The sequence below is a fragment of the Dysidea avara genome, chromosome 7, assembly GCF_963678975.1.
Source record: "Dysidea avara chromosome 7, odDysAvar1.4, whole genome shotgun sequence".
Taxonomy (NCBI): domain Eukaryota; kingdom Metazoa; phylum Porifera; class Demospongiae; order Dictyoceratida; family Dysideidae; genus Dysidea; species Dysidea avara.
Genome location: NC_089278.1, coordinates 21760471 through 21904649, shown reverse-complemented (window position 1 = coordinate 21904649; position 144179 = coordinate 21760471). Strand labels below are relative to the sequence as shown.

Sequence of the window (144179 nt, the reverse complement as noted above, 5' to 3'; positions counted from 1 at the left end):
GCTCCACTTCACATCATATCAACAGGAGACTCTCCACATGTCACAGCTGCTCTATCACTTGGTAAGTTAATTATCAACATTGCCACAACTCGTATTAACCTCTCGTGACTATCCACAGTTCAAGGAGTACTAAATGAAGATGCATATCTTGTTGCATGGAGTTCTAACAGTCAAAGAGACCAGTTCTTTAATGCAGATCAAAACAATTTTTACCTTGCTGTTGATGCAGACAATAACATTGTAGCATTACCAGGAGATGTGCCTGATGAGGTGTGCACATGTTGTTACTATTAATATACTTAGTTGTTATATTTATCATTCTCTATATAGGGATACATATATAGATTCAAACAAGAAGATATTGATGGTGTACAAGATTTACGATTCTATGTGGAGTCTGATGGGAAGAAGTACTACATGATGGTTCAACCAAATGGAGACATAGCTACTCTACCTGCTGAAGATCTTGTACCTGGTTCAACCATCGACACTAAGTGTAGATTCAGACTTGTGGTGTAAAATAGCTAAAATTTTAAATTTCCCCTTGAATGAATTTTAATGAAAATAGATGTTTTTAAATTTTTTTTTTAAATGTACTTTAAATGAATTCAAAAATAAAATAAATCATCACTTGAAAGAGAAAGATTGATTTGGGTGTCACATTTGAAGAAAATTTGTATTTCAAGACACATATCAACCAAATAATACACAAAGCTAACATTAATGTGTTGAAAACTATTAACCGAAACTTCAACTCCAGAGACCCTGTTGTACTCTGATTACTTTACACCTCACTTGTAAGACCAATAACATTGGACTATGCTTTTACCATATGGAATCCTCATCAAGTGGGAAACATCCATGAACTGGAGAAGAGCCACAAAGTTGATACCTACCCTTCAAAATTTACCTTATCCTGACAGACTACAAAGTCTCAACCTACCTAGTTTATCTTACCATTGAAATCATATGGACTTAATTATGACGTGTAAAATTTTGAATTGAGTGACGTATAAAATTTTGAACAGAACAGCATTAGTAGATAAAGAATATTTTTTTACAATGTTACAACAAGTACCAGTTACAGTACTAGACCTAATGGATTTAAGATTTATAAGAAATTTAACAAGATTGTTGAAAAGAGAGAAAAATATAACTATTGATCTAAGTATTAGAGTCCAGAGGATGTGGAAATCACCTACCATAGTTGTACCAGTGGTTATAGGGGGCACTTGGCTCTGTTCTGATTGATCTTGAAGAGACTTTAGATTTAGACAAGTGGATAATGGGTACTTGTCAAATATCTGACTCACATGTGTTGTGTTCATGTTGTAGTAGTTTTTTTGCCCATATACTTAGTTGGTATTGAGATTATGTACCAGATTACCACTATCAGTGTCTTTTATTTATAATAATAATCACAGTGTGTGTTATTGATAAAATTAACAGCTTATAAGGGTCATTTTCTTTTATAGTGTTTCATATAATCTCAACACTAACAATCTTCTTCAAATCAGAAATTGCTTACCTATACTTGACATATGTACGAAGAGACACCTTGCTAATAGCTGTCGTAGTGAGTGTCCTTATTGTTATACAGTTAGGAGACCATTCTATTGGCTCTAATTTACAAACTTTGAGACACACATCTAACATTTCCTCTGCCATATCTCTTATTCCTAGGAATATAGCCATACAACACAAGATGTTGGAGTGCACTAAGCCAATTATTGACAAGAATTGTAGAAAATGATAATTTAGGGAAATTTCTTATTCATTTAGCAACCAATACAATGGTGATTCTAAGGCTGACATACAGGAAGGCGGTCGCAGCATGAATGTTGTGGTATGGCTGCATTACAGAGGGTAGAATTTCAGTGCATCACCCAGAAACTGCAAGATGTTTGAAATTTGAATGGTTTAAAATGGCTTAATATTGAATGATGTCCTATTCAAGTGCAAATTGAATGAATACACACCATGTGCACATGTAAACAGAGTATAGGGCTGTCTCTACAAGCATTGTTTGTTTAGTATTGTTATTTATCTCCAGCATATCAAAATTCATGCTACCTACAAAGCTGCACTAACTAAAGGAAGCAAGCAGATCAGTTGTCCACAGTGCAACACCAACTAAGGGCTGCCAGCAGATCATCCAACACAATGTCGGAGTACTGTCTCTTACCAAACTCCTTTAAATGAGGATGTAATCCAATCAACTATAAGAAACCTCCAAAAAAGAGTGAGAGTATTATCCTAACAGATCTGGCTCAATGAGGAAATCTGTTTATAGCAGAAAAGGGGCTATAGTTTTTGGTCCCATACTATCAGTTTCTCAGTGTATGCATTTGTATTTTTCACTCCATTCCATATGTGTGCATCATCAGACATTTTAAAGGATTGTGCAGACACATATTCTGCAGCCAGAGATATTTACTATGTAAGTTCAGCTATTTCCTGGTGAGTTTCCTGAAGGTTGTCGGTTTTAAAATTCAATAATATTTCCTTTGTATTAGAAGTGCACAATGGTTAAAGAGAAGATGCTAAACAGGTAAATTTTTTTGGTGTAGAGATGCTTTTATTTAGAATGCATCAACAACTTATGATTAATGTTGCTACTCTGGTGTATAAGATTAAGATCAAAGATAAACACTTATGTGATGTGTACCAGCAGGGAATGCCAAAAGACAGAAACTTGTGTATATGTACATAACTCCCACACTATTATACTGTTTTGTTTTTGGCTTCTATTTTCTGCTTGTCTTGTCCATGATGTAATATGTGCCTGTAGACTAAGCTAGCCCATTATACTCACCTTTGTGAATGCTATCTTTAAAACTCCTTTCATTCTAGTCAATTTTGAGCACTTACTAAAACCTTAATTTACTCCTATACCATCTCCCCATTATGCGAAAATGTAATGGAAACCATTAACGTGCATTAGATTTCCTGGCATATATATGTAAATATCATGTACTCACAGCTATTCTCCTGGAAAGATTTAACAGTTTTCCATGACTTTCTATACTTATGGAAAAGGAAGAAATCATATTATTTTCATTGGCAAATCTGACACTATTTTGTATGTCTCCCCATCTCTGTCTCCATGACTTGATATAGAATTAATTACATACATACCCATAATACCCTCATGCTATACATTCATACAATGATGAACCAATTCTTTCCCATTGCAACCTACATAATATACCCTATTTTTATTGATTGAATATACCAACATCACTGTATCAATTAAAGGCATAGGAGATATAGTGCTTCTTTATCTTGCAAATAATTAATGCAGTTATTAATAGGTCTTAGGACCAGCAAGTTCATTGTATACTTACTAATTAAGCTTTATTAACTCAGAGGAGTATAGCCATGGGATTGAGGTGATCTCATTTATAGAGTGGAACAACAATGCAGTATAATCATTAGTACAAGTAATCACACACATTTTTTTGCAATAAGAGAATAATTCAGTGTACTCATAACAGCCAAAATTGCACTTGATGAGTATGACCACCCTTCATACTGTGTAGTTCACACGAATCCAGTTTTGTGTGACCATTAACCTCTAACTGGTGATTGCATCACTACTTAATCTGATTGGCTATTTATACAATTACCATTAGTTATTGCACATAAAAGGTTGTTGGTTACTCAAAATATCGATACTTGTTGCACTAAAAGGCTTCTGTTATTAGCTTATGATTGGCTACTTATAATATCTCTTTTTGTTGTACTTAAGATGACTCTGTTGTTTCATTGGCTGTTTTAACTTACAGAAACAAACCATGTAGCTATAGTATGTACACTTTGAGCTGGATCCTCAAAAACATTTAATAACTCATGGATGCAATTACACATGATCTTGAAATTTGGCTCATTTGTAGTACTGCTTGACCCACTAAAAATATTTAGAATCTTCTCATTCAGATGTCTGATATAATATTTACAGCCAATCAAAATTTTCACCCTATGGAGAAGCCACAAAAGTGCAATGTCTGTTACTACCCTTTCCCAAACTTGAAATGGAGCCAAATGATACATGTCTGTTGTTGACACCTTTGCTGTCACCACTATATCATCTGGTTGGCTGAAATGTTAACTCTCTTGAGAAAAAAATCACTTTAATTTTTTAGCTGTTTTTCAGGATCCAGCTCACTTGTACATATTATAATTTGGGATTAATTTCACAATAATATCAACAAGATAAATCTTATTGTATTTTATGAAGTGATCATTCAACTTCCTCCAATGTGTTAGTGTACTACTCAAACAGATATTTTTGGAATGGATTATTAATTGAGTAGTGCAGCTGATTACCTTTTTTGAAATTTAATACATTTTTGTACTCTATATACACACAGAGATTAAGAATAATTAGTATATATATGTGAAATGAATTAGTCATCTAGCAGCACAGTCCTCTGGGAGCTATGTATGTACATGGGTCATCACAAGCTCTGGTAATTGCATTTAAAAACAAGTTATCCATAAATGCTATCCTAGCTATACTTAACTTGGGACTTGTGAGAAAGCTACTTAAAAGCCTGTTACTATATAGAGGGAGTGTCAAGGCGCTACCGAATGCAGAAGAAAAAATTCCAGACCCAGTGGTAACCTTAACCCCCATTTATACTTCATTATGGAACTACATAGAAAGGGGAGTCTATATGTGCATGTGGTGAAAAGAACCAGTTGCAATTACAAACATTGTGAATGGATAGTTAATTCATACATTATACTGTTGATTAATAAGATTTCCAAAACCAACCTCAAATTTTAGAATCATTAGAGTACTATGCTTGTCAGTAACTTCTTTACTAGCTATGTACATGATTGACTTGTCTGAGTCATCTATAGCTACAAGCATCAAAGTAAGCAAAAATATTACAGTATAATTTCCCAAGTATGTGTAGTGGGAAACTGTTATAATTAGCTGTTGAGCTGGCTGAAACTTATCATACTGTATAATGTTGTGCATGATGTACATTTACTATATAAAAGGTATCTGCAACTACGTAGGTCAGATTTGGATCAACAAACTATTGTATCATTGTGTTGTGTAAATAAGCCCCTAGTGGTAATCTGGCACTCAGGTATGTCATGATGTGATATGTAACAGCCATTGATCTGCTAGTCACATGTTGCACAGCATCCATATGAACTAGATTATAAGGATTGAATGAGTTGCCACGTTATACACATACAGACACTTTATATAATTTATCATGATGCAACAAGGTGAACAACGAGACATTATATTTAGTACACCCATCATGAGTCTGCACTGTAATGGCTATTTCATAATCCACACAAGGAAATTTACAAAGTGTGTGTTGCACCTACGCCATTTTCCCATAGAGGTGCGTAGGTTGAAAACAATCCACATGTCACACCTATTACCTTGGTTACAGGTATAAAATCAGTTCTACAAGTGACCATATTGAATGTTCTGGTCAGTGTATGATTCTTATTATTTCACTGGCTCAGATTTATAACAACTCGTATAGTTGACAGAAATATTCTTATTACAAGGATGCCACATAGTGAATATTTCTAATCTGTGGAAGCACCAGACACTTATCTACTCTCATAAGGACTATGTGTACTTATGTAACAGTATAGTACACTGAGCATAAAAGATGTGGACAAAATTAAATTCTTCTTGTTTCTTCTGAACATCATGCATGAAACACTACACATTTGGTAATGCATGAAACACTACACATTTGGTAATGCATATTGAACTTATACATGCTTATCTTTGAAACTCATGTAATTCTGCAAAATGTGCACTACAACAGTTTTAGTAATACATTCTTTACAGTGTAGGTCTGCATGTACAAGTATTGCTGGGAATGTCGATGCTCATTGAAAAGTGTAGATGGTAACAGGAAGATATTTGCTGTCAGTTGAGCACTATTTTCACACAGCACAAACCCTACTATAAGCATACTTATATGGTTCTGACATGCACCAGTACAGATCCAAAACACTGACCTTCTCCCACATGTTTAGAAGTGCATTTTTGTTATATTTATATTATTAGCAGACTTCTGAAAAGAGTATGATGCACAGATCACAACAAACAAATTACAATTAGCTATATATACTTAATCAATTAATAATTGTTGCTAGATCAGCTAGTCTTTGCTTAAATTCATCATCAATGTCCTATAGAGTCAACCATGTGCTGGGGTAGAGAATTACAGAGTTTGATAGCAGAGGGAAAGAAGGAATATAAATAGGAATCAATTCTTGTCATTGGTTGTATAAACCTCTTGCTATGGCCTCTTGTGTCATGTAACATGGGTACAGGTGCTAGGCAAGAGTTTGCTGAGATGTCAACAAGGTGATTAGGGATCTTAAATATCACAATAGCTTTCTGTTCTTCTCTACATTCAGCAAGGGCCAGCCAGTTAAGTTCACTAGCATTTGTGTAATGCTGGCATAACTGAGAGGAGAAGTTATTCATCACAAATAATGCTGGTTGTCTCTGACTTTTTCTATCATATTGATATTAGTTTGATGTACAATATCATTCTTGCTGTAGATATACCTGCTATATTGCAATGTGAGACTGTATACACAAGCATCACATTTTATACAATAAACTAGAAAAAGGGATGAAAATGAGTAATACCATTATTATTGGGCAGTGTCTACTTGTATAATGTCACAATTTAATCTACTGATGTTAAAGACTAATGATGTCACACTGGCACTTATACATCAAGGATGGAATCGTGTGTGTTTATGTGATGTGAGTGGGTGGGTGGGTGGGTGAGTGGGTGGGTGGGTGGGTGCATAATACGTGTGTGTGCATGTAGGATGTGGGGAAATCTCACAGAAGGTCAGAATTTCATAAGATTCTTACAGTTTTGATAATAGACACTGAGTGTAACAATGTGCATGCATGACCAGCATTCTTTATAACTTTACAGAAAATTTAGCAGTGTCAACACTTATAATAAACAAGGGACAACAGTATACAAACAACAGTATACATACTGTTGTAACTGCTTTTGAAAAGTTTTTAACTTACAAAACTGAAACGCTGCTTGATATAAGCCACATTGCATTATGATAGTAGCTGAGAGGTACGTACACATTGTTCTGACTTGGACAGATAGATGGCTTTAGGTCATCTGCACAATGACTTATAATCAATCCATGCACTTTGAAAGTGTACCAAAAAGCTAGCTTGTCTATTTAAGCAAAAAACAGTTTGTTGTTCTGCTATTATAATAGTTTAGGCATTTACCTATATAGACTGCTTGTTAATGCCAGGGTATTGTGTCACCATCCATAAGGTTTGGGATTGTTTTCTACATTCAGTTTGTTTGATAGATTATTGGTCTACCTATAGCCTTCTCACAGGTTCCTTACACGCTAATGATAACTAATTGAACATTTCTATCATATGGCTTCGCACAATGGGTCAACAAAACTCATACTGATCATTTCCTTTAAAATTTTACTCCCTACAAGTGCATTTTTAGAAATTAACATGATCTCATACATATTTTGTGACTGAACATTTTATGTCATCTTTATAAGTTGTTGAGAATGTGACCAGTTGTGTAGCCACATGATTTTGAGGATATCAAATCACTTTTACTGATTCATCTTTTGACTGTCAATTTTACTGTGGCTTTTTGTTACACTAGTGTGCATAAGCTGTCTGCTATGATGTCCGGGAAATAAAACCTGTATTACTGAAAAGTCATATTACCAAAAAGTGGTATCAAAAGTTCATAAGTTGGTGGTATGCTACTAGAAGGGTATCACATATATGTATGTACACACATGCACACACACACGTACACACACATGTACTACACACACAACACCACATAACTCACATAACTCACTCATATAATAGGATACTTGAATTATAATACTATAATACATTATATACATATTCAGTTCCTCAAAATTCAACCTACAACTATGTGTTGAATAATTATTATTACATATTTACCTTATACACTATAGCAACAATCTCAAAGCAATGAAAGTGCATGGCTTTTACAAATAGGACAATCATTGTTCACTAAATTATTTGATTTAGCTATTTAAATGTTATGCGTTAGCTGGAATTTATATATTTACTGTACGTATACAATAAATTCAATAGTAATATAAACTAGTTTGTGCTTAATCAACTGTCTTACAAGTATTGCTAGTTGTTGGATTATGTGATAATAATAATAATAATTCTAAAATTGGAAATTTTAGTTACTTCATAGTATAGTGTCAATATTAAGTCATATAAGGAAATTATGGTAATTTAATGTTGTCACTAACCTTTACTGGGAACAACTGTCTTTGGTAGTAGTCTAACCCTTCCCCAGTCTGTATGTAGCTTTGGTTGTCTTCTGAGATCATTTGGCTCTACCACGATCTAAAGTTGATTGTGGTGAGTTGGTAGGTGTGCAAGACCCTGACTGCTTTGGGGAAGACCTAATTTATTTCAATTGTTTTGACTTTTACAGGCCAAGAGTAATAATACAAATCAAGCGACAAATACTTGGGCAGGCAAGAAGGTTGGAGCGGGGTCAGCAAATGACCGTCCAAATTCTTGCTGCTGAAACCATAGAAAGATAACCATGTATACATGGGAATCTTTCACCACCAAGGATTCTGGCGCAGATGCTTCAATGCATTATCGCTTATTTATATTACAAGCATATTATGTGTGTGTACATGTAAATAGAATACAGTCAAGTTACAGTACTCTGTGTGATGTATGATACTGTACTTAAGCGTGCAATAAATGTGTAGTGCTGCATATCAAGTCAGCTCATGTGTTTCTTGTTACTGTTATCTAGGTGTTGTCACTCTGCTGTGGAATACTAGATGAAGCTGAAGCTATCAATGCGGAAAATTTGGCTAGCTCACATGGAGGTGTCTTGATGTATCTTTGGTAAGCGTCACTCTGCCATCTGCCTAACATCTTGATGTATGCGTCAGGTATATTTGCTTTGGCTGCGGTGGTTGCTGCTCCAATGCGGAAGCTGTGGGAATTGTGAGATTTAATATGAGATTTAATAATATGAGATTTAAATGAGGTCATGAAGCATGTTGATATAATAATATGAAATAATATGAGATTTAAATGAGGTCATGAAGCATGTTGATATAATATATCGACAAGTTGAATACTCAAATCTGATTGGCTGAAATCAAGGTCTCTAAATCCCTATAGCTATATATATACATGGCATGTGTATATGCTCTAAATTGTGCTTTGTTTTATCATTACTAACAGCTGCACATTGTAATTGAGTTGAAGTCTAAAGAAGTCAGACAGTAATGCTTGGGTCTTTGCAATTTAGTAACTTCCAGACCCTGTAGACTCTGTTACCACACAACACAGGGCCTTCAAGATGCTCAGATTATACATAGACAACACAACTATATTGTTATTAGCACTTTACAGTGACCAGCACTAAAGATAAGACCTACTTGACATAGTCACTATAATGAGGTGAAGTCAGTCGTAGGTAATGTTTGTACATATATTTTTGTATTGTGATAACTGTGAGCTGTGTGGTGATCTACCTAGCCAGGCACTACTACATTGCCAGGATTGCATTGTTAACACTGAGTACATCATGTAAAGGACAGAATGCAAACCACATAATTATCTATTACAAGCATTTCCAGTTCTGATAACATTAATGTTGTGTCACATGTGACCAGCACATCATTGACTGATAAGTACTGTAGTTATCATAATTATGTAGCTGAGTGCCGTATCACGCTATAGGGGTTTTAAATGATGCATGCACCATGTACAGTGATACGGCAGTAGCTGCATTTTTCTGGCATGTTATTGCCTTACAAGGAGCAGATGATATTGTTTCCAGTCAGGTGAAGGTTTGAAGCTATATACATACATAAATACACAGCATTCACAAATCTTCCAACATCATGTTATAAATGTTTCTCTAAGATGCTATTTTTAGTCTCAATAGCTACAGCTCCAGCAGTGAGGGGAAATTTCATTGCTGTAATGTGTTTGGTTTCTACTTGTGACTTCTCTACTACATCGAGGAGGAAGAAGTAATCACTGTTGTTAAACTCTTATCCAAACTTAATTGTTGGCTAATTGTTCCCTATGGCTATCTGGTGTCATCTTCCTTTCTACAATTAGAGTTAATCATCAACTCAAATTCACCTAACATGCATGAAACAAGAACAGAAACTGAAACTCTCTTGTATCTCTAAGAGAAATCTAGAGTGCATGGAATTATCTAGCTACTCTACTCTGATTTTTGTACAGTTAGACTATTCAATTTTCAACAGCATGGTGCATATGTTTGTAGTGCATGTGTAATTAGCATACTGTGTAGTGCATGCGTAGTTAGCATACTGTGTAGTGCATGTGTAATTAGCATACTGTGTAGTGCATGTGTAGTTAGCATACTGTGTAGTGTGTGTATGGTGTATAGTGCATGTGTAGCACATGTGCTTATATAGGTGTGTATTAAATGCGTCTTGAATAGTTTTCACATCTCAACTATGACCATTAGAGGTATTTTTGATATGGTTCCATATATCTTCTTTCAAGTAAATTATATGGCTTCAAAATATTATTTAGTTATTAATAAGCTGATTTGGCTTGAGTCACAATTCTTGTTGATGTACATGTGGTTGCAGAAAATGACAAAAAATACTTCTTTGCTTTTACTTAGCTATTACGTATATCACAGACACAGAAAGTATTGATCATTTGCATGGAATAAAAGCGTATATCTGCTATGCCTTTAATTTGACACTGTGATGTTTGTAGCTCAAATTAATGCAACCAATAACAATAGGGTACAGTACATATGTTGCAATGGGTAAGAATTATTCTAGTGGGTCATCATTGTATGAATGTATATAGCATGAAGGGTAGATTGTGGGTACAGTGGAGCCTCTCTTATTTGGGTGGTCTGGTACATACTACCGTCTGTATCTTAGAGATGTCCATAACTAAGAATCGCATGCTAATATACTAAAGCGACTAACTTAAATGCAAGTAATGATGTTGTTGCTATCAATTAGTGTTATGCAGTTTAGCGAGCAGAAAAGGAAGTTCCTACAAATCAGTCATGGTCACTCCTCTGGGCTGTAAAAATGCATTATCGCCTAGCAACCAAGTGATAGTTAGTATTATTAGAATAAACAAACCACCAAAAAGGTAAACACCAACCTTTAGGCTCTTTCCTTGTGCTTTCATCTAAACTATGGTCAATAAACTACAATTAAGCCACATGATTAATTTGGGCTGTCTGGGCCCAGATAATAGAGGTCTGGATAAGAGTGGTTATACTGTATGTAATTAAATAATTGGGTCATGGTGGCAGGGATAAGGAGGTATACAAAATAGTGACATTTCCTTAGATTTACCAATGGAAATACTACCTTTACATACTAAGGAAAGTCATGGAATAGTTGTGAGAACACAATATTTCCATATACCAGGAAATTTAATGAATTTTAATGGGAATTAATACCTTTCCACATAATGAGGGGATGGCATAGGGGTGAATTAGGCCAAGTTATGGGCTAGTAAATAGAAGGCTAAAAAATCAGCTATACTAAGAGGAATGAAAGTTTTAAAATTGAAGAAGATGGCAAGTGGATTATATCAAGTTTAAGGCTATATAGTAAGTGCTCAAAATCAACTAGAATGAAAGGAGTTTTAAAGAGGCATATGTAATGGACATGGGGACAAAGACAAACATGGACAAAGACAAACAGAAAGTAGAGGCCATACGAAGTAGTACAACAGTGCAAGAGTCACATTCATACACAAGTCTCTCTATCTTTTGACATTCCCTGCTGGTAAACATCACATAAGTGTTTATCTTTGATCTTTATCTTGTACACCAGAGTAGCAAAATTGTTAGTCATCAGTTGTAGATGCATTCTAAATAAAACATTTGTGTACCAGAACAATCAATATATGCCTGCTCAGTATTTTCTCTTAACCATCATGCATTTCTAATACAAAGGAAACACATTGAATTTCAAAACATCCTTCAAAAAACTTACAAGGAAATAGCTGAGATGCCAAACTGTGAATGTCTATGGCTACAGAATCGTGTATCTAAAAAATCCTTTAGAGTGCTGCACACATGGGATAGAAAAGTTGCTGGTGAAAAATACAAATATATACCTGATATTATGGAACCAAGAAAGCATAGCCCTTTTTCTGCAATAAACAGATTTTCTCACTCTGTTAGGACAAAACTCTCAAATTCAAGCTTCACAAACATCTAAAATGTCCCCTTTAAAATATATAACTGGTAAACAATTACATGAAAAGAAAATGTGACTGCAGCAGCACCGTATCCATGTAACTTGTTCCTTAGATATGCTACTGCAAAAATTGAACACCCACCCTCTTTGTAGGTTTGGAATTTTTCTGTTTATGCTTGAATAATTATTTGACTATAATTATTTGACTTGAATCATATTAACAGACCTACATAACCTTCTTGCAGGTTCATACTCATGATGATGACTAATTGGGTAATTGAACATTTCTAGCAAATGGTTTCACACAACAGGTCAACACAACTCACACTGATCATCATCCTTTAACCCCCTCAAGTGCACCACAATTATGTGCTTGTTAATTTTAGAAATTAGCATAATCTTCCTACATACTTTTGATTGAAATTATCATACATATTATGTAATTTTTATAAGTTAATTGCTTAGAATGTGACCGGTTGTATATCCAGAGGATATCAAATCACTTGAAAGTTGAGCTAACAACCACAAATGTGCACACATTAAAGAATTGATATATTTCTTGTAATCTGATTAGCGGACAATAAATTTTGGTCATAATATGCACCACTTGTAGTAGATATATTTTTAATTAGGACATTTTTATATAACATATAAATGCTGGAATATATGTGATTTGTTACTACTGCATGTACGCACACATGCATCTTTTTCACTGCCATCCAAGCTAGAATCTTCATCCTCTCAACTCTCCATGTGAGGTATTCCACTTACAGGGGCAGTTCTAAGGTTTCCAGAAACCAGTCACAATCAGATTGAGATACTCTAGTAAAACAGTCACAGTGTTCAGGGCAGAGTACAGTGGAACCTCAGCTACTACTATACTGAATATGTTAACAAATTTTTATCACTGTAACTAGTGAATTTTGAAAAACCCCTATATAGTAGTGATACGACACTCAGCTACATAATTATGATAACTACAGTACTTATCAGTCAATGATGTTCTGGTCACATGTGACACAACATTCATATTATCAGAACTGTAACACATAATTATGTGGTTCTGTCCTTTACATGATGTATATACTCAATATAATTAACAATGGAAACCTGGCAATGTAGTAGTGCCTGGATAGGTTAATCACCACCCAGCTCACAGTTATCACAATTCACAGATATGTGCAAACATTACTTCATGACTTCATTAGTCAAATAGGTAGGTCCAAACTAAGGTGTACTTCATGACCTCATTAGTAGTCCACCTCATTAAAGTGACCATGTCAAGCAGGTCTTAAATAATAGTTAGGCAGCAATTAAGTGAGTTATCTATGTATAATCTGAACTCTCTGAAGGCCCTATGTTGTGTGGTAACAGAGTCTATAGGGTATGAAAGTTACTAAATTGCATAGACTCAAGCATTACTGTATGAATTCTTTAGACTTCAACTCAACATGCAGCTGTTATAGTAACAATAAAACAAAGCACAATTTAGAGCATATACACATGCCATGAATATAGCTATTGGGATTTAGAGACCTTGATTTCAGCCAATCAGATTTGAGTATTCAACTTGTCAATATATTATATCAACATACTTCATGACCTCATTTATAGCTAAGACCATCTGTAGGTACCAAACATGGCTAAGGTGCACTTTACGATCTAACATCACCTCATTAACCATATCAAGTAGGTCCCAAACATAGTTCAGATGTACTTCATAGCTTTGTAATAGAAACAAGTTTACAAGGTGACTATACTAATGAGGCTTCATTGTTGTTCATTTCCTCACAACACGATTCTCTGGCCGGCACTGACTGACTAAAAAAAAACAATACAGCTGACATAGTGTGCCTACGAACTGTTTTTTCTGAACTAATTTTTCTGCCAGCAAACACACTATGTGCTCTGGGAGGATCTTGTGATCTTAAACCTGCCAAACTAGTTTATGAATTGTTATGATGTCATCATGTTTCACTTACCCTACAAGACTGGTTCACATTCCAACCTGAATCAAGTATATTGATTTCAATTTGTGGTACTATGACAAAACATGAAAGGCCATAGTTTATATTCCCTAAAGCATGTTGGTTTCATTTACCGTGGTGTGGTATGTAGGTTTGCACTGTATTTATATATTCTACTCCCACACCAAGGAATGTTAACTTCAATTTACTGCATTGCAATAAATTACATTTATTAACAACCAAAGGAATGAAATGGCTGTTATGATGTTAATCAATTGATAAGACTTATCATCATCACAGCTATGACTACAGGATATCTCATTACTGCACACATCATATCCATGTGAGTTGAACTTCAGTCTAAATAAGAGGATATGAAATGCATTTTAATGGGGGTGGGCCACAGGCATATGTGTCAATGTGTTATTGTGGTGTGTTCTTGGTTTGTACTTTTAACACATTGCAATGTAGTATACACTACACAGAACTTCCTGTTTTGTAAGAAAACAGCTTCTTATACATAACAGAAAACTCATGAAAATGTTGTGCAATAAATATCCTTATGGCAGCATGTGTTATTCTCCTCTGTTGATACTGAGTGTGTTATTCTGTTGGAAGGCTTTGGCTTGTGTTGGTCCATTTTTTCTGCTTTATGGTGTAATACATTGCATGTACAAAGCCTATAAGGTACGTATATTATGAGTGTTTATATTCCACAGTAAAAGTTGATGAGTGAAAGCAAGAGTACTCTTGGTGAAAGTCTAACATGAAAATCAATAATGTTTGTAGGTGTGCCCACTGCCAAGTAAAGTGTCTTCTTTATGCATCCATCTAGAACAATAAGAACTTGTTACATTAGAGTCTTTGCAAGCTTGAACATATGTATTACAACATATTAGTATAGTCACCAATAAATGTCTTTACTGTTTGTATGCACAAATGGATGGTTGCATGTCTTTAATGTGCAAAGCACTGGACTTACTTAGTGATGAAATATAATGTATACCCATGGTTTTATGAATGAATCAGTGATTAGTTAGAGGTAGCACACATTACATTGACTCATTAAAACAACATAGTAATTTTAGCTAAGTATAAGTAGTTATAATGTAAAATTTAATGCAGTATGATCATTGTTCTCCGTATGGAGATTTCTGTACAGTAAAAAACAATACATGGTAATAGTGACATTTTAGCCTTTGAAATTAGGTAATACTCAAAGCTCCTAGCTATAATGCAGGACAATAGAGCTAATATATGTTCACCTCATGATCACATACATATTTGTGTTCCCAATTATCATACAGTATATAGCTTTACAGTTTGTGAATACATACATACGTACAAGATGATGGCATGGTACATAACTCAGTGAGAGATAAATATTCTATGCATGATGTTAATGACTATATATTCATTTCTGATCTGTGAAAAGGTCATGTTAGACTTTAGGTTACTAAAACCAAAGAGAATGGACTTATACTGTGACTAGATATGGGTGATTGAAGTGACACCCCTCAAATATTGAGAGGCTGTTAACACTACGTTATAAGAGTACAAAATTTGTGAAGGTTTCAAGATTGAAGCAATAAAACCAGTGGCGGATCCAGGGGGGCACGTGCCCCCCCTCATCTCTTTTAATAAAAATTGCATACAAAAGCGAGATACTCTAATAGAGCAGTCACTCTAATAAAGCATTCACAGTGTTCATGAGGCATTTTTAACTATGAGCTATGAATAAGGATCTGAATAAGGATCTTTATATACTTTATAGTAAATACATTTGGCCATTGTTGCTGTGACTTTTTTTTTTTTTTGGTCTTCAACTTTTCAGCAAAGTGCACCCCCCTTTCCAACTCTGGATCCACCCCTAAGAACAGTCAATTACTCTACTAGAACATTCAAAGGTTTTTTTTTGTAAAGAAAAAGGACCAGTGTGTGAGTCAAAACTGAGCTTCTTATCCTTAACTTCTGCAGTATTATCTCAAACAATGTGCAATATCTTTTGTTATACCAAAGTTCTATACTATTCCATGTGCTTATTCATAAAATTACATTCTTTTCGGTGCTTTAAAAAATCATTCCCAAAACGATTTCTTGCATGTGTGGGTAAATATATATAGTATGTACATGTTGAGTCAAAAACATTTAATAACTCATGGATGCAATTACACACAATCTTGAAATTTGGCTCATTTGTAGTACTGCTTAACCTGCTAAAAATATTTTTGTTCAAATGTCTGACATAATATTTACGACCAATCAAAATTTTCACAATACATTCCCTGTGGGGAAGCCATACAACTGCAGTGTCCATTACAGCCTTTTCCTGAACTTGTAATGGAGCCAAACTGTACATGTCTGTTGTTGACACCTTTGCTGTTACCACTAATAATCTGGTTGACTGAAATGTTAACTCTGTTGAGAAAAAAATTACTTTTAATTTTAGCTGTTTTTCAGGATTCAGCTCAACTTGTACATACTATAGTGTAGATATTTTCAGTATGAGCTATCAACTTTATTTATGTTTCAAATTTGGCATCCGTTTGCAACTAAAGTAATATATGCAACTCGAGTAAAAGTTCAAGTACTTAATAAGGTTATATAATTTATTATAGTGTATGGGAAGCTGCTCCCACAGGTTCTATGCTAATTCAAGCTTCACAAACATCTAAAATGTCCCCTTTAAAATCAAGACACACGGTAGTGTGTCGTGCGGCAAGAAGCCGGCGTGCCACCCGTGAGTATATTAACAGGAAGAAAGAAAACGCAATTTTCACACTTATGTAGCTCTGTGATCCCTTATCCGATTGGAACCAAATTTACTACAGACGTGCCGGCCAGCTAGGGGAGTCTACACACCAAATGTGAAGAAAATCGCTCCAGCCATTTCCGAGATACGAGCGAACAACATTTCGTTTTAATTTCTTCGTTTTTTTCTTCTACTTCTTCTTCATTTCGCACACTTCGCAAAATCCGCCATAAAACACAAATGCGTGCTCGGATCGGGCTGAAATTTGGCACACTTATTATTAAAGGGCTCATTAAGGCGGATCTCCGTACCAACTTTGGTAGGAATCCGATGAACATTCACGGAGTTATGACCGATTATTTGCGTAAAATAAGGTCGAAGGTCTGTCATGCCTACAGGGTAAACTCCTTTGAGGAATCAGTTGAAAATTGATATGTAGATGGAGCAACCATCGTAGGAGTGCCTTTTTGTGGTTTGAAAAGAATCGGGATAAAGACCATGGAGATATGACACAAAACCCCACCTGTGTCAAAATTACACGATCGAATTTTATGCCCTGTAGAGAGATCAGCTAGAAGAAGTTACCTTGTGGAGAGTTCAGTTACAAAGAAACAATCATGCAAAGAGTTCAGCTGCAAACAAATCACCCATTAGAAAGTTCCGCTATGAACAGATCACACTGTAGAGAGTTCAGTTAGAAACAAGTCATCTTGTAGAGAGATCAGCTAGAAGAAGTCACATTGTAGAGAGTTCAACTACAAAGAAACTACCATGTAGAGAGTTCAGCTGCAAACAAATCACCCTGTAGAGAACTCAGCTACAAACAAATATGCCCTGTAGAAAGATCAGCTAGAAGAAGTTACCTTGTAGGGAGTTCAGCTGCAAACAGATCACCCTGTAGAGAGTTCAGCTACAAACAAATCACCCTGCATGTAGAGAGTTCAGCTACAAAGAAATCATCATGTAGAGAGTTCAGCTAGAAGAAGTCACCTTGTAGAGAGTTCAGCTGCAAATAAATCACCCTGTAGAGAATCCAGCTACAAACAAATCACCCTGTAGAAAGATCAGCTAGAAGAAGTCACATTGTAGAGAGTTCAGCTACAAAGAAACCACCATGTAGAGAGTTCAGCTGCAAACAAACACCCTGTAGAGAACTCAGCTACAAACAAATCCCCTGTAGAAAGATTAGCTAGAAGAAGTTACCTTGTAGGGAGTTCAGTTACAAACAAATCACCCTGTAGAGAGTTCAGCTACAAAGAAATCATCATGTAGAGAGTTCAGCTGCAAACAAATCATCCTGTAGAGAGTTCAGCTATGAAAAGATCAATCACTCTGTAGAGAGTTCAGCTAGAAGAAGTCACCTTGTAGAGAGTTCAGCTGCAAATAAATCACCCTGTAGAGAATCCAGCTACAAACAAATCACCCTGTAGAAAGATCAGCTAGAAGAAGTTACCTTGTAGAGAGTTCAGCTACAAAGAAACCACCATGTAGAGAGTTCAGCTGCAAAAAAATCACCTGTAGAGAGTTCAGCTAGAAACAAGTCACCCTGTAAAGAGATCAGCTAGAAACAAGTCACCCTGTAGAGAGTTCAGCTAGAAGAAGTCACATTGTAGAGAGTTCAGCTACAAAGAAACTACCATGCAGAGAGTTCAGCTGCAAACAAATCACCCTGTAGAAAGTTCAGCTATGAACAGATCACCCTGTAGAGAGATCAGCTAGAAACAATTCACCCTGTAGAGAGTTCAGCTAGAAGAAGTTACCTTGTAGAGAGTTCAGCTACAAAGAAACCACCATGTAGAGAGTTCAGCTGCAAACAAATCACCCAGTAGAAAGTTCAGCTATGAACAGATCACCCTGTTGAGAGTTCAGTTAGAAACAAGTCATCCTGTAGAGAGATCACCTAGAAGTATCACCTTGTAGAAAGTTCAGCTACAAACAAATCACCTTTAGGGATTTCAGCTACAAACAAATCACCCTGTAGAGAGTTCAGCTACAAAGAAATCATTATGTAGAGAGTTCAGCTGCAAACAAATCACCCAGTAGAAAGTTCAGCTATGAACAGATCACCCTGTTGAGAGTTCAGTTAGAAACAAGTCATCCTGTAGAGAGATCACCTAGAAGTATTACCTTGTAGAGAGTTCAGCAACAAACAAGTCATCCTGTAGAGAGATCAGCTAGAAGAAGTTACCTTGTAGAGAGTTCAGCTGCAAATTATCCTGTGGGGATTAATTGACATGTAATAAATTTATGCAAGAGTTCATAATATAATGAACTCTTGATATATGCATTATATATATATAATTTGTACATTTACTGATAAAATCAGAATGAGTTAAAGTATTTATAAAATCTGCTTCATCTTTTTCTTTTTTCTGTGGTAAAGAAAAATATATAGGATAAAAAGCCCCAAAGCTGGCCATAGGCCGGCTTTGGGGTATACAAATACAAAAAGAAGTGAAATCTAATCAAAAACAGCCAAGCTGTAAAAAAAAGGAGTGCGGCCCTTGAAAAGGCTATGGTGAAAAAAGATGTGAAATCCAAGGTGGCGGCCAAGAAATGGCTGTGATGGTAGGTTAATGGTAAAAATTTTAATAACGACAATTCAGGTGAATTTTGTGCCAGTTGACCAAGTGGCACCAAATTCACCTGAATTGTCGTTATTAAAATTTTTACCATTAACCTACCATCACAGCCATTTCTTGGCCGCCACCTTGGATTTCACATCTTTTTTCACCATAGCCTTTTCAAGGGCCGCACTCCTTTGTTTTACAGCTTGGCTGTTTTTGATTAGATATATATATATAACTGTGGTAACAATTGCAGGAACAGAAAATGTGACCATACTGGCACTGTATCCATGTAACTTGTTTCTTTGATGTGCTACTCCAAGAATTGAGCATCCTCCCTCTATGTGGGTTTGGATTTGGGTTCTTTTCTGTTTATTCTTGAATAATTATTTGACTACTTTTATTATCAGACCTAGCCTTCTCACAGGTTTCTACTCATGATGATGACCAATTGGATGATTGAATATTTCTGGAATATGGTTCCACACAGGTCAACAAAACTCACACTGATCATCATCCTTTAAACCCCTGCAAGTGCACCACAAATTATGTGCTGTTATTTTTAGAAATTAACATAATCTTCCTACATATTTGTGATTGAAATTATCACACATATTATGTAATTTTTATAAGTTAATTGCTTAGAATGTGACACTTTTATATAACATATAAATGCTGGAATATATGTGCCAGACTAGTTATGTCACTACTGCATGTACGCACACATGCATCTTTTTTACTGCCATCCAAGCTAGGATCTTCATCCTCTCAACTCTCCATGTGAGGACACTAAGTAATTTACATGGGTGAGAGGACTTCACAATGGTGGATTGGACCAGAATCAATGACCTGATCCAGCAGCAGAAGCATCATGAGTACATGCATGATGTAAGCCCTGTTGTTGGCTTGCAAGGTCAATGTGAAGGAACCCTGCTGGTGAGACAAGGACATGCAGTTGGGAATTTGCTTCCCGGATACCCATTGATGCTACAACTGGGTGGACTGCTTTTCTAGTTGACACCAGGGCAATGGGTCCCCATTTAATGGCTGGGCATAAACTTCAGCAGTGTGAGTAAAGTTTCTTGTTCAAGAATTCAACAGAAACATCAGTGGTGCAACCGGAAATCGAACTTGGATCCTTTCTATCACCAGGCTGATGTCCTAACCACTTGGCTATGCACACACATACACACACACACACACACACACATACAACACACACAGCTAGACCATTCAATCTTGGCACCTCACATGACCCAAAACTTGTTAAACAATATAATATTATGAGCTGTGTATCTTAATGACCAATCTAACATTGCTGCACTTAGGTTATAAATACATGGATATATCCTACATCCACAGAAGCATGTTAACAAGATTACATTTACACTAGCAGCAATCTCAAAGCAGCTACAAATGAACCATACATTGTCCGTTCAATTATTTGATTTATTTAATTGCTGCATACATGATTACATCAATTATAAATAGCTAATGCAATTTTGAAAATTTTAATTTATAATTCCTGCATCTTTCAAAGCAAACTGTGACAGCAAACAATTATTTTTTGACAAAATAATTGAGTGTATATATAGTAGTCAATAATATTTGTGCTGGTTCAATCTACTGTCTTACAAATATTCCTAGCTGTTGGATCACGTGTCACTAGTTCTTGGATCATTTGAGTTCAATTTTCTAAACTCGGAAGTCTTAGTTCATAGTATAGTGTCAATATTAAGTCATATAAGGAAATCATGGTAATATATAAGGGACTACAGATTGTGACTAATTATTCATTTAATCCGATTGAGAAAATCATCTCTATAAAGCTTGTCAGCCACTGTACACTCACCCAGCTATGATTATAATACAACCATCCATAGTGGCTGTAGTCAGTATATTCTTTGGTGCTCCACTTCACATCATATCAACAGGAGACTCTCCACATGTCACAGCTGCTCTATCACTTGGTAAGTTAATTATTAACATTGCTACAACTCATATTAACCTGTTGTAACTTTTCCCACAGATAAAGGAGTACTAAATGAAGATGCATATCTTGTTGCATGGAGTTCTAACAGTCAAGGGGATCAGTTCTTTAATGCAGATCAAAACAATTTTTACCTTGCTGTTGATGCAGGCAATGACATTGTAGCATTACCAGGAGATGTGTCTGATGAGGTGTGCACATATTGTTACTATTAATATACTTAGTTGTTATATTATCATTCTATATATAGGGATACATATATAGATTCAAACAAGAAGATATTGATGGTGTACAAGATTTACGATTCTATGTGGAGTCTGATGGGAAGAAGTACTACATGATGGTTCAACCAAATGGAGACATAGCTACTCTACTTGCTGAAGATCTTGTACCTGGTTCAACCATCGACACCCAATGTAGATACAGACTTGTGGTGTAAAATAGCCCATTAGCAAAAATTTTAATCTTTTCTTGAATGAATTTAGTAAAAATAAAATTATTATTGTTTTTTTAATGTTTTAATGTACTTTAAATTGATTCAAAAATAAAGTAAATCATCACAGTGTGTGTTAATGGTATGATTAACAGCTATAATTAAGGGTCATTTTCTCTTATAGCGTTTCATATATACATATAATCTCAATCTTCATCAAATCAAAAATTGTTTACATATACTTGTTGCAGTCTGCAAAACCGCAACCAGTGCATTATAAGTTATAATGCACTTGCTGCGGTCTGCAACACAAATTGTGGCACTGGCGGTACCTTTGAACTGCCCATGCAGAGTGATACATATAATTATATAAATAAATAAATATATGACAATGTTTCTTTTTTTCATCCAAATATAGTAAATTCCAGCCTGCAAAATGTGCATGCTATCATGTACTACATCATGGAGTCTAGGTCATTATATACATGTATCATAACATATGTCATGCATGGTCATTGTGGCACCCATATTACCATACAAATCAAATCATTTATCACTGTAATTTCTTGCCACGCACATGCATACCTTCATATTTCCACAGAATTCAAGCTTGTACATGTCTTAAAGCTGCCACATATGAATAAGAATAGTAGTTAATGTAAACGCATCACTGATGGAAACTGTTTTTTTTTGTTAACCACAAATAATTATTATTAGACATAGAAGTTTTCCTTGTACAGTTACAATTACCTATGAACAATTTTTAAAGTCTAAGAGCATATTTGTACCAAAATAATGAAGTTATTTTAACCATTCGACTCAGGTATGTGAGTTTAAAGTTGTATCACTAGCCAATAGCTGAGCCTTTACGTAAATTTACATTCGAATGCTGACCTTCCAAGGCATCCAGTTAACAGGCAAGTTTCCTTCCATTTTAGATAGCTTCCACTACAAAACGAATCAGATTTGCACATACATAATTATATATAATTATAGCTATTTCCTTGCTTCAGGAAGGTTTGGAAAGGTGCAACTTTCCTTTTACATTCACTGTAACATATATAGGTTACAGTATTAAAGCAGTGATCAACTTGCATCAATGAGACATTGCTACTGTATAACTCAGAGTTTAAAAAATCATTAGGTGTGCAGTTTGTATACAGTGTGTCTCTGCTTTTTTACACAGTTTAACGTACTGATCATGATGTTTTATTAATTATTATAAGTGCAAATAAAATGAACACATACCAAATACAAATTATAGGGCTTTCACTACAAGAATTGTTTTCTTAGCATTGTTATATGTCTATCTCCTGAATTTACACTACCTACAAAGCTGCACTAACTAAGGGAAGCAAGCAGATCAACCACCCACAGTGCCAGAGTGCCGTCTCTTAACATATCAGCCGTCCACCTTTTCAAACACACTTTATGTAACAACTTTAAATGGCTGTAGGACCAGGTGTCCTACAGACCTCCAGCATTTGTGCTATAAAGCCTTAATAAGTTTAAAAAAACTCCTTTAAATGAGGATGCATTCGATGCATTATAAGAAACCTTCATGAAAAGAGTGAGATTTTTGTCCTAACAGATCCGGCTCAATTCTATGAATGTATGTTTATTGCAGAGAAAGGGCTATATTTTCTTGGTCTCTGGCCCATAATATCAGACTCTCACTTCATACATTTGCATTTTCCACCAGCAACTTCTCCATCTCATGTGTGCGCATTCTAAAAGATTGTTCAGATACATGATTCTGTAATCAGAGACATTCACAGTTTGGCATTTAAGTTTAGCTATTTCCTGGTGAAGGTTATTTTGAAATTAAAAAAAGTTTCCTTTACACAATGGTTAGATATAGCTACTAAACAGGTATCATTTTTCTGGTACACAGATGTTTTTCTTTAGAATGCATTTACAACTTATAATTAATGTTGCTACTCTGATGTACAAGATAAAGATCATGTGTACCATCAAAGACAGAGACTTGTGCATGAGTGTGACACTCCAGTGCACTGTTGTACTATTTTGTATGGCCTATATATACTTTCTGCTTGCTTTGTCCATGATGTAATTTGGGCCTGTAGGCTAAGCTAGCTCATTATACTCAGTTTGATTCAGCTTTACATATGCCATCTTTAAAACTCCTTTCATTCTAATTGATTTTGAGCACTCACTATAGCTTTAAACTTGACACACTCCACCTCTTTGCCATCTTCTTCAATTTTGAAACTTTCAGTTATTCCTCTTAGTGTAGCCGAATTTTGCATAATTCACTCCTATGCCATCCCCTCATTATGTGGAAAGGAAATAGAATGTCAGATTTTCATTCACATTCATTAGGTTGGAAATATTGTGTTCTCACAACTATTCTATGACTTTCCTTAGTATGTAAAGGTAGTATTTCCATTGGTAAATCTAAGGAAATGTCACTATTTTGTATGTCCCCCCATCCTTGCCCCCATCACTTGATTTTAAATTAACTACATACCCACAATCTACACTTCATGCTATACACTCACACATTGATGATCCACTAGAATGATTCTTGCCCGTTGCAACCTATGTACTCTATTGTTATTGACTGCAGTAAATTAAGCTATCAACATCACAGCAGGGGTGGCGGAGAAGGGTGGCAAGGAGGCTGTAGCCCCTGTCAAAAAGATTATGGAGGGGCTTAGCCACCCTAAAATCTATAGCTGTCATCGAGAGCCTAGCTCAATAGCATCAATAATTCAAGATACTCTAATACAGCAGTCAAGTTTGAAATACTCTAATAGAGCAGTTAAAGTATATTCTTCATGATCAGAGGAGCAGTGTAGCAAGGTACATATGTAGTTATGAATAAGGAGATATAGTTGGTGGAGGGCAACTATTGCCAGCAGGTAGTTACCTTTGTTTTTTAGTCTTCGACTTACAGCTAGGCCATGGCATCACCAAGCTAGACCCCCAGCCCCCCTAAATAAAGGTGCCTCCTCTGCCGCTGCATCACAGTATCAAATTAAAGACATAGGAGATATAATGCTTCTATATATTTCATGCAAATGATTAATACTTTCTGTGATACAATAGCTAAGTAAAAAGTAAAAAGTTATATTGTCATTTTCTACAATCACATGTACATCACATGATATGAAATTATTCAAGACATATGCAATACACACCTATGCACATGTGCTACACATGCACACACTACACAGTACGCTCACTATACATGCACTACAATGCAGTTCTTGTTTTATGCATGTTAGGAGAATTTGAGTTGATGATTAGCTCTTGTAGCAAGGATGATGACACCGGGTAGCCATAGGGAACAATTAGCCAACAATTAAGTTTTAAATAAGGGGACTAGTCTGCTCTTCATTGTTCTTAATAGGTTTGGCTTGGTTTAATAGTTGAAAGTTAATACCAATACTGATTATGGTAGAAGTTATCTGAATGTGTGAATGTAAGGTAGCTAAGTCTTTGCTAATGACATTTAAATGTGGTTAAATATACTTCACTAAATTAAGTGCTTTAACATCAGCGATTACTTCTTCCTTCTTGATATAATATAAAAGTCACAAGTACAGACACCAAACACATTACAGCAATAAAATTTTCCCCTCACTGCTGGAGCTGTATATATATTTGTGTGTGCTGTGTATTTATGTATGTATATGTATATGGCTTCATGACTTCACTTGACTAGAAATAATATCAGTTCGCTCCTTGTACAGTAACAATATGCCAGGAAAATACAGCTACTATTGAATGTGTCAGCAAATCTTGTATCACTGTAGCTATAGTGCATTAAAAACACCCTCTACATAATGGTGATCTGGCATTCAGGATAAGGTGATTACCACATAGTTCACAATTATTACAATGCACAAATATGTACAAACATTATATTATAAGGTTACCTCATTAGAGTCAGTACGTCAAGTACGTAAATCCCAAACATAGATAAGGTGCATTTATGAGCTAATTACCAAGATCACCTAATTACAGTGACCACGTCAAGTATGTCTCAAACATAGCTCAAGTGCATGTACTTCATAGCTTTGTAATGGAAGCAAATTTGCATACAAATGAGGCTTCTTTGTGCAACATGAACTGGTTGACTAAAAAACAGTGGCCTAAATCCTGTGAATGTTTCTATTAAGTGTTTTAGCAATGTAGATATCCCTGTAATGATTTTAGTAATTACTGTTCTTTGGAAGCATCAGACACTTGTCTACTGCAGACTACGTATATGGTGATTATCAGAGTTACATACACATAGATCACTACACTACAGACAAAAAGCAATTTTCTATTATTAACAGCCACAGCAATGATATGGCTAATACTAATCAATTGCTAAGTTGATGATGAAATTAAAGAGTTCATGATCAGTGACATCGTGTTGTGAGACGGACTAATCCTCTTCAACTGCTCACTATATCTAGCTCTTAAATTAACTGCCATCTCTTTATAATCAATTATCAACCACTGGTGTATGACAATCACTCTATTCTAGGTTACTATTAGTTGCTTTTATTGTATGTGCAGCCATTGTTATCAAACTTCAATTTATTTGTCATTGCAGTGTTTTGAATTCTAGCAGTGACTTGTAAATGACTATAAACTAGTTACTTTTTGTAGAAATTGTAGAAATTTTATGTACACTTGCGTATTATTATTATTATCATTGTACTATGCAAAAACCAAATGATTACTACCTTTGACTACAGGATATCCCATTATTGTACACATCATATCCATGTGGGTTGAACTTCAGTCCAAACAAAAGGATATGAGATGCCATTTTAATGGGGGTGGGCCACAGGCGTGTGTCAATGTGTTTATTTAGTGTATTCTTGGCTTGCATTCTTAACACATTTCCTTAGGAAAACCACTTCTTATACAGAGCAGAAATCTTCTGCACATTGAAACCTGCCAATCAGGATGCTTAAAACTGAAGACACATGCATAATCTGGACACTTAGTTAAGGTACCAACTATATCCCTTAGACTCTCAAAAATAATATATCTTTCCAATGATAGCATGTGTGTTCATTTCCCTCTGTTGACACTGAAGTGTGTAATTCTGTTGGAAGGCTTTGGCTTGTGTTGGTGTATTCATTGCATGTACAAAGCCTATAAGGTAGGTACTTATGTATATTATGTGTGTTTACTACTCCACAATAAAAGTTGACGAGTGAAAGTCTAATATGTATGCATAGCAACCAAATGAAGTATCTTTTATGCATCCATTAAACAATAAGAACTTGTTACATTAGAGTCTTTGCAAGCTACAATATACGTTATATCATTAGTAGTCACTATATTTCCATTTAGATGGCTGGACCTATACTGTTGTATACTTAGTAATGAAATATAATGTACCAATGGTTAAATGAATGGCACAGTGATTAGTTAGAGGTAGCACACATTCTGATCATAGAGATTATCCCTTTGAAATTAACACTTGAGGCTCCTAGCAATAATGCAAGGTGATATATGCGTGGCTTTTATCCACATCAGTATGTTTACACTTTACATATATCATAAAATAAGTAGTAATAATAGTTTTACAATACAATACAATTTGTGCATACATACAATATACATACACGCATACACACATACATGCAGGAAGATTACACAGCTGAAGGATAAATATTTTATGCATGATGTCATATGTTCATTCATTTCTGATCTCATAATTACTGTGAAAAGGGCATGTTAGTGCTTTAGATTACAGTTCAGAAATAAAACCAAAGAAAATGGTCTTCACTGTAAATGGTGAGGGAGTCCGTGGGACTAAATATGGGTGCTTGATGTGACGTCCCTCAAAAATTGTACTATATAGCTATATACATATGTGCTGACTGAAATCTTAGTAGAAGCTAAAAGTATGTTAAGCATATGTAATGGACAAGGGGAAGGGTTAAACTATACTGATAAGGTTGTCTATACTATACATATAATTTTAACTTTGAAGTGTTTTTGCACAATGGTGAAATAACATTGCAGAGGTTAAGGATAAGAAGTTGAGTTCAGTTCACACACTGGTCCTTTTTCACTACAAAAATTCCTTTGAATGTTCTATTAGAGTAATTGGCTGTTTATTATCAATCTTGACACTTTAACTGAAAAAAATAATTTTCTACTCTTGTGCTCATTTCAAAAGCAACTTCCTATGACTAATTTAGTGTGAATATTTTCAGTCTGAATCTTTCTTGATGTTTCAACATGACTTTTTGTGAATTCCCTCAGGCTCATGCATGCGACACGCTGGGTTGATTATAGACAAGTGACCTTGCTAGCTACACAGTAATCTAGCTTTATGTGGGTTATAGCTTTGGAAAGTTATATTATAATCACACTGGGAGCTGATGACATCAACATCATTGACACCACTGGGGTACCGGTACGTGTGTTGGTGCGTGCGTTTGTTGGTGTGTGCATGTGCGTGCATGTGTGTGCTTGTGCGTGTGTGTGTGTTTGTACATGTGTGTGAGTTAATTGGTGTGTGTGCATGTGTGTAGTGCAGTGCACCTTGCATTTTATTAAAAAGGAAAGTCCTGATGATTCAGTAGTGCTATAAACATTTTTGATCACTGGAAACTAGGGAAAACTACATTCTGCACTCTGTTATGGTATATGGCACATAATTTGAAATAGCTGGTCTAAAAGTGGAATGTCAAGTTTAAAAGAATTTCAACAAAATTTCAATACATGGAATAATAGAGTTTAAACTATAATGAGTGCATGCATGATGCAACGTGGTGTAACATGAAGTAATGCTAAAAGGAAATCTTGTAATCTTGTACATAGTTAAATTATAATTGTTGTCATCAGATTGGGAAACAACAAGCTATAATATCACATATTGAACTAAGCAATGATTTGCTGTATGTGCTTGCACATTAAACAGTTTCTCATGTAATAATAAAACTTAGGCTTTATAACGTAATCAGGAGGTAAGACTGACAAGAAGAAAAGAAAATTATAGGTCTGTTAGTATCCAGTACCAACAGCCTAACTATTTACTTATAACTACAAATCACACAACTACCATATAGTACATAGTTTACAGGTGATTAGATGGTTGAGGGTTTGGTAGGATAATCATCAACTCTGGTGGGAGCTTCAGCTGCCTGTATCTTACATTATGACAAGGTGTTTGGGTGTAAATAGTTATGAAAGTCTAAACAGCCATTTAGCATCTTATAAAACATGGTCATCATGTTAAGATATCTTCAGCATTTACTTTAACTTATTTATCATACCACATCATGAGAATTCGTTAGCTATAAACAAGCGGCTCTATGCTGTATCATTTCAAGTCCCTGATAGTTATGTCTCACATAGTGTGTACTGTGGATGCATATTCAGTTATCAGTTTTGTGTTCTTAAAGCATTAGAGGCATAGGCGGTGGAGACGGGTAGGCCATGCCCCCCCAAACACACACACACACACACACACACACACACACACACACACACACACACACTCACACACACACACTTTTATGGGACAATGTCTGCAGGAAAGATCGAGATACTCTAATAGAACAGTCAAGATCTAGATACTCTAATAGAGCAGTCAGAGTATTCAGAAAAACAGTGTAGCAAGGTAGTTAGCTACGTATGTATAGTTGGTGAAGGGTAGCTATTGTCAGCAGGTAGTTACTTTTTTTTGGCCTTCAGCTCACAGCTGGCCTGGCCCCCTCAGTCTTTGGCCTGCTCCACCGCTCCTGATTAGAGCATTTCTTCAGGTTTCCTTGACTGTGGATTTTTTTAATTTCAATGTTTTATTTATTATGTAAAATAATTAATTAAAAATGTATTTCCAGATAAAAAAAAAGGTTTCCTTGCAGGAATGCAAATATTTATTGCAACCACACGCAATTAATGTGGTCTGACCAAAAATGACAATTAATGGTAATCATTCTCAGGTAATTAGTAGATGTCATTCACTTTCTTTATTATGTGATGGGGAACTATTTGTTTGCTTGGTAATTGTAAAGTGTTCACATTTAGAGAGATTGAATTTCGTCTGAAAGGTAACAGCCCACTTACTTAATATGTTCAGATCCTTTTGCATTACTGTTTAAACTGGCTGAGGGCCAATCAAAAGTGTTCTGATTATCAAGATGTCATAACCATATGTAGTAAGAGATGCTTTGCTAATAGGTGTCCTCATTGTTAAAGCAGGTGTAGTCTAGATACATTTAATAATTACTTATTGTCTATCTAATTGTTTGCTGTATACTTTATGTGTATGTGTGATTTCTTTGTGGTGTTGATTGCCCCCTGGGCGCATCAAATTTTGTAGCATTCATAAAACCCCCTAGGCTATGTAGTGGTGATCTACTATACTGTGCTATGTATATATCAGCCATTGATCTGCAGTCACATGATAATCACATGTCACACAATATTCATATGAACTACACTAAGGAAATGTTTGTTTACATTCTGTCCTTTAAATGTAACAATGGAAGTATGTATGGCAATATGGGATGGGTTGATCACCACATAGTTCACTGTTATCACAATACTCAAATATGTACATACAAACATCACTTGTGACCACTTCACGATGTCGAGTAGGTTGATCCAAACATGGCAAGGTGTACTTCGTGATCATGTTAAGTACTAGGTTATTAGGCAGCAATTTAAGCTGTCTATGTAATTACTGCAGGTCCTGTGGTGTTTGAGCAATGTTGCTACACTGTGCTACTACAGGGTCTGAAGGTCACTAAATTGTGTAGATTCAAGCATTGCTGTCTGATTTCTTTGGACTTCAACTCAATTTGCAGCTGCTAGTAACAACAAAGCAAGGCAAATATAAATAGACCATGTATATAGCTCTACATGAGATTTAGAAACCCTGTATTTAGCCAATCAAATTTGAGTATTCAATTTGACATTGACTCCATAACCTCATTTATAAGACCACCTCGTTATAGTGATATGTCAGATAAATCCCAAACATGGCTAAAGACCACTTTATGATCTGATTATACTTACAGTGTCCATGTCAGGTAGGTACCAAACATTATAAAATTGTTCAGGTGTACATCATAGCTTTGTAATAGACGCAAATTTACAAGGTGACTACATACTAATAAGGCTTCATTTGTAAGTTGTTTCCACACAACATCATTTTCTGGCACTGAGTAACTAAAACAATGGTACATCGTACTTGCCAAGGGAGAAATCATGTGACCTAAACACTGTGAATGTATTATTAAGTGTTTCATACAATGTAGATTGGTTTTAATAATTACTGATCTTTGGAAGCATCATGCAGACACTTTTATACAGCAGACTATATGGATGACTATCAGAGTTACATATAGATCACTATACTGCAGAAGACATGTTGTACAATTGGCAATGTTTACTGTATACAGCCAGAAAATGGCTGTTATGATGTTAATGGCTAATTAACTGATAAGCATTAGCATCATCGCAGCAGTATCGTACATACGGACAATAATATTGAAATATTGCTCAACCCTACTGTATGTGAAATGATGTGTATATACATATACTGCTAAAAACTTTGAATTTATCATTGAATTGTTCTTCATTTTCTAGCAGTGAAGATAAGGAAACTTGTGTAAAGTTAGAAATTATATGTACACTTGTGTACATAAATAAAACAACCAAATGATTATCTAGTTTACCTTTGACTACAGGATATCTTATTGCGTATATAAATCATATCCATGTGGGTTGAACTTTAGTCCAAACAAAAGGATATGAGATGTCGGGTGGACCACCAGCATAAACATCGGTATATTTATATGATGTGTAGTATATTGTTAGTTTGCAATCACATTTCCTTGTTCCAATGCAGTACACAAAATTGTCTAGTGTTTTGTAAGAAAACAGCTTCTTATGCATAACAGAAAACTTTTAAATAGGTTGAGCAATAAATATCCTCTATCATTTCAATGATATATTGCACACCTGTTGGTTTATTATAGTATGCAATACACTGCACAAAGTTTAAGTATATTATATGTGTTTTCTATACACCACAATGAAATTTGATGAGTGAAAGTCTAAAAATGTAATGCATCAATCTATACTAGCTAGCTAGCTGTACCAGATGAAGTGTTTTCTTTATGTATCCATATAGAACTTGAGTCTTCACAAGTTACATTATTATGCAGCATATAGTCACCACTAATGTACCATATTATGATTTGTATGTACAAATACATTGGCTGTTATGAGTGTGCAAGGCACTGCATATGGCGGACTTACTGTATAATGAACTCAGGGGTGGATCCAGGATTTTGCTAAGGGGGAGGCACACAGGTAGAAGTCACTTTACTCCGCGAAATGCGAAGCATGAGCTTTCTAGGGCAGGGGTCTGGGGGCATGTCCTCCAGGAAATTGTGAAAAATTAACTGTGTTCTGAGATTCAATTTGGTGGCAATTTTGATTGAAACGAGGACTGAAATTTGTTGATAGTTCAACACTGGTAATATTAGCTGAATGTTAATAATATAGAATTAGTATAGTGTAAAGGCCTAGGGTACTCCCTAATATTCTGAGATTGAATTTGATGACAGTTATGACTGATATTTGCTGAGCTCAACACTGAATGCTAATAGTAGCTGTATATTACTGAGCTAGAAGAATTAGCTAGTATAGTATTAAGAAAATTACCTTTTTGATATTGAATTTGGTGGTATATAATTTTGACTAAAGTTTGTAAATGTGAAAATTCAATGCTAGACATGCTACTGAGCTGGCAGAGGATTTATACCCTAATAATGCATGCACAAACAATTCACATGGTGAGATTGTGGCATCTGGATATTGCAAGTCCTTAACCCTTGAATAATGATTCTTCTGATGAGTCCTCATCAAGCTACCGTATATTTGGAAAATTGACATTTTGAGAATGATTTTGGTGCTAATTTTGGCTGAAATTAAGTTGATGAATAGTTTGATTGAATGTTCAAAAAATATTACCAAGCTACAAAACAGAATGAGCATAAGGTCCCCTGCACAAGCATCACAAAATATTAAACATATAGATAATCCTGGAATGTGGTGTACAGCTGCATGATTTTTCATCTCCAGAGAATAGTCAGATATAGAGTCAATAACTCAATTCAGAACAGGTGTTTAAAATGACAAACAGTGTTTTATAATTATGTACTCTTGACTGTTTTATTAGAGTAAATGACTGTTCTATTAGAGTATCTCGATTTTTAAATGTAGAGAGTGCTCTAACCCACCTAGTTCCACTTGTGCTATGCCTATATGGGTAACAACTTGCTAGAGAGAGATTTATTATATTACACATAGTCAAAAACTACATTAGAAATGTTTGAATTATGTCGAAGGTACCTAGCCTTCAGTGTTCAATGAGCAACACTATAAAAGAATTCTGAAGGGGAGGGGCACTGGCTCCCCAGATCCGCCCCTGTGAATAAGAATACTGTACCCATAATCATCTAATCACTGAGAACTAGCACACAATTTTTCATACTGATCATTTTCAACATTTTACACTCTGAATTAAATATTAAAAGCTCCCAGGAATTATCTGCATGTTTTCTTTGCCACATTTAGTATATTTCACATACATTTTTTCCAATCATCTATATTAGTAAGTAGTTTAACAATGCTACACAATTTGTGTATGCATACACATATACACATATACATACGTACATATGTATGTACATTCAATTCATAGCATTTGTACCTGCACCCCTGCAATGGACTAAAGGGTTTGTTTGACCTTCCCATGATCACATAACTGAAAATACCTAGTATCACTAACTAATGTTCATGGCTACCAAATTTGGTGCTGATAGGACAAAGCATGAATGTATGCACACACACACACACACACACACACACACACACACACACACACACACACACACACACACACACACACACACACACACACACACACACATACACATACACACACACACACACACACATACAAATATTGCTTTCTGCATGTATGGCTGTGTATACTTTCGTAATACTTTTGCATGACAAATTTCAAAACCAAACAAATACAGGATAGACATATCCTATCTTAGCTCCACACAGCTCATCCATGTGGGTAATTCCTTCAGTCCAAACACAAGGATATATGTAGGTGTCATCCAGGGTGGGTGGTAGATTAGATAAGTGTTCACACATCACCATGTATAACATAATTCTTGATTAACAGTAAACAATTGGTATTGCAGTCACTATAATGTATTACTGTCATGTATGAACTATACTTCACTTGTATATATGTAGCTTTAACACTTGTGAGGATATAATATGCACAACAGTAACTATTGTGATATCACTATTGCACTACACACGCATGCACACACAGCACTTGCTGCTCAAAATTCAGCCTGCATGAACATGGTATAGTGTCTCTGTGAGCAGTTGAATCTATATACTAGCTGGGTAATGGATGGCTATGTATATATGATATTATACAGTATTATAACACTTATTACACCATAATTATCTTGACATTCACAAGGAACAATATCAGACTAGCTATCTAGCCACCTCCAACTATATCAAAACTTATATTTGCAGCTGATAGTATATCTCAGTTTAAAAAAGTAGACCATATCATAAAGTGTAGGTGAATGTGGTTACAAAAACAAAAACAAGCAGAGTACTTAAAGAAGCAAAAACAATTCCCTATAATCACCAGTACAGTGTTCAACAACATGCGGCAGCCATCTATACACACAGTAATGTGGTTCATAAGTAATTAGCAGTTGATTATATATCATAAAGAAATGAAAAGAAATGAGAATATCCCATGCTACATGGAGGTATAATTATAGGGTTAATGGCTTGCCATACAAGTTAATAAATATAGAACTCTTTACAAAACACAGGATGCTTACATGACAGGAAGGAAGACCAACAGTCCACACTAGCCATTGCATGTTGCGAGTATATAAGTAGCCACAATTTGTGATTGTTCATTCAACTAAACAGTGAAACTAACTGTATTCATTAGCTACTATTAAACTTGAGACGATCAGAAAAGAATCATGGAACACAAAGTGGAAAAGTTTCAGCTCAGTCCTTCCTTCACTGCTTCAACACTACCAGAAGATGGTGCCATCTGGTCTTCTTATAAACACAAGTCCGCTATTATGTTGAACAAAACTTCAAGTCAGTCAGAACTACTCAACAAGGACAGTAAACCACAAAATGATAAGGTATCATTAGATCTCTCTCCAGATGGAGGTCAACTTAGCATCACCATTAATGGAACAACACTCATTGTCACTAAAAACTCTTGTGACATTAATATTGGAAATTTCTCTATAAAACTCAACAGCCACCTTAACAGGACACCATACCCATTGAGTGTAATACAACCATCCACAGTGGCTGTAGTCAGTGTCTCACTTGGTAATGCACTTCACATCATATCAACAGGAGACTCTCCATATGTCACAGCTGCTCTATCACTTAGTAAGTTAACCATTAAGATAACTCATATTAATCTACTGTAACTTTTCCACAGTTGAAGGAGTACTCAATGAAGATGCATATCTTGTTGCATGGAGTTCTAACAGTCAAGGGGACCAATTCTTTAATGCAGATCAAAACAATTTTTACCTTGCTGTTGATGCAGACAATAACATTGTAGCATTACCGGGGGACGTGCCTGATGAGGTGTGCACATATTGTTACTATTAATATACTTAGTTGTTACATTTATCATTCTATATAATATAGGGATACATATATAGATTCAAACAAGAGGATATTGATGGTGTACAAGATTTACGGTACTGTGTGGAGTCTGATGGGAAGAAGTACTACATGATGATTCAACCAAATGGAGACATAACTACTCTACTTGCTGAAGATCTTGTACTTGGTTCAACCATTGACACCCAGTGTAGATTCAGACTTGTGGTGTGATAAGAAATTGGACAATATCTAGTTCATAACTAGTATATTCATTTTAAGAAACAGATTTTAATGATTCTGATTTTTTATTTATAATAATTTTTATAACTTTTTAAAATTGATTTCAAGAATAATTTAAGGAATATGTATGATATTACGATATGGCAGTTTATACTTGCTCCTTGACTGTTCACAAAACCTCACCTATTGATTTATTAATCATGCTGGTGTCTTTAGTTATAAAGCTTTGAACGCACAAATTTTTATCTGACAGTGGAATAAAGCTTCAAGGTATTATGACATCCATCAGATTGAGAGTCGGAAGTGTGTAAGAAATGATTGTGTTTATGTTTCACAGCCTATACACAACTCATATTTAACTAGACACACCCAGAGGAATTATAGGACATTCATTGCTTTAATTGCATATTAGCTATACTCTCATGAGTCACAGTGCAATTAAACCAGTGAACCATGGTGTTCCTTAGGACTCAGTTGACATTTAGATAGCACTTCACCTTCACATAAATGTCAGGCTATTCACTTTGCTTTGTAAAAAACCCTGGATTTCTTGGTGATTTAAACAGCATTAAAACCATTTACAGAGGCTCTGTTTACAAAGGCTCTTTTAGAGCAAAATACATTTTTTCTTGAAGCTTACGTGAAGTGCTATCTAAAGATCTACTGAGCTCTAGTGAACCTCATGTTTGCTATGACTGTTCAGATTTACATACATGAAATTCAAATTAGCAATATGCAATTATAGTAAGCAGTACTACCAATGCCCATCTTATACTTGATAAAAGCAAAAAGTAAAATGGCTTGGTTATATGTTGACCTAAAGCTTACACAAATAAGGAACTTTTTAAATATATATAAGTTTTTGTAATACAATTTAATTACTGACAAACTGTAACAAATGAGAACGGTAGTCTTTACCAATAGCAGACAACCAGAATTGAAGAATATCAATGTCAACTAGTTCACATTGTAAAACTTGAAGCAGTGATATCAACCTGAAGAACAAAAAGGGAATTATTACTAAGGCACTTATAAGCTCCTGATTTTGCTTAGTGAACACAAATCATCAACACGAATAACGTACTTCTCTTTTCTCTTTGATTTGATGTCAAGTTTTCCCATCTTTCAGACAGTGTACAGGATTTTGGATTTACTACATAGAATATTAGGGTGTCATTTATGTAAGGGATTGTTCCACGCAGTATGTCATTTACAAAAGTGAGCAATTACAGAGATGTCTTACTTTAACCATTCTCTTTTTAGTGTATCCAGAGACAAAAGAGCCAAGTTGTTAGAAAATGAATTGTTCTGGAGGATGTATATCAGTCAATACAAAAATAATTGGACCTGCAATAACAATTGATAACTTATTGATCATATTAAATAATTTCACAACTTTCTTGTGAAGCACCACTCTGTCTTTTAGATGACATCATAAATGTGTAATGTTTCAATGGATCATCCAACTCCTGGTCAGCTGGTAACTCTACAAGAAATCTACATACCGTAATTTGCTTTATTTTTGTGCAAAAAATTGTCATGATAAAAATGTTCGTGTAAAAATATTTTTGTGTGATTTATGTGAATGACTGCTCTATTAGAGTATTTTGATCTTTTGCTAAATTTTTGTGTAAGAAATTTTCGTATACATTTTGCATACGAAAATTATTTTACAACGAAAAAAAAGCAAATTACAGTAACTTATAGCATGTAAACTGCTACATTGATTTTGATACAAAGAATTTACAGTGAAATCTCCTTTAATATGGCCATGAATATGGACTGCATGCAATTGCCTGAATTAGCCTGCTTACTTAATATAATTCTTAATGTTCTGTTAGAGGATTTCAAAATTTCATGATGTATGTATACTTCACTGTAATTATCTACAATATAGCTATATACAACTGCTATTATGCTCTTCTAGTGGGGTCATTGTGTATAACAATATTTACAAATATGTTACTGTTTGTCACATAATTTATACAAATAAAAATTTTGCTGCTTGCCAAAGCTAGGAATGAAGGAAGATCCTTATTAACTTAATGTAGGAAGAATTTCAACAGTAATACAAAGATGTCTAATGAAACTGTAGAGTTATGTAATAGTAAGAATTATCATTGTTGACTGTTGTGATTATTTCGTGAGGAATTTGGCAACATACACTGAGTCATGTGTCTATAGTTTTGGACAAATTCATATTATTTACTACTGATCACTGGTAGTCCCAGGAAGTTACGCTTGAATGACTCCTGATATGAACTGCTGTAGCCAACAATCTTACTGCAATCCTCGGGTAGGAGATCCTGTTAGAAAGAAGTCATTTATAATAAAATAATATGTTGCTCAGAGAAAAATTGTACAGCAACGAGTATGATAGTTAAATTGAAATGTTAAAGGTGATTTGCTTGTTAGAAATATTTTTGTACTTCCAATTGAATGTGTTACTTATACAACATTAGCACACACAGTTTGACTAACACAAAAATAGGTAATACTTCAAATATATTAATAATACCACACCATCCACTGTAGAGTGGAAGATTTGCTAACCCCACCACTGGAGATGATGTAAATGATAAAACAGTGGGTAGCCTATAATACTATGTAGCTAACATTTATAACAAAACCTTTAGCAGTTACCTTTGTTATTTAACTAGTAAGTTTTCCACAAATCAGTCAGTAAGTCAAGTCACTAGGTCTAAGTCCTTGAAATTAGGTTAGGTAATCCTAAGGCTGCAGCACACGTTGTTGTCAGACCTTCAGTGCTGGTCACTGTAAAGCACTAATAATAAAAAAAAAATTAAAAATGTGCACTACCGGATATCAAATATTTAGTCAACACTGCCAGATTTTCACTGAATCTATCAACTACTTGTCTTACTGTGATTCAACTTTTCTTCTTGAATATTAAACAATGAATGCTAACTTAATTGACAATGAAAAATGTCATATGTTCATACTCCCGAGTCATGCTAAATAAATTGCAGTGTGTACTAATATTACAATACCACAATGCTGCATCGCAAGTGTTGCTGTGTTGGGATTCAGGAAGAACCACCCACAATGTCCCTCAAACACTGATGTATGACACAATCTGGTAATGTTTTATCTTTAATTACTGTGGTCTCTATAGGTACATCCCTTTACTAAATTACATGTTGTATAACAAATCAACAGCATAACATAACATGATCACAAGATGACTATATAAGGGTGATGAAGTATAGTTGTACAAACAACATCAATTACTAGACACAGTGTCACTTATGTCATGAAATGCTTCACATACATCACAAAATTTCCCCAGACCACATGACATGACCTTGTAGACACACAGCCTACACCATACAACTTCCTCACATTCTTTAACTACCATACCTAAATGTAATCAGTTTTATATAAATTGGGTTGTGAGTATAAACAATATGAAGGGCATGGGAAACCCAAATTTATACATTATATTCATACTGAGCCCACATTAATATCTCTCCAGTATTCTACTGCTGGTTTAAGGTTGGTCATTTTTGATACCTTATATTAATAGGATAGACAACAGGATAGCTAGTAAGAACAGTACCTGTACAATACATGCATGTAAGGAAAACATCTTTGATTTGAGCAAACAATCAGTGCAGTCCTATTCCATGACACCATATGATTATTACATTGTTTCGACCATGGGTATTGTCAGTAATGCATTACTATACTGTATCCCATATTAAAGCTTGGCCAGGTATTTAAAAAGAAGATACAACCTTAATAAATTTACACTTTTAAAATTCAGAACAAGGTTTACTGCAACAAATTTACAATTTAAAAAAAAATCTGTAGATGACAAACAGGTAAATTTAATACAACAGGAAATGATGTCAGTCAGTTGTATTTCAGTACTTTCAAGAGTTTAGAATGCTAAGTAGTACATTGTGAGAGAGGGAAAGCCGTAGGGAGCAAAGAGGAGAGCAAGAGAAAGAGAGAGAAAGAGAGGGTCATGCACGCACACACATGCACGCAGTGACATACAGAGGATAAGCTTTCAATGTCCATTTAAATTGTCAATAACATTCCTTGCACAAAAATAGCTAATTGCTGTCATGTGTGTGGGTCAAAGAAATGAGATAATTTTTGGTTGCAAACATCATAATTAATTTTGCAGTTCACGTCTGCATCAGTATGTGGTGTCTATCTGTTCAGTAGCACAATTCCAAGTCTCCTTAATGTATCCTTTGAAAACGATTGTCACAGTGGTACTTTAGGTGCATGTACATATTACATCAGCCAATACGTCCTGTCTGGAACCACCATGTACATGCGGCAGTACTATTCAGTTATATTTAGATGATGTAGAGGTGTTAGCATATAGCTATAGGAATTGCAGTATATAGGTCAGAATTTTGTAAAAAATATTTCTTAATTTTTCATGTGTGTGATATATATATATAGTCAAAAGATTGACAAATTTAACTATAGCTATTAAATAAATTCTGCAATCCACTAGGGAGAATTGCTAGTTAAAAGGAGGACCAAGAAGTGATTCAATTAAACCAGGATATAGCATTTGTACTTGCGTCCCTGCAGTGGTTAAAGGGTTTGATGTCATTCATCCTTCAAATGCTGGCAGGTGATTTATGATTATACAAATCCCCATGATCATATACCTGAAAATACCAAGTATCACTACAGATGAATACAGCCATATATTGTCATAGTGTCCCATTCTCCTTTGGCAGAATTCAATGCAGCAGTATTTAAGATGCATTTACCTACCCATCCATGTATACAGGGTACTTCTTAAATGTCCAAAGTATGTAAGTCACTAATGTTCATGGCTACCAAATTTGGTGCTGATAAGACAAAACATGAAGGAATATCATGTACACACACACACACACACACACACACACACACACACACACACACACACACACACACACACACACACACACACACACACACACACACACACACACACACACACACACACACACACACACACACACACACACACACACACACACACACACAAATATTGCTTTCTGCATGTATGGCTGTATACTTTCGTAATACTTTTGTATCACAGATTCAAAACCAAACAAATACAGGATAGATATATCCTATCTTTACTCCACACAGCTCATTCATGTGGGTTATATAAGTCCTTTAGTCCAAACACAAGGATATATTTTAATATTTAGGTGTCATCCAGGGTGGGTGGTGGATTAGATAAGTGTTCACACATCACCATGTATGCGTAATATAATTCTTGTACAATTTGATTAGCAGTAAACAACTGGTACTGCAGTCACTATAATGTATTAATGAACTACTTTATTTGTAGATTTAACATTTGTGAGGATATAATATGCACAGCAGTAACTATTGTGATATCACTATTGCACTACACACGCATGCACACACAGTACTTGCTGCTCAAAATTCAGCCTGCATGAACATGGTATAGTGTCTCTGTGAGCAGTTGAATCTATACACTAACTGGGTAATGGATGGCTATGTATATATGATATTATACAGTATTATAACACCTATAACACCATAATTATCTTGACATTCACAAGGAACAATATCAGACTAGCTATTTAGCCACCTCCAACTATATCAAAACTTATATATATATATATATGTATATATATACACGCATTGCAGCTGATAGTATATCTCAGTTAAAAAAGGTAGACCATATCATAAAGTGTAGGTGCATGTGGTTACAAAAACAAAAAGAGTACTTAAAGAAGCAAAAACAATTTCCCATAATCACCAGTACAGTGCTCAAAAACATACAGCAGCCATCTATACACACAGTAATGTGGTTCATAAGTAATTAGCAGTTGATTATACATCAATAAAGAAATGAAAAGAAATGAGAATATCCCATGCTACATGGAGGTATAGTTATAGGGTTAATGACTTGCCATACAAGTTAATAAATATAGAACTCTTTACATAACACAGGATGCTTACATGACAGGAAGGAAGACCAACAGTCCACACTAGTCATTGCATGTTGTGAGTATATATATAAGTGGCCACAATTTGTGACTGATCATTCAACTAAACAGTGAAACTAACTGTATTTATTAGCCACTATTAAACTTGAGACGATCAGAAAAGAATCATGGAACACAAAGTGGAAACGTTTCAGCTTAGTCCTGCTTCAACACTACCAGAAGATGGTGCCACCTGGACTTCTTATAAACACAAGTCCGCTATTATGTTGAACAAAACTTCAAGTCAGTCAGAACCACTCAACGGGGACAATAAACCACAAAATGATAAGGTATCATTAGACCTCTCTCCAGATGGAGGTAAACTTAGCATCATCATTAATGGAACAACACTTGATGCCACTAAAAACTCTTGTGACATTAATATTGGAAATTTCTCTATAAAACTCAACAACCACCTTAACAGGACACCATACCCATTGAGTGTAATACAACCATCCACAGTGGCTGTAGTCAGTGTCTCACTTGGTAATCCACTTCACATCATATCAACAGGAGACTCTCCATATGTCACAGCTGCTCTATCACTTAGTAAGTTAACCATTAAGATAACTCATATTAATCTATTGTAACTTTTCCACAGTTGAAGGAATACTCAATGAAGATGCATATCTTGGTGCATGGAGTTCTAACAGTCAAGGGGACCAGTTCTTTAATGCAGATCAAAACAATTTTTACCTTGCTGTTGATGCAGACAATAACATTGTAGCATTACCGGGGGACGTGCCTGATGAGGTGTGCACATATTGTTACTATTAATATACTTAGTTGTTATATTTGTCATTCCATATATAGGGATACATATATAGATTCAAACAAGAGGATATTGATGGTGTACAAGATTTACGGTACTGTGTGGAGTCTGATGGGAAGAAGTACTACATGATGATCCAACCAAATGGAGACATAACTACTGTACCTGCTGAAGATCTTGTACTTGGTTCAACCATTGACACCCAGTGTAGATTCAGACTTGTGGTGTGATAAGAAATCGGACAATATCTAGTTCATAACTGGTTCTTATAATCATTTTAAAGAAATAGATTTTAATGATTCAGATTTGTTTATTTTTAATAATTTTTATAACTTTTTACTGCACTTTTTAAAATTGATTTCAAGACTATTTTAAGGAATATGTATGATATATGATATGGCAGTTTACTTGCTCCTTGACTGTTCACAAAACCGCACCTATTGATTTCTTAACCATGCTAGTGTCTTTAGTTATAACTTGAAGCTTTGAACTGCACAAATTTTTATCTGACAGTGGAATAAAGCTTTAATGTACTACAACATCTATCAGACTGAGAGTCAGAAGTGTGTAAGAAATGACTGTGTTTATGTTTCACAGCCTATACACAACTCATATTTAACTAGACACACCCAGAGGAATTATAGGACATTCGTTTATTTTTCTTTTTTTTTTCTGTGAGAATCACACATATCACACAGGCTCTTGTACCACAGATAATGTATGCATGAATTAACTTAGCTACACACTAAGCGGTTTCTTCTATCACGAACTGAGAAGTGCAGCTACACTGACATCATGAACCCGAGCACCAGACAACGAAAGGCCATGGCCATTTTGGAGATGTGGCTAAACACTGGCTGACATTACATACTGGGATGTACAGACATGTACTGTATTTTTCCAAGGCCATGTTGTGTACAAAGCGCCATGCGCTAACAATGCATGCGCTAACAATGCCAACAATGCGTACGCATCTGACCATAGATAATATACGCGCTATGCATGATCTGACGAATAGGACAGTGCTGATTCGATTTTGCACGTCGTTTTATTCAGTTTAGTACTGATTAATGAACAGTAGAAGACTAACACAAGTAGTAACAGTACATTATTTAACAATCTATCTACCCATTTCGAGTTTCGCGCCATGTACCGCTTAGGTTATGTATGCATGGTGTCACGGAGAATACCGGATAGTAGTAGTTAGCCAGTGAAGAAAAGGCTGGAGAATAAACAAGGTACGTATACTAATATAGCTGATCAACTCCACTGATATTCGTAGCCATTTTGATAGTCATTCAAATTACGTACTTGGTGGTGACAAGCCGTACGTACGTACGTATATAGTCAGTGCAGCAGTGCCATACCCCGCCATAGCTGCTGTAGGAACTGTATACTTTGTTTAGCGCTCTGTTAAGTAGCCACAGACCATTACAGTGTAATGCACTACTAGTTGCTGTTACACGCATTAAATGCGTGTAGACTGACGCGTTTTGTCAGACAATGTTGCGTGTAGACGCGTTTTTTTGTCAAACGCCACACGCAACTAAAACGCATTTAACTTGTCTCCGGTTTGTACCGTAGCTACACTGAGTACACATGCACTCTCATGAGTCACAGTGCAATTAAACCAGTGAACCATGGTGTTCCCTACCACTCAGTGGACATTTAGATAGCACTTCACATAAACATAAGGCTATTCACTTTGTTTTGTAAAAACCCATGGATTTCTTGATGATTTAAACAGTGTTAAAACTGTTTACAGAGGCTCTGTTTTCAGAGGGTCTTTTAGAACAAAGTACATTTTTTCTTGGAGCTTATGTGAAGTGCTATCTAAAGATCTACTGAGCTCTAGTGAATCTCATGTTTACTATGACTGTTCAGATTTACATACATGAAATTCAAATTAGCAATATGCAAATATAGCAAGTAGTACTACCAATGCCCATCTTATACTTGCTAAAAGTAAAAGGTAAAATGGCTTGGTTATATGTTGACCTAAAACTTATGTAAGTAAGGAACTTTTAAATATATATAACTTTTTGTAATACAATTTAATTATTGACAAACTATAACAAATTAGAATGGTAGTCTTTACTAGCAGACAACCAGAATTGAAGAATATCAATGTCAACTAGTTCACATTGTAAAACTTGAAGTAGTGATGTCAACCTGAAGAACAGAAAGAGAATTATTATTACTTGTGTTTAGCCAGGAGCTTACAAGCACCAAAGGCACTTATAAGCTCCTGATTTTGCTTAGTGAACGCAAGGCATCAACATAGATAACGTACTTCTCTTTCTCTTTGATTTGATGTCAAGTTTTCCTGTCTTTGAGACAGCGTGCAGAACTTTGGCTTTACTACATAGAATATTAGTGTGTCATTTATGTAAGGGATCGTTCTATGCAGTTATGCCATTAACAAAGGTGAGTAGTCACAAAAATGTCTTACTTTAACCATTCTCTTTTTAGTGTATCCAGAGACTTAAGAGCCACATTGTCAGAAAATGAATTGTTCTGGAGGATGTTTATCAGTCAATACAAAATAGTTGGACCTGCAATAACAATTGATAACTTATTGAATGTATTAAATAATTTCACAACTTTCTTGTGAAGCACCACTCTGTCTTTTAGATGACATCATAAATGTGTAATGTTTCAATGGATCATCCAACTCCTGGTCAGCTGGTAACTGTATAAGAAGTCTACATAACTTATAGCCAGCATGTTGTCACATGTAAACTGCTACATTGATTTTGATACATATACAATTTACAGTGAAATTTCCTTTAATGTGGCCATGAATATGGACTGCATGCAATCGCCTGAATTAGCTTGCTTACTTAATTCTTAGTGTTCTGTTAGAAGATTTCAAAATTTCATGATGTTGACCTAAGTATACTTCACTGTAATTATCTACAATACAGCTATATACAACTGCTATCATGCTCTTCTAGTGGGGTCATTGTGTATAACAATATTTACAATAATATTGTGTTGCTGTTCATCACATCATTTATGCAAATAAAGATTTTGCTGTTTGCCAAAGTTAGGAATGAAGGAAAAGCCTTATTAATTAAATGTAGGAAGAATTTCAACAGTAATACAAAAGTGTCCAATGAAACTGTAGAGTTATGTAATAGTAAGAATTATCATTGTTAACTGTTGTGATTATTTCGTGAGGAATTTGGCAACATATACTGAGTCATGTTGTGCCTGTAGTTTTGGACAAATTCATATTATTTACTACTGATCACAATTTAATTCCTTAATGAACGCACGCACAAACACATTTTTTGGGGCCACAACATCCATAATGACATGATGTTGGGAGTTGATGATATCATCAGTAATTCTGACGTCCACCTGTAGTCTTGAATGACTCCTGATATGAACTACTGTAGCCAACAATCTTACTACAACCCTCGGGTAGGAGATCCTGTTAAAAAGAAGTCATTTATATTAAAATTATATGGAAATCAGAAAACAAAAATTGTATAGCAACGAGTATGATAGTTAAATTGAAATGTTAAAGGTGATTTGCTTGTTAGAAATATTCATTGGGATATATACTTATACTATACTTCCAATTGAATGTGTTACTTATACATCATTAGCACACGAAGTTTGACTAACACAAAAATAGGTAATACTTCAAATATAATAATAATAATACCACACCATCCACTGTAGAGTGGAAGAGTTGCTAACCCCACCACTGGAGATGATGTTAATGATAAAACAGTGGGTGGCCTATAATACTATGTAGCTAACATTTATAACAAAACCTTTAGCAGTTACCTTTGTTATTTAGCTAGTAAGTTTTCCACAAATGTGCACTCCTCGGATATCAAATATTTAGTCAACACTGCCAGATTTTCACTGAATCTATTAACTGCTTGTCTTACTGTAATTCAACTTTTCTTCTTTATTAAACAATGAATGCTAACTTGACAATGAAAAATGTGACATGTTCATACTCCCGAGTCATTCTAAATAAATTGAAATGTGTGCTAATATTACAATACCACAATGCTACATCGCAAGTGTTGCTGTGTTGGGATTCAGGAAGAACCACCCACAATGTCCCTCAAACACTGATGTATGACACAATCTGGTAATGTTTTTATCTTTAATTACTGCAGTCTCTATAGGTATATCCCTTTACTAAATTACATGTTGCATAATAAATCAACAGCATAACAAAGACACATGATCACAAGATGACTATATAAGGGTGATGAAGTATAGTTGTACAAACAACATCAATTACTACACACAGTGTCACGTATGCCATGAAATGTTTCACCAGACCACATGATGTGTACATGACCTTGTAGACACACAGCCTACACCATACAACTTCCTCCAACATTTTAACAATCTTTAAATACCACACCTAAATGTAATCAGTTTTATATAAATTTGATTGTGAGTATAGGCAATAATGAAGGGCATGGGAAACCCAACCTTATGCGTTATCTTCATACTGAGCCCACATTAATATCTCTTTAGTGTTCTAATGCTGGTAATTTTTGATATCATATTAATAGGGTAGACAACAGGATAGTTAGTAAGAACAGTAACTGTACAATACATGCATGTAAGAAAAACATCTTTGATTTGAGCAAACAATTAGTGCAGCTGCTATTCTATGACACCATATGATTATTACATTGTTTCGACCATGGGTATTGTCAGTAACACATAACTATACTGAATCCCATATTAAAGCTTGGCCAGGTCCTTAAAAAGAAGATACAACCTTAATAAATTTAAACTTTTTTAAAATTTAGAACAAGGGTTACTGCAACAAATTCACAATTTAAAAAAATCTTTAGGTGACAAACAGATAAATTTAATACAACAGGAAATGATGTCAGTCTGTTGTACTCAGTACTTTTAAGAGTTTAGAATGATGAGTAGTACATCATGAGAGAGGGGGAGCTGTAGAGAGCAAAAAGGAGAGTGAGAGAAAGAGAGAGAGTCATGCACACACACGTGCACATATGTATGTACGTACACACACACGCATGCATGCAGTGATAAACAGAGGATAAGCTTTCAATGTCCATTTAAATTGTCAATAACATTCCTAGCTTGCACAAAAATAGCTAATTGCTGTCATGTGTGTGGGTTATAAGAAATGAGATAATTTTTGGTTGCAAACATCATAATTAATTTTACAGTTCACATCTGCATCAATATGTGGTGTCTATCTGTTCAGTAGCACAATTCCAAGTCTCCTTAATGAGAAAGAGTCACAATGGTAATTCAGGTGCTTGTATGTCAATAGATCCTATATGGAACTACCATACATACAGTGCTGCTGTTATGTCTAAAATTGACATAAAGGTGTGTGTAGGAATTAAGAGAAGGAAATTGCAGTAGGTCAGAATTTCTTAAGATTTCAGTCGGATAGTGGGCATTCAAATTTTTGCACTTATTTTCATTTGTAAAAAAAAAAAAATTTGAAGGCAGCATTTTAAGGATCTGTGTAAGAATGTGTACTACATTTTCCTAATAATTTAATGCTTTCTCCAATGCCTTCATTCCTCTAACATTGAGCACATACTGCACAAAAATACAGTCAATTTTTAGTGGCGTGTATATAGGAAGCTCAGCAGTGTGTAAAAGCATTTTATGAGTGACTAATCATAAAACTATTTTCTTAGTGTATGTATACAGAGGTGGTGGTGAAAATGTTGGCCAAATTTAACTGTCACAGTACTTCAAAGATAAATAAATTTTACAATCCACTAAGCAGAATTAAAAGGAGGACCAAAAGGTGATTTAACTAAACTAGGATGGTATTATGTACACTGCACCCCTGCAATGGCTAAAGGGTCAGATATTTATCCTTCAAATAATGTGTTGTTATATGATTATACAAATTCCCATGATCACTATAGATGAATGCAGTCATATAATCCTTGGCAGAAGCTGCAGTATTTATCCAAGCATCCATGCATACAGGGTGCTTCATAAATGTTCAAAGTACTTAAGTTACTAATGTTCACTGAACCAAATTTGGTATTTACAGGGCAGATAAAGTGTGTAGGAATATTGCATACACACCGGCACCATTGCTTTTAAACTCCTTTTTGCATGTATGGCTGTATACTGTCATAATACTTTTATATGATTTAAAATCCACAGGATAGACATATCCTATCTTTGCTCTACACAGCTCATCCATGTGGGTAAGTTCTTTAGTACAAACACAAGGATATGTGTAGGTGTCATCCAGGGTGGGTGGTGGATTAGATAAGTATATACACTTCATCATGTGAAGTTATTGTTGTAGCTAAGTTAGATTGCTACAAATTTTTTAATTATTCAATAGAGTTTTCTACTGACTGATTAGTTAACTGCCTGCCTGCCGGAGGAGAAGCCTGCCTGCTTGCCTGCCTGCAGACAAGCGTAACTTATATCAGCTAAGGCTACGGGCTTGATTTTTTCACTGTTCAACATCATTTCACTATGTACAATGTACACATTATGGAATTACCTATGTCCTCCTTTATGTCCCTTTTTTGTTTTGCTGACAGCCCAAGGTGTCAATTTGCAGTAGCACAATGGCTTCCCGGCTACGTTTGTAACAGGAATTGTCCATATTTTCCGTGGAGACTAGCAGAGGCACTTCTCCTATTGTTCTTCACTTGTAACACTGTGTAACAGGATGAACTGAAAGCAAAGCATAATGGCCACTTCACTTCAGTAATTGATAATTGGGGCACGCGAATCATCTGTATTTTTCATGGTGACTGGATTGATTGCAGAGGTGCTTCTCCTACTGTTCTTCATTTGTAGCACTGTGTAACAGGCTGAACATAGCTGAAAGTGAACCACTCTATTTTCTAGTCAATAATTGATAGTTGAGGCAGGCTGTCAGATGAAAATGTTAACTCAAGTGCCGTTCTTTCTTATGATGCGGTTTGTGCAGGTTCACTCATATTAATGTTACAAAAAAACGTAGACAAATAGTATAGACTGAATTAAGATTAAATGTCCACTGGTATATCTGCAGGTGTAAGCTACCTCCCTTGTTTGTACATTATAGTGACCACAATACCATTTGTTTGCTGCTAATGAAATTGTACAAGAATTATGTTACACATTTAATTTATTTATTAAAGATTTACAGCATACAAGCTGGAGGTCTGCAGGACTCGCATGTTCCTGCAGCCTAAAAATTACAACAATTACTTAACTACCTGTATAACTATATGTGCAAGTGCTATGTGCGCAAAATTACAACAATAACTTAGCTACAATAATATTGGAAGCATACTGAAAAAAACTTTTTGGCTTGATTATACCTAATCAATACTGCCCAAGCCGTCAGGATGGTCTTGTGAAGCTGGCTTTTGGGTGATTTTTAGGCCAGAAAAACCCAATGAAGTATACAGTACTACCATACTGTATGATACTACCGTACTGTATGATTACTGCCATGTATGAACTAATATAAGCAGATCTACAGTACTTTAAGAAGCAAAAGCTTGGAGACAATTTCTTACAATTCCATACAATATGCAGCAAACATCTACAGACAGTAATGTGGTGCATAATTCTTGACCATATAAAGTAGCTATAGAGAAATGAGAGTATCCCACACTACATGGAGGTATAGTTATATGAATTCCCATACAAGTTAATAATATAGAACTCTTGATTTAATACGGGATGCTTACATAACAGGAAGGAAGACCACACAGTCCACACTAGCCATTGCACGTTGCAGGTATATAAGTGGCCTCAATTTGTGACTGATCATTCAACTAAACAGTGAAACTAACTGTATTTATTAGCTACTATTATACTTGAGACGATCAGAAAAGAATAATGGAATACAAAGTAGAAAAGTTTCAGTTCAGTCCTTCCTTCACTGCTTCAACACTACCAGAAGATGGTGCCTCCTGGCCTTCTTATAAACACAAGTCCGCTATTATGTTGAACAAAACTTCAAGTCAGTCAGAACCACTCAACAAGGACAGTAAACCACAAAATGATAAGGTATCATTAGATCTCTCTCCAAATGGGGGTCAACTTAGCATCATCATTAATGGAACAACACTCGATGTTACTAAAAACTCTTGTGACATTAATATTGGAAATTTCTCCATAAAACTCAACAGCCACCTTAACAGGACTCCATACCCATTGAGTGTAATACAACCATCCACAGTGGCGGTAGTCAGTGTCTCACGTGGTAATCCACTTCACATCATATCAACAGGGGACTCTCCATATGTCACAGCTGCTCTATCACTTAGTAAGTTAACCATTAATATTACTATACATAACTCATATTAATCTACTGTAACTTCTCCACAGTTGAAGGAGTGCTAAATGAAGATGCATATCTTGTTGCATGGAGTTCTAACAGTCAAGGGGACCAGTTCTTTAATGCTGATCAAAACAATTTTTACCTTGCTGTTGATGCAGACAGTAACATTGTAGCATTACCAGGGGACGTGCCTGATGAGGTGTGCACATATTGTTACTATTAATAATACTTAGTTGTTATATTTATCATTCTATATATAGGGATACATATATAGATTCAAACAAGAGGATATTGATGGTGTACAAGATTTACGGTACTGTGTGGAGTCTGATGGGAAGAAGTACTACATGATGATTCAACCAAATGGAGACATAACTACTCTACCTGCTGAAGATCTTGTACTTGGTTCAACCATTGACACCCAGTGCAGATTCAGACTTGTGGTGTGATAAGAAATTGGACAATACCTTTTAAGAAACAGATTTTTAATAGTTTTTTTTATACTTTTTACTAGACTTTTTAAAATTGATTACAAGACTATTTAATGTAATTATATCACAATATGGCAGCTTATGATACTTGCTCCTCAACTCTCATCTTAATCAAGCTAGTGCGTGTCTTTAGTTATAAAACTCTTGTTAAGTGTGCAAATGTTTATCTGACAGTGGCATAAAGCTTCAAGACATTAATTACAACATTCGCCAGAGTGTGAAAGAGATGATTGTGTTTATGTTTCACAGCCTACACAACTCATCTTCAACTTATAAAGACACCCAGAGGAAGTAAGATATTCGTTGCATGCATTTTGCTTTAAATGCACATTAGCTACTCTCTCATAGTCACAGTTCAATTAAACTAGCAAACCATAGGACTCAGTGAATATTTAGATAACGTTTCAGATAAACTTCAAGGCTACTCACTTTCAAAGAAGAGCCCCTGGATTTCTTGGTGATTTAAACAGCGCAAAATCAGTTTATATAGTACATCTAAACAAGGACTCTTTTTAAAACAAAGCACATTTTCTTGAAGCTTAGAGGTTCACAATGCACATCTTCCTTTGAGACACACCAGTCAAAAACTCACTAAAGGAAAAAGTAAAACGGTCTGGTTATATACGTTGACCTAAAGCTTACGTAAATAAGTAACTTATTAAATAATCATATTGAAATTGTATAAATTTTGTAATACAATTTAATTATTGACAAACTGTAACAAATGAGAACGATAGTCTTTGTTAATAGCAGACAACCAGAATTGAAGAATATCAATGTCAACTAGTTCACATTGTAAAACTTGAAGCAGTGATGTCAACCTGAAGGACAGAAAGGGAATTATTACTTGTGTTTAGCCAGGAGCTTTAAGGTGCTTATAAGCTCCTGATTTTGCTTAGTGAACACAAATCATCAACACGAATAACATACTTCTCTTTTCTCTTTGATTTGATGTCAAGTTTTCCCGTCTTTGAGACAGTGTACAGAGCTTTGGCTTTACTACATAGAATATTAGTGTGTCATTTATGTAAGGGACTGTTCCATGCAGTATGTCATTTATAAAGGTGAGCAATTATAGAGGTGTCTTACTTTAACCATTCTCTTTTTAGTGTATCCAGAGATTAAAGGGCCAAGTTGTCAGAAAATGAATTGTTCTGGAGGATGTTTATCAGTCGGTACAAAATAGTTGGACCTGCAATAACAATTGATAACTTATTGAACACATTAAATAAGTTCACAACTTTCTTGTGAAGCACCACTCTGTCTTTTAGATGACATCATAAATGTGTAATGTTTCAATGGATCATCCAACTCCTGGTCGGCTGGTAACTGTACAAGAAGTATAACCAGTATGTTGTCACATGTAAACTGCTATTTTGATTAGGTACAATTAAAGAACATACAATGAAACCTCTTCCAATGTGATGGACTGTATGCAATTGTAAAATAGGTACCTGAATTAGCCTTACTTCTTACTAAATTGGTGTTGACCTAATACTTCACTACAATTATATACAACTGCTATTTGCTTTTCTAGTGGGGTCATATAACAATATTTATAAATATTTTATTGTTGATGTTCATGGAACCAATATATGACTTAACGGTATAAATTTATGCAAGTAAAGTTTTTGTTGTGCGCCAAAGCTAGGAATGAAGGAAAAAGTAAATGCAGGTAGAGTTTCAGCAGTAATGTAACATTGTAAAGGTGTCCAATGAAACTGTAGAATTATGTTATAGTAAGAATTATCATTGTTGACTGTTGTGATTATTTGTGAGGAATTTGGCAACACACACTGACACACATACTAGTCATGTGCCTACAGTTTGATGGACAAATTCTATTTACTAGCTACTGATCACAATTTAATTCCTTAATGAACACACACACACACACACACACACACACACACACACACACACACACACACACACACACACACACACACACACACACACACACACACACACACACACACACACACACACACATTTTTTGGGGCCACAACATCCATAATGACATGATGTTGGGAGTTGATGATATCATCAGTGATTCTGACGTCCACCTGTAGTCCCAAGAAGTTGCACTTGAATGACTCCTGATATGAACTGCTGTAGCCAACAATCTTACTACAACCCTCGGGTAGGAGATCCTGTTAGGAAGAAGTCATTTAAAATAAAATTATACGTAGTTCAGAATAACAAAGAGTATGACTACTATGAACTTGATAAAGACAAAGAGTTTTAATTGAAATTTTTAGTGTGATTTGCTTGTTAGAAATATTCATTGGGAAATATACTACTTAGTCTACTACCAATTGAATGTGTTACTTATACATGATTAACACATGTAGTTTGACTAACACAAAAATAGGTAATACTTCAAATATAATAACAATACTATACCATCCACTGTAAAGTGGAAGAGTTGTCAGGATATTGATAATAAAAGAGTGGGTGGCCTATATAATACTATGTAGCTAGCATCTAACAAAACTTTTAGCAGTTAAAATGTGAAATAGTTTGTCAGCACTGCCAGATTTTTACTGAATTTATCAACTGTCTTACTGTGATTCAACTTTTCTTCTTGAACATTAAACAATAAATGCTAATTTGACAATGAAAAACGTGACATGTTCATCATGTTAAAATTGATATATTGCAAGTATGTACTAGTATTACAATACCACTCTTTTCTAAATTTAGTAAAATTACATGTTGTATAACAAATAAACCACAGCATAACAAAGACACAACGTGATCATGAGATGACTAAAGGGTCTGTGTCCCTACAAAGTATAGTCATACAAACAACATCAATCAGTGTCACCATAAAACGTTTCACGCGTATCACAAAATTTCCCCAGACCACATGACATGACCAAGTAGACATGCACAACTTCCTCCAGACCCGTAATAACTACCATACTGAAAAAAATTATTTTGTCTATAAATTTGGTTGTGAGTAGGCAATATGAAGAGCATGGAAAACCCCCTTAAGATTAACTTTGTGCCTCTCAAAAACATCTTTGTAGCTCACATTATAGTTAGTAAGGGTTCACTTGAGCCCCGCCAAATACAGTAATATCAAAGAGATGAACATGTGTTCACTCCCAATGGTTTTGTACTGGAACAGGCATGTTTTCATGTTGTAAACATGTTTGCGTGCCTTAATGGTCTATACTAAATGTATGGGATATTTTTAAAGCCTCATAACTCACTTGTTCTCGCCCATATCAAAGCACTTTTTTGACTATTAGTTCAGGAGTTTAAAGGGCTTCACAGTGCTACTAAATGTTTGGGCAGCTGGCTCGAACAGTGCAGCTCCTATTCCATGACACATGGTATTGTCATTACTATACTGTATCTTACTGTAAACCATTTTAAAGCTGGGAAAGGTCTAAAAAAGGAGCCTTAAATTGTAGAAAAAGGTGTACTGCAACTAATGAATCAAAATACAATTTTATGGGGAGAGACAGACACACACAGTGACACACAGTGACATACAGAGAATCAGCTTTCAATGTACATTAAAATTGTCAACAAAATCCCTTGCATAAAAATAGCTAATTGCTGTCATGTGCATGTGGGTGAAAAAAGTGAGATAATTTTTTGTTGCAAGTAGCCCACTTACCTTATGGCCTCTTGACATTTCAGTAAACAATAAAACAAGCAGGTACAATAACCACTTCCTGGGGCATGATATATTGGATTACACAACTCCCACAGTATGGTGGGCAAGTACAATGAATATACAATGAACTTTTTGTACATGCATCTGCACAAACATGACTGTGACATTCCATGACAGTACAAAACAACAACAAGTCTACTGTACTTTTACACCGCAATAGATGATTATTTAGCCATAGCAAATTTTGGCAAATCTGTTATCAGTCTTTTAAATTAAAGTGATATATGTGACCGGATCTGCGAAAACCCAACACAATTGTGCAAGCCTAAATTTACAGTATAAAGCATTGAATACAATGGGTGAAATACTTGCGTATTATTAAAAAACATTTCGTAAATTTTTTGAACATTCTTAGTGAAGAAAGGGGCTAACAGTAAAATCTGGATATCATTTTATTTGCCTACTTAAGAGGAGTTAGAAATCTTTGCTTTATTGCAGTAGATGCAAGGATGAGGAACGCATTTATATATGTCACATCAAAATGATAATACGTGATCGATGTAGTGACGAAAGGTGATGCAAGGGAAAACTTACCCACTAACTGATTCCCCTACTCATGGCAAACACGATGGTGCAAGTGTGTCATTTTGCTCGCCAGTTACAACTGTTTTAGTAAGCTCCTGTAATTTATTTTCACTATACTTGCTGTATAAATCGATTTTTCATAGGGCTGTAACTCCCAAGTCATTGCCATATCAGGCTGAAACTGAAACTTTGACAGAACATACATTTGGCTAAGTAGATTAAAAATATAAATATTTAATAAACAGGAATTCGAAAAAAGCATGATTGTGTCATGTTTTCGCAGATCTGGTCACATATGAGGTATAATTCTCTTTTGATGACTTGCAGATAAACATGAACAACTTGTCTAATGCTTCCAAATATGAATGACCATTTAAGGAAAGGCCTCATTAATCTGATGGTTAGCCAATTGTGGGTGTATGTGACTGATTCACAAATGTACACAGAAAATCAAAAACAAAAAAAAGGTCACCATAAAGTTGGTAAATGGGTACATTGTTGGAAGCATTTCGACTACTTTATACACTGTTAACAGTATCCTTGTAACGTGACACCAATCTTGTCGCTGTCAACAGAGGAAAATGAGCAGAAGCCAAACACACACCCAGAGAATGCTACTGTACAACTGCATGAGACTATCTTAAGATGTGTTCTTATTACACAACAGGCTAACATGTTTGTGGCTGGCTTTAACATGTGAACAAGAAGAGTAAGGAATGACTGAAGCTACACATGAGGAGAAAATGGGAAAAAGATAAATGGTGTCATGTGGGAAAAGCCTGATTACTTGTACATGACTAACTTGTGCATCTTCTTAGTGAGACATAATTCCTATGTTACCATTTGTGGATATCATATGTTTACAACAGCACTGTAGGGCATGATAAGCTGTAAAATCCCTTACATTAATTGAACATGGAACTTTATAATTGATATACTGTTAAGTTGCTCATATGATTCTCAACCTCATCTGGAGAGATGCCTATACCAAGCAGCTGCCTGGCCAAGAAGAAATTGAGTCTGACAGCTGCCTTAAATATGTATGTAGTGACAGTATACATGGCACACTTGGCTCTACACCAAGGTGAGTTTGAAATCCTCACTATTTCCATGCACATACAGGCATCATAGTAGTAACTGTACTTTCAACTTAAAATAACTCCCACCACAAAACAAATGGTTGGCCTATTTCCTTGATGATGTACAATCTGTAAGAACAGAGAAGTAAGCCAAGATACAGATTAAGGAACTTAAGAATACAATGAAGTGAAGACTACACACATACACATTCTACAGTACAATAGACTGGCTTCCTTCACTAAACACGATTGGTTGCATTATACAAATGCGTTTTTCCTCATGTTCCATGTGTTTCTTAAGAATTTAGTGATTATAGTGAGCTGATAGTAAGAACTTTTAACAGAAACATTTCATGTGATTATCAGTCAGCAAATTCTGAAGAATTCGCATTCTGAGATATCGTGACAGACATTGTCGAGGGGGAAATTTACATGACTTTTGCAATTGACGTTCTATATGGATTGCTTATATTGTGTACATCATTCTATCATCATCATTGCTGTGACTTTTTGTTGAAGTATAACATATAATGATATTGTTTCTTAAGTATTCACAGAACATCCACAGTACATTCTGTGTGTGTGTGCGTGTGTGTGTACGTGTGTGTGTGTGCGTGTGCGTGCGTGCGTGCGTGTGTGTGTCACTGACTCAGTCCACAAGCTGCCAACACATTACCTTCAAGACCATCAGTAGCGATGTCACTGTCACCATGTCCTCACCCCTGACGATCACCTGGTCACCACATATCACGTGATTGGCCAAATCAGTGAAGTGTCCCCCTTGGTAACACCTGGTCCCAATTAATAATAGCTACACACAGAAACACACATTACCACTTCTCTTATCGAAAATAAGTGTCTTAAAGATCTGAAGAAGTGCTTATCCTTAAGATCTGAAAAAAAAAAGATTGTGATCTTAGCACTATGTACTGTATACTATGTACATCAGTGCTAATAAATAATTTGTACAGAGAAAGTATAGTAAGCTCTTAAAAGAAACAAACAAACTTTAACTCCACTCATAATTATGATACCATGGAACAGTAGCTCATAGGAAAGATTGAATCACTACATAGATGTGTCAACAATAATTTGACTCACAGTGAAACCTGCAGTAATCAGGTCACCTGAATAAACCAGTCAAATTAAATAATTCCCCAAATGTATCTTAGAGGGTTTTTTACCTGCTTGTTAAGGAAAGAAAACTTCACTTTATGCATGAGTGGATTAGATATGTACCCCACCTAATAACACATTATGAGAAGGGAGGCCATATGTGTGCACGCTGTTCATGTGTAATTGGGAAACAGTTCCTAATTGTAAATAATCACACTAATGTGAGAAAGTCTTCCTAATTTGGGAGCATTACACTAATCTAGTGAAACTACAAGCTGACTAGTTCTTGCTATACACCAGGTCAATACAATGGTTTGTCATGACATCACTAGTGCTATAGTCTTGCAATACTAGTAGCACAAACCCTAGTACCACACAACTCACTCATGTTGACAGCACTTGGTACTAGGGTGAGTTGTGTATTCATACTTTATCACATGGTACACATCATGTGTTGTAGTTACAAGCTAAAAAGAGTGACAAAAGAAGACAATAAGCAGTAGCTACTTCAGATACTACATGATTTATCAACTTGGTACAAAATAGCTTACTTTGTATTTTGTGATAAGCTTTGATGTGGCGACAGGTAATTATCAAGGTTTACTCTTACGAAAATGGTCATTGCGCTTACATTACTGAGTCTGTCTATAGTACAGTTCAAATTATATATGGAATTGCTGGTATCAACTACGTTACTTAGTTTATACTGCTTTCTGCATATCTTTACTACACGTATAAGCTGTACAAAAACATTACCAGCCTTGCAATCTTGGAGGGTCAGCAGTCTCTTTTCCATAAGGTCAGTCTTGCAATGGGAACACTTGTTGGGCTGTCATATGTCACGTTTGTTCTTCATAGTATATTCAACCTTTCACCAGAGCTCTATGCTGTACATGGTTTAAGTGTTTTTCTTGCACAACATTGTGTCATAGTGGTCATTTTCTTATGCTCAAAGAAAATATGTCGCTTGTATAGAGAATATCTTTGTGCTAACTGAACTACAAGCCTGAACACCTGAACTATCATGTACCACTATAGAGTGTACAACAGTAATTAGATAGTAGCATCTCATGTACATTATTATCTAATCAAAAACAGCCAAGCTGTAAAAAAAGGTGCGGCCCCCAAAAAGGCCATGGTGAAAAAAGATGTGAAATCCAAGGTGGCGGCCAAGAAATGGCTGTGATGGTAGGTTAATGGTTACATTTTAATAACAACAATTCAGGTGAATTTGGTGCCAAGACCAAGCGGCACAAAATTCACCTGAATTGTCGTTATTAAAATGTAACCATTAACCTACCATCACAGCCATTTCTTGGCCGCCACCTTGGATTTCACATCTTTTTTCACCATGGCCTTTTTGGGGGCCGCACCTTTTTTTACAGCTTGGCTGTTTTTGATTAGATATCACTTCTTTTTGTATTTGTATACTGCAAAGCCGGCCTATGGCTGGCTTTGGGGCTTTTTTAACCCATGTGTTTTTTTCTTTACTACAGGAAGAAGAAAAGAACTTAAAGAAGACTTTTAGTACTTCAATTATTTTTGATTTCATTAGTAATTATACAAATTATATACATATATTTATTAAATGCCCATTATTCCCCACAGGATATTTTTTTGCAGCTGATCTCTCTACTGGGTGACTTGAAATATAGCTGAACTATATACAGGATGGTTTCTTTGTAGCTGAACTCTCTACAAGGTAACCTCTTCTAGCTGGTCTCTCTACAGGGTATTTTGTTTCTAGCTGAACTCTCTACAGGTGATTTGTTTGCAGCTAAACTCTCTACATGGTGGTGTCTTTGTAGCCGAACTCTCTACATGATGGTTTCTTTGTAGCTGAACTCTCTATAAGGTGACTTCGTCTAGCTGAACTCTCTACAGGGTGATTTTTTGTAGCTGAACTCTCTGTAGGGTGATTTGTTTGCAGCTGAACTCTCTACATGATGGTTTCTTTGTAGCTGAACTCTCTACAAGGTGACTTCGTCCAGCTGATCTCTCTACGGGGTGATTTGTTTCTAGCTGAACTCTCTACAGGTGATTTGTTTGCAGCTAAACTCTCTACTAGGTGGTTTCTTTGTAGCTGAACTCTCTACATGATGGTTTCTTTGTAGCTGAACTCTCTACAAGGTAACTTCTTCTCTACAGGGTGATTTGTTGTAGTTGAATTCTCTACAAGGTAGTTTGTATGAGGCTGAACTCTCTACATGGCGGTTTCTTTGTAGCTGAACTCTCTACAGAGTGATTTATTTGCAGCTGAACTCTCTACATGATGGTTTCTTTGTAACTGAACACTCTACAAGGTGACTTCTTCTAGCTGATCTTTCTACAGGGTGAATTGTTGTAGCTGAACTATCTACAAGGTAACTTCTTCTAGCTGATCTCTATACAGGGTAATTTGTTTGTAGTTGAATTCTGTACAGGTAGTTTCTTTGTAGCTGAACTCTGTACATGATGGTTTCTTTGTAGCTGAACTCTTTACAAGGTGACTTCTTCTAGCTGAACTCTCTACGGGGTAAATTCTTTGTAGCTGAACTCTCTATATGATGGTTTCTTTGTAACTGAACTCTCTACAAGGTAACTTCTTCTAGCTGATCTTTCTACTGGGTGATTTGTTTGCAGCTGAACTCTCTACATGGTGGTTTCTTTGTTGCTGATCTCTCTACAGGGTGATTTGTTTGTAACTGAACTCTGTACAAGTGCGTTTTTGTGGGTGATCTCACTGCAGGTTGATTTGTTTGTAGCTGAACTCACTAAAGGGTGATTTTGCTTGTATATAGCTGAACTCCTTGCATTGTATCTAGTTTCTAGCTGATCTCTCTACAGGGTGATTTGTTTGTAGCTGATCTCTCTACAAGTTGATTTGTGTGTAGCTGATCTCTCTGCAGGTTGATTAATTTGCAGCCGATCTCTCTACAAGGTAATTTGTTTGTAGCTGAACTGTCTGTAAAGTGATTTATTTGTAGCTGATCTCTCTGCAGGTTGATTTGTTTTAGCTGAACTCTCTACAGGGTGATTTACTTGTAGCTGAACTCCTTATATTGTGTCTGGTTTCTAGCTGATCTTTCTACAGGGTGATTTGTTTGTAGCTGATCTCTCTACAAGTTGATTTGTGTGTAGCTGATCTTTCTACTGGTTGATTTGTTTGTAGCCGATCTCTCTACAGGGTAATTTGTTTGTAGCTGAACTCTGTACAAGGTGCTTTTTTGTAGGTGATTTCACTGCAGGTTGATTTGTTTTAGCTGAACTCACTAAAGGGTGATTTGCTTGTAGCTGAACTCCTTACATTGTGTCTAGTTTCTAGCTGATCTCTCTACAGGGTGATTTGTTTGTAGCTGAACTCTCTATAAGGTGATTTGTTTGCAGCTGAACTCTCTACATGGTGGTTTCTTTGTTGCTGAACTCTCTACAGGGTGTTTTGCTTGTAGCTACTCTCTACAGGGTGATTTGTTTTTAGCTTATCTCTCTACAGGTTGATTTGTGTGTAACTGATCTCTCTACAAGCTGATTTGTTTGTAGCTGAATTCTCTGCAAAGTGTTTTGTTTGTAGCTGACCTCTCTTCAGGGTGATTTGTTTCTAGCTGATCTCTCTACAGGGTGATCTTTTTGTAGCTGACCTCTCTTCAGGGTGATTTGTTTCTAGCTGATATCTCTACAGGGTGATTTTTTGTAGCTGACCTCTCTTCAGGGTGATTTGTTTCTAGCTGATCGCTCTACAGGTTGGTTTGTTTGTAGTTGAACTCTCTACACGGTGATTTGCTTGTAGCTGAACACCTTACATTGTGTCTAGTTTCTAGCTGATCTCTCTACAGGGTGATTTGTTTGTAGCTGATCTCTCTACAAGTTGAATTGTGTGTAGCTAATCTCTCTGGAGGTTGATTTGTTTGTAGCTGATCTCTCCACAAGGTAATTTATTTGTAGCTGAACTGTCTAAAAGGTGATTTGTTTGTAGCTGATCTCTCTGCAGGTTGATTTGTTTTAGCTGAGCTCTCTACAGGGTGATTTATTTGTAGCTGAACTCCTTACATTGTGTGTAGTTTCTAGCTGATCTCTCTACAGGGTGATTTGTTTGTAGTTGATCTCTCTATAAGTTGATTTGTGTGTAGCTGATCTCTCTGCAGGTTGATTTGTTTGTAGCTGACCTCTCTTCAGGGTGATTTGTTTCTAGCTGATCGCTCTACAGGTTGGTTTGTTTGTAGTTGAACTCTCTACACGGTGATTTGCTTGTAGCTGAACTCCTTACATTGTGTCTAGTTTCTAGCTGATCTCTCTACAGGGTGATTTGTTTGTAGCTGATCTCTCTACAAGTTGAATTGTGTGTAGCTAATCTCTCTGGAGGTTGATTTGTTTGTAGCTGATCTCTCCACAAGGTAATTTATTTGTAGCTGAACTGTCTAAAAGGTGATTTGTTTGTAGCTGATCTCTCTGCAGGTTGATTTGTTTTAGCTGAGCTCTCTACAGGGTGATTTATTTGTAGCTGAACTCCTTACATTGTGTGTAGTTTCTAGCTGATCTCTCTACAGGGTGATTTGTTTGTAGTTGATCTCTCTATAAGTTGATTTGTGTGTAGCTGATCTCTCTGCAGGTTGATTTGTTTGTAGCCGATCTCTCTATAGGGTAATTTGTTTCCAGCTGATCTCTCTGCAGGGTGATTTTTTGTAGCTGACCTCTCTTCAGGGTGATTTGTTTCTAGCTGATATCTTTACAGGGTGATTTTTTGTAGCTGACCTCTCTTCAGGGTGATTTGTTTCTAGCTGATCGCTCTACAGGTTGGTTTGTTTGTAGCTGAACTCTCTACACGGTGATTTGCTTGTAGCTGAACTCCTTACATTGTGTCTAGTTTCTAGCTGATCTCTCTACAGGGTGATTTGTTTGTAGCTGATCTCTCTACAAGTTGAATTGTGTGTAGCTAATCTCTCTGCAGGTTGATTTGTTTGTAGCCGATCTCTCTACAAGGTAATTTATTTGTAGCTGAACTGTCTAAAAGGTGATTTGTTTGTAGCTGATCTCTCTGCAGGTTGATTTGTTTTAGCTGAGCTCTCTACAGGGTGATTTATTTGTAGCTGAACTCCTTACATTGTGTGTAGTTTCTAGCTGATCTCTCTACAGGGTGATTTGTTTGTAGTTGATCTCTCTATAAGTTGATTTGTGTGTAGCTGATCTCTCTGCAGGTTGATTTGTTTGTAGCCGATCTCTCTATAGGGTAATTTGTTTCTAGCTGATCTCTCTACAGGGTGATTTTTTTGTAGCTGACCTCTCTTCAGGGTGATTTGTTTCTAGCTGATATCTCTACAGGGTGATTTTTTGTAGCTGACCTCTCTTCAGGGTGATTTGTTTCTAGCTGATCGCTCTACAGGTTGGTTTGTTTGTAGCTGAACTCTCTACACAGTGATTTGCTTGTAGCTGAACTCCTTACATTGTGTCTAGTTTCTAGCTGATCTCTCTACAGGGTGATTTGTTTGTAGCTGATCTCTCTACAAGTTGAATTGTGTGTAGCTAATCTCTCTGGAGGTTGATTTGTTTGTAGCCGATCTCTCTACAAGGTAATTTATTTGTAGCTGAACTGTCTAAAAGGTAATTTGTTTGTAGCTGATCTCTCTGCAGGTTGATTTGTTTTAGCTGAACTCTCTACAGGGTGATTTATTTGTAGCCGAACTCCTTACATTGTGTGTAGTTTCTAGCTGATCTCTCTACAGGGTGATTTGTTTGTAGTTGATCTCTCTATAAGTTGATTTGTGTGTAGCTGATCTCTCTGCAGGTTTATTTGTTTTAGCTGAACTCTCTACAGGCTGATTTGTTTGTAGCCGATCTCTCTACAGGGTAATTTGTTGGTAGCTGAACTCTCTACATGGTGGTTTCTTTGTTGCTGAACTCTCTACAGGGTGTTTTGCTTGTAGCTGATCTCTCTACAGGGCAATTTGTTTGTAGCTGATCTCTCTACAGGGTGATTTTTTTGTAGCTGACCTCTCTTCAGGGTGATTTGTTTCTAGCTGATCTCTCTACAGGGTGATTTTTTGTAGCTGACCTCTCTTCAGGGTGATTTGTTTCTAGCTGATTGCTCTACAGGTTGATTTGTTTGTAGATGAACTCTCTACAGGGTAATTTACCTGTAGCTGAACTCCTTACTTTGTGTCTAGTTTGTAGCTGATCTCTCTACAGGGTGATTTGTTTGTAGCTGAACTCCTTACATTGTGTGTAGTTTCTAGCTGATTTCTCTACAGGGTGATTTGTGTGTAGCTGATCTCTCTGCAGGTTGATTTGTTTGTAGCCGATCTATCTACAGGTAATCTGTTTGTAGCAGAACTCTCTATATGGTGATTTGTTTGTAGCTGATCTCTCTGCAGGTTGATTTGTTTTAGCTGAACTCTCTACAGGTTGATTGCTTGTAGCTGAACTCCTTACATTGTGTCTAGTTTCTAGCTGATGTCTCTACAGGGTGATTTTTTGTAGCTGAACTCTCTTCAGGGTGATTTGTTTCTAGCTGATCTCTCTACAGGTAGATTTGTGTTGATTTGTTCATTGCTGATCGCTCTAAAGGTTGATTTGTTGCAGCTGAACACCTTGCAAAGTGTTTTGTTTGTAGCTGATCACTCTAAAGGGTAATTTGTTTGTAGCTGAACTCTCTCCACAGTGACTTGTGTGTAGCTGAATTCTGTGTAATTGAATTCTCTAGAGAGTGACTGAATTGTAGCTGAATTCTCTACATAGTGCATGACTTGTTTATAGCTGAACTTTCTTCAGTGTGACTTGTAATGTTCTGAATCTCTATAGTGATATATTTGCTTAACTCTCCACATGGTGACTGTCTTCTTGCTGAACTGTCTATAAGATTAACTGTTTGCAGCTGAACTCCCTACAGAATAACTTGTGATGTAATAAAATTCTATAATGGAGTAAATAAATTAGCCGAATGCTCTATTAGGGTGACTGTTCTATTAGAGTATCTCGATCTCACATTTGCTACACGGAGTTGGCTTTCGAATCATAACTCAGTGGTTTGTAATCCGATTCTTCTGTACTACTGCAAGAACTTTCTATGAAGATTATTCCAGCTATACACTGATTTTCAGCTCATTGCTCTAAGCGGTTTGCCTAGTAGGCGTGAAAACTAATACTTTTTAATTCATAAAAATCGATCGCGTAATTGTGACACAGGTTGGGTTTTGTGTCATATCTCCGTGGTCTTTATCTCGATTCCTTTCAAACCACCAAAAGGCACTCCTACGATGGTTACTCCATTTACATAGCAATTTTCAACTCATTCCATGAAGCGGTTTACCCTGTAGGCGTGACAACAAATCGATCTTGTTTTACGCGAATAATCGGTCATAACTCCTGAACCATTCATCGGATTTGTACTAAACTTGATGCTGGGATTCGCCTTTGGACTCCCTTTCTGTGTGCCAAATTTCAAGGCGATCGGAGTACGCGTTTGCTTGTTATAGCAATTTTTGCAAGTGTGCGAAAAGACGAAGAAGAAAAAAACAACGAAGAAAAAAAAACGAAACTTTGGCAGCTCGTATCTCGGAAATGGCTGGAGCGATTTCCTTCAAATTTGGAATGTAGACTCCCTTGGCTGGCGGGCAACTGTGTAGCAAATTTGGTGCCAATCAGATAAGTGATCACCGAGATACAAAGGTGTGAAAATGACGTTTTCGTTCTTCCTGTCAATATACTCATGGTGTGGCGCGCCGGCTTCTTGGGCCGCACGACACACTATCGTGTGTCTTGATTAACTCACGTTTTTACTGTATGTGCGAAAAAACTTTGAAGAATAGATTGTTGGGTAGCCAAACCAGCGAACAGAAATAGCATGACGTGACTAACTATACAATATTCACTCAAATGTTTGACAATTCTTCCCAACCACAAGGTCAACTAAATCCTTGGACTTGGAGTATATATGAATGAATTTATCAAACCTATATGTTCTTGCAAAAATCTTATTCTGACATTTTGCCAAACTTTCTTATTATACAGTACACATACTAGACACTTACCGATGGTACTGAAGAAGCTAATAAACTCGGGTACAGTCAGTGCTCTCTCAAGAGGAGGTAAAGAAGACACAGAGGACTCCAGTGGTGATAGGTCATCATTATTGTCATCAACTTCATTGTGTGTGTCCGCTACATGCTGTCCAGGCTGTTACCATAATGCATAAATAATACATAACAACTAAATAAGCGCATACACATCTATACATACAAGGGAACTGAAGGCATTTAAGAAGTGCAATATAAGCGCCATTAACAACTGCTACTTACTCCTGATACAACAATTAAGTACCATACATATACAGGTTTAAGCTATTTTATGGATAAATAGCATAAAGGATGTTTGCGGTAAGATCCTCAAGGACCACTTATTCTACATTATGTGCAACTGTAGAATGCTTTATTATCAGTGTGAATTCTGAAAAGCACATTTGGTGGGGACTATTCTACGGAACGGAACGGAACGGAACGGAACGGAACGGAACGGAACGGAACGGAACGGAATGATGGACTAAACTGCGGAACGGAATGCTTTCTCAGATTGAAGCTTGCAGCTTACCATTGCTGTACAAGTTATCAGTGGCACTTCCAGCAGGTAATCAAACGTACCCCAAGAAAGATAAAACGAATTTAAGGATCGATTGTGGGTTCTTGTTGGTTGTCATTAGTAACGAAGTACTAATTGTGGGAATAGCTGACTCAGTGATTTCATCTTCGGATATATCAAGTAGGGAACTTAATGCATGACTTTTTTTTATTAGTATGTGAGTTATTTTTACTTACTTGACTTTAGAATGTACAGTCTGAGGCCCAGCCTTTCTAATCGGCATAAATCAGTATGCGTATAGCTACACTACAAAGGAAACAAGTATGGTGACAAGCTGAATCAACTCAGTCTAAGTAGAATCTAAAGGAATTTTGTGCAGTGTGTGAGGAGCAAACATTCAGATACCTCAAGGAGGCTATATTGTGTGAACATCAATGATTCATTAACAGAGTAGTGGACTATTGTCAGATATCTCAGCCTGAGTACTGAGTTGAATTCTGGATGGGGTCTATTTTACAGAATGGAGTGCTTTCTGAATCAACTTGCAGCTTGGCTAGCTGCTATCATTGCTGAAATTGCATTTTATCAGTGGAACCTCCAGGAAAATGGAATAGGATAATTATAAAACATTAATTAAGTGATTGTTTAGGTAATCATGACTTTATTCAGTCTAATAAACAGAATATATGGTTGATTGAGTGAGGTATCACTTTCAGAAAGTTCAGACGACCAGTGATGAGATGCATGGATTCATCAAATTTTTGTTGTGGTTGGAGACATTAAATATCCAAAAGCAAACTGACTGTATAATATTAATTCACTTTCTTTATATTTTCTCAATTTTGAGCCTGTATACAAATAATTGAATTTTCCTTGTCAATAGAAATCCTAGAATAAGATGGGAGAGAAACTTATCTTTGTTTACCTATACTGTACAACCAAGAGTTCGTAATACTGATTTGTATGGGGGAGAGTGTCTAACTCTCAGTATGGCCTGTACAAACACCCTGTGTAAAGTTCACCTTTCATCAAATCAACACCTTTACTGGGGGATAGAAAACTGTTGATTAGAGTTGCTGAAGAAGGTAAAGCCTTTGTTCTGAAATAAGGCCAAGGTGTTACTTTAAGCAGGGTGTTTGGTGAATGCATTCAAGTTAGACACTCCCCACCTTATTATGAACTCTTGGTACAACTTCAAAGGAAATGAAGAAAGCATACAGATGAATCAATAAAATCACTACAGTAAGGTGAATTACAGACTAGATCTTGGTTAATTAATGACAGTGGTTGGAGATTAAGTGTGGTAGCTTCTTGCTCTTGAATATGTTGCAAAGTGGAAGTACAAATCAAAATGGGATATCAATTTCAGTATGAAGAATTTGTATACATAAATAATCTAGCATTACTATTTCATTTGTCCTCCACTTAAACATGCTACAACAGTACTAGTGTCAGTAAATTGGCAGTGAGTCTACCTTGAAATCTCAACTCTAGAGTAGATCCAACACAGGACAACCCGCACTGTAACAAATACATGTGATCCCATTGTAATTTCATGGACCAGCTGGACTGGGAATCACTTGAAAATAGACGAACAAATTTAACCTGTTTTGTTTGAAGTGAAGCATGTGAAATGTTACACTTAAGAAATCCTAGGATTCTTAGGTGGTATGTAATTAATGTAAGTGTTCCATTTCAGGTCTGACTAGATACATTGAAATTACACGCACATCCTGGTCCAAATCACGTTTGCCTGGTGGCTACGGGCATGGTTTCACATGCGGCTTATAATAGAGATTTGGCTGATCTTGGGAGTTTTGACATTTAGCCTGATTCAAGGCTAGCAGTCAGACACATCCTTGAATTGTGCAACAGATAAAATCAGCTCACTATTGAATACGGCATTAGTCCACTGCACCAGCTGTTAATATATAAATAACTCCATGCATACACTTCAGTGATGTTTGCAGAATATACCCTCCTTGCGGTCTGCCAAAATATTTGCTCCTCACACACTGCACAAAATTCTTCAAGTTTTAATTCAGCTGGCTCTTTCCTGTTACCAGTATCTTCCTGCTTGCTTTATTTATACACTGACTTATGACTTGAAAGACCGGCCCAGACTGTTTTGTAAAGTCTAAATAAGAAAAACAGCTCACATAAAGTTCCCTTCCGTATGGATGAACATCACTGATACAGCTCATCCCACAATAATACTTCGTTACTAATGACAACCAACAAAAACCCACAATCGATCCGTTAATTCTTTTTATCTTATGTTTAACTCTATTATCTATGGTTTAACCACCCACTGGAGATGCCACTGCTAACTTATAAGGGAAGTTTCAACAATGATAAGTTGCAAGCTTCAGTTTGAGAAAGCGTTCCGTTCCGTGGTTTAGTCCATCATTCCGTTCCGTTCCGTTCCGTTCCGTAGAATAGTCCCCACCTTTATCATTTACAGTACCGCTCAAATACAACGTCACCTCACAAAAATGTAAGCAATTAAAAATCTTGCTAGCTAATTAAAGGGCGTGGCACCCATTTCGCTCACGAGCATCATCCCAATGAAATGGGATGAATACTTGCAAGCTAAATGGGTGACACACCCTTTAATTAGTGAGCTTTTTAATCGCTCACACTCTCGCGAGACAACGTTGCATTTGAGTGGTACTGTAACTTGACAACAAGAAAATCAAAACAATAAAAATTCAGTTACTACAAAATTTATAATATACAACACTAGCTAACCTGTGGTGGTCCTTCCACCATGCTCTCCCTGAGGCGACTGCCACCACATTTGAGGATGTAGACAAAGTGACGATGAAGCGTGCAGAATATGTTTGGGCCTGCTGTCAAGTCCATGAGTGACCTACCAGCTGAGCGCTGCTTGGCCGCACCAACCTTAATTCTACGATGGTGATCTGCAAATATGCATGGGGGGATTACATTGGAATCTCTCTTAACAAACTCTCCAAATTAAGGACACAACAGACAACATATAATAAGGGAGAATATTCTGGTCCCAACAGGTGTGCATACTTCACCTCTGAAAGTAAAACCTCTTACTAGTGATGTGCGATATTAGGATTTTGGTTTTGGTATGATATAGATACGTATGATAATTGGTAAATTTCGATACTTTTTGGTACTTTTTCTTCTTTTGATTAATTGCGTGGGGCAAATGTTTATAATTAGCAGCTATGGTTTATAGAATTTGTGATGAAGCTAATAACAAGCCTTGGGAACTGGTAGACGCTTTTTGTATGGCTAAACTGTACAGAACTGAGCTTCATTTCTACTGTGATTGCACAATCACACACCAAAAGTTGTAAATTACCAAAATATTATTCAATAGCTATATTGAAAATTGTAGCAAAATATTGACTATACGATAAATATTGATATCAGTTATAAAAATATTGAGATTCAATACGATATCGGTATTGAAAAAATATTGCAACATTGATAATTTTTCGGCATATTGCACATCACTACTCTTTACTGTAACAAAAAAAAAAAATTTTAAACATGGTATAGCTCATTTGTTTTGGCTCATATCAAGATGATGTTTAAGGAACCTCATGACTTTGATAAATGTTATGGCAGGAGGCCTGTGCTATGGAAGTTACAGTGTTAGGGTAAAATGATGGCCAAACAAACTATACGTATTTACTACAACAGATATAATACATACAAGATCAATAGCAACAACAAACTACATGCATTGTTACACACTTGGAGGAGCAGGAAGTAACTGTTTGCTGGGGATGTTATGATCTGCTTGATTATCAATCTCTCGATGATACACATCCTCAGCCTACACAAAGTGTATACAGTGTAATATCTCAATAATAATAATTATAGCTATTTCGTGTTGGGCAATCAATCAATTTAGGTCAACATTAAAAGTTTTCAAAATACTGGGTTAAACCCTTAAAATTTAAGAATTATGCATTAAATAATTCTAATATCTGTTTAATATCTTTTTTGAAACCGCAGCTTGGTAAAACAGACTGATCATAAAATCTTGTCAGTTGTTGTCCAATGGAAAATACATGTATTTTACACTACATACAAAAACACTAATTTACAACCTTTAACTCACAAAATCTCTACAGCACACCATACAATAAAAGAAAACCCTTGAATCTCTCTATCCAATTCCGACCGTACAAATGGGAAACTGTCACCATAGCGACAGTTGAAAACAAATAAAAAATTTGCTGCTTGCCAAAGCTAGGAATGAAGGAAAATCCTTATTAACTAAATGTAGGAAGAATTTCAATAGTAATACAAAGGTGTCCAATGAAACTGTAGAGTTACATAATAGTAGGAATTACCATTGTTGACTGTTGTGATTATTTCGTGAGGAATTTGGCAACATATACTGAGTCTTGTGCCTGTAGTTTTGGACAAATTCATATTATTTACTACTGATCACAATTTAATTCCTTAATGAACACACACACATACATTTTTTGGGGCCACAACATCCATAATGACATGATGTTGGGAGTTGATGATATCATCGGTAATTCTGATATCCACCTGTAGTCCCAGGAAGTTGTACTTGAATGACTCCTAATATGAACTACTGTAGCCAACAATCTTACTACAACCCTCAGGTAGTAGATCCTGTTAAAAAGAAGTCATTTATATTAAAATTATATGGAAATCAGAAAACAAAAATTGTATAGCAACGAGTATGATAGTTAAATTGAAATGTTAAAGGTGATTTGCTTGTTAGAAATATTCATTGGGATATATACTTATACTGTACTTCCAATTGAATGTGATACTTATACATCATTAGCACACGAAGTTTGACTAACACAAAAATAGGTAATACTTCAAATATAATAATAATAATACCAAATTATCCACTGTATAGAGTGGAAGAGTTGCTAACCCCACCACTGGGGATGATGTAAATGATAAAACAGTGGGTGGCCTATAATACTATGTAGCTAACATTTATAACAAAACCTTTAGCAGTTACCTTTGTTATTTAACTAGTACGTTTTCCACAAATGTGCACTACCGGATATCAAATATTTAGTCAACACTGCCAGATTTTCACTGAATCTATCAACTGCTTGTCTTACTGTGATTCAACTTTTCTTCTTGAATATTAAACAATGAATGCTAACTTGACAATGAAAAACGTGACATGTTCATACTCCTGAGTCATGCTAAATAAATTGAAGTGTGTGGTAATATTACAATACCACAATGCTGCATCGCAAGTGTTGCTGTGTTGGGATTCAGGAAGAACCACCCACAATGTCCCTCAAACACTGATGTATGACACAATCTGGTTATGTTTTTATCTTTAATTACTGTGGTCTCTATAGGTACATCCCTTTACTAAATTACATATTGTATAACAAATCAGCAACATAACAAAGACATAACATGATCACAAGATGACTATATAAGGGTGATGAAGTATAGTTGTACAAACAACATCAATTACTACACACAGTGTCACGTATGCCATGAAATGTTTCACCAGACCACATGATGTGTACATGACCTTGTAGACACACAGCCTACACCATACAACTTCCTCCAACATTTTAACAATCTTTAAATACCACACCTAAATGTAATCAGTTTTATATAAATTTGATTGTGAGTATAGGCAATATGAAGGGCATGGGAAACCCAACTTTATGTGTTATCTTCATACTGAGCCCACATTAATATCTCTTTAGTGTTCTAATGCTGGTAATTTTTGATATCATATTAATAGGGTAGATAACAGGATAGCTAGTAAGAACAGTAACTGTACAATACATGCATGTAAGAAAAACATCTTTGATTTGAGCAAACATTCAGTGCAGCTGCTATTCTATGACACCATATGATTATTACATTGTTTCGACCATGGGTATTGTCAGTAACACATAACTATACTGAATCCCATATTAAAGCTTGGCCAGGTCCTTAAAAAGAAGATACAACCTTAATAAATTTAAATTTTTTAAAAATTTAGAACAAGGGTTACTGCAACAAATTCACAATTTAAAAAAAAATCTTTAGGTGACAAACAGGTAAATTTAATACAACAGGAAATGATGTCAGTCTGTTGTATTTCAGTACTTTCAAGAGTTTAGAATGATAAGTAGTACATCATGAGAGAGGGGGAGCTGTAGAGAGCAAAGAGGAGAGTGAGAGAAAGAGAGAGTCATGCACACACACGTGCACGTACATATGTACGTACACACACGCATGCACGCAGTGATATACAGAGGATAAGCTTTTAATGTCCATTTAAATTGTCAATAACATTCCTAGCTTGCACAAAAATAGCTAATTGCTGTCATGTGTGTGGGTTATAAGAAATGAGATAATTTTTGGTTGTAAACATCATAATTAATTTTGCAGTTCACATCTGCATCAATATGTGGTGTCTATCTGTTCAGTAGCACAATTCCAAGTCTCCTTAATGAGAAAGACAGTCACAATGATGGTAATTCGGGTGCTTGTATATCAATAGATCCTATATGGAACCACCATACATACAGTGCTGCTGTTATGTCTAAAATTGATGTAAAGGTGTGTGTAGGAATTAAGAGAAGGAAATTGCAGTAGGTCAGAATTTCTTAAGATTTCAGTCGGATAGTGGGCATTCAAATTTTTGCACTTATTTTCATTTGTAAAAAAAAAAAATTTTGAAGGCAGCATTTTAAGGATCTGTTTAAGAATGTGTACTACATTTTCCTAATAATTTAATGCTTTCTCCAATGCCTTCATTCCTCTAACATTGAGCACATACTGCACAAAATACAGTCAATTTTTAGTGGCGTGTATATAGGAAGCTCAGCAGTGTGTAAAAGCATTTTATGAGTGACTAATCATAAGAATATCTTCTTAGTGTATGTATACAGAGGTGGTGGTGAAAATGTTGGCCTAATTTAACTGTCACAGTACTTCAAAGATAAATAAAATTTACAATCCACTAAGCAGAATTAAAAGGAGGACTAAAAGGTGATTTAACTAAACTAGGATGGTATTATGTACACTGCACCCCTGCAATGGCTAAAAGGTCAGGTATTTATCCTTCAAATAATGTGTTGTTATATGATTATACAAATTCCAATGATTACTATAGATGAATGCAGTCATATAATCCTTGGCAGAAGCTGCAGTATTTATCCATGCAAGCATCCATGTATACAGGGTGCTTCATAAATGTTCAAAGTACTTAAGTTACTAATGTTCACTGAACCAAATTTGGTATTTACAGGGCAGATAAAGTGTGTAGGAATATTGCATACACACACCATTGCTTTTAAACTCCTTTTTGCATGTATGGCTGTATACTGTCATAATACTTTTATATGATTTAAAATCCACAGGATAGACATATCCTATCTTTGCTCTACACAGCTCATCCATGTGGGTAAGTTCTTTAGTACAAACACAAGGATATGTGTAGGTGTCATCCAGGGTGGGTGGTGGATTAGATAAGTATTTACACTTCATCATGTGAAGTTATCGTTGTAGCTAAGTTATTGTTGTAATTTTGCACACACAGCACTTGCACATGGTAGTTAAGTAATTGTTGTAATTTTTAGACTGCAGGAACATGCGAGTCCTGCAGACCACCAGCTTGTATGCTGTAAATCTTTAATAAATAAATTAAATGTGTAACATAATTCTTGTACAATTTCATTAGCAGCAAAACAAATGGTATTGTAGTCACTATAATGTACAAACAAGGGAGGTAGCTTACACCTGCAGATATACCAGTGGACATTTAATCTTAATTCAGTCTATACTCTTTGTCTACGTTTTTTTGTAACATTAATATGAGTGAACCTGCACAAACCGCATCATAAGAAAGAACGGCACTTGAGTTAACATTTTTATCTGACAGCCTGCCTCAACTATCAATTATTGACTAGAAAATAGGGTGGTTCACTTTCAGCTATGTTCAGCCTGTTACACAGTGCTACAAATGAAGAACAGTAGGAGAAGCACCTCTGCAATCAATCTAGTCACCATGAAAAATACAGATGATTCGCATGCCCCAATTATCAATTGCTGAATCGAAGCGAAGTGGCCATTACGCTTTGCTTTCAGTTATGTTCATCCTGTTACACAGTGTTACAAGCGAAGAACTGTAGGAGAAGTGCCTCTGCTAGTCTCCACGGAAAATATGGACAATTCCTGTTACAAATGTAGCCGGGAAGCCATTGTGCTACTGCAAATTGACACCTTGGGCTGTCAGCAAAACAAAAAAGGGACACAAAGGAGGACAAAGGTAATTCCATAATGCGTACATTGTACATAGTGAAATGATGTTGAACAGTGAAAAAATCAAGCCCGTAGCCTTAGCTGATATAAGTTACGCTTGTCTGAAGGCGGGCAGGCAGGCAGGCAGGCAGGTAGGCAGGCTGGCAGGCAGGCAGGCAGGCAGGCAGGCAGGCAGGCAGGCAGGCAGGCTGGCAGGCAGGCAGGCAGGCAGGCAGGCAGGCAGGCAGGCAGGCAGGCAGGCAGGCAGGCAGGCAGGCAGGCAGGCAGGCAGGCAGGCAGGCAGGCAGGCAGGCAGGCAGGCAGGCAGGCAGGCAGGCAGGCAGGCAGGCAGGCAGGCAGGCAGGCAGGCAGGCAGGCAGGCAGGCAGGCAGGCTGGCAGGCAGGCAGGCAGGCAGGCAGGCAGGCAGGCAGGCAGGCAGGCAGGCAGGCAGGCAGGCAGGCAGTTAACTAGTCAGTCAATAGAAAATTCCATTGAATAATTTAAAAATTTGTATAACAAACTATTGGAAGCATACTGAAAAAACTTTTTGGCTTGATTATACCTAATCAATACTGCCCAAACCGTCAGGATGGTCTTGTGAAGCTGGCTTTTGGGTGATTTTTTGGCCAGAAAAACCCAATCAAGTATACAGTACTACCATTCTGTGTGATACTACCGTACTGTATGATTACTGCCATGTATGAACTAATATAAGCAGATCTAGAGTACTTTAAGAAGCAAAAGCTTTGAGACAATTTCCTACAATTACCATACAACATGCAGCAGACATCTACAGACAGTAATGTGGTGCATAATTCTTGACCATATAAAGTAGCTACAGAGAAATGAGAGTATCCCACACTACATGGAGGTATAGTTATATGAATTCCCATACAAATTAATAATATAGAACTCCTGATTTAATACGGGATGCTTACATAACAGGAAGGAAGACCAACAGTCCACACTAGCCATTGCACGTTGCGGGTATATAAGTGGCCACAATTTGTGACTGATCATTCAACTAAACAGTGAAACTAACTGTATTTATTAGCTACTATTATACTTGAGACGATCAGAAAAGAATCATGGAACACAAAGTGGAAAAGTTTCAGTTCAGTCCTTCCTTCACTACTTCAACACTACCAGAAGATGGTGCCACCTGGCCTTCTTATAAACACAAGTCCGCTATTATGTTGAACAAAACTTCAAGTCAGTCAGAACTACTCAACAAGGACAGCAAACCACAAAATGATAAGGTATCATTAGACCTCTCTCCAAATGGGGGTCAACTTAGCATCACCATTAATGGAACAACACTTGATGCTACTAAAAACTCTTGTGACATTAATATTGGAAATTTCTCCATAAAACTCAACAGCCACCTTAACAGGACACCATACCCATTGAGTGTAATACAACCATCCACAGTGGCTGTAGTCAGTGTCTCACTTGGTAATCCACTTCACATCATATCAACAGGAGACTCTCCATATGTCACAGCTGCTCTATCACTTAGTAAGTTAACCATTAAGATAACTCATATTAATCTACTGTAACTTTTCCACAGTTGAAGGAGTACTCAATGAAGATGCATATCTTGTTGCATGGAGTTCTAACAGTCAAGGGGACCAGTTCTTTAATGCTGATCAAAACAATTTTTACCTTGCTGTTGATGCAGACAATAACATTGTAGCATTACCAGGGGACGTGCCTGATGAGGTGTGCACATATTGTTACTATTAATATACTTAGTTGTTATATTATCATTCTATATATAGGGATACATATATAGATTCAAACAAGAGGATATTGATGGTGTACAAGATTTACGGTACTGTGTGGAATCTGATGGGAAGAAGTACTACATGATGATTCAACCAAATGGAGACATAACTACTCTACCTGCTGAAGATCTTGAACTTGGTTCAACCATTGACACCCAATGTAGATTCAGACTTGTGGTGTGATAAGAAATTGGACAATACCTTTTAAGAAACAGATTTTTAATAGTTTTTTTTAATACTTTTTACTACATTTTTTAAAATTGATTACAAGACTATTTAATGTAATTATATCACAATATGGCAGCTTATGATACTTGCTCCTCAACTCTCATCTTATCAAGCTAGTGCATGTCTTCAGTTATAAAGCTCTTGTTGACTGTACAAATGTTTTTCTGACAGTGGCATAAAGCTTCAAGGCATTAATTACAACATTCACCAGAGTGTGAAAGAGATGATTGTGTTTATGTTTCACAGCCTACACAACTCATCTTCAACTTATAAAGACACCCAGAGGAAGTAGGATTTTCGTTGCATGCATTTTGCTTTAATTGCACATTAGCTACTCTCTCATAGTCACAGTTTAATTAAACTAGCAAACCATAGGACTCAGTGAATATTTAGATAACGTTTCAGATAAACTTCAAGGCTACTCACTTTCAAAGAAGAGCCCCTGGATTTCTTGGTGATTTAAACAGTGCAAAATCAGTTTAGTACATCTAAACAAGGACTCTTTTTAAAACAAAGCACGTTTTCTTGAAGCTTAGAGGTTCACAATGCACATCTTCCTTTGAGACACACCAGTCAAAAACTCGCTAAAGGAAAAAGTAAAATGGTCGTTGACCTAAAGCTTACGTAAATAAGTAACTTATTAAATAATCATATTGAAATTGTATAAATTTTGTAATACAATTTAATTATTGACAAACTGTAACAAATGAGAACGATAGTCTTTACTAATAGCAGACAACCAGAATTGAAGAATATCAATGTCAACTAGTTCACATTGTAAAACTTGAAGCAGTGATGTCAACCTGAAGGACAGAAAGGGAATTATTACCTGTGTTTAGCCAGGAGCTTAAAGGTGCTTATAAGCTCCTGATTTTGCTTAGTTAACACAAATCATCAACACGAATAACGTACTTCTCTTTTCTCTTTGATTTGATGTCAAGTTTTCCCGTCTTTGAGACAGCGTACAGAACTTTGGCTTTACTACATAGAATATTAGTTTGTCATTTATGTAAGGGATTGTTCCATACAGTATGTCATTTATAAAGGTGAGTAATTACAGAGGTGTCTTACTTTAACCACTCTCTTTTTAGTGTATCCAGAGACTGAAGAGCTAAGTTGTCAGAAAATGAATTGTTCTGGAGGATGTTTATCAGTCGGTACAAAATAGTTGGACCTGCAATAACAATCGATAACTTATTGAACACATTAAATAATTTTACAACTTTCTTGTGAAGTACCACTCTGTCTTTTAGATGACATCATAAATGTGTAATGTTTCAATGGATCATCCAACTCCTGGTCGGCTGGTAACTGTACAAGAAGCATATAGCCAGTATGTTGTCACATGTAAACTGCTATTTTGATTAGGTACAATTAAAGAACATACAATGTGACAGACTGTATGCAATTGTAAAATAGGTACCTAATTAGCCTTACTTCTTACTAAATTGGTGTTGACCTAATACTTCACTGCAATTATATACAACTGCTATTTACTCTTCTAGTGGGGTCATATAACAATATTTATAAATATTTTATTGTTGATGTTCATGGAACCAATATATGACTTAACGATATAAATTTATGCAAGTAAAGTTTTTGTTGTGTGCCAAAGCTAGTAATGAAGGAAAAGGTAAATGCAGGTAGAGTTTCAGCAGTAATATAATATAACATTGTAAAAGGTGTCCAATGAAACTGTAGAGTTACGTTATAGTAAGAATTATCATTGTTGACTGTCGTGATTATTTTGTGAGGAATTTGGCAACACACACTGACACACATACCAGTCATGTGCCTACAGTTTGATGGACATATTTTATTTACTAGCTACTGATCACAATTTAATTCCTTAATGAACACACACACACATTTTTTGGGGCCACAACATCCATAATGACATGATGTTGGGAGTTGATGATATCATCAGTGATTCTGACGTCCACCTGTAGTCCCAGGAAGTTGCACTTGAATGACTCCTGATATGAACTGCTGTAGCCAACAATCTTACTACAACCCTCGGGTAGGAGATCCTGATAGGAAGAAGTCATTTAAAATAAAATTATATGTAGTTCAGAATAATAAAGAGTACGACTACTATGAACTTGATAAAGACAAAGAGTTTTAATTGAAATTTTTAGTGTGGTTTGCTTGTTAGAAATATTCATTGAGATATACTACTTAGTCTACTACCAATCGAATGTGTTACTTATACATGATTAACACATGTAGTTTGACTAACACAAAATAGGTAATACTTAAGCTTCAAATATAATAACAATACCATACCATCCACTATAGAGTGGAAGAGTTGGAGAATAGTGCTAACCGCATCATCAAAGAGGATATTGATAATAAAACAGTGGGTGGCCTATATAATACTATGTAGCTAGCATTTATAACAAAACTTTTAGCAGTTAAAATGTGAAATAGTTTGTCAACACTGCCAGATTTTTACTGAATTTATCAATTGTCTTACTGTGATTCAAGTTTTCTTCTTGAATATTAAACAATGAATGCTAACTTGACAATGAAAAATGTAACATGCTCATACTCCTGAATCATGCTAAAACTGATAAATTGCAAGTATGCACTAGTATTACAATACCACCATAGTGATGCTGCATTGAATGGCCTCAGTATTGCTGCTGTGTTGGGATTGGGGAACCCACAATGTCTCTCAAAAACCGATGTATGACACAATCTGGTAAGATTTTTATCTATAACTACTGCCATCTCTATAGGTACATCCCTTTTTCTAAATTCAGTAAAATTACATGTTGTATAACAAACAAACAGTACAACAAAGACACAACATGATCACAAGATGACTACAAGGGTGTGTATATACCCCTATGAAGTATAGTCATACAAACAACATCAATCACTACACACAGTATCACCATAAAACGTTTCACATATATCACTAAATTTCCCCAGACCACATGACATGACCATGTAGACATGCAGCCTACACCATACAACTTCCTCCAGATTTTTACTCTTTAATACCTAATAACTACCATACTGAAAAAAAATCATTTTATCTATGTAGGCAATATGAAGGGCATGGAAATCCCCATAAAATTAACTTTGTACCTTTCAAAAACATCTTTGTAGCTCACATTATAGCCAGTATGCATTCGCCTGAGCCTCCACCAAATACAGTAATATCAAAGAGATGAACATGCGTTCACTCCCAATGGTTTTGTACTGGAACAAGCATGTTTTCATGTTGTAAACATATTAGCATGCATGAATGGTCTATACTAAATGTATGTTAAAACCTCATAACTCACTTGTTTTTGCTGGTATCAAAGCACTTTTTTGACTATTAGTTCAGGAGTTAAAAGGCTTCACAGTACTACTAAATGTTTGGGCAGCTGGCTTACATAACAAGAGTTATTAACAAGAAATGAGGGCTCAGGTGAACATGAACCAACTATAATCTGGTTTAAGGTTGATTGTTTTAGACATTAGTACGAGAGACAACAAGATATCTAGAAAGAACATGCATGTAAGGAAAAACATTTTTTATTAGAACAGTGCAGCTCCTATTCCATGACACATGGTATTGTCATTACTATACTGTATCTTACTGTAAACCATATTAAAGCTGGGAAAGGTCTAAAAAAGGAAAATGATACAGTCTTAAATTGTAGAAAAAGGTGTACTGCAACTAATGAAACAAAATACAATTTTAATTGCTGTCATGTGCATGTGGGTGAAAAAAGTGAGATAATTTTTGGTTGCAACTAGCCCACTTACCACATTTCAGTAAGCAACAAAACAAGCAGGTACAATAACCACTTCCTGGGGCATGATATATTGGATTACACAACTCCCACAGTATGGTGGGCAGGAACAATGAATATACAATGGACATTTGTACATGCGTCTGCACAAGCAGGACTGTGACATTCCATGACAGTATAAAACAACAAGTCCACTGTATTTTACAATGATTCTTTAGCCATAGCAAATTTGAATCTTTTATCAGTCTTTTAAAGTGATATATGTGACCGGATCTGCGAAAACCCGATACAATCGTGCAAGCCTAAATTTACAGCATAAAGCATTGATTACAATACCTGCATATTATCTAAAAACATGTCATAAATTTTTTGAATGTTTTGTTCTTAGTGAAGAAAGGGGCTAACAGTAAAATCTGGATATCATTTTATTCGAGGAGCTAGAAATCTTTGTTTCATTGCAGTAGATGCAAGGATGAGGAACACGTTTGTATATGTCACGTCAAAACGATAATACGCGATCGATCTTTCTTCACTAATTTCACCTTTGTATGTAGTGACGAAAGGTGATGCAAGGGAAAACTTACTATTCCCCTACTCATGGCAAACACAATGGTGCAAGTGTGTCATTCTGCTCGCAAGTTACAACTGTTTTAGTAAGCTCCTGTAATTTATTTTCACTATACTTGCTGTATAAATTGATTTTTCATAGGGCTGTAACTCCCAAGTCATTGCCGTATCAGGCTGAAACTTTGAGAGCATACATTTGGCTAAGTAGATTAAAATTATAAATATTTAATAAACAGGAATCCGAAAAATGTGTGATTGTGTCAGGTTTTCGCAGATCCGGTCACATATGAGGTAGAATTCTCTTTTGATGACTTGTAGATAAACATGGACAACTTGTCTAATGCTTCCAAATATGAGTGACCATTTAAGGAAAGGCCCCATTAATCTGATGGTTAGCCAATTGTCTTTTCCCACATCATGTATACTATGCATATGTTTAGTAACAAAATTATGTTTAGTAAAAATAAGGAGACATTACCCAGCATGGGGAATTTCAAAATAACGTAGGACAATGGCATCATCTGTAATGACATCATAATCAGAAAATTCTCTGTAACTTTTAAGTATGGAAACACTAATACTTTTGTTTTCTTTCCATAACTAGTCACACCCAGCACAACCATAGCTCTTTAATTATTGTTAGCACTTTATTATATCTTATTTCAGAAAATTCTTCAGCTCTTTCACTTTGTAAGTCACTCTCAGTCTGTTGTCATACAACTACTACTCCACAGTGGAAGGAGTACTCAAAAGTGATGCATGTCGCCTTTCTGTGGCTTCCAATAGCCAAGGAGACTATTTCTTATCAGCTCAGCAAAATGCGTATATAACATTGCAGTACTAGCAGAATAGTAGTAAGAGGGAGCAGTGATTCTGAAGATAAACAGGTGGTGATACTGAGATAACTAGTTTAGCTGGACACAATGACATACTGTATGAACAGAAATTTTGGCGTGGAATTAAAATTGGCGAATTGGCGGATGCTCACAAAATCGCCAAATTAAAATTTCGCCATTATTGTTTCTAATATTTTAACCGATTGAACAGGTGAAAGATCAAGCAAGAAGCAAGGTGGTATATCTAGATCGCTGTACTAATGGAGGTCAGCCAGCAGTTATTCAAACAATTCTACTATTGTCTGTATAAATATCACAGATTAAGGAGGTCCTATACTATTTTGCTGAACAAAGATACCACTCGAGGAAGATACACCTTGAGAAACACGTAGCGGAGCCGGATTGTAACCGGATTGTAACTGGCTATTTGGCATGGAGAATGTTCCCAATCACTTTGTTTCCTTTTGCTACACTGTCATGGATTCTTTGTCTCACATGAAACTCTCTCCAGTATGCGGGCCAATGAAGTAAATGTACACACATCTTTGTACATGAGAAGCCAGCTATACAATTTGCTACCATGCGGGCTCGCACATGGGACTCCACGTTGTATTTCGTCAAATTAAACTCTCGTCAAATACAAATTATTAAGCAAACGCCAAATATTCTGCTCGCTAAAATTTCTGCTTATACAGTATTCTATACTTGTAGCTGAGGACAGTTTTTTGTCTAGAACATTTTGATGAGACAGGTGAAGTGAGATTTTATGGAGTCTTCAGGACAGAGGCTATACTTAGCAACAATATGTCTGATGGAACACTCACTATGTTGAAGGATTTGTGAATCGGCTCTACCAATGATTCTTGGAGCAAATTTAGAAATGTGTTTATTTAACAGATATATACTAAATATGCTGTGGCGTGCTTTTAACGAAAAGTATAATAATAATAATAATAATGTAATTTTGAAATATAAGGATAGTGAAGGGGTCAACAGTACCAAGAATGAAAACAATATATTTTGCAGGACAGTCAGTACAAGTAATAGTTATAACACACTCATGAGATTTGTATCTGCCACTCCACTGCTGCCCTCAGGCAGAGCATTTACAAATCAGATAAAAACCGAATGGGTTTGTTAATGATGGGATGTGCACAGATCAAAGACACCCATTGATAACACAGAAGGAGACAGAATACTAAGGCTCTGGCTAAGGCTATTTAGATGTTGAAAACTGTATCCAAGGAATGGTGCTACTGTCTTGGTGGTTAACTAATACATTAGTGACCAGTTTCGCATCAACCACTGCATGGTGTATTGTGCTTACCCTCAGTCCAACCATTGTACTGCTTCCCACTCACAGCAAATAAGTGTTTCAGATATTCGTTGCTGAGTAATCTAATAGATACTAAAGTATTAGCTAATTCATTGTTGACTTTCTGTGGTGGCATGATGAATGGTTTCTTTGATATCTTTGAACTAACTAGTGGCCAGACTGTGTGGCCTAAAGGTGGTCTTTAGCTATGTTACAACTATTTGTATACTGGTATACAAGGGATTGTAACACTGGCAGCGCAGCCTTTGCTCCACCCATGCACCATGTTACAATAGCTATTGTACAGCCCATCACAAGTAACGTATGATCCTAACAATCCTGTGACCGGTATGTATGTGGTGGAGCATACTCCCTCAGTGTATGGCACAGTCCAAAGCAGTTTTCACAACAGCAATCTGATATGCATAAAGCTTTCCAAACACTCGCATTTGTGCATGTGTCATGAATAACATAAGCAATCTATTATCTAGTATCGAACACAAATTAATTTAAATAATGCATGGATTTGGAAATTTACAGAGTTATTCAGCAGTTGTTAATTAGCAGGTTGTAGCAAGGAATCAGCCCCAGTGGGTATATTAATTACGTCTAGAGGAGTCTACTGGCATAAAGTTTTGGTAATTTTATAATGAAAAATTGGTGATGGCAAGCTGACAAAGAAAGACGAGAAGAAACAGGAGAAAATTCTGTAGAAATGGCACTACATGACAAGCAAACATTCATTCTTCACCGCCTGTGAAGAAAAGAAAGCAGTACACACCAGAACAATGCAGCGAGGCATGGAAATGGCAGCCTCTGGTTGGATGTCCATTCATGAAGCAGTGGAGCATAACAATGTTCCTTCCATAATAGGATTAGCAATCATATCATTCATAATTGAACCCACGACCACTCAGATACTTGAATCTGGTAGAGAAGATTTTGGCAACAATTTTAAAGCACTCTTTTGATGTAGTCTAGAAAGGAAGTAGTTTGCTTGTGATAAGAATGTATTAAGGGGAACCAAAATCAGCCAGGAATGGTGAAGTATAGAAAGGCAGGAAGATGTATCTTTGAGGAGAGGATCGAGACAATACAGCTCACAGTAAGATGGATGCAGTTAACACAGAAACCATGCAGCATTATTTCAATTGCTATCATTGAAATAAATGGATTGATGAATGCACCACACCAGATTCATAATGTTGATGAAAGTGGCGTGCCACTAGATCCGAAAGCACTGAATGTGGTGGCTAAGACAGGGTATGGGTGAAGTCAACAGGAAGAAGTGACAGTGGTAGTCTGTGGTAACACCACTAGTCAAGTAATTCCACCAATGACTATTTTTGATGCATAGAGGCTGTGCCATGCATAGACGAGAGGTGAAGTCTCAGTGACAAGTTATGGACTGCGTGATAAGGGCTGGATTAGTACTGAATTGTTCCACAGCTGGCTGACCAAACATTTTTGAAACATGCTGTTGCAGCATGCCCACTTCTTCTCTTGCAGGATGGGCATTGCACACACTATTAGTATAGGCTGCTACCTGTTTCTCAGCAATCAGTTGGGCTATCCACTTCTGACTCACTGAACACAATAGTGGGTGTAGATATGCCAGCGATGCAAAGTTCTACCTCTGATATTGATGACAACTCACTATTGGCTGCTTATTTTGAAGATGTGCCTATGTTGGAGCCACTATGTGAGTTCAGTTAACCTGAGTTGCTTGACTGTACTTTGCAGGTGTGCGTGACAATTGTGATGATGAGGAACTTTTTAGGAGATATAGGGTAAAAGTTTCAACCTTTTCACTGATCCAGACTATATCCAGTGGGTGAAGGCTAGTCACCCTGAGTCAAGTTTGCTTGATGATCAAGCAGCTGTAGCCCATACCGGTAAAGGGACCTGTGATATGACACGTGCATCAGACCAGAAGCAAGACATGTTGCTCAACAATGACTCACATACTATGTATATTTATGCATGATGCCAATAGGGTAAAAGGAAACTAGAAGCAAACAACTAGTTCTGGTAATACTACCCGTGATACTCAGCCAACACTTATCAGTAGCAGTTCTACAGTTTCTCCACTGTCACAGTATCTTGTGCATGCTACCACCAATGAGCAAACTAACATAGCGAAAAGTATTTTCCCAAGCCTAGTAAAACTTAATTAGCTGAATTACAGAAAAAGGAGGAGGATAAAGGGAAAGCAGAAGGAAAAGAAGAAATGTGAAGGAGAAGAGGAAAGTATGCAAAAGTTGAGGCAACAAGAAAGTAAGTACATGAGAAGAAAGCACTAAGAAAACACTAAGAAAGCTGGTGGTTCTAAGTGTGACTTGTAATCATAGCAAAACAATGGCCACCAGCAATTGATGATGAAGCATCTGCTTCAAAACGAAACCCTGCATCAGCTCAACCAAAGGAAGAAGAAAATGAGAACCAGGACTCGGGAACATAGTTTTCAACTGTAGCAGACAGTTCAACAGTTGATGATAGCAGATTAGCAAACGATAGTAAAGGCATTGACCCTAACACTTGGCTGGAGTCTGGATACCTTGCCCATGAGGAAGATGGTTGCATGAAGATTGTACGAAGGATGTGTGGTGGACAAACACCACAAGGAACATTACTATTCAATTTGTATTGACATTTTATGTGTGCATGCAGTAGTATTTGTAAATACTAGTACATAGCTAACTCATGTGTGTGCGTTTGCATCACAATGATATTTGAGTCATGATAATTCTGCAATCATAGTTTTAACATGAAGACTATAGAGATTGTGCTCTGATCAGCATAGTAGTAAAGGGGAGTGTTGTTGGATAATTGGTCTATGAGAAATGCATGCATGTTCAATAATTGGTAGCATTGTTCGATAATTGGTAATTTGCATCTTTCAAAAAACCATTTGAAAGTAAATGGAATTGAATCAAGTTTTGCTGAGTCACTCCTCGAGGGTAGCGCTAACTCTTAGATGCTAATAGGACATTCCTGGTGGATTTACAGACTAAAGTAAGTGGCAAACCTGCATAGTTTTGTGCTGGAACTACTTCAACATACTTTGCCAAACACTACATATATTAGAGTATATATATAATTTACTTGTTCTGACTCGAGACTTCACAGCACCACTATATGCTTTGGGCAGGTAGCCTGAGGAACAGGGCTCCAATGACCACAAATAGTCTAGTATTGTGGGTGTATGTGACTGATGCACAAATGTACACAGTAAACCAAAAACAAAAAAGTAATGAAAGTCATCATAAAGTTGATAAATGGGTACATTGTTGGAAGCATTTCAACTACTATATACAATGTTAACAGTATCCTTGTAACGTGACACCAATCTTGTTGCTGTCAACAGAGGAAAATGAGCAGAAGCCAAACACATACACAGAGAATGTTACTGTACAACTGCATGAGACTATCTTAAGATGTGTTCTTATTACACAACAGGCTAACTTGCATGTGGCTGGCTTTAACATGTGAACAAGAAGAGTAAGGAATGACCGAAGCCACATGTGAAATGGGAAAAAGGTAAATGGTGTCATGTGGGAAATGCCTGATTACTTGTACATGATTAACTTGTGCATCTTCTTAGTGAGACATAATTCCTATGTTACCATTTGTGGATATCATAATGTTTACAACAGCACTGTAGGGCATGATAAGCTGTAAAATCCCTTACATTAATTGAACATGGAACTCTATAATTGATATACTGTTAAGTTGCTCATATGATTCTCAACCTCATCTGCAGAGATGCCTATACCAAGTAGCTGCCTGGCCAAGAAGAAATTGAGTCTGACAGCTGCCTTAAATATGTATGTAGTGACAGTATACATGGCACACTTGGCTCTACACCAAGGTGAGTTTGAAATCCTCACTATTTCCATGCACATACAGGCATCATAGTAGTAACTGTATTTTCAACTTAAAATAACTCCTACCACAAAAAAGCAAATGGTTGGCCTATTTCCTTGATGATGTACAATCTGTAAGAACAGAGAAGGGAGCCAAGATACAGGTTAAGGAACTGAAGAATACAATGAAGTGAAGACTACACACATACATGTTGTACACTATAATAGACTGGCTTCCTTCACTAAACATGATTGGTTGCATTATACAAAAGCGCTTTTCCTCATGTTCTATGTGTTTCTCAAGAATTTGATTATAGTGAGCTGAAGAACTTTTAACAGAAACATTTCATGTGATTATCAGTCAGCAAATTCTGAAGAATTTGTATTCTGAGATATCGTGACAGACATTGTCAAGGGGGAAATTTACATGACTTTTGCAATTGACGTTCTATATGGATTGCTTATATTGTGTTCATCGTTCTATCATCATCATTGCTGTGACTTTTTGTTGAAGTATAACATGTAATGATATTGTTTCTCAAGTATTCACAGAACATCCACAATACATTCTGTGTGTGCGCGCGCGCGCGCGCGGTGTGTGTGTGTGTGTGTGTGTGTGTGTGTGTGTGTGTGTGTGTGTGTGTGTGTGTGTGTGTGTGTGTGTGTGTGTGTGTGTGTGTGTGTGTGTGTGTGTGTGTGTCACTGACTCAGTCCACAAGCTGCCAAAATATTACCTTCAAGACCATCAGTAGCGATGTCACTGTCACCATGTCCTCACCCCTGACGATCACCTGATCACCACATATCACGTGATTGGCCAGATCAGTGAAGTGTCCCCTTGGTAACACCTGGTCCCAATTAATAATAGCTACACACAGAAACACACATTACCACTTCTCTTACCGAAAATAAGTGTCTTAAAGATCTGAAGAAGTGCTTATCCTTAAGATCTGAAAAAAAGAAGAAGATAATGTGATCTTAGCACCATGTATACCATGTACATCAGAGCTAATAAATAATTTGTACAGAGAAAGTACAGTAAGCTCTTAAAAGAAACAAACAAACAAACTTTAACTACACTCATAATTATGATACCATGGAACAGTAGCTCATAGGAAAGACTGAATCACTACAAAGATGTGTCAACAATAATTTGACTCACAGTGAAGCCTGCAGTAATCAGGTCACCTGAATAAACCAGTCAAATTAAATAATTCCCAAATGTATCTTAGAGGGACTTTCTACCTGCTTGTTAAGGAAAGAAAACTTCATTTTATGCATGAGTGGATTAGATATGTACCCCACCTAACAACACATTGTGAGAAGGGAGGCCATATGTGTGCACGCTGTTCATGTGTAATTGGGAAACAGTTCCTAAATGTAAATAGTCACACTAATGTGAGAAAGTCTTCCTAATTTGGGAGCATTACACTAATCTAGTGAAACTACAAGGTGACTAGTTCTTGCTATACACCAGGTCAATACAATGGTTTGTCATGACATCACTAGTGCTATAGTCTTGCAATACTAGTAGCACAAACCCTAGTACCACACAACTCACTCATGTTGACAGCACTTGGTACTAGGTTGAGTCGTGTATTCATACTTTATCACATGGTACACATCATGTGTTGTAGTTACAAGCTAACAAGAGTGACAAAAGAAGACAATAAGCAGTAGCTACTTCAGATACTACACGATTTATCAACTTGGTACAAAATAGCTTGTTTTGTATTTTTGTGATAAGCTTTGATGTGGCGACAGGTAATTATCAGGGTTTACTCTTACGAAAATGGTCACTGCGCTTAAATTACTGAGTCTGTCTATAGTACAGTTCAAATTATATATGGAATTGCTGGTATCAACTATGTCACTCATGCTGCTTTCTGCATATCTTTACTACACGTATAAGCTGTACAAAAACATTACCAGCGTTGCAATCTTGGAGGGTCAGCAGTCTCTTTTCCATAAGGTCAGTCTTGCAATGGGAACACTTGTTGGGCTGTCATATGTCACGTTTGTTCTTCATAGTATATTCAACCTTTCACCAGAGCTCTATGCTCTACATGGTTTAAGTGTTTTTCTTGCACAACATTGTGTCATAGTGGCCATTTTCTTATGCTCAAAGAAAATATGTCGCTTGTATAGAGAATATCTTTGTGCTAACTGAACTGCAAGCCTGAACACCTGAACTATACACGTAGTATCATGTACCACTATAGAGTGTACAATAGTAATTAGATAGTAACATCTCATGTACATTATTATTAATTCACGTTTTTACTGTAGCTATGTGCGAAAAAACTTTGAAGAATAGGTTGTTGGGTAGCCAAACCAGCGAACAGAAATAGTACGACGTGACTAACTATACAATATTCACTCAAATGTTTGACAATTCTTCCTAACCACAAGGTCAACTAAATCCTTGGACTTGGAGTATATATGAATGAATTTATCAAACCTATATGTTCTTGCAAAAATCTTATTCTGACATTTAGTCACAATTTCCACCTGCCAAACTTTCTTATTATACAGTACACATACTAGACACTTACCGATGGTACTGAAGAAGCTAATAAACTCGGGTACAGTCAGTACTCTCTCAAGAGGAGGTAAAGAAGACACAGAGGACTCCAGTGGTGATAGGTCATCATTATTGTCATCAACTTCATTGTGTGTGTCCGCTACATGCTGTCCAGGCTGTTACCATAATGTATAAATAATACATAACAACTAAATAAGTGCATACACATCTATACATACAAGGGAACTGAAGGCATTTAAGAAATGCAATATAAGCGCCATTAACAACTGCTACTTACTCCTGATACAACAATTAAGTACTATACATATACAGATTTAAGCTATTTTATGGATAAATAGCATAAAGGATGTTTGCGGTAAGATCCTCAAGGACCACTTATTCTACATTATGTGCAACTGTAGAATGCTCTATTATTGAAAAGCACTGAGTATGAATTCTGAAAAGCACATTTACAGCACTGCTCAAATATGTCATCTCGCAAAAGTGCAAGCAATTAAAAATCTTGCTAATTAAAGGGCGTGGCACCCATTTCGCTCACGAGCATCATCCCAATGAAATGCGATGAATACTTGCAAGCTAAATGGGTGACACACCCTTTAATTAGTAAGCTTTTTAATCACTTGCACTCTTGTGAGACAATGTTGCATTTGAGTGGTACTGTAACTTAACAAAAAAATCAAAACAATAAAAAAATTCAGTTACTACAAAATTTATAATGTACAACACTAGCTAACCTGTGGTGGTCCTTCCACCATGCTCTCCCTGAGGCGACTGCCACCACATTTGAGGATATAGACAAAGTGACGATGAAGCGTGCAGAATATGTTTGGGTCTGCTGTCAAGTCCATGAGTGACCTACCAGCTGAGCGCTGCTTGGCAGCACCAACCTTAATTCTGCGATAGTGATCTGAAAATATGCACAAGGGAGATTACATTGGAATCTCTTAACAAACTCTCCAAATTAACACAACAGACAACATATAATGAGGAAAAAGATTTTGGTCCCAATAGGTGTGCATATGTCACCTCTGAAAGTAAAACCTCTTTACTAGTGATGTGTGATATTAGGATTTTGGTATGATATCGATGTGATAATTGGTAAAATACTGAAATTTCGATACTTTATTTTTCTCCTTTTGATTAATTGCATTGGGCAAATGTTTATAATTAGCAGCTATGGTTTATAGAATTTGTGATGAAGCTAATAACAAGCCTTGGGAACTGGTAGACACTTTTTGTATGGCTAAACTGTACAGAACTGAGCTTCATTTCTACCGTGATTGCACAATCACACACCAAAAGTTGTAAATTACCAAAATATTACTCAATATATTGAAAATTGTGGCAAAATATTGACTATACGATAAATATTGATATCAGTTATAAAAATATCGAAATTTGATACGATATCGGTATTGAAAAAAATATTGCAATATTGATAATTTTTTGGTACATTACACATCACTACTCTTTACTGTAACAAAAAAAAATTCTAAACATGGTACAGCTCATTTGTTTTGGCTCATATCAAGATGATGTTTAAGGAACCTCACGACTTTGATAAATGTTATGGCAGGAGGCCTGTGCTATGGAAGTTACAGTATTAGGATAAAATGATGGCCAAACAAACTATACGTATTTACTACAACAGATATAATACATACAAGATCAATAGCAACAACAAACTACATGCATTGTTACACACTTGGAGGAGCAGGAAGTAACTGCTTGCTGGGGATGTTATGATCTGCTTGATTATCAATCTCTCGATGATACACTTCCTCAGCCTACACAAAGTGTATACAGTGTAATATCTCAATAATAATTATAGCTATTTCATGTTGGGAAATCAATCAATTTAACCCTTAAACGCGCATAAGCCTATATATAGGCAAATACGCATGGCTGTAAACAAAGTGCTATAACTTTTGAAGCATACCTCCTATGGCTAAGCAATTTACTCCACTCTACTCGTAATGTAATAAGCGATACAATGATACCTAGGGCTTTCCCCTTTGTGCTAAAGCACGATGCCAGAACTCGAGTGTAGTCAACTTTTCATTAAATAAATATGCAAAACCTTTCCATACCTTTACAAAATGATCCATAACTTGATGGCGGTTGCTCCAATCGACTTCCAATAAGGTTTGTTCACTTCAGCATTAAATTTTCATTAAGCCATACAAAGCTTACGTGATTAAACCCACAATTGAAGTTAAACACATGGCGAGAAACTTGGTTGATGGATAACACCGATCACCGTTGTTCTTTAAGTAAAGTCTCCACTGTTACAGTGTTTATTTAACCTTCCCCAAGTAGCCCAATGAATAGAATTTTGATCAATGTATAGTTTTAGGCTAAAGGAGTTGAGCTACCCTATCTAATTTTGCCATGAATAAATGTGTAAACACACATTCCAAAAAGTTTCATGCATGTTTAAGGCTTAAAGGTATTTAATATTCTAGTTTTTTATTACTTCATTACTTCAGTTTATTTATCACTATTTAGAGCCCATTAAATGTACATGATTGTAAAAAACCAACAAATATTATTCAGTAACCTTAATAATTCCATTACACCATATTGATCAATAATTCCATTATTCCAAATGTATAGGTAACCAGGGTAAAAATGAGCGATCCAAGAAATAAAAACCACTGAAATTCGTCAATCCACAAAAATTACGTACCCTCAAAATTCGTATGTATGCGGTATACAATCTGTGTAATCCAATTACTTTAAATGACCATACTAGAAAAAATCACTGAAAGTAACTAACAGTACACCATAAAAATCATGAGAGGATTTAAATCTTGTGAAACAAAATATTCTAATAGAACACACACAAAGTCTACAGTGTATGAACCAGTACTATATTACCTTGACTTGTAACTCTGCTATGACAGCTTTAAAGTGACTGCAGTAAGAGAAATAAAGTGATATACCACACCACACACATGCTGCACACACTACACACAAAGACATGTGTGCACACTCGCACACACCCACTACACTCGCACACACCAACTACACACACACACACACACACACATACACACACACACACACACACACACACACACACACACACACACACACACACACACACACACACACACACTAACCTGACTAAAAATCCCCATGAGTTAGCCAGAAAGACTCGATCCAACATAACAATTATGATACTGTACCTACAGCACACAAGGAAACAGCACACCAAACAGCAAACCAATGGTATCTCTTTACAACAGAGCAGCACTTATACTGCACAGACAGATAAATGAAGCACACAAGTCACTTATACTATACAGAGTTTTTGTTCAAAAATACTCTAATAGAGCGCACACATATGAAACTACTAGATCTGTACACAAAATACTCTAATAGAACAGTCACTTTTAGCACAGGTATATTTACTGCAATACATTGTTTTACTACTAAATATCATGACAATCACAGGATAAATTTATGCACATAAAGTGAAACACATTTCTCAAGTACCATGCATTGCTAGGATATAATTAGGACTGGCTACTAACCGACCTCTGAAAGACGAAAACATTTAATAACATTGCTACAAAAAATGAGCCAATATAATCACTCACCACCGCTGAAATCCTCTCCCTTTGGAATCCTTGAGGAAGAAAGTGTGAGAGAGCACATGGCAGCCTTGATCTTCACCATATATCATTGGTCCTTCCCGGCCGGGACACACCTCACAACTCAAACTGTAGGAAATAAATCATCAATATTGTTGTTATATTGAAAGGCACAAGCAGCAGCTACAAGTATAAGAACAAATCTAGTAGTGAAACGCAGACAAAAGGAGTAAGGGAGATCAACTACACACCTCAATAGCTATACACTTCTTATTGTTTTGATCCCAACCACAATAGTGTTAAAACTTGCTAACTTTTAATTACAGTTGTTTGTTTAACTGTTAATACTAATGTATAACCTGTTTAAGAGCCTCTAAAATCAATTTTTGCTACACATGCATAGTGTCATGTATGTAGCACTTTACAGTCTCATAGTTATAAAGCGCAAAACACTGTGGCCCATGTGCACTTGTCATAACTCTTGTTAGCACACCATAAGTGTAGCTAAAATTATTCACAGTACTGGTTTTTTTTTTTTTTTTAAATTGTTAATTTAAAAATGAAGTAGGGATCTATGCAATAAAAAGTAGTGAAACAAGAGATGAATGATGGTATTAGCTCAGTGGGAAAGTCCCTACTTTGGCACATTAGCTATTGTTCAATGCCAAAGTAGGGACTTCCCACTGAGCTATGCTGAAACGCCAACATTCATCTCCTGTTTCACTACTTTTATTGCATAGATCCCTACTTCATTTTTAAATTAACAATTTTTAAAATACTAGTTTGTTTAGTTTTTTGTTGTGGCACAGCTAGCTACAATGTAACTTGTATTAGTCCACTTATATTTTCCACATCTGTAGGTATGGGGAAGGCAGATACCATCACTTATAAACATCTTGCCCATTTGCTCAGTGAGAAGTGGAGTTCCCCATATTCTGTGGTTATGGGCAGGCTTCGCTGTAGTTTGGGGTTCTCCTTACTGCACCCTTCAGTAATGTGTATCAGGGGATCGCGTTCTAGATCCAAGCATCCCTGTATGCCTCCAGCTGTTGACCTTGCTGTTGCTGAGGACATGCACCTCATAACAAGACCTTACGTTAACAGACTGATAGTACCATTGATGCCACATTGTTTGGTCCAATACATTAATGAGATTATAAGGCTCTACAAGTATGTTACAGAACTTACCTCCTATAACAAGCCTGCTTCACTACACTGTAGAGATGATGTTCCTTAGGGTACTGACTACTGATGTAGTGTATCTCTGCCTTGGAGTCTACTGTGATGAACCCTGGCTTACCCTTGGGCAGGAAACAACATGCCTGTAGGCAAATAATGAAAAATATTTAAGTCTAAATTTAATGATCTTGTTGTATATTGACGAAATTAGTGCAAACAAAATTAAATAGCCATTTTATTAATTGTTGATGAAATAATAAAATATTAACCACACATTTTGCAGGTTTAGGACTAATGTATGGTTGGTTAATGTATGTGTACTAAATTTAGTGTACCACTAAATTAAGTCAGCTTACAGTGTAACATCAAGTTTTACAAAAAAGGTGAGAAATTAATTTGACTGCTTTATTAGAGTGTTTAACAATAATATTATGAAGGCTCCTATATATCAGCCAGTGTATGAGAATTATTTCTTCATAATATTAGCTCAAGGGAAATAGATGGAGCAGTTGACATATATTACATAAACATATTGTAAAGACATCACATTATCACAGTGACATCACATTATCACAGTACCCCAAATCCTTTTGTCTTTACCATATACATATGAGCCTTGAGGCCGGGATACAGCACTGAATATTACTGTGGCAGTATTTTCAACGATCACTAAACATCACCAAGGATCCTACAGTGACAGCAAACTTCTAAGAATTTTGCAGATAGTAAAGTCCTATTTACAACCTATTAAAAAGGCTGAAGGTCCCAAAAGCGATACTCCTTTTAATGAAGTTCCTTACCTCACAAGTGCTGGGCTGGTCATTAGATGCTTGTCTGGAGCCAGTGGGCAGGGATAGGGTCAAGGAGTTGGTGGTGGTTGTGCTGGTTACTGATGCGACGTCTTCACTGAGTTCACTCTGGGATCTGCGCTGTCGTGGCAGTGGCTGAACATTATCCTCGACAGTCACTGGAGCAGAGTCATGAAGCAGTTGAGCATCGTAAGAGGAGTGGAACGCCTAAGGGGTAAATCACCAAGTTGTATTGACAATGCCAACTAATAACGAGTAAAAGAAAAATTTGGAATTTTTAATTAGATTAGGGACAGTGTATAATGCTGCAATAAAAAGTACTGAAACAAGCTGGATTGGAGTAGTACGTAATGTCCAAATACTGTAAAACAATAAGAAGTGAATATCCCTACTGTGCTACACTCAATGCACAGTAGGGATATTCACTTCTTATTGTTTTACAGTATTTGGATATTACGTACTACTCTGATCCAGCTTGTTTTCAGTACTTTTTATTGCAGCATTATACACTGTCCCTAATCTAATTTAAAATTCCAAATTTTTTCTTATACTTGTTTGTGAAGTTTTTTTGCAAGCTCATGACCACTAAATATCTGCCGAGTTACTCACAGCACTATCATACTAGATTATGACTCATACAATAACAACTGATCAGTGGGCGTGGTTCTACATAAGCCTGCAGACAATAATGGACGTGGATTCGTGCATACCTACAGACTGATAAATGGGCGTGGCTACCATATGTCTACAGACTGTAATTTACGTAAGTGGGCATGGCTCACGAAAGAAGCAGTGCTACGCTATGACATGTAGTAACACGTCCACATTTAATTTAGCACGTGGGCCAAATAATCTGTAAAGCAGGACCTGGATGTCCCAACTCGGTTTAACATTGTCACTAAATAAACTATATTTATTGACTTACACATTGCTATATAGTTAGCCGTGAGTTGCTCTCTCTGATCGATATCAACAGCGAGTCACATACGCGTGTGTTTTTGGTGCAACCGGCGACCACGTGTATTCGAATAGTTTGATGCAATATACACTGGTATGGAAGCCGTACTGTAGTCTATTAACACTCAGCGGTAGAACCTTGACTGATGGCCATGATAAAAGGTAAGACAATAGTGCAAGCATTATATGCTTATCAATATACCAAAGATTTTTTCTTAAGTGAACTAGAAACGTTTCTGCGAAAAAATTAGGGCTGTAGCCACTTTTCCACTACACTTGACTGAAGGCGTCAGGAAGGTAGGCAGTAGAAAATTCTGTTGAATAATTTTTTTTTCTAAATTCTGTAGCAACTTGACGCAAACGTTTCGGGTCGATCTGAAGACACTTTTGGGCTTGGTTTTACCCAACCAATACTGTCATGTCATTGTGAGGAAGAATCGTGACAGGTTTTTGGGTTATATCATACCACAGATCACCCCCACACCTTCGATGTCCCTAATATGCAGTACTATCGTACTGTATGATATTAGAGCCTCTTTTAAAGGACTCTTTGAATGAAGGACACAATTTAAAAAACCTTATATATTGCTCCCAACAGGTCTGACTCCTTCATCTCTGAAAGAGGAAACCTCAGTTAGGCCAAAATTTCTGGGTCCTGAAGTGTCCGCTTTAGAGAGGTTCCATCCTATATGTGAACAATACTAGAGTGCATAAGCTTTGCTCATAAGTTTAGCCAATAAGCTCCATGGGTGATTTTTCTATTTCAAAAGTTGTTTGGACTTATGTAAATGTATTTTTGAAGGTGACTTGCAAGATTAGTAGTAGCATGCAGTTTACATGCCAGTCAAAGAGTCAACTTTTCTCTTGGGTAAGGCTGGCCTGAAAATGAATGGCCTAATAAAAGTGGCTGGAATACCGTATAGAAGGAAACTGTGGGAGGGGGAAACTTTGGCAAATTTGGCGATTTGCTACAAATTCGACAAAGTTTAATCTGCCAATTGCTCTCTATATCATCGGTATAACTAAATGTTGGACTTGAGTTCGGCCAAGTTTATCTTGCCTAATGCAATTTAGCTTGCTTTTCGCCAAAGTTTCCCTCTATACGGTATCTCCAAAAATTTGTCATTTTCACCAAATATCCACAAAATTTTTTTATCCTGAAGAAAGCACATCGATTCCTTATGCACATGCAATATCAAAAATGTTTTTTTTTTACAAAAGATCAAAAACCTTGAAATTTTTCATTCACCAAAAGAGTTTCTAGCTAATGAGAGTGTTCGATGTAACTTTCAATATATGGCCAGATCTCTGGGTGTACCAGTTGAGCTGCCTGGCCAGTACCAAATATCTGATAGACTATTCCTACTGTATACCACTACACTAAATATCAAATTTTTAGGACTTGGGTATTTTGTCTTGAATATACACCATACCCTACTTTTAGATATACTGAAAATTAGTGCTGTCAGAATATTATATCTAGGTCACGGTATGTCTAATCTAATCTGTATGATCAGAAATTGTAGAACACAGTAACAAGGCTCTGTACACTATTTACTATGTATTTCTCTTATTGAATAAAACTAATGGAATAATTTGTAGCAGCCCTACTGTTACACTATTCACCAGTGAGGAGAAGATAGTCATGTGACTTCAAACATGACGTGTGACATCAGTAGTCCTTCTGTGTGTGTGTGTGTGTGTGTGTGTGTGTGTGTGTGTGTGTGTGTGGTGTGTGTGTGTGTGGTGTGTGTGTGTGTGGTGTGTGTGTGTGTGTGGTGTGTGTGTGTGCGCGCGTGCGTATGGTGTGTCTGCAGTGTGTGTACCCAACCTTTCAAGACAGAAAAACCTGCCCCGGTAGTTGTGGTTCATTAACTTTCAGGCATTACTTACACCTTACACATGTGCAGTTCTGCCAGTATTACTTACTTCCATCCCTCGGTACTAGTTACACCAGATCAAGTGTGTACCCCGTCACTGTTTTCCCTACACGCTACAGGAATGCTTAGGGGCAAGTATTGAAATACCCATAGTAGTGGTTAACCACACAGACGACATGGTCAGCACAGAACCCTTCTAGCTATCGCCAGAACTTACAAACTTTACAATTTCATGTCACGTGACAGTTAACTATACTTACTGATACAGCCACTCACCTGAGTACAAAATATAATACATGGCCCGTGAGAGTCGCAAAAGTGACAAAGCGCCAAAATCGCGTTCATTGTTACACGCCCGCTCAACAGTAGACTTCACAGCTAAACTAGAAACCACAATCAAATCAGTTACGTATTTCATAAATATTTAAATAATAAATTCTGCTTGTTGATTTTTTTTGTAATGATTAAGGCTAATGTAGCTATTATTATCAATTTACCAAAACAGGAAGGCATACAATAGGCAAAGCCTGTACAAGGTGTCAGCCTACAAGGAGAAACATACAGTTACTATACTAACAAAGACAAAAAAGTACAGACCAGCATAAGGCAATGCACAGTACTGCGTTGTTCTAAACATTGAGACCAATCATCAGTTGCTTTAGTTAAAAGTGTCACTGTAGATTGTTTATTTCTGAAGCCAGATTGAGAAGGGTTAAGCAGATGGTGGGCGCTCTAAGGCAGAAACTAAGTGCTGATGCAAAATGTGCTCAAACACTTTTTAGCTAACTGCAGGAATCTGGAAAAGTGTAAATCCAGCTTTCACATTTTACAACTCAATGACCAATTTAGGCCACAAACCATATAATAGTTTCTCATCCTCCTGCAATCAAAATAGCAGTGCGGGAGGGAGGATTTTTATATTTTACTTACTAGATAGCTGAATTAGCTAGCTAAAATGACAGTTTTCTTAGGCTGCTCTAGCAAGGTATCGACTTTTAAAAGGTGCTGGATGGCTACACTGAACTTGCCATTGTGACCAGTGGTGCAAAATATCCTTGATGAGGTAAGAAAAACCATGGCAGCGATGTGGGTGGAGATGAGAAATAATTAAGTTTATGTGGCCTGCTTAAATAGGACATTTCAAGCAATACCACAAAATCGTCTTGACTCAGTAGCTTTACCACACTGAAATTCTGTGTATCTATTATTAACATGTGCACGATCATGCACTTGTGACATCAATTGATTTAGTCCCTAAACCTGGGAAGGGTTCAGAATCATTCTCAAATTTCCATACTTCTACATTTGTATTCGGCTTTCTTCTTTAACACCTGTTTATTCAAAGGTGGAAATGATTCCTTATGGATTTATGTATCTATGTATGTTGAATTGTATGTATGTTAATGTATGCTAGCTAATGTGTGTATGTAATTATATTGTAAAGGGCACTGCTGAACAGCAGTAGTTTTCCACTGACCAATGCAGTCTTCCCTTAAAAAAATAATCTACTATTGGAGTAGTTTGGCTGCTCTTTCAGAATGATATAATTTCCACTGCTCTATTCGAGTATATAACTGCATGCTAGTATATGCAGTGGCCAGCATACACTGAAGGAACTTGTGCTTATGTGGTGGTAATACTTGTTCTGAGGAAAAATGCAAGTGTTTTATTAGCTGTACTATACTAGACTCCAGGTTATTGTCATTCAAACTTCAAAGGGGCTTCTCAGTCTATGCACCTGAAGTTGATGTCAGCAGCGTATGGTGGTCTAGACATGTGGGTAACAGTTTAGTTAGCCAAAATCCCTTTTCGTGTTCTCAGTATATACCATGCAAGAATGTATATACATGCATGAAATTCTAACCACCCAATATATCAGTATTTTTCTAAATTAATTTTTGTATGTGAATTTTGTACAAAACAGTATATGGTACACTACTACAATCTAGCTGAGAATTTGTTGTCTGACAGACAATGAACCACATTCATTACCCATGTACTCTGCTATACTCAATGCTAGAACTATATACCTGCATGCATAGGTAGGTCCTACATACAATATTATGTTTGTGGATAATCAGACAGTTGACTCCTGGCAATTTATGCAAAGATCATTACAAAGGGTACGTTATATTACAAATTGTAGGTACCTGGATTCCTGGAATTTCAACTGTAGATATTCAGTTCATAATTTTAGCCACTCAAAGGTATTAGTGTTACAGATCTGCCCTGTATTATGTTTCTGTGCTCAGGTGAGTGGCTATAAGATGGAATAAACTGTCACCTTGCTGTAAACCAGTTGTTTATATCATGGCTGCGAGGTGAGTCAAAACACCCCACCATTTACCTGAACAAGTATAGATCCATGAATAAAACTATATATGTTAATTTTGTAAACTTAATGGTGGGGTGTTTTGACTCACCTTGCAGCCATGACATAAACAACTGGTCTACAGCAAGGTGACAGTTTATTCCATCTTATAGCCACTCACCTGAGTACAGAAAAATAATACAGGGTTGTAGAAGACATAGCATCAGAATATACATAAATTATTCATTGTTGCATTAGCCTCTCAACAGTACAGAGAACTAAAAACCATGGTCAATTCACTAAATAAATACTTCATAAAATATATACATAAATATTTACAAAACCTACATATTTACAGGAAGATTTAGTCATCTTCATCCACATCTAAAGGTAGACTGGCTATTGCTAGACCAAATGCCACAATCGAGAACAAACTAAGCACCACAACCATTATAGGATGACTGAATATAGTCTGGTAGGGTGTAGTGTAGGTAGGATTGTTCCACTGTAAATACAGTACTTGAGGGAATTCTTCAGTTTTATTAGAAATGAGTGGAACAGTCTCATCATTAATGGATACATCTACAGGCTTTGTGGCTTCTAATTCTTCTTGTTTCACTGCCTCAAAAAACACCTTGTTACAGTCATACTGAGACTTCAGTTGTAATATTGCTGGGAAAAAGAAGCACTTGGCAAAACCAACTAATCCTGCGTAACGGGTAATATCTACAAGGTTGGCCACAAATAAGCTTCCAACCAGTGGTAGCACAGCCACAAACAATGACAATACCAATCTTAATGCCTGCTGCCTTTTCTTTAACCGAGGGTCTTCATCTGGTGTTGTACCTGTCAAAGCATCTCGGCCAGTGATGGCCATATATAGGTTGTCTTTCATTACAAGCACTGCTAGGGGGTAGGATGACACTACGTCAAGTGCTGGAAAATAGAGAAGAAAGTAGGCCATGGCACGGAGTGCGTTGGATGACGCATTATGAGCTATGTAGACCTGTAAAAAAACATTATCTAATGTTTGATATGTTAAGTGCCTGCAGAGCTTAAAATCATACAATAAGTTAAGGTAGTACTGTATTAGTAGGGATCATGGAGGTTAGGGCTTTCTTGTCCAAGAATATTACCCAAAAAATGACCTCACTTTACCTTCATAATAGTTTTGGCAGTATTGACTAGGCATAACCTAACTCAAAAATGTCTTCAGAACAACTCTAAACCCTTCAAACAAGTTTCTATGAAATTTTAATTTTCTGCTAACTGACTAACTGACTGACTGCCTGATATCTCCTGCCAAGCATAACTCAACAATGAATAAGGGCTACAGGCTTGATTTCTTCACTGTTTGACATCACTTTGACACAACGAGCCTTTTTACCAACTGCAGCAGCAGCAGCAGCTACAATTTGTCCTCCTTTGTGTTCCATTTCTTTCTCCACTACCACATAGGTGTTGATTGGTGGTTAACTCCTGGCATGGTATCAGTGCTTATTATCCGTAGTGTGACTGGATTGATTGCAGAGGTGCTTCTTGTATGGACGAGTCCTAGGAATATCACGGAAATAAGATTATTAAATACCACAATTAAAAACTTTTAGTTGCTGAGAAAACAGACTACACTCATCCTCTCACTCATCCTGGTCTAATGCAGGTACAGCACAGGTGCAATGTAGTCTGCCTAGGCTCATGCTATGCGAAAAACATAGCACTCAAAAGTGGTCTTGAGACAAAATATAGCACTCAGCTTTGCTTGGTACTATATTTGTCAAGATCTTGCCCACTCTTTTACATGCTATATTTGACGTATAGCACTTACGCAGTGCTTTAACTCTTACATATTTTATGTCCTAAGTTATAAAGTTGGGTATTAAATTACCGTATTTCCTCATATATAAGCCCATTCGATTAAATGCCTGTCTCGATTATAAGCCGGGGGTTTCCAGCACCTTTGGAAAATAAATGCATGGTGTCAAATAGAAGCCCGGGCTATTACTTGAGTCTACTGCTAGTGGCTTTAATTGTTTCCCATTGCTGCTGCTTTTCATACTTGAGTTTAGAGCCTTCTGAGGGATAAAGGTACTACGAGTAATCATGTGAATAGTCTGGACAAGTCCTAGTGTATGCAGATATGTATGATACAACTATTTTCAAATCATTAAGCCTTACACTTGTTTATATAGTCAACACACTGTATCACTGTTTTCTATGGTTAATACAGTAATCTGGTCCTACCACCACCCAAATTTGATTAAATGCCAGGCGTCGATCCAAAATAAAGGACCAATCTCAAATAAAGGCCCTATTCGTTTACAGGCCGGGTCAAAAATGGTGACTCTGTCACTGTTAAACACTGCATACAGTAACAATACCAGTTAATTTTTTGTCAAAGTTGTTACTACTCCACTAAAAATTTACTAATACACATGTAAAAAAAACAAACTATGAGTACTCTCCAACCACCACTCAAATAAAGTAGCCACCACTACTCTAAACCTGGGCACATCACTGTCGAACAGAAACAGTTTATAACTTTTTACGTAGCAATGCTACATACACACCGTATTAAAGCCATGTACATGTAGCAAAGTATATTAAATTCTATAACTCCACAGTCTTCATAGAGTGTAACTTCTTGATGATAAACACACCAAGTTAGCTTATAAATAATGGGTCATGTGATCTCAATGATTAATCCACTGTAACATTGGTGCCAGTATCAAGCAGCTACTATGCCTAGATGAATGCCAGTGACGCTTGTCTTGTCCAGAAAGTGAGCAAACAAGTGGCAAACTGTGGGTACTATTATCGTGATTTACTCTCTTTGAATTTATTGTTGGTGTATCAACGTCTAGATCAAATAACGCCTGTCTTGTCCAGAAAGCAATAAGTACCTTTTGTTTTGACTTTGCCAATTTTCATTTGATGAATGTAGTACACAACAATGTTGAAACCGGGTCACTACTGCTGACCCGGATGACCCACTGACCCGGATTAATTAAAGCCGAGACGTGTTTCGGCTAGTCTCGGGTGAGCGAACGAGTCTACATTTTGAGCGTTCGATTCGTGTTGAGTAAATATTGCAACTTCAGCCTAGCTGTAGGTTGAAGACCAAAAAAAAAAAAAAAGAAAAAAAAAAAAGGTCTTCACCTACTGACAATAGCTACCCCTCACCATAGATACCCTCAGTTTCGTGCTACATACTGCACTTACTATCAAATAGGTGTGGCTGAGCATATGTTGGTAATGCGATAAGTGGGCATGGCTCACGAAAGAGCTACGCGATAGCGTTTATAAGTTCCACGTCGTCAAACGAACAATTTCGTTTCTCACGTGATCCAATCCGGGTCAGACCCGGATAAATTGTAAACCGGGTCAGACCCGGATGACCCGGAGAAAATGTGACCCGGATGACCCGACCCGGTTTCAACGCTGGTACACAACCCCCAGGTTACTACCTATTCAGTAACTCCCACCACAAGTTTCTATTGTAATGAGTAACCTCAGACATCAAAGAAAATATTTTGCAAAACATATATGTAATATATCCCAGGCGTTGATACACCAATGTCATGGTGTGGTACTCACACAATAAACTCGAAGGGTAAAGCACACATAGTTTGCCACTTTCTGCTTTGCTCAAGGGAATCTTTCTAAAGCACTTAGCATCGGTTTCTATGCTACTTAGAGCCCCTCAGATTATGTGGGCTTGGATACCTACAATTAATCACCTCAGCCTTGGTAACTAAGTTTGTGAGCAGTATTGTCCTCAGGTCTCTAAATAGCATAGACACCTTGTCAGCTTATTCTTCTAACTAATACATACTCCCTTATCTGATCACCATTGGAAAAAAAAGGTGCTCATATTACTGAATATCACATTTGCACTAATTTTACTATCCAAATACCAAATCCTTTAAAAGTATCTGAGTACTTGGCAGTATTTATTTTAGCCTACTAAATACCAGCAAGAGTAAATAATCATACCAGATATTAAGTTTACACAAAGTTTAAAAAGAGATAGATCCTTAACTCATTGGCTGTCCAAATTTGTATGACACATATAAAAGTAAATAGCATTCCCTTAACTAGAGCATATTTAATAGGTAACTCACAAAGTTTAGGGTGCAAGTTTCCTCGGTATCTCTCTTGAACCACAGTGCCACCATAACACCAATACATGAATAAACAGTTGTTGATGTAGCAAACACACACATCAGAAAATACTTCAAATATTGCTTCTGTTTCATTGGATGAGTCAGTTTTGAAATACTGGCGTGCATCACTTGAGCATACACAAACACAGGGATAGCAGTTAACCAACCTTTCAGTCCAAATCGGGAAATCTCATGCCAGTAATCGTAGTCCCCTAATACTTCATTAGGATCACATTTACTATCACCAATAACATCATATTCTATAGTAATGTTAGTACTATTACAACGGACATCGTAATTGCTGGGATAGTCATCTGATCCCACTACTTTTATAAAACAATAAGTTACCAAACACGAAATGGCCAAAAGCCGTGTAAAACCAAGTAGTATTTGAATGTACTTCTGTTCTTGTAACTCCAGAAAACACAATGGTAGTACAACCAATGCATACAAGAAGATGCTGAACCGATAAGAGTCCTTACACCCATCATCTGGTATCATTTCATGATGGAATTCACTGTCCTGGCATCGTTTCAAAGAGCCAAAATCGTATGAGATATTTGATGATAATGCTGAACCTGCCACAGTAGCACCCAACCAACAAATGAGGATAACATGAACAATTAACAAGGCAACAAATAAGTACTTGCCATAAACACCTAAAAATATGTTACAGAGTTCACTAGGCTCAAACTTTCGTTCTAGTCGGATCTCAAACTTAGGTAGCAGAAGTTTGCTGTTGGTCTTGGAGGAATTGGTCTGTCTTTCCTTTTGCCATGTGTCCAGGGCCTATATTAGTCAAAACAGCACAGTTAAAAAGTAAAACAATAAACCAAAAATATGGCAAAGTGCTAACAATTCTTGCACTTTTACGACTGCTCAAACATCACAAACCACAACACCATGTTGTTATGTCATAACTTCACAATACACCCTTCTACGAGAGTAGGATACTCTCCTCAGTAGAACTCATGATAATATAGCTTGTACATTTTATCCACTGGTAACATTCAGACTTACACAAATTATTAGTGGTGATATCATTACTGTCAAAAAGCAAATTCTAAAATGGCTGGAAAATACCAGTGCAGACCCCATAAGACACATGAATATAAATGATGGTTTTTTTATGTAGCCCAGCTGGAAAGTCTTAAGTAACAAGGTTTTTTGATTAAAAATATACAAATAATTTGATTCGTTATTTTTGAGGAATAACTATGCTCTAATCTGGATATCTTGGGACTTTGATACTAACACAAATGGGATTATGGAAAAATGTCATGACTATCAAGATGCAAACCTTTCAGCGCATCCTTTGTTTAGAGATTTCAAAACATTGAAAAAGTTATCCCTCAAGACCTGGCGTAAAGAGACAAGGAATTGGAATAGTGCCAAAAGTCTACTATCAAATGGTACCTATTGAATGGGCTAGAAAGGACAGTAACATTATTTAATTCCCTATTGAATTGCAATAAATAGCCAACACCAATACATGTTTTACAATATTATTCTTCAACAGTGGTTATCCATAAAGTTTTCAGAGGCACAATGGCTATATCCATTTGGGCCACAACCTGTCTGGCTTGCTACAATTGTAATATTCTAATAGAGCAGTCAACAACCCTATTAATATAGTCATTCTCCCAACTACACTCAACAAGATTTTAGAACTAGGTGAATGCATGCAAAGAATATAAGTCACACATGAATGGGATTAATCTTCACATGTGGGATAACTGGAATTGTATCAATAATCTATCACATGGTGGATTATATTGGCATATACCAGCACACACAGCAGCATCATATATAACTGTACAAATGTTACATGTATAGCTACCAGTTTCCATGCTTGGTACTTCATGTTCTGAATGGTATTTGTATAATGAAGCCATGACTAGCTAGGTTAATGCTGGTGCCTACATGGCTTTGGTTACAATGTTTGGTCTACTCTTTAATAGCCCTTAATTCCTAAACGTTTCCTTTGAATGGAAGGTATCCAAGCAAGCCATCATAGCTATTCTCTCTCACTTAGCCAGATGTTTTTAGAGTGTGTGGGCGTGGAGAAAAACATCTGACAACATTCACTATTTGTTGGCAGGCGGAACGTATGTGACATTTTCTCCCGGCAGAATTGTCATGTGTCCTTAACAACAGTTGTTCTATCATTTTATGTGCCAACTGTTCTGATTGGCTCTGCCAGAATTTTGGCAATGTTAATGAAGAAGTGGCAAATGTTTACCAGATAGTTTTTTCACACCCACATGGAAAAAAGGCTGTGGTTACGAGACTAGGGCTTGCTAAGGCTCACCCCAATCACTGATCAATACAACCACCCAAATATCATTGAGTATACATTATACAACAAAGCTGTTCACCATGACACCTCCTTTTAGCCTGAGTGTGACCCTCCCCTTTCAAGCTACCAGATCCACCCCTGAGGCTCTGGTGGATATGTGGAAGCATTCAGTCTGTTTACTTGCAATTGAAGCAGTTATCAGCAATATAACTGGTGAGAAGCATAATCAATTTCTATGAAATTTTTGTTATCCAGTAGCTGGATACTCCACAAGTAGCCTCAAGATAAACATATAGGGAACACTTCTTACAGCACATGAAGTATTTAATAATTGTGACTGATTGTTGCTCAAAAAATACATACCAGTGTTCAAAAATTGGCAAACCAATAGAAACCATAGGTGCTATAGTTTTGTTCATTTGACATTTACGGCTATACCAATACATCAGACCAGTATCAGTATTGGTCAGTTACAAGGCGTATATTACCGATATTTCATTTAAGCAGTGTAAGTATAAGCCCTATAGTGGTGGAAGTGACCTAGGATGCAATGGTAAATTCCAAGATGGCACGAATGGATTGGAAAATCAACGTGGTTATTGTACATGGGTTCAGGACCCCGGTTGGTCATACTTTGTTTTTCTTCACTGAAAATTTTGGTACCACATTTTGTAGTCTGCTTTTTATTTTTGTTGATTTGTGCTGACAAAACTGTAACAAGTTTATCATCAAAACACGTACTTTGCAAACACCCCACTGGTACAAATATCAATATGAAATTGTTACAACTGCATTGAATCAAGGCGACCATAGTGACATTGTGTTACACTTGTATCTCAAAACAATGAAAAGTATTATACATGTGGAGACCAAAGACTACTCTATCAAACTGGAAATACATTGTTAATAAATATTACTTATAATTGTTTACTTAAATGTGTTGAGCTATAGTTGTGACTTATGTTGATACTATCCAACTGTGCTAATATCTGTGACAGTGTCAGCAAAAACCTGTCTAGTTCACACAATTTCTGAAATTCTCTTTTTATTGTCTCAGCATTATCTACATTGTTACCAAAGTTTTAGCCTATATGATGCACCAGCCAGTAGGAATTAAGAGCAAAGAAATTGGTTTATACAGCAACTAAATTACATGCACTTAAACATTGGTCTACAGAATTGGAATTTGGCTTAAAACGCTTACCATGAATTGGCAAATCAACCAAGGTATAGTTTTAGCCCTGTAGTCATTTGCACATACAAGTATTTATTTACTTTATTTTTATTGTTTTACAGATACACATGCGGAATTACAGAGATAGTGAGGTACAAAGAAGACAAGACAGTATACAATTAGATGTGATCTGAAGTACAAATGGCAATCAATGCCAAAAGCCTATAAAAACTACTTATTTAACAACTTAAAAATTACAATAAATACTAACTACAGCTTACAATAAACGATAGTTACAAGGGTAAAGGAGCTTAGCACAATTACAACAAGGGCATACAAAATGGAAACTTCAATTATTATTTGAATTAAAATTAATTTTAAATCCCATAAATAGTTCTTTAACTTTTGCTTAATTGTGTCAAAGGAAAGGATAAGATCAATTATTGGCTGATCTTCTACAGCATTATACACGCACACACACACGGCATGCATACCACTGGGCCTACGGGAACAAACTCCCCATGAGCAGGCGAATAAGATGGTGTATAGGTTTAATTGATTTGAGGCTTGCTTCCAGGAGTAATGGCATGCAAATATTTTAAAATTTTATTGTTCTTAAAAAGCATACTTGTGCAAACTAGGCAAGTTTTTGCTGAGACAGTACCATTTATACCTGGCTATAGGCCACTTCTCTGTTTTTACTGTCAACACTAAAATATTCCATTATTCCGTATTCTTCCATTACTTTCCAGTTTTTCTTGCATACTGAATATCCCCCATTAAAAATGACTCTGTGAAGTGTCAGCTACATGTCTGTGTTATCAAATTTGTGTTTTTGTTTGTACCTGCAGCTTAAAAGATAATGTTACAAGCTTAAGTGTGCTTTTGTACAGTTTGCTATGGCTCTTCTGCTCAGGCAAATATTGGCTAGAACAGCAGTCAATCTATAAATGGAAATATACCTAAGTGGAGGACAGGAAACAGAGAATTTATTTGGAGTGCCCATAGCTGCAGCCCTACCTACGCATGCAAGTTTTGCAAAGACCAACCATCCTTGTTAGGAAAAAGTCCCTCTCTTGCACAGAACATGTCCCTTTTCGCAAGCTGAAAGTATTTCTTGAGTATGCAATTAATCTCCACCTCACATTATTATAATACTAATTGCAAACCTCATAACTGAGTATAAATACAATACATTAAGTGATTGGAGGATACTCTTAAAAAGGGTTGGAGGTAATTTCTTCCATAAATCATAGATACTAAAAACCATAAATCACGGTATGAATATACTAACCTGAGCTCTCGCCATTGATTCTATTAACCATATGGCACCCACATAGGATAGAAATCCCACTACGAGATTGGTTGACAGGGCGGTGATGATTCCAGCATGGTAGAAGGAGAAAGGTATCCCCAAGAACCCCGTACCCATCGTGTAGTTGAGGACGAAGAAGAATACGAAATAGATAGGAATTGTCTTCACGCCATTATCTACTTTCCCTCTCTTAGTAATCAGCTGCCATAACTTGGCTAGTATCTCCATTGCTAGCTACATCTGCCTAGCTGAAATCATTAGACTTACTCCAAATAGTGCCCATCATTAACAATTGAAACCAACCCCAGACCCCCAATGACAAGTTAAAATTGATTTTTGCACAGACATAAGCCATTGAAAAATTCCATGGACACATGCTAGCATGTATGTAGATTAGCATGTATGTAGATTAGCATGTATGTAGATTAGCATGTATGTAGATTAGCATGTATGTAGATTACACAATTTTCTTTTATTTTTACATATAACAAAACTCAAATAATTTCACACACATTGCACCTTACAAAATACAAATTATATAATCAAGTTATAATTCATGATTACGTATAAATCTATTCCCTTCAGAGTGCTTGCCATAGTAGACATACTTGCACTGTCCAAATGTACCTGAAAGTGAGAGATTAATACAAAATACAACTGAGACATGCTCTGGCAAAGAATGTGGTTGTTATAAAGTGTGTTTCAGTTCCAACTTTCAAGAATGGCACACCATTTAATTATTTATGGCACATTAGAAATTTGGTAATACTGTACCACTGTAATCAACAAGTAATTTTAATTGCGTGTAGCACACTGTGTGCATGCGTGCGTGCGTATGTGTGTGTGAAGGAGAGAAAAGAACACGCACACACATACACTTACCCATGTGTTCTCCTGCTCCTACATTTGATTCAGGTAAAGGAGTGTATTGCGCAGCCACACCAGTGTTGGTCCCTCTGGTTGAGTGGTTACCAGACTCCTACAAACCAAACAACCAATATTGTTAGTAACAACCAATATTGTCACTCAACCAAGAATTATGCTTCCTTGTTCAATTTTGGACCACATACACACACACACACATACTATGTGGAAGCAAAATCAACGGTAGAATTTCTACATGTGTTCAATGGAACAGTGTAATGTTTAAGCTGACAACAGTAGATAGTTACTAAAGGTGCATGTCTTGTTTACAAAGGAATATTTCGTGACCTATTTACTTGACAACAGATTGGTAAAGTGCCCATGCTTCCGTGAAAAGAAGGATTATGAACACAAGATAAACAGAAAGATACAATTAAACCAACCTCCTTTTCTGAAGGACGGACTATCTTCATAAACTGGCCAACTCTCTTAGCCTCTTTACGTTCAGTTTCTGTAACACTTCTTGAGTCTAAGAATGTTAATGATGGGAGTTTGTACAAGACAAAATACCTGTAATATAAAATTAAAATAGTATAATATCACACTAAAAAAACTCTAACCATTATAAAAAGTGAAAAATTTAATCCAATGTAATAGGGCCAGCTATGGGACAAAAAAAAAACGTGACCTTGTGATGTCACGAAATACATATTTACTGCATTTTGGGTGCACCAAAGGCAGATGTTTCACTACTATGTACACCACAATGGACCCTCTGGTGGTCTCGACAACTCTATTATATAACGGTACATATCACCATGGTTACCTTACCTATAACGCTGATAGTCCTCATCATCATGACCTGATCCTAGTAACTCATTGGGACAGGCCACGTTTCCTAGGAGACTGAGGTACCTCAATTTAGGACACTCTCTACTAAGTGTGTCTAACAACTGAGCAGTATCAATGACCTTAATGGATAAAATGACAATATAAAAACTTTGGTTAATTGAACAATGTGCCAACCACTCACTATTATGTTGATTGCACAAAGATGACACTGGATTCAATGACCTCAAATACGTACATGGCTCAACTGTACATTATCCCAAAGTTCAGCTGAGTTCATTTACATCATGGTGTTACAGAGGTTCTAATAGTTCTTGCGCATCAACAAATAGTCATATGTGGTAATTGCAACGATCTGATTGGTCAAAATCTTGTACACATGATTTCACTTGTTATTGTGTCATGCAAGAACTATTAGAACCTCTGCGAAGATTAATTCTATAGCGGTTTTTTGTAATCTTGTCATTTTGAAATATGCATGTGCAAATTTTAAATCAGCTGTGCAAGCTCAGCCAAACTGTTTAAAAACTGTGATGTATTTATGGCAAGCTTTTTAACGATGCACAGTTCGCCATTGTCTAAAACACTTAGACACTCATATAGGCTCCGGCCTATTATGCCCAAAATTTTTACCTAATATGCTTTTGAGCATTGCTCAAAAATTAAGCCTATTATGCTCAAAATTATGCTTTCAAAATCAAGATTATGCTCTATAACTGACTGTTTTATTAGAGTATATCAGCCTTTCCTGACTGCTGTATTAGAGTAAGTGACTGCTCTATTAGAGTATCTCGATCTTATTTCTGCAAAGTATAAATAACCAACAAAGAAATGGTTTACGTGTTGAAATGCACTATTAATACTATTTGGCAGTGAATATTTGCTTTCTTTCAGGCGCGCGTATTGCACATTTTAATTAAATTTTCAAATACTGTCCCTATTATGCTGGCATTATGCTTGATGCTTTTGGTTATCTATTATGCTTTAAATTATGCCGGCATAATCGGCCAGTGCCTACACTCATAATAGGTGTCTTCGAGGATTTAAAAACCTGAGATGACATCAATAATTACCTTGGCTGCACCTCGGTGATTATTGAGGCTTTTAAATCCTCAACGATGCCTATTATGAGTGTCTAACTATTATAGAGACAATGTAGTGGTTAAACATGCTTCAACACGTACCATCGCAACAAGTGAATATTCCACACTCTAATTTGATTATACAACCACCGCTTTAACCATTACCACCCAGTGCCTGGTGTGTCCTAAGACTAATAAACATCCAGGCCTAGGTTTGTTTCACAGCCACACATGTATACAAGAGTATACATGCTTTCATATAACAGCTAACAAAATAATGTAGGGTTCCAGCAATAAAACAATGACGGTAGCAGTTACAACAAGGAAGGCTATGACATTGACAAGGAAGGCTATGACATTGACAAGGAAGGCTATGACTTTGACATTGAACCAGAAAGTGATAACATGCCAATGTAGGGATTTTCCCATTGTAATAGCTACCATTACTGATATGTGACCCAGTCTGGGAAAACCGGTCTTATCGCATATTTAAAAGTATCGAGAAACGCCGGTTTTAAATATTTAGTGTGTTGTAGCTCGCCAATAGTTGAAGCTATGTGTACCAAATTTCCACACAATTCCTTACCTTCCAGAGCATCCACTGTGCAAGTAGCCAACAACTAAGTTTCCTGCCACTGTAGATAGTTGTTAAACTGAGGTTGACTGTATCAGGCGCACTCCAAAAGGGGTGGGAGGTGGGGGGGGGGGGGGGGGGGGGGGCTGGAAGGCGGGCAAGATGGTGTTCAAAAAAGGAAGGAGTAGGGATAAAGTAGGCCAAGTTTTGGGCCATTCAGGTCTCAAAATTGGCTAAAATGAAAGGAAATTCACAGCAGAGGTACTTATTCAACACCACAGAGCTGTACAGCCACATACAGACTCCATTAAGGCCCCACACCGCATGTATGGATTGCTACTGGGCTTGGGAAAAGCAGCCAGCAAAACCAGACCACTCAAGTCTAGCTGATTTTGATCGTGGAATTAGATAGTTTTTTCATGTAGCTTTGTGTCCTGAGTGAAAAATCGAATCTGCTGACATGGGCGATAAGACCGGTTTTCCCACATATATCAATTGCACTAGTTATGTGTAGTGTGTCTAGTTTTCTACAGTACAAACTGCAGCTGATTGCAGCTAGATCATTAAGGGGTGTGGTCACGTGACATGTTCTGATCATTTATAGGAATGATCGTCATGCGATTGTTTTATTATAAGTGCTACTACAGGTATTTACACTACCTCCTACAGTAGCTTGTTTTGTGGCATCTAGGTACACCCCGTTCGCACTACTCACTTGACCCAGGTAGGGCACGGCACGGCACGGCACGGAATAAGCTGCAGTGTGAATGGATCGAACTGTGCCAAACTGGGCTGAACTTGGCACCCCAATACAAGGTAGGCTGGCCCAGGTCGACTCGAGCTGAGACGTAATGTGAACACAAACCAAGCGGGAACCGAGTTTGATTATCATTCCACAGCTGATTAAGCGCACTATAGAGATAATTCCATTCTGGCGGTTTTTGTCACGTTGAGGACGAGACTTGTTCCATGGCTTCTTGGAGCCGTTCAGAGACGCTGAAATTGATTGAGATTTGGAGCGAGGATAATATTCAAGCTCAACTTGAAGGATGTCACCGAAACAGGGAAGTCTACACTCGAATTTCCCGAAGGATGAATGAAGTTGGCTTTCAAAGAACATTTGAACAATGCCGTGAAAAAGTCAAGAAGCTAAAGAAAGAATACAGACGAATTAAAGACAGACTACATGAGACAGGACAAGGAAGGAGCGAAGAGGTAGAGTGGCCATATTTTGATCAAATGGATAGAATACTAGGTCACAGGCCTACAACCATTCCAGAAACTGTAGTCGATACTTTGGGTCAGCGTCAAGAGAATAATGATGATGAAAGCTCTGATGCTAGGGAAGACATAAGTGAGGTAGATGAAACTATGTTCGGTGATGTTAGTGCTAGTGACACGGCAACAGTTGCATCTGCATCAACAGAAAGTGCTACTGAACCAGTTCGAGAGAATACTAATAAGAGCAAAAAGAAGAAACGAACAAGGGGAGATCAGTTTGAATTCGTCATGAATGGAGTAGTGAAAGAGATGTTGACAGTGCAAGAAAAGAATGAGGAACGATATATAGAATTGGAAGAGAAAAGGTTGCGGATGGAAGAAAAGATGCTTGATAAGGAGATGAAGATGCAAAGAGAGGCACAGCAGTTTCAGATGAAGATGATGCAGATGATGTCGTCACTCATTCGGAGTCATAACATGCCACCTTATCCACCTCCCGTTGCAACATCTACTCAGTACCCTTCAGGATCATATTACCAACCCTATGACGATGATGCAACTCAAGTAGATGGATTTAACTGATTTAAGTTTTAGTAACTACTTAGCACAGTAAAATGATTGAGTGCTATGTATACGTGCCCTTTATACAATGATTAAAGGTTAAATCATTAAAAAGTTCAGTTAATGTATTAGCTAACTATTAAAATGATGGACTAAAGCGTCTCTAATTGCTGTTGATCCACCAGCAACTGCACTGTGTGGACGTCTGTCTGGCTGAGGTAAGTCAGGCTGGTTGTCATTAAGCCAAGATTCATCTATTGCTTCCCCATGAATTTCACACATGCTGTGAAGCACACATGCAGATGCTACAATATTAGGAACATTCTTTACCAGCATATCATTTCTTTTCAGCAGTCGTCGCCAACGGGCCTTTAACCTGCCAAAAGCAATTTCAACTACAATTCTCCCACGACATATCCTATAATTATAAGTTCTCTTGTCAGCACTGTCAATACTGGGTTGGTTATAAGGCTTCATCAGCCATGGCTGCATTGGATAAGCCGAGTCTCCTATAACAAACACTGGTACATTGACTCCATTGATTGGTTTTGTTACACGTGACAGCAACTGTCCAACAGTAGCTTTCTTGTAAAAAGTGGAATGGGCTAGTACACGGGCATCATGTACACTGCCCGGCCACCCAGTGTAAATGTCTAGAAAACAAAACTTGTAGTCAACAACTGCTTGCACCAACACAGAATACCAGCCTTTGCGATTATAATAATCTGTATGACACAATGCTGGTGGAGAAATAGGTATATGTGAACCATCAATCGTTCCAAGGCACTGAGGTACACCCCATTTACTTTCAAAATTGTCAATGTACTGTTGTTGCTGCTCAATGGATGGGAAACATATATACTTTGGAAGAAGATGGTCAACTATTGCCTTACAAGTCTCGTGAACAACTTCACAAACAGTAGACCTACCAACACCAAATAAATGAGACACAGTTTTGTATTCTGCCGGCGATGATAGGGTCCATAATGTAATTGCTACACGTTTCTTCACTGTTATTGCATCCCGTAGTCTAGTATCCTGGTACTGTATGTGTGGAGTCAGCTCAGCACACAAATGATCAAAAGTATCTTTACTTAAACGAAAATTTTGAAGCCAATCTCGAGGAGAGAAGGTTTTCAAAACAATATGATCCCACCAATGACCAGATCTACAACAAAAGCACAAGTTACCAGCTATGTAAAGCTACATGAGTAGAAGAATTAAATCACTAGGTAACCATGCACAATGGATACAAAGTAGCTAATATCACTAGTATCATTTTAACTACTGTATGTGCCTGTCAGCATAGCAAATAATTAGCAAGTAGTCACATGACTAATTACTTTGGTAGAGTCCAAGCAATTCGTTCAATTGGGGCATTCACAAAGCCATGCCAAGCAGCACTCAATACTGTAAAAAGTAAAGCAGTACTCCAACGCTGGTACGTCCTTTTCTGCTGCCTTCGCTTCGATCGTTTGACCCGCAGCATCTCAGTAATAAGCGCCAAATTAGTTAATTAAAATCGTACGCGTTTAAATTATACTAATCGAGCTACTCGACCCGGATTTTATTGCCAGTGTGAACAAGAGCCAACTCGGGTTCAGTAGCACGGGTTTTACCCGAACTTATTAGCCCGGGATAGTGTGAACGGGGTGTAGGTATAGTTCTCAGATCCTGTACCTAGCCTGCAAAACTACACATCATATACTTTATTAAATATTACAGTGTATCTGAGACTTCCATATAATTTTTTGCTTAAAATTTAAGGGGGGTAACAGTAGGACCCTGTGATATTGCCAAAAAAAAACTTTTTATTTGGCATATTTTAAAGATAATACCTCTACTAAATACTACTGTACAAAAATATTGATCACAAGTAAAAGGAAGGCAAAAAAACATTTGTAGAGGTGCAATATATTGATATCACAATAATTTGCCGATATTGTATCGATTTTCGATACTGCTTTAGCAGATTTCGATATTTATTGAAAAGGCAATATTTTGCGATAATTATCAAAATACTGAAGAATATTTTGATAAATCTACAGCATTTAGTGTGTGATTGCACAATCACGCTAGAAATGAAGGTTGGTTCTGTACAATCTAGCCACTTTAAAAGCTTGTCTACCAGTTTTCTAGGCTTATTATTAGTTCTATGTAATAGTTTTAGTGCTTAAATTGTATTTGAAGCATATTTATAAATATCGGCCGCCCACACAATTACTCCACCCAGACAATAAAAAATTATCGAAAATGGAATCGAAATTTCGATATTTACCTCATTATCGTATCAAAATGAAAATCCTGATATCGCACACCACTACCATATACCCTTACTATATATAAACAGTTTATTTTGATCTCAATTAGCTAATTGTCAATAGCTAAAGTTTATGTATGCATAGTTGATTGATTCCCTACTTATCAAATACATAGCATAGCATGTATACACATGTATGTATGCATACAACACACACACACACACACACACACACACCTTATTTTTATTAAGTGTTAGGGTCTGTAGTTTGGGCATATGTGGTATCTCCAACAGAGCCTTATCACCCAGACTGTTATTGTCCAGTACTAGCTCCTCAAGACACACAAATGATGAAAGACCCCTTAGTGTCCTAATAAGGTAAATGAACAAGGTCACGTGACAGTACCACCATCTCATGTGTACACTTCAATGTGCTGTATCAGCACATTGTAGTTGCTCTGCAAGTGTACAGTGGAGCCCCTACACTCTTCACAATTTTGGACTGTGGCAAAGAGAGAGGTGTCCTGATTTCAGGGGTCCAAATAAACGTATGTAAACTGGGACCATGAACAAGTGTCCTGATCATCAAGGTGTCCCGTGGTGTTTACATGTCAATGAGAAACTTGCAATAAACATGGTAGCACAAAGATGTTTGGAAAAAACCCAACTCTGAGAGGGGATTAAAAATTATAGTAAGGTTTCAAAGTGTGCTCACTAGCTGGGACACCACCTGGAATTTTTATGAGTTGTTCAAATAAGTAGATTATAAACCAGTTTGACATAGTTAAACTTTCTCTCTCTCACACACGCACAATACCAAGCAAAATATTTCTATACCAATTCTTGTACATTACAAGTATCTACACTAATTATCATGCAATTCATAATTCATATAAGAAGCCAAAGAATTATTATCACAAGCCACCTGGATGTTTTTTCTGGGGTTGGCATAACAGTGGACCTGGGGAACTGTAGGGACCCAATTTTTCTTGGAAGCTTAGTGACTATATCAATTGGAAATTATTAACAGGTCTGGACTGGCAGTTGACCATAGGCCAGTCATGCTGCATGATGAGCATTAATTCATTACGTCCTCCACTATATATACTAAACTCAAAAACTTCGTTAAAAACAAATACTCCAGAAGATCTATAAATGTCCCTGATTCCCATGCATGTGGGTGATTAAACTAACTCATCAATAATGTTGAAATTACAGCTGTTAAAACAGTTGGCACATGTAACTATGTACCAGCAATGTTAATAAGAGTACATGTCATTTCTGCTAGGAAAACACATATTGCCTGCCAACACAATTAGTAAAGGCCAAATGCAAAGGACATTTTTATCACCCAAACCAGTTAACTTGTCAGACAAATATATCATTTCAAAGAAACTACTGAAGTCCATTGACTACATTTTTGACTTGTAGTGCACTTGTTATGCAACAAATATCTCACTGTTCTTATATGATATAGGCAGTATGTACCTACCCATGTTATATCTATGAGGCTGAGATGGAGATTAGTGGGGAATCAACCACTAGCCTACCCTCAGGTAGTGGAGGATATGAAGATTCCTCTGGGAGAAAGTAGGGGATTAAGCAAGGGAGGATGACTGCATGCTTAAAAATTCAAATTCCTTCTTTGCTGTTTAAGTGGGGCAAACTTTGACAAGTGCATATTAAACTACCACATTTGAAGAAATGATTTAATTTGCCATTTGAATTTCAGTGACACTACACCGCTGATACCTGAGTCGGTTGTAACTTAGGTCCAGTCGTTTAGCAATACGGCCATGTTTACTGCACAAAGAAGCGGGAATTTCTTCTACATCTTCCCCAAGGTAAGATATCTGAAGGACAGCACAGATAATAACACTAACAACAAAGCCGTGTTGTGTCTTCTTACGTAAATAGATTGTGAATCGCTCTGTGTGGCTACTTGCGAGGCTACTTGCGAGGCTACATGCCTTGTAGACTCTGGGTTTACTTCCTCAGTATTCTTGTAAAAATCTCCCGTCAATTCTGTATACTTTTCGGGTGTTTTATTCTTGCTCGCACTCGCTGAAGCACCAGAGGCACTCATCGCCAAAATAACGCCTAATATTTTAGTACGGTCACGTGATTAATGGTGCAACAGAAAGAGGGGTTTTATGGAAGATTTTCAGCCGTCCTCATCATCCAGCAAAGAATTTGAGAAAATTGAGAATATTCTATCAAATGATTTGGACGAAAACTCTATTAAAGAAATTGACAAGATGACTGAATTATTAGAGACATACACCCAACATGTAAATATGACCAATGAGAGATTAGAGAGGTGTGTTGTGCACGTGACAGTGATCTAGTGTTACATGTCATGTACACAGGATACTTGACAAGCAACCAAAAATGGAAGAACTATCTCAGATTATGGTACGTATTTGTGAGACCTACTATATTTTGCAAAGTTTGCTATCCACAAAAGTATTCTTAGTTTCTGACTGCCCATTACCTGTACAGTGGGACCTGTGTAATATGGACACCTTTGAACTAACTGTTTGTGTCCTGATTATTGAGGCATACTGATTTTCTGTTTGTCCTCAAGTGCCCACATTAACAGGTTCCAGTTTGCCTTTTGAGATTTTCTCTCCTGCTAAACTCAATTATTCACATAGAAATGTACTAATGTGTAAGATATTGCTATACCAATTACTAACAGGTGTTGTAGCTCACTTCAAAGAACATCAAAGGCTGATAGTATATTAGCCAGTAGTGGTGCACATTAGCTGCCACATCCTCCTATTCAAGTGTTGATACATACACACATAGCAGTGTGTATCATGTCCATTCTGTAATAAGCCAATTTTCTGAGACACTGTTTACTATTACATGATACCATGGTGTGGTATCCCTCATCATACTTTTGCCAGTTGCAGCTGAGCAAGCTAATCTCATGAGAGCCTCGACTTCAGTCTTACTACATGTCACAACTGAGCTATATGGCTAACAGAACATTGTTTAACTGAGAACGCCATAAGCTACATGTCATCTTAACTGAATTGTGCAAAAAAATTTGGAAGGGGAATTTTTGGGGATGATTCTCTTAAGCTTCTCTCCCAGTTTCATAATAGTGTTGCCTATTTCCTTCAAGGATAATATTATTGACTATATACTAAGAGTGTTACTGTAAACAAGTAAAACAACCATAAGTTTTCCCCAAATAAGTGCACATTTTGCATATCCACTATGTGACCCCAATAGTCTGGTATGTTCAGTACTATCCCCCTGACCTAAACATCTTGCTTGAAGTATCCGTTATATCACCTTGGTGACATTACATGAGGCAACTAAACCCTACATGTTTGGGAACTGCTGGCTGGTCCACTCCATGTATGTGGATCACTAACAATAGTGTCAAAACTATCCTCTGAGTACCTTGCATTGTATGGAAACAAAAACTTAGTTGGATCCATATATGTATGTACAATCATAGCCTACCCACACTTTGAAACCAAAATTTTACTGCTAAAATGCAAATACCTTGTAATCAAATGTGGTTCATTTTGTTATTGTGACTTATTTTCAACAGGACCAGTTCACCAGGAAACTCAAGAGAACATAAAAACACAACGTCACCTGTTTATAGATAATATATAAATTTAATAAAACAGTACATCAATATATACTAGAGCATGTATGCACTTCAGTTTATGCAGGTTTGGGGAGGGTGGTTTTCTTGGTGATAAGACTCTTATGGATGTATGGGATAACACCTGTAAACATATTGGTGATTGATGGAACTGAAATGACAAGTCTATACCTCCTCCAGCAATAGTAGCTTTGATCAAGGAGTCCAACTCTTCATCGCCTCTGATGGCTAATTGTAAATGACGTGGAGTAATTCTCTTCACTTTCAAATCCTTAGAACAGTTTCCAGCCAACTCTAGTACCTGTGGGACTATAGTCAAAATTGCCTCAACACAGCAGTAGGGTATTACCTCAGCAGTGAGATATTCTAAGATAGCAGCGCTGTATACGGCAGCGGTGGCACCAACACGTCCCTTGCTCGTGGTTCTCTGCTTCAAGTGACGATGGATACGACCAACGGGGAACTACAGGCACAGGCGTTTAAATAAACAGGAGGCGCTAACAAATCACTGGCCTCAAAACACCTTGCTTTTTTGAAGGTGAAATACCTTTCTTACCTGTAGTCCTGCCCTGTGTGACCTCGAGACAGCCTTCGCCTTCGTTTTGGCATCTTTTCCAGCTTTACCACCCGGCTAGGTTATTGAAAAACAACACCAGGTAATAAAACAAGACTAACACATCATTATAAACCAAACTAGACACAAATAAGGCTAAAGACAAATGGCCTCAACTAAAACCCATCATCTGTTAGAAATAACAGTTGGCGCACGATGCGCTACACAGCATTAACTCAGTGTACAAGCCATTACACATGACAAAGTAGCGCAGACATACCATTATGATAGCGCGATACTTCAAACTACTACAAGCGAAGACGACAACCAAACCTTCACACTACTCCGAGGGGATTAGATGTGCACAAATTCTAACCAATGAAATTGTGTAACGTAGGCGCCAATTGTGCTTTCCCGCCACATCCGATTTCAAATTGGTTTCTTAATTACACAAAGGAATTTTATTAAATAATAAATACTCGTGTGGTTATTATGCAGTGTTGTATCTGAGAAATCTGTGTCTATTAGAATAGATGTAGTGTCCTACTGCAATGCTGCCAACAAAACAAGCACCAAGACTGCTGGCTATCAACACAGGTCTTAATCCAGCTAACAGAACACAATAAGGTAAAGTAGACAGTATAAAGACGTACACTGTTATACCTGTTGATTTGTACAGTGCTCCAGTCAGGGTACCGGCAGCTACAGAATTAATCATGCTATCTTCTTGTTCTGTAACTCTACACAATATGTGGTTAGTTGTTGAATATATCAGTCCTGGAATGAACATACACATGGTTACTACACATTGTACAGACAGACAGACAGACAGACAGACAGACACACACCTAGTACAGCAAGATTGTTAGCCAGGAAGGGACCTCTTCTTGTGCAGCAGTTGATTACTGTATTCAACTTCAATCTGTTTGATTCACCAACTGGTAGTGTTGATAAACCCTCGTACAAGCCCCATGCGCCTCCAACAGCTATACCTGTAAGAGGAAACCAGAATAAACAGGCATAGGCCCACATGAACTTGGTAAACATTATGATAAGCCATAAGACACAATAATAATCAAACCACAAATATTTCAAGAATGAATTTAATATTGCCTACAGTGGTTGTACACAAGTGGTCACAAACCTTTATATACTGTATAGCAGAATGTGATCACAAGAGCTTTAATCTATGATAATCTCATGGAGCAAAGTAAATACCTATGCAACCAGCTGAACAAAAGCCCATCAATTTTGCACATTCCTGAAATAAAGGTAAGCTTTACTCTGAAGCATATACTTTGTGTCAGTTTGAAATTAGAGCTGCAAACTATCATAATTACTAATTTTGATAATAACTTTTATATCATGATAGCAATTGTATCGCAACATCACTAGCAGTTATCAAAGACACTCAGCCTCACACACAGAACAATCCAATTACACATCAAGTATCCGCTTTTCTAACACTTCATTGGCAAAAATTTGTAATTACATTTTCTCTGTATTACACTTGTCTCAGTATTATACTACGCATAATTTATCACGATACTTGATTAATCACCACTATCGTTCAGCTTTATTTGAAATATATATGGGTGAAATTGGTTTTTGAATATGGTGTGAACAGTTTTCCTAATAATAGGCTGTATGGGTGTTGTTAAGACTGAAAAACCAACAACATGGGCCGTATATCTCTTTGAGGCAAAAGAGGCATGTCCCTTTCTTACGCAAAGAAGCTTGGTCGAGAAAATTTTCTCAATAGACAAACTATATATACAAAGATAGTTCTGAGCATTTAAAGTGGTGTTACGCTTCCTTAGCAATGAAAACAAGGTAATTATTGAACTATGAAATACATGAAATAACCATAAAAGACTGTGTATGTAAAACCAAAACAAATTGACTTAAATAACCCAATGCTAGTAGGGATAATATGTAAAACCAAAACAAATTGACTTAAATAACTCAATGCTAGTAGGGATAATATTAACTGCATGGACACCTGGTTTTAAAAGTAGTTCAACATCAACTTGTTTGTATGTACGTATACTGTAGCAGGAGTACTTTATTTAAAGTACTTTGCGTGGGTGAGATCAAAGCAAAAGGTGTGCTTTATTTTCCGTAACGCATTCTAGTGTGCAATATTTCTATTTGCGTCACAATAAAGTACAGTTATGTGTTGGTTTGGAAAACAAAGAATTGATTGGAAAATATTTACAAAAAAACAAGATCACGTGCATAACATTTCTAATCGCCAAAAGTAGCCAAAAAGATACTATCAATTTGTTTTACTACCACACCTGTACTACATAGACACCTACTCAGGCTACTGATTGTCTGATGACTGAAAACTGATGCAGTTTGAGTTCATGAAATGAACACTTCGAACAAGACAACAAGACAGCACACCAGTTAGCACTTGTACAATATACAAGTTTAACCACAGGTTAAACAGTGTTAACTAGATGGTTACTTTTACATTCATATAGCTAGCACTGTTGATATGGAAATATGAACAACAGTACACAGTGCAGTCACGTGCACCAACATAGTGTGGGTAGGAATTTTGAATAAGATTGAGGCGCCCGCCAACTGGTTACTTAGTGACGTACGTTTAACAGACAAGCCGTTGTGAGCTGGGAAGCTACTTTTCCCACCCTCCCTCCCTCCCTTTAATTCACCTAAATTAGTCTCCACTGATCATGCCTAACCTGGTATGGTCAATGTGACATGGGTTCAGGCATGGACAGCAGTGGGGTTGTTTACCACATGAGTTTGTAATGAAGATTGGTAGTGGCTGAATTGTCTCCCGGATCACGTGAGCATCTCGTGTGCCCTATACCAGGAATATGGTTAGCTACACGATAACAATACAAGACAATTCAGCCATTCCACCCTGGCACACCCATTCCTCCACATGAGCCTCATATGTATTCATATAATAGTATTGGTTGGTTGTTGGTCATAGACACCGCAACTAGTTAATAAAAATAAAATCACTCAGACATGGTTTCGAGCCTAATATAGCACTCAGCTTCGCCTCGTGCTATATTAGTCTCTTGCCCACGCCCCTGTGCTTTTATTTCTATATTGTACATGCAGTAGTGCTTTAACTAGTATATACACTACATCATTAGGACAAGACATTTACTCCATGCATAAAGTGGAACCTGATAATGCGGGACTTGAAAATGAGGACACCTCAATAATCTGGAAATTTGGTAAAATTTGATAATAGTCCTAAAGTATCTCTTAGTACATAAACTGGCCTACCTACCGATAATCAAGATAAACTGGTCAATCCTGAGGTGTCCGTAATACACAGATTTCAATTGTGCATAACATAGACCTCTTAACTGTCATACATTATGTGGAGACGCATGTAATTGAAGTTAGCTCACGCATCGGAATAATGCATCGGACTTCTGTCTCATGCATCGGAATAACAGCTAAATTAGCCTCTTGTAATTAAAAAACCAATGAGGAAGGTACACACTAAACAATGCTATGACAGCTAGAAACAGACCAAAATTTTACGCTGGATGTCATGTTCAATAAACAATAACTGATATGGTTTACTGATCCAACATTGAGTTTACAAGTTAGGGCTGGTGATAGATTCACCATATCTTGTATTTTACACACAGAAAAAATGCCTACACTTATGGGAGGGATCTTACTGTAAAGTAAGCAAACCTTGCCTCATCACTCCAACTACATTTTACAGGGTCTTTGCACATTCCACTGGGCAGTCAGCTCAGCTGGTTTGCCCATGGGGGTGAAAATCCCTTATGGTACAATCATGTCTTGATGACTGACACTGTTGGTATTAAGAGATGACAGTGATGACATAACACTGGTGTTTCTAGAGTATTCTGATGAAATCCATTGAGCAGCCCTTCTTTGCATTTTTTAATGTCAGTATTGTAGTACTTGGGACAACATATTCCATGATGGGTAACAGGCCGCTTTAGTGTCAGGTGGGAAGTTGCTCTTGTTTCATTTACACTTTGGTCGCTCTATTCATGCTATGACCATCACAAGAACCATACCCTGTCAGTCCCTGTGGTGCACCAGACTTTACCTGATTCCCAAACTCCTAATCTTAATAGTCTCTAACCTAAATCTCCATGTTCTATTGGTGATCCTTATTTCCAAGAGAATTAAACAAACATTAATATCTTACCTGACAAGTAGCAATGTCCAGTAACTGGTAAGATCCGGTCTCCTAGCGACCTTCTCCGTGATTCTATCGGGAATATGTACTCTGGCTCCTACACGTGAGTGAAACAATTAGAACCTAGCATAACGATGAAACCGATGGGTACCTTAGGAAGATATGAAGGGTCCAAGGCGTATGGCGATAAGCTGTTAATTGCTCCTGAAAATAACGGTAGTAGGCTTAGCACAAAGTAAGACTTTACGTGCTGTGAAGTGCAAGCAATACTCGTGCAAGAATTACACGAACCTGAATCGTAAGTGTTGTCGCCATAAACCCCATCACTGTAAGACTCTCCGTCTCCCCACTGCGCCATGTCCCCACGTGTTATACGTTATTACCACAATCGAATGCAACAATGAAAATTTGGAAATGCATGAAATAATAAGAATTGATTTCAAGAAATCTCTTCAAAAGTGCCGTCCTTAGTCCACACTGCTTCTAGACACACCTTGAACTCCGCCATTGTAAAGTTGAGTAGTTTCTAATAAAGACAAGTAACTCATTTACACTTCAACTACTATAGCACACTCACCAATAGCCTAGCTTGTTCTGGGGTCAAGGTATCACCCTTCTTACAAACGATGTGGTCACTTAGTAACACAATCACTCCTGGAATATGACATTGGTCATGATCATTACAGAATGATCACACCTTTCTTTAACGTTGTAGGCAAGCCCAGTTGTCTTAGCTGTGGTTCCATACTGTGGATAAACTGCTCCAGGGGACCTTGAGAACAACAATACATGGTGATAATAAATGAACAAACTGCCCTGATGAATTTCATCGTAAAGAAATTAATACATATGCACACATATCACTACCACATTGATTACATCTAGCTTTGTGTGTGTACTTAAAATGTGCAGCATGTGACACAACACATTACCTGCTGATAAATTTACGTCTTCAGTAGCAACACAACCAGCTCGAGCAAACTCTGGAATTGTTGCTGACTTGAACAAGCTATAGAAAGATAATCATTCAGATTATGGTTTAGAGTAAACACTCTAACAAAACAGTCACTCAGGTATACACATACTGTATTACCCTTCACAATATATAGCAACTACATGCCTATAGCAGTTTTGTTTGTATTACTACTGGATGTCAAATCAGGGAGAAACAAGACTACACACAAGGAGCTTTAGTCTTGCAAATATTTACTTCACACAATGCATGGTGTGGTGTGGATACATATGCATGAGTGTCCACTGACAGTTTTGGTATTTTGAATGGTATTAGTTTAGGTGACTCTGGTATCTTAGCTAGAGTGGAGGAGAGTGTCCAACACAGTATAGGGTCTATTCTATCAGATGTGCAAAATGTTCACACTGGCATAACAAAGAAATGTGATGATTGAAGCAATCTTCACCTACCTATAGAGAATACAGAGTTTTGCTGAGAGATTATTCAGGCTCACTTATAGAGGCCCTACACTGTGTTGGATACTCTCTTCTCTTTAACTCTTTTTGATAGGGATGGTGGGTCACCCATCTCACTACAAGAACCACACACATGTACACACCACTCTTACACTTTTGTGTGAAACAAAAGATGCATCAATTATACAAATGTCTGATCATATATTTCACTGTTTATAAGATTCAGGCTCACTTATAGAGGCCCTATACTGTGTTGGATACTCTCCTCTCTTTAACTCTTTTTGATAGGGATGGTGGGTCAACCATCTCACTACAAGAACCACACACATGTACACACCACTCTTACACTTTTGTGTGAAACAAAAGATGCATCAATTATACAAATGTCTGATCATATATTTCACTGTTTATAAGATATAATCTCTAGTCAAGAAGGAATAATTAAACGTCCTTACAAGAAGTCTTACAAGCTTTACAAGCAGTTGAGTTTACAAGTGATCTTTCTACAAGCTTATTGTGTCATATATACGTAGATGCATGTCACATGTGCTCACACGCACGCACGCACGCACGCACGCACGCACGCACGCACGCACGCACGCACGCACGCACGCACGCACGCACGCACGCACAATCACCCCATCCATGCATGCGCGTACATACACTCAATACATCACTCACCTTACAATATCAGAGACAGATTGGTCAGTAAACAACAGTCCCACATTCCCTGTCAGTTTCTATTAAACAGAAACACTGGTAGTGGAGATGATCCACACTCCAAACATTGTATACAGTAAAATATGTGTACAGAAGTGCGAAACAAGAATATCTGCAAAAGCTCACTAACGCATACATAGTTAGCTTTGGAAAAGCACACTTCGGATACAATCGTGAATAAAAATATGTTTTGCTTTGTATTCCTTCACAAACAGTACATTAACATTGTTACAGGCATACAAGAAACTGCTTTGACTGCTAGCATTACAAAATATAGGGTCAATACAGAACACCTAACAGCTAATAGCCTCCACAAATAACTGAATAACTATAGTTAGTGCCTCGTGAAAGTAGAAAGGTGTTAATTGAGAGGTACAGACACTGAAAGTATAATTCCTATACAGCCACAGATGTCTGTGATGTTGTCTGAGTCAGAAGCACAAGACAGTGTTACAGTACAGCCTCCTACGATAGTTGCAGTGGATAAACAGTTTGCTACATGCTTGCATTTTACTTTGTGAACCTTGGCAATAGCAATGGCATGCCTAATGCCTTCATTTACAGTACTTTAGTGACACAATATGAAGCGAAAAGGTTGAATGACTTAAGCCATTCCCAAATCTTGCTGTGGCTCCAGTACAATTGTAACAATACCAGCAAGTTGTATTTCCATATTACCGTATTTTATAAATACCCGGTAATAATCACAGGCAACGACACAGGTAGTTTGGAGTTATATGAAAACCAGCCTTAATCTGTCAATATGTTTTGGAGTTCTCTCTGAGCAGTTTCACTAACCTTGCTGACAAAATGAAGTCCATCTTTATATTCCTCCGACTCATTCCTGCCCAGGGCTAGTTGCAGGACCTTATTCTTGCCAAGAAATATTCTGCCATATGTACACACAAATTAGACACAACAGAAATGATATCAGTGATCAAAAATCCAAAAAACATTTATGCAAGTAAGCTATAAGTACTTTGTAAACTTACATTTCATTTTTACATACATTTTTACATATACAGGGAACAATTTAACCATCATGTTAAAAAATTTGTGGTTTCTTGCAACAGAGATATCAGATACCTACTCCTACTTAATTGGTAACATAAAACATTATTAAGTTTTTAAGTGTGAAACACTAATGTTTATGCACACACACACTGTAGTAACCATGGTAGTAACCATGGTAACAACACAATATGCATGCTACATGACTTAATATGGTGAAATGTTGAAACAATGTACTTGTTATACACAGCTACACCTGTATATGTGCCTCTTGACACATGTACACTACTACAAGAAGAGATTGGGTCACAAATTCATTTTCAGCAGCCCCAACACAATACATTGCACAATGCTGAGAAATTCAAAATAGTACAGTCCCCAGTTACCAACATCATCTCATTAGGTACTTTTAATTCCTTACTGCAATGGTACATGAACTTCCAAATTTACACAACAGTCTTTGATCTTCTCAAGTGGCAACTTTATTATTTTGTATGTATGCATACACACATTATAGGTGAAAGTACAAAGCTGGTTGTGTGTCACCCAATGCATTGTGAACCTGGTACTCCCTGGTGCCTTGTTTATTGGTCCTTCCTGGGATTTCTATGGAATATGTAGTTCTTGGATAACTCCATCTGTACCAAGATGAGTTCAGCCACTTGAAAATTATTCAAGTTGGACACTAAAGCAGCTTGGTTGATAACATTCAAACAAAAAAATATTGTCTTGAAGTTTATGTGAAGCACATGTCTACTGGGCCCTGTTGTTTTGTACTACAACTCGTGAAATACAGAAAGTAAGTTAATATAAACAGCCAAAATATGTACTGTAACACTACTTCCAACCACAACATACAGACCAAACCAATTTGACTCTGTACACAGGAAACTGATAGTGGCTATTGTCCATATATGCAACACCACTATGTTGGGATAGAATAAGAGACAACTAGGAATCTTTCTTATAAGGTGCTTATGTCATGCCTATACATGCACCTGAGTTACAACTGTAAGCAAAATCATTGACTGCATTTATAACTTTCCACTCACTATATGTCGCTACTGATCACATCATCAGAATAACAGAGAATGGTTTCTCATATTTATAATTTATCTTACCTACGCTGAAACTGTTTACCAACCTTGCCCACTTGTAGTGAGGTTAATAACAGCAAAGGTCATAATCGTGACTACAGGTTAGAACAAATAGGAATTGGTTAGTTATAAGACATCACTATAGATTTCATTGGCAACGAGGGTTTCTAATTAATGTACAGTGATGCACCGATGTGAGATTTTGTAATGGCTGATACTGATTACCAATGTAATGTTCCACATGCCTTTTGTGTTGATTTGATCTACTTTAGCAGTAATGTATATATAAGAATCAGTAAAATTTAATTCACCAATGCATTTAAAAACAGTTAGCGATACCAATAAATTTCTAATTGGTTGATAAATTGATTCCTATTTAATAAAATGGCACATCACTGCTATCTTTTATTTATTTATTTGTTAAGGCTTTACAGCACAAGTGCTGAAGGTCTGTAGGACACCTGGTCCTACAGCCTGTTTCAAGTTATTACATAAAGTGTGTTTGAAAAGGTGGAGAAAGGAGAAATTGTATAAGATAAAATTAAGCCAGTCCAGTGTTCCAGTGCACTGAATAGTAACGCACATTGAGAATGGAGCCACTTGTGTGCAATAAATGGTTGAGAAACATTCAGTACTTGGTATGGAATAGAAATTCTCATAGTGAACATGTTACTGTGAAATCCACTTGATTATGTAATTCATGCAATTGAGCATGTGTCCTACCACTACACCTGCCGAGGAGGTTTATTCCACAACAGCTGGTCATAACAGGATAAAATTGTGAATGCTAGGTGTGGACAGGTTGAGGAATGTTCCCTTGTATAACCATCATGCTGAGGGTATGCATTTTACCAGTAGTGCATTTTTTTCAAACTTAGTGTAAGTTTTGTGCATTCTGAAGTGCCAGTGTTGACAATAATATGAACACAGTTAAAAATCACTGGTTACCAAAAGGGTTATCGCTTCGCAATTATTTATAAACTTCCTTCAAGTAATATTGTGAAACAGTCTTATAACATAGCACCGAAGACAAAATGATCTTCTTTACACAGCAGGAACATAGGCCAATACCTCCTTGTTGCTAGAATTCCCTGAACTCTGTACAGAGAGACAGCATTCCGAAAAAAACAATAGTGGGCAACCAGCCGCTTGACTGCCACCTTAACACAAGTACTCAGTATTTATAGCTTTATCAGTTCCAACATTTAACCTCAAATGCATGATTTTTTCTTGTAAACGATCAAGAACAAGAATATCTTCACTACTACCAGGATTTAAGGATCAAACACAACAGTATATTTGCATACAATGAAGTATTCAACTTTGAAGTGTTGTGGTGTTGGTAGTTGCAATAAACTTATCCCTCAGAAACACTATGGGTACGCAAAATGGGGATATGAAGGCATGGACAAATGTCAAAGTATGTTTAACCAAGAGGGGCCCTGTTTATGATTTCCATTATATTGTTTTATCAACAATAGTACCTGCCATTTCCTAGCTGCTGTCTTAAATCCTTCATCAAGTTATTCCTCATATTATCAACAGAGAACACACACGCATGACTGAACTGGTCCACACTATCCCTGACCTACAGCAAGTCACATAACCCCAACACACTTTGTAACCATAGATATACTAACTCCAGGTACCTGGGGTTAGTATATCTATGTTGTATCACACTGCACCTTCTGTAGAAGGTCCTCCTTGGCATTCCTGCCTTTCTTCTTGGTGGCTGTCAAGTGGACTGTTAAGAAAAACACAGGATAATAGCTATACCGGCCTGTTACAATACTCACAAGTCTTATTTCTCTTTGATTTAGGCATAGTTTATTCAGTCGACGTACTAAAATATTAGAATATGGTACATTCACGTGGAAGGTGTGTTATTCCATTTAAGGCGCCGTGTAAACATTGTATTTCGTAAGTGCATGTGTATAGATGTAGTTATATAACTTGTATGTTTGCCTAGTCACGTTATGGACTACTATATTGTGTTGAAGTGTGTAGAACGAGGCCACAAGGCCACAGCACGTTGCATGCACCTTGTTAAGGCTTCGCGTTGACTTGTTTAATTGCTAACTAATTCACTTGCAGTGTACATGTGTGAAATTTAGCTGGAGCTAATTTTGATCATTTTGTTGAGGTGCGTTTTGTAATAGCTTATTTACACAGGAAAGCACATGGTTGAATTGCTACTTGTGTGGTTTGCATTGCATAATGTTTTCATGCAACATTACACACACTGTCACACTACAATGCATATTGTATTGCACTGTTGTGTCATGCTGTGTTGGTCCTGCAGGTGTATGGTAGATTATGTAGACCTACAACCTATGATATATTTTAGCTCGCAATAAAAGTGTACGTATAGTGCAGATACTCACTGTATACACACACAATGCACTGTTACAATTATTAATGACTATTGAAATGTCCTATAGTGAGTAACACATGAGTAGATTACGCTTATTTCGGAGCAGAAGATGTTGTTTGGGTTTCATTGGAGTAGTTGTGATGTGTCAACTTGTCTATTCCTATTGGATGTTGTCTCCTTATAATGTTGTTATCAATGGTGAGTGTAGTGAAGTGTGAGTGATTATAGTGCGTCTGTCTGTGCTTGTAGTATGTACACTCAGGATATACATTCCCATGAATTTACTGCAAAGAGATTACTTTGCATCCTTCTAAAATCGTTTTTGTGGGAAATTTCATTATCTTGAAACTGCTTCCAGACATATACTGATATTTTCAGTAGTGATCCACATAAGTATACACTTATTTTTACTGTAGAAGGCCAAGTTTATATTACTCTAAACATAACACTATGCTGTCACACTCAGTGCTATGCGATTGTTGATATGGGATAAATGCCATCATATGTTGTATCCTCCCCATTATATACTCTTGGTTGTATGTAGAGTGTAAAGTGACCGCTACAAAACCTCATAAGGAGATGGTGTTACATAATATTTTACTGCATGCACACCCAAGTCTCTAGTGTACATTGCTGAACATACTGTGCATGGTGACTTTGAATGCAACAAGGCTTGCAGTGTTGTAGAGCAGCCTGTGATTGCTTTCAACCATCATATAAAATTAACTGTTAATGCAGCAGGCTTCCCTAACAAGTGGTAGAGCAGTGCTATTGTACTTTATTCAAAATTCTTTTGATGTGGAAAAAGAATGTATAGCGTAAGCAATCAATTACCGACACCCTTATTACCACGGAACGTACCTTCTACTGCAAACATTCCTCAGGCACAAATTTTGGCAGAGATATTCCCCTAGATATCATCCTTCTGTGCTTTAAGTTTGATGTCAATAGCTGCCTTCCCTGACCAGTAGCAGACGAAAAGGTGCGGAGTCGAAATAACCGATTACTGGAACCATAACTCGTTCACTGGAACTCACATACGCTTACGTGTTTCAATTACCGGAACAATATCTAACCACCAACAAAAGGTTATTCCTAAAGCCATCAAAATTTCGACAAACATCCCACATAATTGTGAGTGCCTAATGGACATCCATGCAAAATTTTGGAACATCAGAATGCGTAATGTAGGAGTTACAATTTTTTAAGTAAAAATGTATGCACAAATTGCTTGATAATTGAACACACAATGATCATTTAACAGTTCTACAGTAACAAATAGTGGAAAAACAAGCTCCCAACCAATTCTAGATTCTTCACCGTACACTGTTCTTGATCCCTTGATTTCAGATGTTTTGTAGGGATAGCGTGGTGGCATACTTCACTTCCAGTGATGAAATTGAGTACCCACGCTTCTTAACAGTTGGCCTGATGGTAGTACACTATTCAGGACTATATTCTCACCAACCTCTGCCTTCACCACAGCCGCCATGTCATCTATGAGCATGCCAGTTCAACTGCCATGTTCGATGGTAGCCGTACCATGTTTATTCGTGGAAGTTTCATCGAGTCCTGGCCTTGACTATGTCTTGCCTTGTTTCTTTTATTGTTTGGTAACTAACGTCAAAGCAGAAATCAACAGTAGAGGGGTCTACTCTCTCAAATTGATGGAAAACAAATACTACTGATGGCGCAGGGTAAACTCGCATCCAAATACAGCTCCATACCTACAGTACAGAAGTCAAACAAACTGTAAACCTTTGTCCATTCCTTTATCAGTAGAATTATAACCCTCAACAAACATAAAACAGTCTTTGTCAAAAACGCCCATCCAATAATTGAAACACGTGTTTCCGGTAATTGAGTCAATCCGATAAATGATTGCTTACACAACAATTAACAAATTGACTTTGATGTTGGTAGCAAATTGACAGTTTTACCGCTCCACTTTATTTTGCTGAGGAAAGCTCTGTAATGATAGCAGCAGTGGGTGTATACATCAGTAGGTGACAAGGGAATGGAAATATGTTCCAAATATATACCACTGAATGTTTTTATTGTCTCTACTGGCATCCCATCCACCCTCATTCACTTCAGGACACTAGTACATGATTTAAAGAATGTAAAATAACCTAGTGTATAGTAGAACTTATAAGGACATACAGGATTAGAACAAGGCACAATTTGTAGTGTCCAGCCTACCTCAAACCCTAAACCACTTTCATCCATGTAAGCACAAGCTGCTGACTTTGCAGTTATGTCAGGGTGTGTATGACCAAGTGAAACCCCAGGGTAATCCCTCATAATTCAGCACTGCTTATCGGCAATAACATGAGTTATTAATAGAGGAAGTGTTCATTTTAAGCGGTTTGCATGCTTGCCAAAACTTATACTGATGCCTTATCCCTATGCACTGGACTAGAATGGATTTCAGCTTATCATAGCATAAGTAGAGGTACCATATTTACTTGATTAAACACCATAGCGTTTATTACCTTAGTTCTAAAAATCAATGTAGCAACTATTCAAATTTGACCACCACTCAATGCTTGAAATTAAGTTGCAGCTCTTGTTTTCAAAATTGATCGTTGCACCACTCAAATGTGGCTACTATTGAAGGTGTGGCGTTTAACATAGTATCTGTTGTTATCTATGATCATGGCTATATATATTGCTGTCTGCAGTATATACACCATCAATCTCACAATGGCCATCCTGCCTCTAATATAAAATTTAAAAAAATACCTGCTATAATATAGGTAGGGTAATAATACATATATCATTATTGCACACAAGTGGCAAGTACTGCAACCTGCATGTGAAGTTAAATTTTGCTTTTGCAGGTATTGATTTCTTGGGATTCCTTTTTCTAAAATTTGCAAAACAGGTTTCTACATTACGATTAGTCCAATAATAAACATCATGTGATTTGAATATTCTCCCAATACTTGATTAATTACAAGAACTATACATTTCAGACCCCTTGGCCACAGATCAAAGTTTAGCAAGTAAAAAAAAATGGCCAAGTGTTGTATGTTATGTACATCTGTAGTGTTATTAAAGAAATCTACTGTATATAAGCTTGCGCATATACTTTTGCTATGAAGTCCATATACATTTACATACAAGTAGTCATGATATGGTATGATGTTCATAAAGTGTGCATGTTAAAATGTTTTGTTGTGTGGTGTACTGGTGTAACAGAATTTATAACTGTCTCTGTAAAACCCAGTGTTTTATTGCCCTAGTTACTTAGTCCATGTCAGTGCTAGAGCTGACCATTACAGAATAATGGCTACAGTAAGCTGTAGTGATTGCTGACTACAATGATCCTTTCAGCAATTTTCTTGCCTGTCCAGCACACCACTAATGTACACCTTTAGTGATACCCTCAGATGTTGTTTGTGAGGTGGTATATGTACCTGTTTCAACTCCTTGTAAAGGCTCCTGTATTCCTTTCCAGTTATATGGTGTGTGTGGTGTGTGTGTGTGTGTGTGTGTGTGTGTGTGTGTGTGTGTGTGTGTGTGTGTGTGTGTGTGTGTGTGTGTGTGTGTGTGTGTGTGTGTGTGTGTGTGTGTGTGTGTGTGTGTGTGTGTGTGTGTGTGTGTGTGTGTGTGTGTGTGTGTGTGTGTGTGTGTGTGTGTGTGTGTGTGTGTGTGTGTGTGTGACACCAGGTCCCTGCTGTGGAAGCAGCCCACCCAGTCATAACATCAATGGGTTTACTGGGGAAGCAAATACCAACTGTCCTTGTCTTGCTTAGTGATGTTGGGGTCATTGTGGAACTTCAGGTTTCATGACCACTCTCTGTGAGTCCTCCTGTGGGTTACTAGTCCTGCCCAAATGGAGTTGCCTTCCAAGTGGCTAAGTGGTGCACCTGCCGAAAGCTTTGTGTGTGTGTGCGTGCATGCGCGCGCGCACACATACACTGTATGTGAAATAATTTATTTACATAATTGTGCAGTGTACACATCCATTCAATTATTTGAATCAACTAGAAATTTTGATGTTTATTTCAGTAGACCATTTTCCATCATCTATATGTATATGTAACTCTATAGTGAATTGGTAGGTTGGATTCAGTTTTGTCACAAATTATCTATTAGTAAACCTTGCCATAAACATGTTGCCTGGTTCTGTAAGATCAGTAATAACATATGAACCCCTACTTAGCAACAGTTGTTGAGATAAAGTCTTTATGTGGCCAGGTCCCAAACATGACCTCATTGTTAAGGCTGCATTAGTCAGGCTTCACTTACACATTATCATGTTGCTGAAGTAGTTCTGTTGACTTGGCAACACAGGAATTGGTATCACAATTTTGAACTGGAAACTTCAGAAAAATGATCTGATCTGCTCTTAGCTTCTGGACACCTTATTAGAGAAGTGTTAAAAGTAGTCACCTAATGTGTTTTTCATGTGTGTTCTGGTATGAATTGGTTAATATCATTGTGCCAATGATATAGTAGACAGATAAATGACTTAACCATGTGTCATGTTGTGTTTCCAGGCCTGTCTGAAGATCAGCATACTCCATTATCGTCGCAGTTAGTCACTAGTGTGATTAAAACTGTGTCACTAGGTCCATCTCTCGTCACACCCAGTGTTAAGAACATAAGAATCAAGCCATCACTGAGAAGATTTGACACACCAACTCCTCAGCAGAAGACACAAGAAAAGAACAAAAATAATTTAGAGTCACCTTCTAATAATCCACGTGGCGTTGTACATAAAGATTTAAATAAAATTTTGAGGAGTATGTCAAAGAGAAATGTCAGGACAATCAATAATGGTCCTCCTTCAAGATGGGAGATTGATATTGTCTTAAAACTGTTCCTCATCAGTTCACAACATTCTGCTCCCCAACCACAGGACGTCCTCAGGAAATTTCAGGTAGGTAGGAGGGGGGGGAGCCATGTTTGTACAGTGGTGACCTTAGTGGTGACCTCAGTGTAATTTATTCTAAAGTGTTTTTCCAAACCACACAATGACTGGCAGCTGTGAAATCATCAAGACACTTAATGTTTGTGCTTGTGTAGTATTTTAATTGATGTGCACTAATTAGACCACATGTTGCTATGATGTATATGGCTTCAAGTAGATTTTAAAGATTTGAGAAAATAGATGTACCTCAAGGGCTTCCCAGTAATTAATATATCATTGTGATGGTTTGTGACAACATGTGCCATGATTATAACAATTTATTGTCTTCAATAGCATCAGTCAATGGCTATGGCAGAAGTATGCACCAAGTATAACTTCTCTTCAGAACTTCCTGAAGACAACTACACACAAACTGAACTATACCATCACTTACTTTATGATGACTCTAAGAGGATCATTTTTTGTTATGTGCCCAAGTCAGGTTGTTCTAACTGGAAGAGAATGTTTGCTGTTTTGAATGGCACAGTGCAGGCAGATGATACAAAGCGTCCAGGCAAGGATATTCTCCAAGGAGTGAATAAGTTACAATACCTGTCACAAGAAGAACGCAACAAACGATTAAAAACTTATTTCAAATTTGTGTTTGTGAGAAATCCATTGGATAGAATTGTGTCTGGATATCGTAACAAAGTGGATGTGACAATAAATCGTGCCAACTTGCGTCACTGGCCAGATCGTATGTTGTACCAAATACTAAAGAAATATGAAAGTAATAAATTCTTCCAGTGGGCGGTGATGAATTTCACTTCTCCAGATATTCATCCGAGCTTTGAGGGATTTGTCCAGTATTTAATTGACACAAAGTTACCGTATGTAAATGAACATTTCAGACCGTTCATAGAACTCTGTCATCCTTGTGCAGTGCATTACAATTTCTTCGGCAATTTGAACAATCTTCCAGAAGAGGCATATGAAATATTAGACTTTCTGGGGATTCCTCACAGGTTTTATTTAAACCGCGTCGAACATCCATCTGTAAATACATCATCTCTCATCTCAGAATATTATAATGGACTTGCTGAAGGCTTGAAAGTGTCTCTGTTAAGGAAATTTATTGATGAACTCCTAATTTATTACCAACTGTTTCCTAATGATGCTAAGAATGACATAGACAGACTTGGGCTAACAAAATACATTGATAAAACAGTGTAACATATTATCATGCAGTATGATTTTGCATTTTTTATAAACAGGTTTCCATGAAATTGCTCTAATCCTAGTTGTTCATTCTTAACTCACACACCCATGTTTTCTTAACTACTTCGCCATACATGGTCACAATATAAATAGTAGCGAAGTGGCAGGACGCCCTTCTAACCGCAAGTTTGGCGGTCCCCCTACACTGTACAGCCATAAAAGGATGCGACCTTAGTATGTGTGGCCTAACCAACCAATTATCTCGCACGACTTCCTGTGAAGTCATTGTAGTGCGCATTCCATTGTAACCCTCAAAGGGCCTCTTGCATCAGAGGTGACAAAGTGCAAATGGCGACTTCAGTTTCTTTCGTATCCTCCCATACGAGGGTGATACTTCGTGCTAACGACAGGGTCTTCCTTAATTTAAAACATTCATATACGATTTGTCAATGAACATATTTGCACACAAGCCTAATATTGTTAAAATGTCAATCTCTAATTCTTGCCATACTCTGGCCTGCTGGCGGATTGACTTCCTACAAGGGTGAAAAATTGGCGGGATGAAGCTAGCACAAAGCGCGCTAACAATAAAAACTTACATTGTACATTTGTGGCAACACACAGATTCCGCAGCATATAACCATAAGACAGTCATTGATAAACGAGCCCTGCGCGATACAATACGTAACCATAAGACAGTCATTGATAAACGAGCCCTGCGCGATACAATACGAGATAAAACACGTCAAAATACACGAAAGTTGCTCACCTCTATGCCCTTTTGCTCCCTGATCCGTCCTCGAGTATTTGCAACGCAGTACAATCCCAACAATGGGACAAAGATAACGATTGCGTGCATGATACAGCTCTCGCCGAGCGTCTCTGCAGTCTTTCCATAGATGTAGCATGGAACGAAGTAGGATAGCAGACCTGAAACAAGAATAAACTAGTACATTAGAGCGAAAAATCACCGTGGATAACTTACAGACAGTGATGTCGTCAAAGCATCCGAACAATCCGTGTTGCCAATCTCCTGACATTGTTTTAGATTTGAAGAGCAAGTTTCAACAAACAACACACAACTCCACAACGCTAGACAGACTACGATAACAACTGCGCATGCGTTTTACTTAATTGGACCGTTAAAATGCAGAGAATTTTAATTACGAGTGTAACAATTCTCAATTTTTCTTCCGGTAGGTGGGCGCTACTTGAAAACATTAATCGACTCCACCCTTGGGCGCTATTTGCGGATTATACATTAGGAACCATTAAATGGTAAATGTGCACGATTCTAATTGCAGCTCACCACAGTTTTACAGCAATGTAAAATGCATTTGTAAGGCAAGTATAGTTTGTTGCAGTTTGTAGTCTTCACATCCCAACTCGAACACGTGATTCCTTTTCTTGACCAAATTCGGAGTAAGAATTTCTCTCCATCAACTCATCAACCTTGTCTTGCAGTGATTTCATCACGTCTTCACTTACAAACAAGTGTAGCTCATCAAGAATTTCCAACACAAACTTCTTCCCCAGAGCCTTCGTCTCATCTAGATGTAGTATAAACTGACGGATAGCTTTGTCACTGCTGTAACAACAACAAAATAGTTTTATATGTAAACAGTAATAGCTGTAGTACAGTGAAATCCATCTCATAATTAGGCCAAATTTCAACACAGCAGGTGACCACATTAGACAGGATATTCCATACACAAGTATAGGTAGGACATTTAGAAATGGCCAATACAGACAGGTACCTTATACTGACAACAATAAAGTACAATAGAGTTGATAACTGTTTGCGATACCACAAAATTAGTCACTGACACAGGCTGATGTTATATATACACACAATGATCTAGTCAAAGGAGGTTGGTCGCACACCATCTAACATCTAGTGATCTCAAAGAAATGATGGACGATATCCATAATGATGTTTGCTGATGTCATAGAACAAAATGTGGGGGGTGGCACTTATAAATTCGAAAAGACAAGAGTTCTATAAAAACTCTTGGTGAAAGTGAAGCATATAGTATATAATACAAATAGCCTAATTGTGTATGAATTTAAAATTTTCGGTCTGCTTTGGAGCACATTTTGCATCATCACAGTACTTCTTACCTTTATAATCTTGTGGTTCTTCTGTGTACAGGTGTTCACAATAATTTGTATGTCATATATGTACACACACACCACACAATTGCACATGTACATGTGCATATGCTACACACAACACATACGCTGACATTCATTTCCAATTACCTTATCACACAATCGTTTACAATAGCTCACATCAATCATTACTCTCGGATACAAATCTGTCTTATACAAATTGATTGCCCAATAAAAACCATTGTGATATGAATAGCTAATCCTAGCTTTGATCATTTGTGTACATACTTATATTACATACATACCTTTTCAGCTGAAAAGCATCAATTTTGATCAGGCATTGAAACAATTATTACACACAATTGGGGAAATACCCGTACAGCAGTGTGTTTGCAAAGTGCATTGCATACCAATGAGCAACTGTTTCACTGTGCGCATGTTTAAAATTTGGTATTGTACAAGTCCACAAAAATCTTTACACCAAAAATTACCCAAAGTGTAGAGGTCCCACACTGGCATAACAACAATAAAAAAATCACATACTCCACACACAGCATACAAACTAGTCAGACTTGCTAAGCATGCAACAACAGCAGATGATTGTTATCCACCAAACTATAGGCTATAATTGTGTAGAGCGTGTATGATAGCTACAGGTCCATGGGAAGAAAGAGGCAAATGATCAACAAGTGCTACTGTGCAGTACATGTAGTGAGGAGCTGCCTCACTGAAGTCAACGAGCTCATCCAGGGATGAACATATTCCCAATTAAGGTCTACCGAGAGACATGACTCAATCATGTGAAATAATGATAAACATTGATAAAGGCTTGTCTGGCTTTGTAGAATGCATCTACCCCTTTGTGGCTTGAATATCTATATCAACTATTGTGAGTTGTACCGCTGAAATCTGAACGGACTGATTGAGCCATAACTAGTTGCAGCCTTTCTATAGGTAGTCAAGCTATTTGGTACCATTTCATCCAAGCTACTAAATAATTTTCCCTGAAACTTGAGAGAAAACTGTTTAGTAAGCTGGATGAAATGATAACAAATAGCTAAACTACCTATGTAGAAGAGTAGTGAATATCTATGCTTGAACTAACCACTGTGAGTTGTATGGCCAGAATTTGAACAGCCTGCGGATTGATTCTTACCTAGTTGGCTTTCTTCCAGCCAGTCAAGACTCATGATGTCATTCATGGTAGCTACGCTTTATAATTAACCGATTAAATAGAAAACAGACAACTAAACTTCACCTCACCTTGCTTGACTACCCAACTCAACATGAAAATTGTGAAACAGTATGACTGGTCAAGGTTAAAAGTGCACAGCTCAAAAGACAGGGTGAAAGGCTACAGTATAAGCAAGCCAACAGCAATGTCCATTAGACAAGAATTTAAGAAAAAGGTAACTTTAGGATGGAGGGTGACTTCAACCCAAACAACCAATACTTAGAGCATTGGAGAGAAAAGCATGCCATCTCTGAGAGAAAAATCCATGAGGTATAATGGAAAGTCATGCAGGAATTGGAAGGCACTTGTACCAGACGGCATTTAAGGATTTTGGTGGAAATGTTTCCCCTAGGAATTAAGTTATGGAGAGCCATCAAGCATCCAAAAGAAACAAAACCATGGCTAGTGAGATGCAGGACGGTGTTAATAGCAAAGATGGATGCAAAGGGGAACTTGGCCAATCGTATGTTTAAAAGTGATGTATAAGCTTATGACAGCCTTTGTCACGAGGGTGCTATACAATCACGCCATGCAGTTCGGGGCCATTCCCAAGAACAGGGGCTTCAGTACATTGGAAGCAAGGGTGTACAGACGCATTGCGGATAGGTGAGATGATATCGGGGGAAGCAAAAGACGAAAGGAACAATGTTGGTCGGGTAAATAGACTACCAGTGGCTGCTGGACATGTCTGAAGCTATCAAAGCCACCAAGGTAATCATACAAATGTTCAGATGTACTGTCCCCCCCCGTGAGGACAACCTTCACTGTTGACTCAAATTAAGACCCCATCACTTATAATATGATGCTAAACATGCTGCTTAATAAAGCATTTCTTGGACCATGTTGCAGGGATCAAGTCATCACTGGATCTGGGATTTTTTTGACTCCCTGTATTCACAGGTTCCTAGTGGGATAGTATTCACAGAATAACCATTAGATGATGTTAAGCCTCCTGCACATGTGCAGGGTAAAATCTTGTTCAGTTGAAATTTGAGAAGACAGTAAATTAAAAGTACTCAAAGTTTCAACTTAACCTGAATCCATAAAAGTACACATTCAGAAACAAATGCTAAGAATAATTTATACCAAATATAGAAAGAAAACCTTCATATACTATTCCAGGCAGCCAACTTTTTTCTACTTACAGTGTCCCAAATTGATTGTTTATGCCATTCTTCCACTTGTATACCACTTTGTGACACATGACATCCAAGACTACTTGCACTTGGGGGGTTACTATTCAGTGGACTGGACTACTGGACTGGAACACTGGACTGGAACACTGGACTGGAACACTGGACTGGAACACTGGACTGATATATTTTTGGTTTTTGCACATTCTATGGTTAGTCTTGCTAGTAAGCACCCTTAGGGCACCTGCAGCCCACTTCTAAATGCTGAAGACGAACAACAGAATATGCGAAAACTGTCTCTAATCTCAATAATTTCGCTACTGTTCATTATGCCACTATACAACACTTATTTCTTACCCTGGTGTGTAGTAATGCTGCAGGCAGTGCAGGGAATTGATTGTGACAGCAATAGTTAATCAGCAATCAACTAGCCAGTAGATGGTATCCTTCAAGTTATATCCTTAGAGCAAGCTTGAGGAGCAAGCAAGCTAGTCTCGCTGCCAGACTTCTGTCTCAGTGCAGGGGCTTATCTATTAAAGATTATAAGTGCCCATACTGAAAAATCTCTAATTAGCAAGCCCCTGCACTGAACTAGAGGCAAGTCTAGAGGTCTGGCCATGCTGGCGAGACTAGCTTGCTCCTCAAGCTTGCTCTAAGGATATCTTGAAAGTTATTGTCTACTGGCTAGTTGATTGCTGGTTAACTATTGCTGTCACATTCAATTACTACACACCAGGGTAATGAATAAGTGTTGTATAGTGGCATAATAAACAGTAGCGAAATTATTAAGAGACAGTTTTCGCATATTCCACTGTTCGTCTTTAGCAGTTAGAAGTGGGCTGCAGGTGCCCTAAGGGTGCTTACTAGCAAGACTCCGTAAATCCAACCATAGAATGTGCAAAAACCAAAAATATGTCAGTCCAGTAGTCCAGTCCAGTGTTCCAGTCCAGTAGTCCAGTCCACTGAATAGTAACCCCCCTTGCACTTGTTGCTTATGCTCCTGATGATACATAAACGACCATGTAATCATTCCTTGAATAAATGCACTGGCTTAAGTGACAACTATACTATCATTACTACTGTCTCGTTCTATCCTACTACTACAGTGAAACAATTCTATAATCTGATGCTCATTGGTCCCAAAACCAGTGTTGGATTAGGGTGGGAGTCAGGTTAAGGCAGTGGGGCACTGGACAGTGGGGGCTCCACATTGGAAGCAAAAATTTCCAGTGAGGTGTCCTGATTTTAGGGATCTAAATGTGTGGTGTCTGGATTTAGAAACCCTCAAAAAAGCCACTCTCAATCTCACGGATGCCTAATGGAATGGTGGGAATGGATACCTTGATAATCATTGACTTTGATAAAATACTTATTAGTCTTGCAAGCCAACCACAGGATCATCCATATGCATAATGAACTACACTATCATTACTACTGTCTTATTCTATCCTACTACTCTACAGTGAAACACCTCCATAGTTTGATGCTCATTGGTCACAAAACCGGTGTTGGATTAGAGAGGGGTCAAGGCAGTGTTACACAGAAAGTCTTATCGGTACAGCAGGCAGTGTCGAGGTGATTTTGACTACAGAATTGTCCAGCTATACTATACACATAATCTCTCAATTACAACACAGTGATAGCTGGAGTAACAGTCTATTAATTCAAGCATGGATGTGCCCACAGTGGTGGGCAATGGTTGCACTAACCAGCACTTGTACAAAACACCAACCACTACACATTTGCATCTCATATGGCAACTTCATGACTACATGGCAGGATACTGGTCCTGTCAACTCACCTGCACTGACTCTTAGAAAATTCTTAACTGCACATGCAGACTATTCAATAGGCTATGTATTTTTGTCCCACTCGACTAGCAAAGTAAAGTCACACAGGCTCCTTTAACATCAACACCTAGTAATAAAGAAACTGGTTCTCTCTTTGCAGTAATAA

The 144179-nt window shown here is 36.9% G+C and overlaps 13 protein-coding genes and 1 long non-coding RNA gene across 16 annotated transcripts; 6 read left to right on the top strand and 8 right to left on the bottom strand.

Moving 5' to 3' along the window:
* The first annotated feature begins 34968 nt into the window (after window positions 1–34968).
* On the top strand, window positions 34969–36040 carry LOC136261492 (uncharacterized). Its single transcript, XM_066055501.1, has 3 exons — window positions 34969–35449; window positions 35502–35653; window positions 35717–36040. The coding sequence occupies exons 1-3, from the start codon at window positions 35020–35022 to the stop codon at window positions 35903–35905; spliced, it is 771 nt and encodes a 256-aa protein (XP_065911573.1). The 5' UTR covers window positions 34969–35019; the 3' UTR covers window positions 35906–36040.
* Window positions 36041–41996: 5956 nt separating this feature from the next.
* On the top strand, window positions 41997–43079 carry LOC136261539 (uncharacterized). Its single transcript, XM_066055552.1, has 3 exons — window positions 41997–42468; window positions 42521–42672; window positions 42733–43079. Exons 1-3 carry the CDS (start codon window positions 42048–42050, stop codon window positions 42919–42921), a joined length of 762 nt encoding a protein of 253 aa, XP_065911624.1. The 5' UTR covers window positions 41997–42047; the 3' UTR covers window positions 42922–43079.
* A 698-nt stretch (window positions 43080–43777) lies between these two features.
* Window positions 43778–45353, top strand: LOC136260785 (uncharacterized). The gene is made up of 2 exons (XR_010703677.1): window positions 43778–43929; window positions 45164–45353. It is a non-coding gene; the product is annotated as an uncharacterized lncRNA (long non-coding RNA).
* A 5110-nt stretch (window positions 45354–50463) lies between these two features.
* LOC136261490 (uncharacterized) lies at window positions 50464–52182 on the top strand. Its single transcript, XM_066055497.1, has 3 exons — window positions 50464–50969; window positions 51032–51183; window positions 51245–52182. Exons 1-3 carry the CDS (start codon window positions 50540–50542, stop codon window positions 51431–51433), a joined length of 771 nt encoding a protein of 256 aa, XP_065911569.1. The 5' UTR covers window positions 50464–50539; the 3' UTR covers window positions 51434–52182.
* Window positions 51963–70980, bottom strand: LOC136261491 (folliculin-like). Of its 2 annotated transcripts, XM_066055499.1 has the most exons (11): window positions 70910–70979; window positions 70172–70253; window positions 69185–69357; window positions 65890–66034; window positions 57608–57666; window positions 57450–57564; window positions 53467–53628; window positions 52717–52804; window positions 52565–52667; window positions 52406–52474; window positions 51975–52296 (listed from the first exon to the last, which is right to left on the bottom strand). In XM_066055499.1, exons 1-6 carry the CDS (start codon window positions 70931–70933, stop codon window positions 57538–57540), a joined length of 510 nt encoding a protein of 169 aa, XP_065911571.1. In that variant the 5' UTR covers window positions 70934–70979; the 3' UTR covers window positions 51975–52296; window positions 52406–52474; window positions 52565–52667; window positions 52717–52804; window positions 53467–53628; window positions 57450–57537. The 2 variants fall into 2 exon arrangements, with proteins under 2 accessions (XP_065911570.1, XP_065911571.1); XM_066055498.1 differs by having other exon boundaries at window positions 51963–52296; window positions 57450–57666; window positions 70910–70980.
* Window positions 70981–75718: 4738 nt separating this feature from the next.
* On the top strand, window positions 75719–76766 carry LOC136260841 (uncharacterized). Its single transcript, XM_066054722.1, has 3 exons — window positions 75719–76199; window positions 76252–76403; window positions 76463–76766. Exons 1-3 carry the CDS (start codon window positions 75770–75772, stop codon window positions 76649–76651), a joined length of 771 nt encoding a protein of 256 aa, XP_065910794.1. The 5' UTR covers window positions 75719–75769; the 3' UTR covers window positions 76652–76766.
* Window positions 76767–77338: 572 nt separating this feature from the next.
* LOC136260840 (folliculin-like) lies at window positions 77339–98412 on the bottom strand. The gene is made up of 16 exons (XM_066054720.1): window positions 98278–98412; window positions 95156–95371; window positions 94365–94498; window positions 93183–93305; window positions 92703–92768; window positions 92458–92494; window positions 91283–91364; window positions 90312–90484; window positions 89588–89732; window positions 87936–87982; window positions 87767–87880; window positions 78565–78726; window positions 77920–78007; window positions 77768–77870; window positions 77609–77677; window positions 77339–77499 (listed from the first exon to the last, which is right to left on the bottom strand). The coding sequence occupies exons 1-16, from the start codon at window positions 98344–98346 to the stop codon at window positions 77379–77381; spliced, it is 1749 nt and encodes a 582-aa protein (XP_065910792.1). The 5' UTR covers window positions 98347–98412; the 3' UTR covers window positions 77339–77378.
* A 2195-nt stretch (window positions 98413–100607) lies between these two features.
* Window positions 100608–109538, bottom strand: LOC136261337 (transmembrane protein 104 homolog). The gene is made up of 3 exons (XM_066055330.1): window positions 109243–109538; window positions 104434–105264; window positions 100608–101318 (listed from the first exon to the last, which is right to left on the bottom strand). Exons 1-3 carry the CDS (start codon window positions 109489–109491, stop codon window positions 100677–100679), a joined length of 1722 nt encoding a protein of 573 aa, XP_065911402.1. The 5' UTR covers window positions 109492–109538; the 3' UTR covers window positions 100608–100676.
* A 178-nt stretch (window positions 109539–109716) lies between these two features.
* LOC136260415 (leucine-rich melanocyte differentiation-associated protein-like) lies at window positions 109717–118802 on the bottom strand. Its single transcript, XM_066054141.1, has 7 exons — window positions 118584–118802; window positions 118427–118527; window positions 116912–117044; window positions 110959–111098; window positions 110571–110697; window positions 110146–110242; window positions 109717–109890 (listed from the first exon to the last, which is right to left on the bottom strand). The coding sequence occupies exons 1-7, from the start codon at window positions 118758–118760 to the stop codon at window positions 109811–109813; spliced, it is 855 nt and encodes a 284-aa protein (XP_065910213.1). The 5' UTR covers window positions 118761–118802; the 3' UTR covers window positions 109717–109810.
* A 1488-nt stretch (window positions 118803–120290) lies between these two features.
* On the bottom strand, window positions 120291–121285 carry LOC136260420 (histone H2A.V-like). Its single transcript, XM_066054145.1, has 5 exons — window positions 121139–121285; window positions 120862–120936; window positions 120655–120768; window positions 120477–120606; window positions 120291–120429 (listed from the first exon to the last, which is right to left on the bottom strand). The coding sequence occupies exons 1-5, from the start codon at window positions 121139–121141 to the stop codon at window positions 120365–120367; spliced, it is 387 nt and encodes a 128-aa protein (XP_065910217.1). The 5' UTR covers window positions 121142–121285; the 3' UTR covers window positions 120291–120364.
* On the bottom strand, window positions 121286–125464 carry LOC136260419 (uncharacterized). Its single transcript, XM_066054144.1, has 6 exons — window positions 125327–125464; window positions 125187–125239; window positions 125045–125132; window positions 121707–121850; window positions 121522–121635; window positions 121286–121467 (listed from the first exon to the last, which is right to left on the bottom strand). Exons 1-6 carry the CDS (start codon window positions 125391–125393, stop codon window positions 121349–121351), a joined length of 585 nt encoding a protein of 194 aa, XP_065910216.1. The 5' UTR covers window positions 125394–125464; the 3' UTR covers window positions 121286–121348.
* Window positions 125412–131211, bottom strand: LOC136260417 (mRNA turnover protein 4 homolog). Its single transcript, XM_066054143.1, has 9 exons — window positions 131088–131211; window positions 130977–131035; window positions 130776–130879; window positions 127982–128072; window positions 127145–127203; window positions 125968–126044; window positions 125733–125807; window positions 125613–125689; window positions 125412–125561 (listed from the first exon to the last, which is right to left on the bottom strand). Exons 1-9 carry the CDS (start codon window positions 131113–131115, stop codon window positions 125475–125477), a joined length of 657 nt encoding a protein of 218 aa, XP_065910215.1. The 5' UTR covers window positions 131116–131211; the 3' UTR covers window positions 125412–125474.
* Window positions 131172–137826, top strand: LOC136260414 (carbohydrate sulfotransferase 11-like). Of its 2 annotated transcripts, none has more exons than XM_066054140.1 (4): window positions 131172–131211; window positions 131733–131863; window positions 136174–136556; window positions 136881–137826. In XM_066054140.1, the coding sequence occupies exons 2-4, from the start codon at window positions 131743–131745 to the stop codon at window positions 137757–137759; spliced, it is 1383 nt and encodes a 460-aa protein (XP_065910212.1). In that variant the 5' UTR covers window positions 131172–131211; window positions 131733–131742; the 3' UTR covers window positions 137760–137826. The 2 variants fall into 2 exon arrangements, with proteins under 2 accessions (XP_065910212.1, XP_065910211.1); XM_066054139.1 differs by lacking the exon at window positions 131172–131211 and adding an exon at window positions 131224–131434.
* Window positions 137827–138158: 332 nt separating this feature from the next.
* On the bottom strand, window positions 138159–138887 carry LOC136260421 (uncharacterized). The gene is made up of 4 exons (XM_066054146.1): window positions 138730–138887; window positions 138514–138674; window positions 138344–138412; window positions 138159–138280 (listed from the first exon to the last, which is right to left on the bottom strand). Exons 1-4 carry the CDS (start codon window positions 138782–138784, stop codon window positions 138233–138235), a joined length of 333 nt encoding a protein of 110 aa, XP_065910218.1. The 5' UTR covers window positions 138785–138887; the 3' UTR covers window positions 138159–138232.
* Between the last annotated feature and the right edge of the window lie 5292 nt (window positions 138888–144179).

Coding starts and splice junctions, on each gene's coding strand:
- LOC136261492 (XM_066055501.1), top strand. CDS start 35,020: ATGGAACACAAAGTGGAAAAGTTTCAGCTCAGTCCTTCCTTCACTGCT. Junction 35,450..35,501: donor CACAGCTGCTCTATCACTTA/GTAAGTTAACCA, acceptor ACTTTTCCACAG/TTGAAGGAGTACTCAATGAA. Junction 35,654..35,716: donor CGGGGGACGTGCCTGATGAG/GTGTGCACATAT, acceptor TATATAATATAG/GGATACATATATAGATTCAA.
- LOC136261539 (XM_066055552.1), top strand. CDS start 42,048: ATGGAACACAAAGTGGAAACGTTTCAGCTTAGTCCTGCTTCAACACTA. Junction 42,469..42,520: donor CACAGCTGCTCTATCACTTA/GTAAGTTAACCA, acceptor ACTTTTCCACAG/TTGAAGGAATACTCAATGAA. Junction 42,673..42,732: donor CGGGGGACGTGCCTGATGAG/GTGTGCACATAT, acceptor TTCCATATATAG/GGATACATATATAGATTCAA.
- LOC136261490 (XM_066055497.1), top strand. CDS start 50,540: ATGGAATACAAAGTAGAAAAGTTTCAGTTCAGTCCTTCCTTCACTGCT. Junction 50,970..51,031: donor CACAGCTGCTCTATCACTTA/GTAAGTTAACCA, acceptor ACTTCTCCACAG/TTGAAGGAGTGCTAAATGAA. Junction 51,184..51,244: donor CAGGGGACGTGCCTGATGAG/GTGTGCACATAT, acceptor TTCTATATATAG/GGATACATATATAGATTCAA.
- LOC136261491 (XM_066055498.1), bottom strand. CDS start 70,933: ATGGATGTTGTGGCCCCAAAAAAT. Junction 66,035..69,184: donor TGGTGGAAGGACCACCACAG/GTTAGCTAGTGT, acceptor TTATGGTAACAG/CCTGGACAGCATGTAGCGGA. Junction 57,667..65,889: donor TAGCTTCTTCAGTACCATCG/GTAAGTGTCTAG, acceptor TTTTTTTTTCAG/ATCTTAAGGATAAGCACTTC.
- LOC136260841 (XM_066054722.1), top strand. CDS start 75,770: ATGGAACACAAAGTGGAAAAGTTTCAGTTCAGTCCTTCCTTCACTACT. Junction 76,200..76,251: donor CACAGCTGCTCTATCACTTA/GTAAGTTAACCA, acceptor ACTTTTCCACAG/TTGAAGGAGTACTCAATGAA. Junction 76,404..76,462: donor CAGGGGACGTGCCTGATGAG/GTGTGCACATAT, acceptor TTCTATATATAG/GGATACATATATAGATTCAA.
- LOC136260840 (XM_066054720.1), bottom strand. CDS start 98,346: ATGAACGCGATTTTGGCGCTTTGTCACTTTTGCGACTCTCACGGGCCA. Junction 90,485..91,282: donor GTTACTTCCTGCTCCTCCAA/GTGTGTAACAAT, acceptor GCATATTTTCAG/ATCACTATCGCAGAATTAAG. Junction 77,500..77,608: donor AAATCAAAGAGAAAAGAGAA/GTACGTTATTCG, acceptor TCTGTCCTTCAG/GTTGACATCACTGCTTCAAG.
- LOC136261337 (XM_066055330.1), bottom strand. CDS start 109,491: ATGGAGATACTAGCCAAGTTATGGCAGCTGATTACTAAGAGAGGGAAA. Junction 105,265..109,242: donor AATCAATGGCGAGAGCTCAG/GTTAGTATATTC, acceptor TGACTAATATAG/GCCCTGGACACATGGCAAAA. Junction 101,319..104,433: donor AAACTTGCACCCTAAACTTT/GTGAGTTACCTA, acceptor GTTTTTTTACAG/GTCTACATAGCTCATAATGC.
- LOC136260415 (XM_066054141.1), bottom strand. CDS start 118,760: ATGAGTGCCTCTGGTGCTTCAGCGAGTGCGAGCAAGAATAAAACACCC. Junction 117,045..118,426: donor CTAAGTTACAACCGACTCAG/GTATCAGCGGTG, acceptor TTACCTTATTAG/GACACTAAGGGGTCTTTCAT. Junction 110,243..110,570: donor TCCGTCCTTCAGAAAAGGAG/GTTGGTTTAATT, acceptor TTTGGTTTGTAG/GAGTCTGGTAACCACTCAAC.
- LOC136260420 (XM_066054145.1), bottom strand. Junction 120,769..120,861: donor CACACAGGGCAGGACTACAG/GTAAGAAAGGTA, acceptor CTGTGCCTGTAG/TTCCCCGTTGGTCGTATCCA. Junction 120,430..120,476: donor AGCTACTATTGCTGGAGGAG/GTATAGACTTGT, acceptor ATATGTTTACAG/GTGTTATCCCATACATCCAT.
- LOC136260419 (XM_066054144.1), bottom strand. CDS start 125,393: ATGGCGCAGTGGGGAGACGGAGAGTCTTACAGTGATGGGGTTTATGGC. Junction 125,133..125,186: donor ACCCTTCATATCTTCCTAAG/GTACCCATCGGT, acceptor ACTCACGTGTAG/GAGCCAGAGTACATATTCCC. Junction 121,851..125,044: donor TGGACATTGCTACTTGTCAG/GTAAGATATTAA, acceptor TTCCTCTTACAG/GTATAGCTGTTGGAGGCGCA.
- LOC136260417 (XM_066054143.1), bottom strand. CDS start 131,115: ATGCCTAAATCAAAGAGAAATAAGACTT. Junction 130,880..130,976: donor AGGAGGACCTTCTACAGAAG/GTGCAGTGTGAT, acceptor GACTTGCTGTAG/GTCAGGGATAGTGTGGACCA. Junction 125,690..125,732: donor GCCTACAACGTTAAAGAAAG/GTGTGATCATTC, acceptor GTCATATTCCAG/GAGTGATTGTGTTACTAAGT.
- LOC136260414 (XM_066054140.1), top strand. CDS start 131,743: ATGAGTAGATTACGCTTATTTCGGAGCAGAAGATGTTGTTTGGGTTTC. Junction 131,864..136,173: donor TTATAATGTTGTTATCAATG/GTGAGTGTAGTG, acceptor TTGTGTTTCCAG/GCCTGTCTGAAGATCAGCAT. Junction 136,557..136,880: donor ACGTCCTCAGGAAATTTCAG/GTAGGTAGGAGG, acceptor TGTCTTCAATAG/CATCAGTCAATGGCTATGGC.
- LOC136260421 (XM_066054146.1), bottom strand. CDS start 138,784: ATGTCAGGAGATTGGCAACACGGATTGTTCGGATGCTTTGACGACATC. Junction 138,413..138,513: donor GGGAGCAAAAGGGCATAGAG/GTGAGCAACTTT, acceptor TGTATCGCGCAG/GGCTCGTTTATCAATGACTG. Junction 138,281..138,343: donor TGTTGCCACAAATGTACAAT/GTAAGTTTTTAT, acceptor TCACCCTTGTAG/GAAGTCAATCCGCCAGCAGG.